This window comes from Scaptodrosophila lebanonensis, unplaced genomic scaffold (genome assembly GCF_003285725.1).
Source record: "Scaptodrosophila lebanonensis strain 11010-0011.00,11010-0021.00 unplaced genomic scaffold, SlebRS2 tig00000138-arrow-arrow-pilon, whole genome shotgun sequence".
Classification (NCBI taxonomy): domain Eukaryota; kingdom Metazoa; phylum Arthropoda; class Insecta; order Diptera; family Drosophilidae; genus Scaptodrosophila; species Scaptodrosophila lebanonensis.
In genome coordinates, this window is record NW_022060587.1 from 447,312 (window position 1) to 585,754 (window position 138,443).

At 40.2% G+C, this 138,443-nt stretch overlaps 8 protein-coding genes, 1 long non-coding RNA gene and 1 other non-coding gene across 18 annotated transcripts; 6 read left to right on the forward strand and 4 right to left on the reverse strand.

Annotated features, from left to right (window-relative positions):
* The first annotated feature begins 7,496 nt into the window (after positions 1-7,496).
* Positions 7,497-10,391, forward strand: LOC115629294. Of its 2 annotated transcripts, none has more exons than XM_030525736.1 (4): positions 7,497-8,155; positions 8,458-8,705; positions 8,800-9,080; positions 9,139-10,391. In XM_030525736.1, the coding sequence occupies exons 1-3, from the start codon at positions 7,852-7,854 to the stop codon at positions 8,821-8,823; spliced, it is 576 nt and encodes a 191-aa protein (XP_030381596.1). In that variant the 5' UTR covers positions 7,497-7,851; the 3' UTR covers positions 8,824-9,080; positions 9,139-10,391. The 2 variants fall into 2 exon arrangements, with proteins under 2 accessions (XP_030381596.1, XP_030381597.1); XM_030525737.1 differs by having other exon boundaries at positions 8,803-9,080.
* Positions 10,392-36,893: 26,502 nt separating this feature from the next.
* LOC115629292 lies at positions 36,894-39,542 on the forward strand. The gene is made up of 5 exons (XR_003995875.1): positions 36,894-37,504; positions 37,592-37,994; positions 38,139-38,564; positions 38,646-39,047; positions 39,111-39,542. It is a non-coding gene; the product is annotated as an uncharacterized LOC115629292 (long non-coding RNA).
* Positions 39,543-51,592: 12,050 nt separating this feature from the next.
* Positions 51,593-62,175, forward strand: LOC115629222 (protein tramtrack, beta isoform). 2 transcript variants are annotated; one of them, XM_030525632.1, is made up of 2 exons: positions 51,593-52,044; positions 58,392-62,175. In XM_030525632.1, the coding sequence occupies exon 2, from the start codon at positions 58,422-58,424 to the stop codon at positions 59,973-59,975; it is 1,554 nt and encodes a 517-aa protein (XP_030381492.1). In that variant the 5' UTR covers positions 51,593-52,044; positions 58,392-58,421; the 3' UTR covers positions 59,976-62,175. The 2 variants fall into 2 exon arrangements, with proteins under 2 accessions (XP_030381492.1, XP_030381493.1); XM_030525633.1 differs by lacking the exon at positions 51,593-52,044 and adding an exon at positions 56,321-56,776.
* A 4,880-nt stretch (positions 62,176-67,055) lies between these two features.
* On the forward strand, positions 67,056-68,128 carry LOC115629285. The gene has a single exon (XM_030525725.1). It carries the CDS (start codon positions 67,057-67,059, stop codon positions 67,954-67,956), a length of 900 nt encoding a protein of 299 aa, XP_030381585.1. The 5' UTR covers position 67,056; the 3' UTR covers positions 67,957-68,128.
* A 1,549-nt stretch (positions 68,129-69,677) lies between these two features.
* Positions 69,678-70,805, reverse strand: LOC115629238 (60S acidic ribosomal protein P2). Its single transcript, XM_030525653.1, has 3 exons — positions 70,666-70,805; positions 70,002-70,442; positions 69,678-69,810 (listed from the first exon to the last, which is right to left on the reverse strand). Exon 2 carries the CDS (start codon positions 70,439-70,441, stop codon positions 70,097-70,099), a length of 345 nt encoding a protein of 114 aa, XP_030381513.1. The 5' UTR covers position 70,442; positions 70,666-70,805; the 3' UTR covers positions 69,678-69,810; positions 70,002-70,096.
* LOC115629318 lies at positions 69,885-69,959 on the reverse strand. The gene has a single exon (XR_003995879.1). It is a non-coding gene; the product is annotated as a small nucleolar RNA Me28S-Am982 (small nucleolar RNA).
* Positions 70,806-71,038: 233 nt separating the features above from the next.
* Positions 71,039-108,643, forward strand: LOC115629295 (dynamin). 6 transcript variants are annotated; one of them, XM_030525738.1, is made up of 17 exons: positions 71,039-71,187; positions 72,028-72,382; positions 77,931-78,004; positions 78,075-78,831; positions 78,892-79,008; positions 80,791-81,019; positions 81,080-81,237; positions 81,301-81,407; positions 87,103-87,296; positions 88,009-88,128; positions 90,458-90,469; positions 91,658-91,663; positions 92,564-92,767; positions 92,840-92,933; positions 92,991-93,127; positions 93,188-93,330; positions 103,225-103,375. In XM_030525738.1, exons 2-17 carry the CDS (start codon positions 72,237-72,239, stop codon positions 103,373-103,375), a joined length of 2,649 nt encoding a protein of 882 aa, XP_030381598.1. In that variant the 5' UTR covers positions 71,039-71,187; positions 72,028-72,236. The 6 variants fall into 6 exon arrangements, with proteins under 6 accessions (XP_030381598.1, XP_030381602.1, XP_030381599.1 ...); XM_030525742.1 differs by lacking the exons at positions 71,039-71,187; positions 103,225-103,375 and adding an exon at positions 108,216-108,643 and having other exon boundaries at positions 72,237-72,382; XM_030525739.1 differs by lacking the exon at positions 71,039-71,187 and having other exon boundaries at positions 72,237-72,382; positions 103,225-106,274.
* A 2,852-nt stretch (positions 108,644-111,495) lies between these two features.
* LOC115629217 (protein ROP) lies at positions 111,496-120,429 on the forward strand. 2 transcript variants are annotated; one of them, XM_030525623.1, is made up of 8 exons: positions 111,496-111,737; positions 112,879-113,055; positions 113,119-113,274; positions 113,860-113,969; positions 116,983-117,502; positions 118,140-118,375; positions 118,436-118,603; positions 118,755-120,429. In XM_030525623.1, the coding sequence occupies exons 1-8, from the start codon at positions 111,710-111,712 to the stop codon at positions 119,160-119,162; spliced, it is 1,803 nt and encodes a 600-aa protein (XP_030381483.1). In that variant the 5' UTR covers positions 111,496-111,709; the 3' UTR covers positions 119,163-120,429. The 2 variants fall into 2 exon arrangements, with proteins under 2 accessions (XP_030381483.1, XP_030381484.1); XM_030525624.1 differs by lacking the exon at positions 113,860-113,969 and adding an exon at positions 114,585-114,688.
* Positions 120,430-127,941: 7,512 nt separating this feature from the next.
* On the reverse strand, positions 127,942-130,854 carry LOC115629274 (EF-hand domain-containing family member C2). The gene is made up of 4 exons (XM_030525700.1): positions 130,747-130,854; positions 130,138-130,682; positions 129,809-130,079; positions 127,942-129,748 (listed from the first exon to the last, which is right to left on the reverse strand). The coding sequence occupies exons 1-4, from the start codon at positions 130,795-130,797 to the stop codon at positions 128,240-128,242; spliced, it is 2,376 nt and encodes a 791-aa protein (XP_030381560.1). The 5' UTR covers positions 130,798-130,854; the 3' UTR covers positions 127,942-128,239.
* A 4,324-nt stretch (positions 130,855-135,178) lies between these two features.
* LOC115629299 (sperm flagellar protein 1-like) lies at positions 135,179-136,262 on the reverse strand. The gene has a single exon (XM_030525746.1). The coding sequence runs from the start codon at positions 136,121-136,123 to the stop codon at positions 135,398-135,400; it is 726 nt and encodes a 241-aa protein (XP_030381606.1). The 5' UTR covers positions 136,124-136,262; the 3' UTR covers positions 135,179-135,397.
* Positions 136,263-138,443: the final 2,181 nt, after the last annotated feature.

Sequence of the window (138,443 nt, forward strand, 5' to 3'; positions counted from 1 at the left end):
TTGACTTTGGTTTTTTGAATGTTTTATTCAATATATTCTTATAGCTAAAACCGCGTAGCTGCGCTGCCGGTTACGCCAGCAGCGGAGCGGCTTCATACATATTTTGTCTTATCAGCATAATCGGGAGAGAGAGAATCTTACGTAAGTATTTGCATGTATATACATATATATGCTGCAAGTGGTCAGCGTGGGACTGCTGACTTAGCGTAGCTCATAAGTGGGCGATCATATTACACGCTCACGTGTACTGCAACAAAGTGTTGCTGATATATTTAAGCTTAACCGATGTTACTTTATTGGTACAGTGTACCCTCAATACATGCGTATACTACAGTCCATCCAGTTAAGCTTTCTGGTAAGCATGATCCCCAGATATTTAGCCCTAGAGCTAAAACCTAGGCTGACTCCATTCACATTTGGCGGTTGGAGTTCCGGAACTTTGTATTTCCTGGTGAAAAGTACAAGCTCCGTTTTTGTGGGATTCACTCCTAATCCGCATTGCTTTGCCCACCGGTTCTTCAACAATTCTTGGAATTTTTATGTAATTGGTTGGGCGACTTTGATATTTTCAACTTTTGTGAAATTTACACTTACACATTTAAGAAATTGTATTCTTTCTGATTCCCTGTCAGTTATTAATCTTTGGTTTAGGAAGTCTAGTTGTACATTGGTTTGTTTGTTTTGGTATGTCAAGTCCAATCATTCCGTCAAAAGTCGTAAGGTTATGTAGTATAAAAAACGTTGCGTTTGTCTTGAACAGATACAATACGCATTTTTGGTTAACTGTATTAAAACCGTGAATTGATTTCACATGATAAGTTTCGCTTACTGGTACGACTTCTTTTAATATCTGTAGTGGTTTTATATAATTTTTCGAAGCTCCCGTGTCTATTAAAAGTTTAATGTTTCTCCCTGCAATTGTTCTCTCTATAAACGGTAGCAGGGAGTTGTGCCTCAAAAATTAACCTGGTCGTATAGTACAAGGTCATCGTTAATGTCACCTACCTCTTGATTTACCTCAGTTTGGTATTCAAAAGTGTCTTGGTCAGGTGAAGAGTCATCATGGGTCAAATGATTCATTCTTTGATGTTTTGCTCCGGTAAACCTTGCAGTGCCACTGCTTGGTCTTTTGTCAGTCTGTCCCTGGTTGTTAGTATTGCCCTGGTTTTGATACTGTGTGATTTATCTAAACTTTCATGAATTGTCCACGTCCATAGGTTGAGGTTGTTCCTGTTTCTGAGGAGGTCCATTAGGAGGTTCCTATCGTTTACTAAAATGTGGATTTTTCCAATGTATTAACGTATAACGTATTAACGTTTTTCCCTGCCGGTATCCTGTCTCTGGCTTGTTGCTCGTTCCTATGGGCCCTTCCTTCTATACTTCTAGCATAATTGCTGGCGAACGTGTAGCGTTCATGGTTAGATTCAACTTCTTGGGCTAAAGCCAAAGCGGAAGGAAGGTCTTTCGACCTTGCCGAAAACAGAACATTGCTTAATGATTTCGTAGTTCCCGAAATGAACACCAGTAAAGCGTCCATTTTATACTTTTCGTTCAGTGCGGCAACTATGGTGTTGTCGTAGATCATGATCGTTTTGTTCGTTAATAGCGTAAATTTCTTTTCTCCCTCGTCAACTGTAAGAGTGTCAAATTTCCCTATTGGAGTGTCGATATTTGTTGATCTATTAAATATATTTGTCCGCATACGTAAAGTCAAGCGGATTTACAATCGTTTTGAAATTTAGAGGCGTGTCGAATGATGCTAGTACCATGTCAGCTGGTCCCTTAATCTTGTTTCTCATTATACCTAAAGCCGGATAGTGTGTTGAACTACCGTCATATTTCTCATAAGTTTTATAGGCGGTGTATGCCGCTTTCCTCCATGAGACGTACGTCTCATGTTTTCCTTCAAAGTCCGGCAATGTTTCGCTGCACTTAACTGTTATACGAATTTCTGCGTCTTTGTATTTCTCTACTTCTGGAGCTCCGACGCGGACATTGCCTAAACGCTGGCTCAGATCCTGTATTTGTGTATCAAAACTTCTTTTTTGAGCGGTAAGTGCATTATTAACTGCAGTCTCTATTACTGACTCCAATTGTTCTGAGGACATTGCCATAGCTAATTTTTGTTTGTACTGGTTTTTTATACAGACTTTACTGTCGAGTTTTTTGGATCATTCTAGCAAATTTATCAAAACTTCTTTTTTGAGCGGTAAGTGCATTATTAACTGCAGTCTCTATTACTGACTGCAATTGTTCTGAGGACATTGCCATAGCTAATTTTTGTTTGTACTGGTTTTTTATACAGACTTTACTGTCGAGTTTTTTGGATCATTCTAGCAAATTTATTATTTATTTTTTGTCTTCTGTTGCTGCTGTCGGAGGTGATGTGTTATGCTGCTTCAGTTTGAGTGCATTTAGGATATTTCCAGTTGGGCGCCAATTAAGAAATTCCTATCGTCGATTATTATTAAGTTCGACCGAAGGTTATTTCACTGTAGATTAAATGATTATTTAACACAGTACTTTGTTGCACTGATAAAAGACAAAGAGCTCGTGAGTACCGAAAGGTTTTATATCCCAAAATCAACTTCTTGTAACTAACGCGGAGCACAGGCTCCTGATTCGGTGCCGCTTTTCTGCCTGATTCTGCTGTTTATTCATTTATAGGTATTAATATTAATAATATTAATATATTAATAATTTATTCCTTGCAGATAAATAAATTCGTTATGGCTGCTACTGATATGTTGCAACTAGCACTGCTGTTGACGATACTGGTGCAGGCTACTGGGGTTATGGCGATGGTGGCTGCGATACCTGCAGAGACTTCCCGCAGCCGCGTGCTGCGTACTGATGCTGCCCAATTTATCCCAGCTGCGCAGTCACGCCGTAATGAACGAACGTTTGCAGATGTGGCCCGTAATGGGCCAAGAATGTCCACTAACGTCAATCCTAGTTTGTCAGCTGTAGAAGACAGCGGTCAAATGTGAATGCGACAAAGCGTCTACAAACTTCGTAGGAAGCGTCAAGAATTGCAGACCGAGGTCCAGCCCGCATCTAGGCAGCAGCACATCCACTTTGACTAGCCTGCTGATAACATCTTAGTTGATATTAAAAAGCTTTTTCAGGACCTAATTACATCGCAAGAAAAGGCGCAGGCTGAGATGCGCCAGATGATGCGCGAAGCAATAGCCAGATCTGATAAAATGTTGGATTTCATGATGAAAATCATGACTACCCTGTCTGAAGGCACATCAAAATGCAAATAGGCATTTCCATACCTATTATTCCATTACATGGAAGCGGAAAGCCTGAATCTACTGTATGAAAGTCATGAGGGATGGCATAGCATGTTGAAAGGAGTTCTATCATTGCCGATCCTTTGGAATTGGTTGTTCCCTCACCTATACCGGACAATTGAGTAATATTATTATAATTGACGTTATCAAACGAGTCCGTATCTTCCTTTATTAAAGACACATCTGCACCTGTATCAACCAGCAATGTGTACAACTTATGTGTTGCTTCATTTTTTAGTGTAACATAAAGATTGAAATTAAGGTTTATTGCGTGAACCGTTTGTTCCACAGTTTTCTTTATCCCAAGGGTTTTTACTGGTTTTCCGACGTGGTTTGCACCAGTCGGACTTGGTTATAATTGCTGTTATTTCGTTGGTAGCCATTCTGGTAGTTTCTACTACCACGATGATTATCTCCACCGCGATAGTTATTTCCACCGCGATAGTTATTTCCACCGCGATAGTTATTTCCACCACGATAGCTATTTCCAACGCGATGGTTATTATTACCTCTGGCTCTATGATTATTACTGAAGCGTCTGTCTATTTGCTGGTTTTTATAATACAAAATTGTATCTGTTCGTCCAGTTGCATCGGTACAACTATTGACAAACTTGGAGACAGCCTCATTCATATTGTTGAATTGGCCGGCCTCCATTACCAGCTTTACCCTGTCAATGTTACAATTCTTTATCATTGATTTTACAGCATGTTGCGTACTGTATTTAGCGGCTATCTCCAATGAAAGTCCATCGTTTATGTATGCACTCTCTAGAGACTTTGTCAGTTTTTCTACCTCTTGGGTATACTGATTAGCCGTCTTGCTCTTCTGTTGAAGGTTCATCAGTTTGGCTGTAATAACCTCAACTGAGTCGCCTTTTACAGTGGCAGAAAGTTTGCAAACAATTTCAGCAATTGAGTTCTCAGTGCTAATTAAATTGCGTGCGTTGCCTTTGAGCTTTGTTTTTATTAATTGGACTGCCGTTGACTCGTGTGTCTCTTTAATTGAGTCCACCAACTGCAACGCGTCCAAGAAGCTTCTCAAATTTTCGGCTTTTCCATCAAACTCCGGTATCAGAGATGACGCCGTTTTTAAGAATTGTATCTGTGTCTGCGACATTTTTCGCAACTGCGGGCTGTTTACTATTGCGTTGAGGCTGTCAGCCGGTTCGCTTCTTGCGGGGCTGTTATTGGGAGTAAGTCCGCTTTTGGAATCTTCTTCCGAAATTATGCTGACATATGCCGTATTTGGCGATTTTGACCTGGGACTTATAGACATTACTTCATCTTCGTCCACAGCTATATATGTCGCCGCGCTACTTATGACATTTGGCAAGTGTATATCCAAGCCATGTCTTTCTCTAACAGCGAGCAGCTGTTCTCTTAGACGTTTGACAACGTCTGAAGCCTGAGTCCAATGGAGATCCGTGAGCCTAGGTTTGTTTTCTAGGAATATCTCTCGGATCTCGTTATAATAATGCACCAATTTGATGGTGTGCTTATTCAATGTGCCAATCTGTATTGGCCTATTTTGAGTGAGGCTTTTGTATGATTTATCAAATTCAGCTCTCAGCTCTTGCACTCTCCCGCATATAGCATTCCAGTCCATGTATTATGGATAATTTTGATGCTCAGCAAGAATTTTTTCATTGGACTCCTAGCTAATTAAGTTGAACACCCTTTCTTTTTTTTACTTTTAATTTTTATGTTTTTATTTATTATTTATTAATTTTTATTTATTTATGGTTCTTCTATTCTATTCCTATATTTCATAATTATTATTTACTGTTTAAATCTATTGTCCTGGTCATCTACCCATTGTGCATAGTGGTTGATGATTCTACCTAGGTGTGGATTTCTTTCCACTCTTGGGCATACCTGATATTATAATTTTACATTGGTGAAAAATGTCCTTTTTTTTATTTATATTTATTTATTAATATTTTTTTTTTACTGCTGGCAGTAATCGCTGTATATTTTTTTTTTATATTTTATCTAAGTCATTTGCCTTACTCAGAATTCTTTTTTTGAGGCATTTATTGTGTAGCTTATACAGCTTAAAAAACAAATTCGCACTCATTAACACAACGATTACTACCAACAGGATATTTATCATTTCTACATCTACTTTCTGTGATTCCACCTTATTGACAATTCCCGCAGTGGAATCTACTACCTTAGTGTCTATCAAACCCATTTTGGGTATATTACTTATTTTATTGGTAACTATGCCACTTTTATATGGCTTATCTATTTCTATCTGATCTATCTTACTTATACTATTGCTCCTCATTCATACTATTAAAAGATTGACAATTTTCCTGCCTATTTGTTCGTACAGCTTTACGGGCTGTACTTCTAATCGGGCAGAAAAGGTTCCGCTCAATTTTACAATTTTCCTTATTAATTATTTTACAATTTTCTTATTGGCTATTTTTTACAATTTTTCTTACATATATATATTTTAACTTAAATATGCATTACAAATTTTGCATTATAAGTTTTTATCTTTGCTTAATCATTAAATTTTCCTCTGGTGTCCCTTTTTAGGATTGTCGTCTTGTGGCGTCCGCATCAGCTGGACGTCGCCGGTGTGGCACGCTGATGCTCCCTCGTTGTCGCTGGTGGTGGTTTGCCTCCCGCACTTGTCGCTATTTGATGTGGTGTATTCCCGCATCAGCTGGGCGTCGCCGGTGTGGCACGCTGATGCTCCCTCGTTGGTGCAAGGGGCGGCCTGCCTCCCGCACTTACAGTTGTCGTCGGCGTTTTTCCAGCGGTGGTGCAAAAGGCGGTCCTATGCCTTTCACACTTACTGCTCCTAATTGCGTATCGTGCAGTGGCGGCACGTGTACTCGCAGTGTGGGGTGTACAATGGTCCCTCGCAGTCCGTTGGGCAGCTTTTTGCGTTCTTTGGCAGTTGCTTGGGTGAAGGAGGTAAAATTAATTCACGTTTATTTATATTTTCAATACGAGTGGAGCGAGTTGCGGAGTCGGGTTTCGCATTTTTGCTTATTGACTTTAAATAGTCAAGTTCTGCCTGCAATTTTTGGGCCGTTGTCCACGCGGGTGGTGTTGCAGTTGAGAATAAAAGCCACTTTAAATGTGCTATTCTCTTATTAATTTTATTGTGCACACCTCCGCGTTTACCCATAACTCACGCACTCTACTCACTCAGTATTTTTCCTCCGTCCAGATCCTTTTCATCCTGTCCTGCTTCACGTCAAAGTCTATAATGCTAGTATGATTGGCTAGCATTCTCGTTATCACTTTTGTAATATTTTTACAATCCACATCTACATCCAGATCCACTCCAAATTCTCTATGCGAAGATTGCAGCTGTCATGGTCGCCATGTAATAATATACGTTGTTTCCATTATGAGTTTTTATTCTTCTTTATTTTATTTACGACACTCAAACTTAAAACTTGAACTTATACTGACTTCTTACATTTTACTTAAAGTGAACTTAGCTAAGGCCTCGTAGCTGCGCTGCCAGAGACGCCGGCAGCGGAGCGGCCGCATTATGTATTTTACTTATGTATTTGTACTCAGCGCTGTTGGCAGCGAGAGCGCGAGGGAGAATGTTATGTGCACTTGAGGTGGCTGACACTAGTTGCACTGACGCTGCACTTATGTCGCCCAATGCATGTGCGATCATATTACATCGCGTCCGAATTATGCTTGGCTTTTTGAATTAATTTATTCACTGCAATAAAGTGTTACAGTGTATGTTCTTAAGAGTGCACTGCGTACAGTGTGTACTCCTTATGTATGCACACTACAATGCACGCTATTTCTGATTGCCACCTCTATTTCTGGGAGGTGGAGATGTGAGCTGCCGACCATTGTCGGAGTGTATGACTTCTGGTACTCCGAACGTATGGAACACTTCGTTCACTAAGAAGTCGACAACGCCCCGTGCAGTGGACAGGACAACGTTTTTACCACTCCTCCTTGCGTTGAAACTTTGGTATGGGCTTTGGCTATAAGCTGATCTTTCTACCGATTGTATATAGCCCCATTCTCGATCTTTAAGTCAGATAACCTATTCTTTTGATTTTCGATTTCGCTAATCAGCTCTCGATACTCCTCTGACTCTAACTCAGTGGTTTCTATACCCAACAGGTCTCCTGTAGATATATCCGCCACGATGTTGTCGGAGCCTTTCCGGTGCGTAATTTCAAAGTCAAAGCCTTGGAGCATCAACGACCAACGTGCCAATCGCCCGGACAAATCTTTCATTGACATCCACCATTTCAGACTGGCGTTATCGGCGATTACCGGGAACGGCATCATTTCGATGTATGGCCTGAATTTTTGTATCACCAATACCGCCGCCAAGCACTCACTCTCGGCTACCGAGTAGTTTACCTGATTCTTGTTCATCTTTGCCGAGAAGAACGCAATGGTCCTCTCGTTTCCCTGCAAATCCACTTGGAATATTACTGCTCTGACGCCAATATGGAATGGGCCACACTGTACAAAAAATGGGTGTGAATAATCCGCTTGTACCAACACTTGCGCAGATGTGAGCGCATTTTTCATAGCCTCGAATGGCAAAATCTCTTACAAATCGTCGGTACCACCCGCCGGTTCCTAAGAAATCTCCAACCTCCTTTATGGACCTTGGTACCTGTATGCGCTATATCGCCCTCACCCGTTCCGGATCTGTTCGAAGTACGCCGGCGCCCACGATGAACAAAACTTCGATTTTTGTAACCCTATCGTCAGATTCGCCTTCTTCAGGCATTCAGCGACTCTATGCAAGTACTCCACGTGGGTGTCAAAATCGGCCGCAAATACTACTAAATCGTCTAAATATACCTTTACTTTGGACCTCAGCTCGTAAGGTAGCAGGTACGCATCATCAACTTGTTCAACTTGCGGGCATCGAGGCAAAAGCGATTCTTGCCCGGCCGTCGCAATATGGTGGTGCGGTTACTCCACGGACTATCGCTTACCTCGATGACGCCAAGCGCAAGCATGCTGTCCACCTCATCCCACACAATCTTCTGCATAGCGGGTGAGAGAGGGTAGTGCCTGTCTTTCACTGGCTCTGCTCCGCTGACCAATTCAATACGTTGAGTCTTCAAAGTGGTCTTTCCTAATCCCGCTTCTTCGAAAGTTAAAAACTCCTTTTTTACCTGCTCCAATTTTAGCTTTTGGTGTTAATTTAATTCCCACATATCTGGTTCCGGCTTCATTTCATCCTGGTCCACATAATAAGCCACTCTATCGGCTAACACTTCAACGCGGACTAGTCTTTCCACGGCAAGCTTTTCTGGAGGAATTACGAATGGAGCCAAATCGAACAGCCGCCAAAAATCTATGCCAAAATACGCGTTCTGTTCAAGTGATGGGCATACGTAAAATTCCACTTCTTTGGCCTCCTCTCGATACTCCACTGGTAAACGCACTCGCCCAATTACGGCTCTGTCTTCCCCGCCTGCTGTTTTAATAATTGAAATGTACCTTCTGGGCTCCACGCCAATCTCTTTCAGCAGTTCGAGACTGCCTTTGCCTAACACGCTTACCGAGGCCCCGGTATCTAGCAGACCGCGTAGCACCAGGTCTCGTACCAGTACTTCAGCTAAAACCCTCGGGTCTGCTGCTCCTTCGCGCCGCACTGCCTAGGCTACCCATTTCTTCGTCTGCCTTCTTACTCGGAATCGTGCTCGGGCCTTTTTAACTTTGGCTGTTACCATTCTCATGCCGCCTAGCTGATGTTGGGAAAAAATTCTATTCCGCGCCTCCAAATATGCCCGCATCTTTTCTTCGTACAGTAAAAATTTTAACTTATTCCTATTTTGGGTATTTTTATTATCCAATTCTTCTTTCAGGACCGCTCCGCTGTCATCCTGGTGGGCACTTGTGTCGAGCGCGATTCGCCCACTTGCTCCACACTCCGACGGCCGTTTCCCGCACAATCGGGGCATGAGGGACTATAGGTTTCTGGTCTACCGCATCCATAACAAAAGACGCGCCTTTCCGGTGACATGCAGTCGCGGAAACTGTGGCCAGCTTGTCTGCAGTTCCAGCAAACCAACGCCTACTGCGGACGCCTTGCCAAGCGCGCCTCCTCGATTATGCCATCGACCAACTCCTCCACTGCCGGTGAACGGTTTCCGCCACTAAAACGTGTGCCTTTAAAACGGGACAGCATGCTTCGCTTTAGTTCTGGCCAGCTGTCTGCCCGGTGGTTCCTGACGTACTGCCAGTACCACTCGCGAGCGTGCCCAGTCACTAGCAGATGGAAACTGTTCAATACTTCGGACCATGCGCAGCGACACTGCCTCTGAAGGAACTCCACCTGGAAAACGAAGTCTTCTACAGCCATTTTTTCCTTATCGCCGCTGAAAACGATGTCCCACTTTTCAACGCGGCACCATCCCGATCAGCCATTCGCCGCTACATAAGGAGGAGGTGGGTCCAGCTGACTCCAATCGTTACGCCTGTTGCCTCTTCGACGGGCCGACTGTGCCGCGGGATTTCGCCAATTTCGAGCTGTGTTGCTGCTATTGCCAGCTCCACTGGAGGAATTAGCTGCCGGCCTTGCTACCGGACGCGAAGCTCCTCTTGCTGGTGTTAGAGGTTCAGCCTGGTATTGATGCGGCCGTTTTGGAACCGCACCACGATTCTGGCTGACTGGCGGTTGCCATGCTCCATTAGCAGCTGAATCGCCGCTATTCGCTCGCGGTTGCAATACTTCTTTCAGCGCGCCCATCAAGTCTTCAAACCCCATTCGGATTTCTTCCTGCAAAACCTTGTTGATGCCCTCTTTTTGCGATTGGAGGTATGTTTCGTTCGCCTGGGCCACTGCTGCCTCTACTGCCGACGCGACTACTGGCTCGGCGTCCCAGTGCACTGCTGGTGCTATGGACGGCCTCAGAGGAGTGTGCATGAGGCCAACGCTGGAAATACCAACGGTTCCTTCCAAGTGTTCTTCCAGCACTGGATAATCATTTCTGGCCGTTCTCGATCTGCTGTTATACGCACGCGCAGAATCCTTTTCCATTTCAATCAAAAAAAATACGCTCTGTTTTTTCTAATATTTATTTATATTTTGGATTATGAATTTGTTCAGCATCCAAGCAAGCCCCGAAGTAAAATTCGTATCAATTTGATAATTGTATAGATGTATAAAGAACAAGTAAAAAAAGCTAAAGTCGGGTGTCCCGACTTTGAAATACTCTGTACATATGTTTACAATAATTATAGAAAATAAAAAAATTAAGAAAATAAAAAAAAAAATTTGATCGATTTTACCTCTCTCGGTATTCGAACTCACGTAAAGGGTGTATAATTGCACATTTACATAGCAATTGCGTCTGTGTGAGTGTATGTATGCCTATGCGCATCAATTCGTGTCTGTGTAAGCATTTTCGCAGTCAACCAAACAGCAACATCAACAACAGTCGCGGGCAGCGCTTGAGCAGCGCTGCATCAGCAAATATATTTATGGCTATAACTTCTTGTTAAATCGGTCTATCATAATATATATACGGACACATAATAACCAACTGGGGGTATTTCCAAAATTTTAGTTCGAAATTCCAAGAATTACGGGAGTTACGATTTGCGGGGTAGAGGGGGGAGGGAGGGGAATTCCAAAATATACATTTTCTGCGTATTCACATAAGGCATCTGGGACTAAAATTTGGTGTTCCTAGGTCTTATAGTCTCCGAGATATAGGCGATTATACGAATGGAAAATCGGGAAAACCCCCATAGGGGGGAAGTGGGGGGGAAAATCAAAAAAATAAAACAAACTCGTATAGAATACACACATAACGCATCTTTGTGCAAAATTTGGTGTCTCTATCTCTTATAGTCTCTGAGATCCAGGTGTTCATACGGACGGACAGACGGACAGACAGACAGACAGGGCTAGATCGACTCGTCTCGTCATGCTGATCAAGAATATATATACTTTGTGGGGTCTGCCACGCCTCCTTCTGCCTGTTACATTTTTCAGCTCCCGCAAACCTAATATACTCTTGTACATTTCATGTACAGAGTATAAAAACGGAAAGGTTTGAGAACGCCCAAACAAATCAGAAAATATGGATATGGGCAAGAAAATATATGTAATTGATATATGTAAAGTCGATAAATAAATAAATAAATACGCCAATAAGTAGATAAGTGAATATAATCACAAAAAAACTGTAACCAAATGTACACCAAACTTTGCACTGAAACCAACAAAAAAGAACATATACGCTCAAACACAAGAAAAATGTAAACATATGTACATATATGCACCAAACGTAACCAAAAAAAACTTTATAAAATGTAAGCAATAAAAAAAAACAATTTTCTTTTCGACTTCTGTATATAGGGGTTGAGACTCACACTCAGCAGGAACCCAAACACGGCTCCTATAATATCTACGCCTGTTACAGCTGCCCTACGCCACAATCCTGCAATATTTATATTTATCGCCTTGACGGCGATGAACGACAGCCAACAAATTAAATGGTTGCTTCTTGACACCCACTTCTGTTATGTGCACCATCTACTCTGGCTCACCGTGCGTAGCGGTGCATCGCAGGCGACTTTCCTTGTCATACTGGGCCACCGGTACTCTACGTCCACCAGGCAAACACGATGACACCACAGCTCCCACACAACTCCCTCAAGCTATCCGTACGAATACGGATGACTGTAAAAGGAGATTACATACGTGCGAACGGACAGAAATTGTGGCATCGGACAACTGTATGGGATTTTAGCTGTTGATATCCCAGGCGTACCCACCCTGCCTGTATCCAAAGGCAAAATTTTTATTGGATACCCTAATCTAGGGCCGTGCTTGGGCTATTCCATGACAAAGGTGAGTCTCCCGCCCCTACTGATGCTGCTTTAATGCATCATTATGAACAGTGCGACCATAATAATAAGAATTAATTTAAATGTGAATTTACGTGTTACAACTATTATGCATTTAACGCACTCATGAGTGCGTAAATTAATAAATAGATGAGTGTACTGTAACGTTGTTACTCTGCCGCGGGTATGCTCGCCGGCCAGAGTTTACTGAAATAATAATAAATATTAGGCACCCCAAAGTGCCGAGGCGTCCGCTTAAATAAAGAGGGCGGTATGCCGAAATCCGTTTCACGTTTTTTTTTATTAACTAAAAATTTACAGCCCGTGCTTCAGTGCGCGTTTTCCTTCGGGCAAAACAAGAAAGGAACTAACTAAAACTCCATATTCATCAACTTACAACTACTTTCGGCATTGAACTAAACTACTCCATATTCATCAACTTAAAACTACTTTCGGCATCGTAACGACGGACGGCTGCCAGCTACGTAACGCGTCGTTACACGTCCCCCTCCCTGGGCGGAACACGATTCGGTTGTGGGGGGTGGCCGCCCACGCCACCATCGGGAGCCTTCCCGCGTCCGCCATCTGCCGCAAGCCATGCGCCTCCGCCTGCGTGAACATCGCCCAGGCGAGGGGCTTTGTGGGGCCGCCGCACCTCTCCAGCATTACCATCGGCTGCTCACTGGCCGTGCCATCGGGCTCTCTGCCCTACGCCACAAACACCGGTCAGGGGACTTGCGGCTGTGCCACTTGCGGCCCCCTATGCCGCGCCTGCAGCTCCTTTAGGCATCTGACGTACGCCAGGCGCGCCTCCACGCTCCGTATGGCCCCTTCCAGCCGCTGCTGCCTTTCGCTCCGCTCCCGCTCCTTTTCCTGACGCTCGTGCTGCCGCTGCTCCTGTCGCCGCAGCCTCTCGCATCGCTGCTGCTCCTCCAGCTGCTCTCGTTGCATCCGTTGACGCCGCTCTTGCGCTCGACGCCCCCCGCGGTGCCCACGGCGGCGACGTCGGTTGCCTGCCGGCGTCGGTGACCTTACTCGGGCAGGCGCCCGGATTTGGCAGTTCCGGGGGTCGCGATCGAATTCAATCTGGCTTTGTGCCCGGCGCCACTCCGCAAGGTCAACGTAGCCCACATCTGAGTCCATGCTGCTAACTTTTATTTTTTTTCCGAAAATCTTCGTGTGACGCGTCGTTTTCCCGCCACGTGTGATATTGTTGTGCCAGCTGTTTTGGTAGCGCTGCCACATCTTATTTTCGCGGTCCGCCAGTGCTACCCATGCCTGGCGGTCTATCGTAGGTGTTACCATTTGCATACTTATTCGATAGTGGCCGGTGTTGCCATTTATCGTATCCCCTCGATAACACATTATCGACAGCCGCCCGCCGCTCTGGCAACTCGTCATCACCGCCCACATGTTTATATTGTAATTGGCTTCCGGTCTTATGCTATTATTCCGCGTTCTTGTTTCCTCTTTTTTTTTTTTTTTTTTGTGCTTGTCCAGCTGCCTGCCCGGCACTTGCCCATCTGCTGCGCCTCTGGCATATTTGGCGCTGTGTGTGTATCTCAGGTGGTGTGGTAATCTACGTCGCTTTACAAGGCCTGAAACCTAACAACAAACTCCATTTAATTATGTTTGTAGGCTTACATGGACATCTTCTTCGGCCAGAACGGCAGCTTTGCTGTTCCCGCTTTGGTGGACGCCGGTTGGATTGCTGTTGTTGCTGTCGTGGCTGTCGTGCGGCTGCCGCGAAAGTGGCTGCTGTCGTCGCTGAGGAATGGGCTGCTGTGGCCGCTGTGCAGTTGTCGGTGGTATGGCCCTGGCGACCATACTAACGCGGCTTCCGTCGCTGCTGCCTTCGTCGGCCTCGCTGTCCTCTGCCTTCACCGCTTTCAAGTCTCGTACATGTACCGTTCTACCTCTGCCGCCCGCCACTGGTCGCACACGCACTATGACTGGGGATATGAATGCCCGCACCGTGAATGGTCCATCGAAGCGAGGCGCCAGCTTGGCCGCAAACTGCTCGGCAGCGTTGGACAGGTGGTGTTGCCGCACGAGCACTTCGTCGCCCATTTTGGGTCGCCACTCGCGTCTCCGCAGATTGTACTGGCGTGCCTGATCATCGCTGGCCACCCCTTGGTTTCTTCTTGCTATACGGGCAACAAACTGTAGCAGCGTCGCGTGTGTTTCTGGGCTACCTGGTACTGCCTCAGGGGCGTCAGGATCCCTGCCGTACAGTGTGTGTGGATGCCTTGGTTCCCTCCCAAATAGGATGAAAGCCGGTGAGTAGCCCGTTGCGTCTGAAATTGCCGTATTAATGGCCAATTGTGCTTCCGGCAGTTGTTCGTCCCACATGTTGTGCTGCCCGTCCGCCAGCTGAGCAATCAGAGTTTTGACCGTTCTATTGGTCCGCTCCGTGGGATTCTCCTGAGGTGTATATGGTGCCTGCCTCAGCGAGGAACTGTTTCAGAGCGCGACTTGTAAACTGGGCTCCGTTGTCTGCAATGAGCTTTCTTGGTGTGCCAAACCGCGCCAGAATCCGCTCTCGTAAGACCAGCTTCACTGCCGCTGCCGTCGCCTTGCGGATGGGGACCAGTTCTGCCCATTTACTGAACTTATCCACCAGGACCAGTAGATACGCGTTGCCTCGTTTGGACCTTTTTTTTTATTATAATTCTTTATTATAAGTGCAGCAGCAGCACTTATGTGCCATATTCCACATATATAACGCTTACAATTGACGTGGATGGACGTGAACATATGTTTGTAACAATTTAAGAACATAGATAACAGAGGAAACTTATGCTAAGTTGGTGCATAAAGCTTGACAGGATTAAAGTAATTATGACATATATTAATACTAATTTTGGCAGCGAAATAAAATCATAATATAATGATCTTAGGATCGATGACTGGAGGTGGGCGCCCGTTAAAAACTACCCTGTTTCGCCTTTCGACGCGCACATGAGCTGGTTCGTCCAATTGGGCAGGGCTGGCTCGTCGTAGAAAGCGCCTGGGGTGCCGTTGTTGTGGTATAGGCTGGTTAGCCAGTGCTCTGGCAAGTGGGTTGACGTGGGACAGCAGTCGGTCGTTGTACCGGCTGGTGTGCATGTTGATCTCTTCGCAGACTGTGAAGAGTTTCAAGTCACGATGCAGGATAGTGTTGCGGACGTAGTAAGGAGCGCCAGTGATGGCCCTAAGGCACTGGTTTTGTGCGACTTCAACTTTGTAGATATGGCAGTTTGCGGCAGTGCCCCATACTGCAATGCCATAACGCCATATGGGTGCGATGACTTGTAGGTAGACAAGTCTCTTGTTGTGTAGAGAAAGGCCGCTGTTAGCTTTCAATAGCCAGTGTAGGTCCTTAAGCCTTCGGAGCGTGGCAGCTTTAATGTAGGAGGTGTGAGCGGACCAGGTCAGTCGCCTGTCTAGTATCATGCCCAGGTACTTAGTTTCTGCCTTATGGGGCACAGTTTCACCTCCAAGGGTAACTCCAGGGCAGTCGCCTCGCCTACTGCCGAAAGTTACGTGAACGGATTTGGCAGTGTTTATCCTCAGATTCCACCTTGCTGTCCAGGAATGGAAACGATTTAGATATTGCTGGGTATGTATAGAGACTTGGTTGATCCAGGCGCTGCTAGAGAGGCAGACAACATCGTCGGCGTATGTGGCTAGCATTGTACTGCATAAACCATTAGGTACTGGAACAGGCATGTCTGCTGTGTAGATCGAGTACAGGACTGGGCCGAGGACGCTGCCTTGTGGGACGCCAGCAGATATCGGCTTGAGGGGAGATTCGGTACCTCTGCCTGTTACGAAAAAGGTCCTATCGCTCAGGTAGCTTCTCAGGATCTCGAACAGTGACGGCGGCAGAAGATTGAGCAGCTTGTACAGCACCCCGTTTGTCCATACTCTGTCAAATGCTTGCTGTATGTCGATAAATACGGCAGAAGTGTACTCCCCTTTCTCCATTGCTCGCGTGATATGATGGACGACTCTGTGCACTTGCTCCGTAGTGCCTTGCCATTGCCGAAAACCAAACTGATGGTCTGGTAGCCCGCCTTTCCTTTCAACCTCCTCCAGGAGGTATTCTTTCGAATACTTTGGAGAGAACTGGAAGGAGGCTGATGGGGCGGTACGAGTCGGTGTTGGAAGGGGACTTGTTTTTCTTCAATACCAGACGTGGCGAATGTGGGCAGAGTTGGGTAGTGGAGCAAGCAAGGCAGAAATGACGGAGGCCTGGTGTTCTGGTTCTGCGAGGGGGTAGGACGTAAATCTGTTCTCAAGAGCTTCAGCGAAAGCGTTGGCAGTATCCTGAGCGGAGCAGCACCATCTCCCAGCAGAATTCCTTATGGGAAAGTGGCATCTGGGTTGCTGGGTGATGCCCCTAGTGGCTTTCCAGAGACTATAGCCAGTGACTACAGTGTCATCTATTACGGAGAGGGAGGAACGCAAGTATGATCCTTGTATATCCTTCAGGATTCGTTTGAGTTGTCTTGAGGCTACTTGCCATGCGTTGTAGTCAAAAGGGTGACGAGTCCTCATGTAGATTTTGCGAAGGGACCTCCTCCGCCTTACCAGATTCAGAGCCTCGACTTTTAAAAGGGGCCAGGATGAGTTGGTGAGACGGGGAGCCCTACTTTGATCCACGCTCGGTGTACATGCAGCAGAGGCATTGTGGACGAGTTGGGTAAACTTTTCAACTGCATAATCCAGATCTTCTGGCGATCGAAGCTCGATGTTTAAATAGACGCTGTCCTCAATCGTTTTGCGAAAGATGCCTAGGTTGGAAGACCTGGTAAGTAGTTTAGTCCTGGCAGCGAGAGACCGTGCAGCGACCCCCAGGTCAACCACTAGAGGCAGATGGTCGCTATTAAGTTCGATTAACCGGCGGATGGAGGTGAGGTGGATGGGGATTCCTTTAGTGACTGCAAGTCTATGGCTGACGGCGTGTTGGAGTTGGTTGGATAGTGGGTAGGCTCGCCTGTCGCTAGAATGGACAGCGAAGAGTTGAGGATCCTGTCGGCAAGTAAGGATCCTCTTCGGCAGGATCTGTAAGCGCCCCACAGGCGATGTTTCGCATTCCAGTCTCCCCCAACAATACTTTTTAAAGGGAGATTGTTGAGGAAAGCAAAGAAAGTTTCATCTGGAGGACTTCTGGCGGGAGGGCAGTAGATGGCAGCCAAGGCAATTTCTCCGTGATCTGTGTTGATCACTACGGGGGCCAGTTGCACGTGCCTTAGAGATATTGGTGGGAGTGAATGGTGGTCAATGGAGGACCTGATGAGGACTGCAGCGCCTCCAATGTGACAATCCTATTTGGAATTTGACAGAATGTTGGACATGTTAGTCATGGTGCCCATCATGAATTCCATCATGCGGTCCGTACGTGCCATGGCATCGCGAAGGATTTCTCGCATCTCCTGTTGGGCTTTGTCTTGAGCAGCTACAAGGTTTTTAAAGATTTCCTTGATCTCGGCAAGGCAGTCACTGGTCGAGTTTCCGTGGGACTGAGGTGTGTGGGTAACTTCTACTGGAGAGATGGAGCTTTCTTGCCTTCTCCGCCTGAGCTCGTGTATACGGTGTCGCATGGGGGCCTCAGAGAGGGACTCGTCATACCTCCAGTTGCTATGTTCGCTGTTCCTAGTAGCGGGCGCCTGGCGTGCTGCTTCTGCATACGAAGGAAAAGAGCGTGGTTGCTTATGTGGCTGTCTGAGTGTGGGCGCCGTAGGGCGAGCCTGCGTAGACGGTGGTAGGGCAGGCCGAGGTCGGCCGCGTGAGTCAGAAGTGGAGAATGCTGGGTTGGCGGAGGAGCCTTTTTTTGAGAGTGCCTGATAGATCTTACAGCCTCTATAATTGGCTGTGTGTTCATCACCACATAGAGCGCATTTTGGTGTGTCATCGCGAGGTTTTGTGCAGGAGTCAGTGCTGTGCGCCTGCCCGCATTTTACGCAGCGAGGATTCTTGTGGCAATAGCGGGTAGTGTGTCCTAATCCCTGGCAGCGCTTGCATTGCGCGACATCGTCATTTTTGCGAGGCAGCTCGACAGTGACAATCTGCCTGCACATCGTTCTCACCTTGAATACTTCTCCGTTGTTGCTGGCTGGCTCCAGATCAACGAAGAACATATCAAAAGGTCTGTCGCATTCCCCATTCCTTCCTTTGCGGACAGGGTTATGGAGTGACCTAACGACATGATTCTTAAGGCGCAGATCCTTAATAATGTCATCTGTAGGAGTGCCGGAGTACAGGCCCCGGATTACTACCTTGAATGCGCGGTCTTCTTTTAGCTGGTACGTATGGTACTCAACTTTGTTCTTATCCAAGGTACCAGTAACGACGCGATAGGCAGTGCGATCAATGCAGGGTATCCTGTAGGTTTTGTTGCCCGTTATCTTTACCAAGTAGCTGTCTTTATGGGTGACAGCGTCCAGTGTAGTGAAAAGCGCTGCTAGGTGCTTTCTTTCTCACATAAAGTGATTTATTGATAGAGGATCCTAAATCGATGTCATCAGAGGAAGAAGATTCCGAGTTAGGGTCAAAATCAGGATCCCGTAGTGTTTTATTTGCCTTCCTGTTGGCACGTTTGAGTTTGGGTGACGGAGTCTTGGCCTTCTGCAGGGATTCACCTGCTCCGAGTGCCGGCAGTTGCTTAACCAGGCCGGTGCGAGCTGGAGGGCTCGGACCACTGGCAGCTGGCATGCCGGCGCCAGCAGCAGGGGGATTTATCAGAGAAGCGTTGTTGTTGCTACGGGCCAATATGTCGTTGGGGTCCCACATGGAGTTGAGATCAGCTTCTGAGTCGGGGTCCGTCAGAAGGATGAATCGATTGACGTCGTGGGTTATAGAACGACGACTGGATGTTGTCGTCGGGTTGTGGCGGATTGTATCTACGCGCGAGGCGCCAGAAGATCGGGCTGCGGAGCTTTTGTCCAGTATCTTACTGGCGTCAGCCTGTTTTTTGGCTTTGGAGGCGAGAAGGGCAGCAGCGGCAGAGGCAGCTGCTTGCTTGGACGTGCTTGGACCAGAGAGCACGGGAGAGCCTGTTTTTGATGCTGTTTGGGCAGCCTTGGTAAGGAGATACAGCTCGTCAGGTGATTTAGAGGCGACGCGTTTTGATCGGACAGGTGTCCATTCATCAGCGGTAGGTGGCTCAGTGGTGTCCATGAGGTCATCAGTGGAGGTCATCATCAGCTTTGCTTTGGCAGAGGCAGGCATGGGACGGGATGAGGCAGATGCAGTTCTGGCAGCAGCTGATGATGAACCGGATCCAGGTGGTGGGGACGACTTCTTCTTCGTAGCCGTGGGTCGTTGCTTGTTTGGGGAACGGGTCGCCATCCTGTTGGGAGACTAAGAATGATGGGCCCTGGGGCCCAGTAACAAAGTGTACATTTATTAGAAAGCTTAGATGATAGTGATTATGGGTCAGTTTAGTTGAATTAGATCTTCGTTGTTATATTTGTGTCAATTAAAGAATTTTTTTTTTTTGTGATGTTTTAAATAATTTGTTTGGATTTATTCAATTTTTGGATTGATTTTATTTTAGTTAAGGTTTATTTAGCTTAGGTTATATTTATTTGCTTGTGTTTATTTATTTTAGATAGTATTTTAAATTATTTGTTTTAGTCTTAGGTTTTGATTTAATTATGATGTACGAAGGCTTATAATTGAATATAATGAATGTAGAAGAGACGAAAATTGGCTTTGTATGTGTGCAGCCGTATTTAACATGTGCTTTTTTATGCAAAAATGTTTATGCACATTATTTTAACAGAGCTTCGTTGGTCACTAGGCTGATTTTAATGTTGTTTTATGTGGCTTTTAATCGTGTAGAGTAACTTTAGCAATTTTTTAATTATTTTAAATGTTGTATATGTAACTTTGTATTGATGTAATATCGTGTAGAGTAATTTTAACACTTTTTAGATTGTTTTATATGTTGTATATGTAACTTTTTATTGATGTAGAGTAATTTATTAACTGTTTTGTTGGACTGTAGGGTAGTATAATTGTTGTTTTATGTAGCTTGTGTTGATGTAGAGTAATTTTATCACTTTTTAGACTGTTTTTAAATGCTGTTTTATGTAACTATTGCTGATATAGAGTAATTTTAAGGGTATTTATGTATAGATTTAGCACGTTTTTAGCGTATATGTGTAGCTGGAGTACTGTTTTTAAACTTTTTTTTTCAATTTTAGGCTGGCGGCGATGCTTAGTAGGGCATGCGCACGGCAACGGCAACGATAAATGTAAAGTTTTGTAGGCACTTTTAGCAAATTAAATGCTTATTTATGGCACATGAAAAAAATTTATAACAAAATATAGTGTCTTTTTCACAATTTGTTTGTTTAATTTTTGTATTTTATAACCAGAGTCGGCGAGATATGACTGACGAATAGCCGTGTATTAGGCCTCGTTTGGACCGCGGCAGCGGCCCCACAAAATCAGCGCAGACGACGTCCCACGCTGCCTCCGCTGGTTTAAAATGCATCTTGCCTGCCGTCAGCTGTTGCTGAGCTTTATAGCGTTGGCACAACAGCCACTGGTGCACATACTTCGCTACGTCGCGATACAGACCAGGCCAGTGGTATCGGTCTGCACAGGCTAGGCGTACTCCCATATGGCCCGCCGTTGCGTTGTCGTGGCATTCTCTCAACACCTCCTGTCGTAGAGGCGCGGCCACGCATAGCCTCCATGGTGATACCTCATCTTCTCCTAGCACGTGGGCGATGCGGCGGTACAGCCTGGGTACTTGCTGGGACTCTCCAACACCGCTGCCGTCAGCCGCTGTAACCATTTACAAGTTGGCGCTGCCTCTAGCTCCACGTGTGCACGGGCGGCCACCTCGCGCGGGTGTCGTGACAGCGCGTCGGCCACCACGTTCAAGGATCCTTTCCGGTACTGGACATCGAAGGTGTACTGCTGTAGCTCCAAAGCCCAGCGTGCGATGCGGCCGGTGGGGCTGTCGATTGAGTTGAGCCAACGCAACGCCAAGTGATCGGTCACGACAGTGAAATGGTAGCCTTCCAGGTAGTGTCGCAGTTTTCGGATTCTCCAAACAATTGCCAGGCACTCCTTCTCCGTGGCGTTGTAGTTGACCTCCGCTTCCTGCAGCTTCCTACTGGCGTAGGAAATCACGTGTTCGTGGCCGTCTATGTCTTGCGTCAGAACCGCGTCCAGCCCACACTCGCTGGCGTCCGTCTGTAGGCAGGGGCGTCGAGTGAAATCGGGGCACGCCAACACCGGAGCTTCCATCAGCTGCCTCTGGATACACTCGAATGCCTCCTGCTGCTGCATACCCCCACTCCACTTGTGGCCTTTCTTCAGCAGTTCGGTGAGGGGCCCAACCGTTGTGGCGAAATTCGGTACGAAGCGTCGATACCATGAGGCCATTCCAATGTACTGCCGCAATTGCTTTAGATTTGATGGCGGCTTCAGCTCGTGGATGGCTGCTACCTTCTCCGGATCCGTTTGGATGCCCGCCTCCGTCACCAGATGCCCCAGGTACCTAATGGATTTACGAAAGAATTCGCATTTATCTCGATTTATTCGCAGATTGGCCGCCCGCAGTCGCTGGAACACCTCGCGCAAGTTGCTCAAGTGTTCCTCGAACGTCCTGCCGACCACCACTATGTCGTCGAGGTATGCAAACGCGTGCGGTGCTATGTCCGGGCCGATGATACTGTCCAACGCCCTTTGGAATGTCGCGGGAGCAGAGTGAAGGCCAAACGGCATCACACGCCACTGGAACAGCCCACGTCCTGGCACCGTGAACGCTGTGTATCGCTGGCTTTCGCGCTCCATTGGAATCTGCCAGTACCCATTCCGCAAATCGATGCTGCTTATGTACTTGGCCTGGCGCAGCTGCTCCAAAATGTGGTGGATCCGCGGAATAGGGTACGCATCTGGTTCTGAGCGTTCGTTCAGCTGTCGGTAGTCGATGCACATCCTCCAGGCGCCCAGCGTGCGATGCGGCCGGTGGGGCTGTCGATCGAGTTGAGCCAACGCAACGCCAAGTGATCGGTCACGACAGTGCAATGGTGGCCTTCCAGGTAGTGTCGCAGTTTTCGGATTCTCCAAACAATTGCGAGGCACTCCTTCTCCGTGGCGCTGTAGTTGACCTCCGCTTTCTGCAGCTTCCTACTGGCGTAGGAAATCACGTGTTCGTGGCCGTCTATGTCTTGCGTCAGAACCGCGCCCAGCCCACACTCGCTGGCGTCCGTCTGTAGGCAGAAGCGTCGAGTGAAATCGGGGCACGCCAACACCGGAGCTTCCATCAGCTGCCTCTGGATACACTCGAATGCCTCCTGCTGCTGCATTCCCCAACTCCACTTGTGGCCTTTCTTCAGCAGTTCGGTGAGGGGCCCAACCGTTGTGGCGAAATTCGGTACGAAGCGTCGATACCATGAGGCCATTCCAATGTACTGCCGCAATTGCTTTAGATTTGATGGCGGCTTCAGCTCGTGGATGGCTGCTACCTTCTCCGGATCCGTTTGGATGCCCGCCTCCGTCACCAGATGCCCCAGGTACCTAATGGATTTACGAAAGAATTCGCATTTATCTCGATTTATTCGCAGATTGGCCGCCCGCCACCACTATGTCGTCGAGGTATGCAAACGCGTGCGGTGCCATGTCCGGGCCGATGACGCTGTCCAACGCCGTCTGGAATGTCGCGGGAGCAGAGTGAAGGCCAAACGGCATCACACGCCACTGGAACAGCCCACGTCCTGGCACCGTGAACGCTGTGTATCGCTGGCTTTCGCGCTCCATTGGAATCTGCAAGTACCCATTCCGCAAATCGATGCTGCTTATGTACTTGGCCTGGCGCAGCTGCTCCAAAATGTGCTGGATCCGCGGAATTGGGTACGCATTTGGTTCTGAACGTTCGTTCAGCTGTCGGTAGTCGATGCACATCCTCCAGGCACCTGTCTTCTTGCGCACCAAAACAATGGGTGCGCTGTAGGCACTGTCGGACAGCTCGATGCAGCCCTTTGCCAGCAATTCGTCGACTTCTTGATTGATCACTGCTTGCATGGCCAGATTCCGGGGGTAGTACCGCTGTTTGATGGGGCGCTCGTCTTTCATCCGGATTGTGTGCACCGCTGCCGACGAGACTCCTGTGATGCTCTCGAAGCTTGCCAGTTCCCCCTCGAGGAACCTGGCTGCCGTCTGGGTCTGCTGCTCCGTTAGGTGGGCGGTTATAGTGAACCCCGCCTGCTCGCTTGTCACCAAGGCTGCATTTCGGGCTCTGCGATTCCGCCTCCGCCGCCTGCGTGACCTTTGATCGCCCGCTCGCAGTTCTACAATTTGGCCGCCCACAGTCACCGCCCCGTTGGCCATATGGACGTAATCTAACCCCAGTGTGAGTTCATCTATGCATCCGGGGAGTGTGAGCAGCGGCAGTACTACGCGACTGTCGCCCATCGTGATCGTTGCCTGCCGTCTTCTGTGTCCCGTCAGCCAAGGACACAGTCACGCTCACGGACCGTACATTTTCTCCGTCTGGCGCCCGCAGGCGTTGCGCCAGCCTCGGACTCACGAAGCTGCGTGTCGCTCCGGTATCCACGACCGCCTCTACTAGTACACCATCACAGTCCACTGATAGCGCGGCCGCTAACCTGCGTGTCGTTGTTAATTGGAATTTGCCTGCGTGGGCTCGCCGGCTGTTGGTGTGGGGCGAGCCCCCTGGCGTTTCCCGCCGCGCGTCGGCAGCATTCGTTCGCACGCACCCCCATCTTACCACAGTCCCAACAGTAGAGCTGTTGAGTGTTTGGGCACGCGTCCATATTGTGTCCTCCCATCCCACAACGTCTGCAGATGGGTGGGCGACGATGCGTGTCCGCTGGGCCAACAGCCACCGGCTGTGGGATCGGCGTAGGGTGTGTGGCGTTCGTCTCAACATTGCCGGCCGCCTGTGTCCGTGCTAAGACTGCTTGGTACACGCCATGGGCCGCCTGTACGTACCCATCGAGTGAGCTCACTTCTTCGCCTGCCAGGCGGAGGTTGGCGCGTATTTCTGGTAGCCCGTTGGCGTGGACAAGTCTCAGCTGCTCCTCTGCAGTCATCTCCGCGCCGCGCATCAGCCGTCGCATCGCTCGGACATACTCGATAAGGCTCTCTGACGCACCCTGAACTCGTTGGATTCTCTCAATTCATTTTGGATTGAGAAATTAAAAGGTACATCCTCTGTTAGAGGTGGGTCGAGACATTTCAAACTACTTTTGTCTGCTCCCTGATCATTGTCATTATACCTAATCATAAAAGAATACCCGCTTAGGGTCACTGTTCCTGTTTTATAATCAATGTTAGCTTGGCAAGCTTCAAGGAATTCTCTTCCTATGAGCATATAACGATCGGAATAATTGTGTATATAAAATTGCTGTTTAGTAGGACACAGTTTACTGGGGTGGAATAATACTACTTCGTTTAACTGTATTGTACCATTAATTGTACGGACTTCTAACGGACAAGGTTTTGATGGGAAGTTGAAAAAATGTTCTCTTAACAAGTTGATCGAGGATCCTGTGTCTATTGCACACCTAATTTCTTTATTATTCATTAATAATCTGATAAAGGAGTTCCTGTATCTGGCTCCAACGCCACTTGATGAACATTTTCCGAAGTGTCCATTTTATAATGACCACTAGTACTTTCGCGTTGCCTTTTGACTGGTGGATTGGGTGTATCCCGAACTTGAGCTGTCTGATAGTTGACAGGGTTATTTACTCTATCATAGTGTAACCTTTGTTGCATTTCTTGATGAAACTGTTGATAATTTTCGGTTTGATGTCTTGGTCTGGTTTATCGGACCATTGTAATTTTTGTTTCTATCGGAGAAGGTGTTTTCATAAATTCCTTCTCTCTGAGCCACTTGTTTCAAGTGTGTAACTGTACTTATATCGTACCTTGCTAACACCATGAACAACCTATCTGGCAATTTTCTTGTAATCACATCTTTAACTGTTTTGTTTAAGGCACTTGTATACAAAGCCGTGTTTCTAGTATCATCTTCTAATATTAGCTTATTTATAATAAAAAATGATTTATATTCAAGTTCTTCCACAAACTTACGGATGCTTCCATTAAACTGGGTATTGTAGAGTCGTCTCAGCAGCTCTTCGAAGGGGGTTTGTGTTTTGAATTCTGATATCAAAACTGTCTTCAGTTCGTGCCATGAAGCTGGTGCTGCTAATTGGGTTACTCGTTGGGCATCTCCTGTGACCTGCATCTCAATTGCTCCAAATATAACACTACGTTGTCTCACGTCTGCGGTTATGTAGAGGCGCGTGATGAAATCGATCCTTCTGATGAAAGCGCTCAATTCTTCTGTAGCTCCGTTGAACATAGGCACCTGCCTAATCTGTCCGAGGGCTTGATTCAGATGCAACTCTGAGAGAGCGGATATGGATTCTGCGTTTGTTGCCATTTTTCTTGGTTTTATTTCTTTCACTTATAATTTGTTGTTCTTGGATTTTGTTTTGATTGTAATTTGTTGTTTGGTTTTTGCTTTAATTGTAATTAGTTGTTGTGTTTTGACCTGGGACTTCAGTTGTCCTTTAATGGTCGTTAGTCTGTGTGACACTTGTCGCAAAACCGAAGTAAGTCCGATTAAGTTGTGATATTACACTCAATTATGCGCGATGATCAGAAAGAATCCAGTCCTTTTGGAATTACTTTCTTTATTGATCATATCACTCACGAACTTTTTTAATTCTTCGTTTACAAACTACGCACACGTGGGTTCTTTAGCGGATATATTCAGCGAATTATTTTTTCAATCATATTGAATGAACAGATGCTGCAAAGGCATTAGCACTATTAACATTCACAATGAATTTCTTTTATCGGCCCAAGGATAATGTTAGAATCCTTATGTAGCGATCACTTTATTCACTTTAAATATATCCTACCAGCTGCGCCAATTAAATATTCAACACGGTATTGGTCGAAAAAAATAGGTTTTATTTCTTATTCAACACAACATTTATTGAATTATTTGGAGAATTACACTTATACGAACTTAAAGATAAGAACATAGTTCGATCCGTACTGTTTAAACGCAAATATAAAACTCGATGTTCTAAGTTCCGTGATTGCTTAGCAAACCTCGGCTTAGAGCTTTTTTTGGGTAAGAGCTTTTTAGCCGCGATGGCAATTGGACTTTACTCGTCCCGAATTTGAGCCGCGTTGGCAATTTGGTGAGAACCTAAACTTGCTTATAGCCCGAATTTGAGCCGCATTGGAAATTTAGTGAGAGTCTAAATTTGCTTATAAGCTGAATTTGAGCTGCATTGGAAAATTGGACTTTACTCATCCCGAGTTTGAGCCGCGTTGGCCATTTGGTGACAACCTAAATTTGGTTATTGGCTGAATTTGAGCCGCGTTGGCAATTTGGCCTTATTCGTCCCGAATTTGAGCCGCGTTGGCAATTTGGTGAGAAACACAATTGTTTCGGGTGTACGTGCCTCTTGGCATATGTGAACTTATATTTAACTTATACATAAGTATATGGGTGTGTTACATATGTCTGTATATATATATATATATATATATATATATATATATATATATATATATATATATATATATATATATATATATATATATATATATATATCTATATATATATATCTATATATATATATATATATATATATATATATAGCTGGTTGCATCACGGAGCGTTGCACTCTGCCGCGACGGTTTTCCACCGAAATCCGCGGACATTGCTGATCTTGCACTATTATCACGCCAGCTCTGCTGTGTCGATTTGGCAACTTCTTTGCTGAGTCGTCGTGTTAACTCCTCCCCCACTTAAGTGAAGGACGTCCTCGGACTTCTTATAGCCATCAATGACCGCCAGGATGTCCTGTTGACTTCGAAACGCCTGACGCTTCTTGTAAAATTTGAAAGAGGCGTAGCAGCAAACCAAAAAGACAGTCATAGTCAATCCAGATATTATAGGTTGCTTTATCAATTCCTTCTCGAATTCGCCGATGTAATGCGTGTTTTCGAGATTCAGCCTTTGCAGGTATGGTAGGCTTAATATCTCCTGGTGGGCCGTTATGTTGACCAACGTTGACGCTGCTGGGCCAGGAGACTTGTTCACATAACTCCTGAGGTTACGGTATAAAGAACCATTCAACAAGACATCTTCGTCGAAGGTAAGGAGGAACGTGCCGGTTACAATTTGCACTTCGTTATCACTAGTCGTGATAGCCGCTGTTTCGTCGTTGATGATGATGACACCGTCGTCGATGACTGTGAATGGCCCGAGATGGCTGGGTCGAGTGGTGTAATGGGCCGTGCCGCCCGAGTGTAGTTGTTGAGCGCACGTAGCATAGGGCAATCTTCTACAGAAAGTTGTTGTGAGCGCAGCGCTGCAGTTTCCGATTGGAAATATCTCATTCCCGCAATCAGCTATGATGTTTTCGTCAGCTATGTTACGGATGGTGTTATTGTGTTGTACAGGGTACAAGAGAATCTTCTTACATATTAAACTTGGCTTAGGATATTTAATTAGAAAATGTAAAAAATCATTACTTAGTATAACTCTGATTTGTGCCACTTCCATCAAGTCAGTAATTGTAATGTTCGTAGAACGCTCATTGATTATGTTATTTAAATCGTTAGTGTCTAATATTGCTGGGTTAACAATTCCAATCTTTGTGAGTGTAACAGATAACATTAAAGTTTCAAGTTCCGAAATTAATATTCTATTTCTTGAGAGCAAAGTTTCGTATAAGTGTTCTGTGTTTATATGGCTATTCTTTGAATTCTTTATTAGCATGTTTACTGTGTCTGTTAACTTATTTAGCTGTTGTTGCGTTTTTGTATTAATATTTACCTGCCTATTTGCAAATTCAATGAGCTCCTGTTGCGTCAGTTTCAATTTTTCAAAGTCGTCAAAATCTGGAGTCCCAGCTACTACCTTTAAAACAGTGCCTAACATATTAATGCTTCTGGCATGCCGATGGTGAATGTCTATTGTAGCTAGGAGTGTTCTCGTGTGCCGTATGTCCGAGTCTAGTATCTGTCTCATGTGTGATTGAGGAAAATTATTCCTCAACTTCTCTGTTTCGCCCATCATTTCCGCGTACATTGTCAGATTAGTCGAGTGTTTTAAATATTGGAAATCTTTCCAAATTGTCGTGTCCCCGTCCATGATTGGTATGTAGTCCGCGTTCGAGTAGTCAGTCAGTTTAGCGTTTGTCATTGTGACGAGAAGTAGCATAGTCCAGATCCTAAGTAAGAAAGGAAACCCATATTATAGTTACCTTATATTATCCTTATGAACCACCCTCCCTTTAATCAAGACTGTGGTCCCCAAGTCTGCTTCTACCGTTTCTTCGTTGTACAAGGATGTTAGTTTATTTCCCAGTCTCTTATTTGATCTTACTAGGACTCTGTCTCCTACCTGGAAATTTCTATTTTGTCTTACTTCATTTAACCTTTGCATCTGTATATTCTGTGCTTTAAGGACCTTATCTCTTATTTCTGCGTCAAGCTCCGGAGGAGAAGAATGAATCACATCAATAGGTCGTTTGTCGGTAACTGAATGTGTTGTCCGGTTGTATTCTATAGTTGCCTGAAGTATTAGTTCGGTTGTATCGGCAATATTTCTCCCAGCTCTCAGACATCTTGCGATTTCAACAAGAGTACTATGGAATCTCTCTACCTGTCCATTCGAAGTGCTATGAAGCGGTGGTGCGTTTACAACCTGAACGTTAAATCGATTATTTAGAAGTGATCTTATTGTTTCTGATTTTATGGAGGGTTCATTATCGCAATATATTGTTTTAGTGTACTTGTAGAAGTTCATGAGTTGCAAGATCGCCGGTTGTATGTTTATTATTGTTCTGGAGGCGATAGGTTGGACAATCGAAAACTTTGAAAGCTTGTCTATACAAGTAAGGAAATACTTCTTGTCAGTTGAAAATATGTCAACGTGCAATATCTCGCCAAGTACTTGCTTCTGAGGGTGCCGATCATACTTCTCTCTTTGACAAATTCTGCAATTTGCAACCACCTCGTTTGCAAGTTGGGTCATCTTGGGAAAAAAATAATCCTGGAGAATCTGCTTCACGTTTTCCTGAGCGGCCCTATGAGCTCTATTGTGCTCTGTGACAACTATTTCTTTCTGTTCGCCCTTATTCAAAATATCGGTTACCATGTGTTTTGCATAACGGAATGTCGTCGTGGGATAAGTTTCTATCAGTTTATGCTGAATGAACGCCAGTATTGGTAGTTCACAGAAAATCGCGTTAACTACCTCCTTCTTGACCGCGTCACATACCCTCTGAATTAACGTTTCTCTACTTGAGAAATGTATGAGGTGACGAGTTTTCTCACCAAACATAATAACAGTTCTTCTATCACTATTTAATTCCGAAAGCAGTTGACTGGTTTGTCTGTTGATTCAACAGTGTAGGTGAGTGACAACTCGCTATGTATCGTTGCAATATCGGGCTGCGCTTCCTCTTCCAAAGCGTGGATGCCCTGTCTCGACAGTGCATCTGCAACGTAATTCTCTTTCCCTGGCTTGTAAAATATTTGAGCATTATGCTCATCAATGTAAGCTTTCCATCGCTTAATCTTTGCGTTAGGGTTGCGGTCAGAGACCGCGAATGTCAGGGGCTGGTCAGTAAAAATATTTAGATTCTTCACTCCGTACAAGTAATTTCTGAGGTTCTTCAGAGCCCATACTATAGCCAACAACTCCCTTTCATTTGTGGCGAAATTCAGCTCCCTATCCTTTAAAGTCCTAGATATCACAGTTATGGGTTTTCCATCCTGAGACAAGACTGCCCCCAAACCAAAGGACGAAGCGTCGGTTGTTAGGTCAAACGGCTTCCTATAATCGGGATAGAGTAGCATTACGTTCTCCGATGCGAGAACCTCTTTAAGCTTACTGAATGCCTCACATTGTTTTTGATCGAAATCCACTGGTATTTTCTTTGACTGGCCAGCGCTAACTTTTCCGTTTTCTCCCTTTAGGATGTTACTCAAAGGTCTCGCTATTGATGTGAAATCTTTAATGAAGCATCTGTAATAGCTTGCCAGTCCAAGAAAGGATCTGACATTGAACAGCGTGGTTGGCTGCTCGTAGTTACGGATAGCTTCCACCTTATTAGGGCATGTAGTGGTACCACCACGTGATACCACAAAGCCCAAGAATTCTACACTGTCCTTAAAGAAATTGGATTTTTCTCGCGAAACCCTCATGTTGGCCTGGTACAACTTGTCCAAGACCCATGCTATGTGGTTTACATGATCGTTCATGTTTTCTGAGAAGATTATGACGTCATCAACGTAAACATAGCATGATTTCCCGATCTGTTCCCTAAGTACATCGTCGATAGCCCTCTGAAAAATGCTTGGTGCATTCTTCAAGCCAAAAGGAAGCCTGCAAAATTCGTATTTCCCGTTTCCCACTGAAAAAGCTGTTTTCTCTCTATCCCTTTCTGCGAGTAAGATTTGATGGAAGCCTGATTTCAGATCCAACGTGGTGAAATATTTTGCTTTCCCTAAATTTGACAAAATGGGTGTTATATTTGGTATAGGGTATTTGTCATCTATTGTTTTTAAGTTTAACTTTCTGAAGTCTATCACTAATCTTTTCTTTCTGTTCCCATGTTCGTCAGTTCCTTTTTTATCAACGACCCATACGGGGTTGTTGTATGGTGACCTTGATGGCCTTGAGCAAGTCACGCATTTCGGAATTTACAAAGTCTGCCACGCCCATGGGATATGGATACAATTTAGAATAGATGGGGTCCTCATTCTCAGTTCGGATAGTGCCGACTATGTTTGTGTTATAGGGTAAAGCCTGATTAGGGTCTGCAAATACGTCGGTTCGATTTTTTAACATTTCTCGGAATTCTAATGTAATACTTTGGGGAACTTCAATATTTTCAATTTTTGTGAAATTGACGCTTGCACATTTAAGAAATTGTATTTTTTCTGATTCTGTGTCAGTTATTAATCTTTCGTTTTTAAAGTCGAGTTTTACGCTTGTTTGTTTTAGTAAGTCCAGTCCAATTATTCCGTCAAATGTTGTAAGATTGTATAGTACAAAAAAGGTTGCGTTTGTGTTAAAAAGATGCAATACGCATTTCTGATTCACTGTATTAAAACCGTGAATTGATTTTACCCGAAAAGCTTCGTCTACTGGTACGACTCCCTTTAATTCTTGTAATGGTTTTATGTAATTCTTTGAAGCCCCCGTGTCTATTAGAAGTTTAACATTTCTCCCTGCAATTGTTCTTTCTATAAACGGTAGCAGAGAGTTGTGCCTAAAAAATTAACTTGGTCGTACACTACAAGGTCATCATTAATGTCCTCTGCCTCCTGGTTTGCGTCAGTCTGGTATTCGAAAGTGTCTGTGTCCGGCAGAGAGTCATCTTGGGTCAGATGATTCATTCTTTGGTGCTTTGGTCCCGTAAACCTTGCAGTTCCACTGTTTGGTCTTTTGTCGGCCTGTCCTTGAGTGTTAATATTACCCTGGTTTTGGTACTGCATGACCTGTCTAAATCTTGATGAATTGTCTACCTCCATTGGCTGAGGTTGCTCCTGCCTCTGAGGAGGTCCGTTAGGGGGTGCCTGTCGTTTACTAAAGTGGGGGTTCTTCCAATATGCGTTATTACCGTTTTCCCCTGCCGGCACCCTGTCTCTAGCTTGTTGCCTATGTTCATTCCTTTGGGCCCTTTCCTCTATGCTTCGAGCATAGTTACTGGCGAACGTGTAGCGTTCGTGATTGGATTCAACCTCTTGGGCCAGAGCCAAAGCGGAAGGAAGATCTTTTGGTCCTGCCGAAAACAGGACGTTGCTCAATGATTTCTTAGTTCCTGAAATGAACACTCGTAAAGCCTCCATCCTATACTTTTCATTGAGTGCGACAGCTATGGTGTTGTCGTAAGTCATGATCGTTTTATTTGTTAATAAGGTGAGTTTCTTTTCTACTTCGTCGTAGTACTGTAGGAGTGTCAAATTTCCCTGTTGGAGTGTTGACATTTCTTGCTCTATTAAATATATGGGGCGTTTGTCCGCATACGTAAAGTCGAGACGATTTATAATCGCCTTAAAATTCAGGGGCGTGTCGAATGATGCTAGCACCATGTCCGCTAGTCCCTCGATCTTGTTCCTCATAATACCTAAAGCCTGGTAGTGCGTTGAACTACCGTCATACTTTTCGTAAGTTTTATAAGCGAAGTCCGGCAAAGATTTCACAATGTCTAATGTTTCACTGCACTTAATCATTGCACGAATTTCCGCGTCCTTGTACTTTTCTACCTCTGGAGCCCCAACACAGACACTGCCTAAACGTTGGTTCAGATCTTGTATCTGCGCCTCAAAACTTCTTTTCTGAGCGGCAAGTGCATTGTTGACTGCCGCTTCTATTACTGTCTGTAGCTGCTCTGAAGACATAGCCATACCTAACACTTTTTCGTTTTGGTTTTTTACACGGACTTTACTATCAAGTTTTTTAAATTTGTCCAGCAAATCTTCTATGTCGCTATCACACATAAGTTCTGTCACTACACAAAGATTGGTATTTTAACTTTGTAACAAATTTTATTATATTCCTCTTTAAATTTGAATTGATTTTTTTGTAAAAAAAAAAAATTTGCAATATTTTTTGTATTTATTTTTTTGAGTGTAAATTGTCAATGAGCGATCTACTTACATGCTCTTATCTAGATTTAATTCTAGTGTTGCCGCCGCCGTCGGTGTTGCCGTTGCCGCTTCTGTTGCTATTGTTGTTGTTGCCGGTGGAATTTTCCTTCTATTCCGTTGCTGCCGTCAGTGGTGACGTTGTGTTTTGTTGTTGCCAAAACAATTTTGTCTGTCGCTGCCGTCGGTGTTGACGCTGTATGCTGCTTCAGTTATTGTTGTTACAACAAATTTTATTTAAACACTTTATTATTTAACTTTTTTTTCTGATGCTGCCGTCGGTGTTGACGCTGTATGTTGCTTCAGTTATTGTTGTTACCACAAATTTTATTTAAACACTTTATTATTTAACTTTTTTTTGATGCTGCCGTCGGTGTTGACGATGTATGCTGCTTCAGTTGCTGTTGTTGTAACAGTTTTATCAAATTAATTTATTATTTAATTTTTTTCTTTTGCCGCTGCCGTCGATGGTGACGTTTAATGCTGCCGCAATTTGAGTGACTTAGGTTTTTTCACGTTGGGCGCCAATTAAGAAGTTCCTGACGTTGGTGATTATTATGCTCGACCGACTAAGGAGTTATCATTCAATTAACACAGTGCACTGTTGCACTAATAAAACACAAGAGCTCGTGTATTCCGAACGGTTTAATATCCAAAAGTCAACTAACTGCTAAGAACATTATTTCTTATAACTAAAGCTAGCCCTGTACCTCAAACATGCTGACACCGCGCCTCGTGCATGGTGTCTCATATCAGCTGGTTGCATCACGGAGCGTTGCACTCTGCCACGACGGTTTTCGGTGTGCAATATCCGCCAGCTCTGCTGTGTCGATTGGGCAACTTCTTTGTTGCTGAGTCGTCGTGTTAACTTATATATATATGCGACTGCAGCCTCGTCGTTGAAGGCGTTATGAAGGGGAGTAACGACTGAGTGAGTCCTTTCCAGCCCCTTGGTGCTAGCGGCGCCAACGCTGCGCTGCCTCAGCAGCTGAGTTCTTGCCCCGTCGTGACCCACTTTTAGAGGGAGCCGTAGCAGAGTAGAGGAGTTAGACTGGCCGTCGTCAATTGTGGTGCGGATAAAAAGTGTTGTTCCTTTAAAACTAAAATTTATAATAAAAGAATTGTTTGCATTTTACATAGGGCGTATATATATATATATATAAAGGACTCACTCAGTCGTTACTCCCCTTCATAACGCCTTCAACGACAACGCTGCAGTCGCATCTGCTGGTCGGTGGGATTGCACTATCCAGTGCCGCTTATGGGCTGCCGCTGACGATGATGATTGATGGGTCACTGCTGGAGACGATGCGATGATGCGGACGGTCAATGCAGCCTCAACATGTGTTGAAGTAGTGGTCGGCGAGACGATGTAGTAGGTGATAGTGGCCACAAAATCCGTGGACAGTTTATAAGACCGGAGTTCATCCAGAGACCCAGCGGCCAACCATCTGCTGCTGGGTCTACACACCTTGTTCTCTTACCAAATTTGTAGGTTAACCGAACCAAAAAAAAAAACGAAAGCCGAGTCCCGCTGCACAACCGCACTCTTCCAATATCTTCAGCAAAATGTCGATTCCCGTGTCGGCCCCATTACCTGTACCGCCTTACAACTACCAATCCTTTTTGCATCCGTTTATTATTTCCAATTCGCAGCCTTCTCATACTCCTATGTCAAGCAACCATGCCCTGCTGCCGCAACAGCTGGCACTGTCACTTGCCGGTACCACAAGGTGGCGCTGGTAACTGGTTGAGGAGATAAATGTATGCCACCGTTGCCAGAAACCGCGGCCGCTAATTAGCCGATGCAACACCAACGCAAAGGTGCGAATGACGCCATCCGGAATGCTGCAACCTTTGCGCGCATCATCTCCGCCGTCGCGCGATTTCGGCTGCCGATCCTTCCGACGCCCCCAACGTAGGCCACACCCACTCTTCGCTCGCGCTCAGGAGCGCAAATCTTTTGCGTGGAAAACTCCCAGAGGCCGTCCTTGCAGGTCTTCAAGTTCATACGCGTTGCTTCCCACGGCTCGGACCACTCTCGACTTCAGGAACTTCCTGGCAAACTTCGCGTTAAATGCTTTGCTAAAGTCGCTGAGTACGAAGTTCCGGCGGTAGACTTCTTGACCAGGAACCGCATGGAACTTACGCGCTCGTTGGTCAAAGCGGGCTTTATTTCGCTCATACGCGGTGTGTAGTTGTTTCTGCACCTTTTCCTGGACGAGTTTCTGTCTTTCGGCTTTATTTATATCTGTCATCACGTGGTCGCCCAGCGACTTCAGTTTCCTCGCTAAGTCATATTGGGACCTATGCAACATCATGTGCTGCCCGAAGAGTGCAAAGAGGGTGTCACTCCTGTTGCCGCGTGTACGCTGTTTCGTATCGCCACTTCGATCTCAGGCAAATGCAGATCCCACTCCTTATGGTCCTGTTCTAGGTACGCTCTGATGGCTGCCAATACAGTGCGATTGACCCGTTCCGAGGCGTTGCTCTGGGGCGAATACACCGGGGTCTTCAGATTCTTGATCCCGTACGCACCAATCATCTCCGCAAACGTCGCTGAAGTAAATTGCCGCCCATTATCTGAATGGATCACCTCTGGCACTCCAAATGTGTGAAAGACGTTGTTCACCAGAAACTCCACCACATTTCCAGACGTAGCCTTCCTCATCGCTTTCAAGAAGGTAAACTTTGTGAAATGATCGACGACGATGAATAGGAATTCAAAGTACAATTTCTGGAACGGTCGCCCTGACACCACCTCAGCACCAATACCGACCTGCATTTTAAAATTTGCAGCCTTGGTCTCTTTGCAGACTTGGCATCCTCGCACAAAATCAGCGACTTGACATGCCATTCTCGGCCAATAGAAGTACCGCCGTAGATTTTCCAGCGTCTTTGCAACTCCTCCGTGTGCCGCTGTTACCTCGCAATAGGCTTTCGTAATCAGGACTCCCGTCAGCGGGAGTCAGAAACTCCTCCTTTACTGACTCTACAATCTTCTTTTGCCAATCTTCCAGGTCCCACATTTCCGGCTCTGGTTTCGGGTCTTCGTCATCGACGTAATGCGCAACTCGCTCAGCCAAAATCTCATCTACGCAGCTTTTAGCGATGCCAGTTTCACGTGGAGGAATAACCGCTGGTGCCAACTCAAAAATTCGCCAGAAATCGATTCCCAGGTACATAGTACATACTTTTGTACGCGTATATCCAGCTCCTGCAGCAATCGCCGACTATTTTTACCAAGAATGCTCACCGAAGCCCAGCAGACCTCGTATCTAGCGGCCCTTCACCTTGACCTCGGCAAACACTCTAGTTGCTTCCGCAACTTGTCGCTTCGTTTGACGCCTCTTCTTAAACCGCGCCCTCGCCTTCACAAAGCGGGTGGTGAGCATCCGCATTCCGGCGACCTGGTGCTGTTGAAATATCCTGTTTCGAATACACCGGGGTCTTCAGATTCTTGATCCTGTACGCACCAATCATCTCCGCAAACGTCGCTGAAGTAAATTGCCGCCCATTATCTGAATGGATCACCTCTGGCACTCCAAATGTGTGAAAGACGTTGTTCACCAGAAACTCCACCACATTTCCAGACGTAGCCTTCCTCATCGCTTTCAAGAAGGTAAACTTTGTGAAATGATCGACGACGATGAATAGGAAATCAAAGTACAATTTCTGGAACGGTCGCCCTGACACCACCCCAGCACCAATACCGACCTGCATTTTAAAATTTGCAGCCTTGGTCTCTTTGCAGACTTGGCATCCTCGCACAAAATCAGCGACTTGACATGCCATTCTCGGCCAATAGAAGTACCGCCGTAGATTTTCCAGCGTCTTTGCAACTCCTCCGTGTGCCGCTGTTTCCTCGCAATAGGCTTTCGTAATCAGGACTCCCGTCAGCGCGTCTAGCACCCACAGCTTCCACTCGACTCCGTCCAGCTGTTCCTCCAGGCGGTTGAATGCGGTCCGCTTGTAGATGATACCGTCCACGACCTGCAAATCCGGTAAGCAAGGCTTATTTCTTTCAATTATTTATTTATTTATTTCTCGATATTCATCCGATTCAAATTCCGCCGTTTCCATGCCCAAAATTTCACCTGGAGTTTGCGCCAGTTCATCCACCGCTTCTACGCCCAAACTTCTGGACAACGTGTCTGCCACCACGTTTTCCGACCCCTTACGAAGCTGGATTTCGAAGTTGTAGCCCTGGAGCAATAACGACCACCGCGCCAATCGTCCGGACAAGTCCTTTAGCGACATTAGTCATTTTAGGTTGGCGTGGTCTGTTATGACAGTGAATAGCATGAGTTCGATGTACGGCCGAAACTTTTGCACCGCCAGGACCGCCGCTAGGCATTTCTTCTCCGTCACGGAATAGTTGCTCTGGTGTTGAACTTGGCCGAAAAGAAAGCTATTGGTCTCTCAATCTGCTCGTCGCCTAGCTGGAATAGCACCGCTCCGACGCCCGCCTGCGACGCATCGCACTGCACGAAAAATTCGGCATGCACGAGTACCGGCGCCGTAATCAACGACCTCTTCAGGGCCTCGAATGAATCCCTGGCCTCGAATGAATCCCTGGCCTCATCATTCAACGCGAACCGTCCTCCGGCTCGTTTCTTCAGTGCATCAGTAAGCGGCGCGGCCACGCTAGAAAACTCGCTCTGGGTCCGTTCTCAATGTGCCTCCTCCCAAAATACACCCGAGGTACTTTAAAGATTTAAAGCAGAACTTGGACTTCTACAGTCCAATGGTCAAATTCGCCTCTCTTAAGCATTTCGCTACTTTCCGCAGGTAGTCCATGTGTGTCCCGAAGTTCGCCGCGAATATGACGAGGTCATCCAAATACACCTTGACGTTTGACCTGAGCTCTGTGGGAATGACCCTGTCCATCAGCCGGCATAATCTCTGCGCCGCGTTACACAGGCCAAATGGCATCACTCGGAATTGGTACAGCGGTCGCCCAGGCACTGGATTCGTCCAATTCAATTTGCCAGAATGAGAACTTCAAATCGACGCTGGAAATATAGAAAGTTTGATCCAGCCCCGATAATATAAGTGGATACGCGTCTTTAACCGTGAGTTTGTTGAGCTTTCGGGCATCGAGGCAAAAGCGGTTCTTGACCGGCCGTCGCACTACGGCCAACATATTATCAACCTCCCGACACACCAGCTCCTGCATCGCGGGTGACAATGGGTAATGTCTATCCTTTACAGGCTGCGTTCCATCAACTAGCTCAATTCTATGGGTCTCTGCTGTGGTCTTTCCCAATCCTGCCTTTTAAAATGTCAGAAACTCCTCCTTTACTGACTCTACAATCTTCTTTTGCCAATCTTCCAGGTCCCACATTTCCGGCTCTGGTTTCGGGTCTTCGTCATCGACGTAATGCGCAACTCGCTCAGCCAAAATCTCATCTACGCAGCTTTTAGCGATGCCAGTTTCACGTGGAGGAATAACCGCTGGTGCCAACTCAAAAATTCGCCAGAAATCGATTCCCAGGTACATAGTACATACTTTTGTACGCGTATATCCAGCTCCTGCAGCAATCGCCGACTATTTTTACCAAGAATGCTCACCGAAGCCCAGCAGACCTCGTATCTAGCGGCCCTTCACCTTGACCTCGGCAAACACTCTAGTTGCTTCCGCAACTTGTCACTTCGTTTGACGCCTCTTCTTAAACCGCGCCCTCGCCTTCACAAAGCGGGTGGTGAGCATCCGCATTCCGGCGACCTGGTGCTGTTGAAATATCCTGTTTCGCGCCTCTAGGTACGCTCGCATCCGCTCCTCCATCGGCAAACCCCTAATTCTACCCTTATACCTAGAATTAATATCTTCGCTCTGTTCTAGTTTCGACTTCCCGCTGATGGTGTGATCGCAGGTGCCGAGCGCGATTCGCCCTCCGCCGCCCGTTTCCCGTACAGCTCGGACACTGCGTACTATACGTGTCTGGTCGGCCACAGCGCTAACAAAATATACGCCGCTCTCGCGCCATGCAATCGCGGAAACCATGCCCCGCTTGGCCACAATTCCAGCAATTTAGCTGCAGCTGTACACGCCTGGTGACTCGCGCCTCTTCCACGGCTACGTCTTCTGCTGCATCAGGGCCTCCAAAATCTATCTCCAACTCGTCTACGGGCCTGGTTCGCCCACTGGGACCAGCCCTAAAGCCACTGCGGTATGCAGGCGTTCCCTCTTGCCGCTCCATTGTTGCATCCGCTCCGCGAAGATGGTCCACGCTATACACACGAAGTGCGTAAACATACCGCGCCACTTCTTCTTTCAGCCCCTTTTTAATTATTTTTACCATTTCAGATTCGCTTGGTGGTGATTGCAAACGTGATGCTAGCTTCCTCATGGCGTGAAAGAAGTCCTCGACGCTTTCTGTGGCCTTCTGTCGCCTCTCGCGCAACTCCTGCATCCGCTGGAACTCATCGGCAGCGCCTCTAAACCGAGCGATCAGGCTATGCTTCAATTCCTGCCAGCTATCGGCCCTATGGTCACGCACATAGTGACAGTACCACTCTCTCGCGTTGCCGCCCACCAATAGATGGAAATTGTTCAAAACTTCAGCCCAGGAACATCTGCACTGCCGCTGTAGAAACTCCACACGAAAAACAAAATCTTCCACAGCCATTTTATGCCTGTCGCCATCAAGTGATAGGCCCCATTTTTCAACTCGGCCCCAAGGCGACCTTTCGTTACCTTGCACGTATGGTGGGGGTGGATCAGCCTGCAGCGCATCATTGTGGCCACGGAAACCTACGCGCCGCGACCGCTGAGCGCTCCACGGATTTCGCCAATTCCTCGAAGCCGCTTCGTTTCTGCCGTCAATGCTGCTCGTGTTGTCGCTCGGCCGCCGGTACTTTCGACTCGGGGCGTCGTGTATTTGGGCCCTGCTTGCGCTCTGCCTTGGCTCAGGCCTTTTCGGGACTGCTCCTCTGCTGCCATAATCAGACAGCAGGTGTCTGCTCGGCGCGCAATTCAGGTACGTAGTCCACGCCTGTTCTGACCGGTAGCAATACCTCGTTAACCGCCCGCATTAATTCCAGGAAGCCTTTCCGAATTTCTTCTTGCAACACCTGGCTTACTCCGTCCACCTGCGCATGCCGATAAGTTTGGTTTGCCTGTGAGATGGCAACATTTACTGCTGACGCCACTTCGCTATCAACGCGCCCTGGTGTGCCATCACGTCGCTCCTCCTGCCTCAGAGGCTGTCTGGGTGGTGTTCGCAGCAGGCTGCCAGGCCGTGCCGCCACAACACCCGCTTCCGAGCCTTCATCGAGCTCTATCAGCCCACCCTTTCGAGCTGCCTGCGCCCTCGTATTATACGAGCGCCCTTCGCGATGCGAATCCTGCTCCATTTTATGCTATTTATTATCTGTATACTTTCTATATTTATTCTTGGAATGACTTTGTGTAATATAAGGATTCAATGAAAACCACGAAAATAATACTTGTATATGCTGGTACACAACGACCAAAGAAACTAATTATGCGAAAGAAAATATATGTATATGCTGTATGTAATGTAAACGTTTAAATTAGAAAAAATATAACAATCAATCAAAATATAAAAATATAAATATAAAACTGAAAATGACCAAATTTGCACTATACACCAAAATAAATATATCTGCACTCAGCTTACAAAAAAACAAACAAACAAAAAAAAATGGTGCAAACCGCTACAAATTCTGCAATCAAATATGACACTCAAACACAATCCAACGTTTTACTATTTCAATGAGGGGAGGAAATTCATCATTTATCCGACCGGAACCACCAGCTGCTCCTTTCTGCGCTTTACATAATTTGCCAGATTCATATTTTTTATGTACCGCGAGATCTTTATCCACTGTTCCCTTCATCCTCATCTGGATGGACGACAGTGAAGAGACCTCACCTTTCTAGATGCCTCTTTGGATACAAATTTATCCTAATCTGCCCTAAACATTATGCTCCGTGCCATTGCCAGTGCATCGCAGGTGACAACTTCTGTCGCCTGGGCCACGGAAACAACTAAAAGCCTCCCGGGCACACGGACCACAATGCCAACGCAGACAACGACTAATCAGCCAAGTAGCACACTCAAAATCAATACTGCAACTAACTATTCGCAAAAAATTAAATTAAAATTAAATCAAGAAAACAAAACCAAAAATAACCAAACTAAACCAACAAGTCAATAACTATGAATAAAAATGGGCCCATTCCCTCTACTACATCCGGGGCTTACGCCTTCCACCACCAGGCAATGAATACGTCGCAAGCGAGCGGTTTGGGCCCATTCCCTCTACTACATCCGGGGCTTACGCATTCCACCACCAGGCAATGAATACGTCGCAAGCGAGCGGTTTCATCCAGCCGACGCGAGGCGCTCCCTTCAGAATTGTCTTGTCCATTTTTAACATAATTATTTTCTCTTTACAACACTAACCAGTTTTGACAGCTGCTGAGGCGGCACCAAGGGGCTCGTATTGGAAAGGACTCACTCAGTCGTTACTCCTCTTCGTAACACCTTCAACGCCGACGCTACTGTCAAACCTGCTGGTCAGTGGAATTGCACTGGATAGGCCGCTTATGGGCTGCCGTTGACGATGATGCGTGAAGTAGTTTTTAAGGCCGGAGTTCATCCAGAGACCCAGCGGCCAACCATCTGCTGCTGGGTCTACAATTTCTGTAGACGTATATAATGCCTCAATAAATAGTCATTCTTCCAACAACTACACACCTTATTCTCTTACCAATTTGTAGGTTAACCGAACCAAAAAAAACGAAAGCCGAGTCCCACTGCACAACCGCACTCTTCCAATATCTTCAGCAAAATGTCGATTCCCGTGTCGGCTCCATTACCTGTACCGCGTGACAACTCCCAATCCTTTTTGCATCCGTTTATCATTTCCAATTCGCAGCCTTCTCATACTCCTATGTCAAGCAACCATGCCCTGCTGCCGCAACAGCTGGCACTGTCACTTGCCGATACCGCAAGGTGGCGCTGGTAGTTACCAGCCGTTGATTGAGGCGATAAATGTATGCCGGCGTGGCCAGAAACCACGGCCGCTAATTAGCCGATGCAACAAGCTCCACATAAAAAGCTGCCACGCTGGCGTTAACAATATGATAGCTCTATTGCGGCAACAAATCTGACTTATTAATGCCCGAAAAGAATGCACGCAAATTGTTAGAAAGTGCATTCACTGCTATCGTTATAAGCCTAAGCTTCTGAGGCAGATTATGGGAAATCTTCCAGCTGACCGCCTTCTGGCTATGTGACCATTTTATGTTTGCGGCGATGACTTGAGCGGTCCCATAAGAGGACGACCTCCAGTCAAAATGTATAAAGGAGTGTTTGTGTGCTATTCTTCAAAAGCCGTTCATCTCGAACTCATAGCTGACCTATCAACTAATTCGTTTGTTTTAACCCTTAAAAGTTTAATCGCGAGACGGGGCGTTCCTCAACGCCTATACTAGGACAATGCGACCAACTTCGCGGGAACAAACAACCTTCTGAAGGAGCTGCAGGCGGAGTTCAGCAAGCAACAGTCCAGTCTGCAGTTGTTTGAAGCCGAGCAAGGGATGGAATGGTGCTTTATTCCACCTCGAGCGCCTCACTTCGAAGGTCTATGGGAAGCGGCAGTCAAGTCGGCAAAACACCTCCTCATACGCCTAATCGCAAACGCGTCCTTGGTGGAGAGCGAGGTCAGATGCAAGTTGGCGGACGTAGAGGCAATCTTGAACTCGCGACCGTTAACTCCGTTAGGCGCAGATCCCAACGACGGCGACGCCCTTACTTCGGGTCATCTGCTGAACGGTCAGCCGCTTCGTTCGGTGCCGCAAGGGTCCGAGCCAGACAAGCCAGACAGGCCGCTAACGTATACGGGCAGGTAGCAGCTGCGTAGACATAGACGTCGGCGCCCTGGTAATCGTCCACGAGGACAACACAACCAGCGCTACAACAGGAGCAGATGGCCAAGTTCGGGTAGCAACCGTAAAAACGGCCATGGGCAAACTTAAACGTCCCATTCACAAGCTTCCTGTATTTTGAAGGTCCAATGAATTGAATTGTTGAGCTTAAGTCGTCTAATTGGAATCAATGCACTCATATCTTGCGCCACTGTACAAATGAGTGATTTAATGTAAAACGGTATCAATCTAGCTGTCAGACTAAGCATCGCGTCTTATGTTGCCAAAAATAAACATTGTTCCCTCTCTTGTGGCCACCGAACGCAGCGGACGTTTTAATCTTCACCAAGCGCAACAGCCAACTATTTTTGTCTACTTTTTCGCAGTTCCATTTGTTTTCAGTTATTGAACGTATATTTGTAGCTGCATTTTTTCGATTTGTTTATAAAATGTACAGCTGCTACTGCTATGTTCCAGCTAGCGCTGCCGTTTACGATTCTGGTGTAGGCTACTGGGGATGATGGCGATGGTGGCTGCAGCTGCTGCTGCCGTTGGTTAGACACTCACGATGATGGTGGCTGCTGGTGCGCCGTTGAAGATAGCTGCTGCAGCTGTTGCGCACCTTGCCCACGTACCTTGGCGATATACCGGATAAATCTATATGCCAAGGAACAAAAGGCATTTAAACACTCGGTCGGCGCATTCACATTGTGCTTACGGCGTCACGCTCGAATATCATTCGCGTTGAATACTCTCAGCGGATTCCCCTGTAAATCCTCCAGCTCATACGCGTTTGTAATTTCCGCGCGAATTTTGCTTTGAACGCCCGGCTGAAGTCGCTCAGTACGACGTTCCGCCAGTAAACCTCTTGACCGGGCGCTAGTCGAGGAATCCGCGCACGGGTTATAGCGAAGGCTACTGCGATCATATGCCGCGTGTAATTGTGCCTGGCCTTTTTTTGCACCAGGCATTGCCTGTTTGCTGCACCCAACGCCGCGAATTCGTGCTCGCCCAAGGACCTTAATTTCCTCGCCGTGCAACATCATATGTCGGCCGAACAGTGCGCAGAAAGGCGTTACTCAGTAGCAGAATACACGCTATTTCTGATTGCCACCAATTTCTGGGAGGTGGAGAAAGGCGTTACTCAGTAGCAGAATGCACGCTATTTCTGATTGCCACCGATTTCTGGGAGGTGGAGATCCCACTCACGGTGATCCTGCACGGTGATACGCACATGTAGCGGCCAGAATCCTACGGTTCACCCTTTCGGACGCGTTGCTTTGCGGCGAATACACCGGTGTTCCTTTATCCTGTAGCCCTCCATCATGCCCGAAAACTGGCGTCCATTGTCGGAGTGTATGACTTCTGGTACTCCGAACGTTTGGAACACTTCCTTCACTAAGAAGTCGACGACGCTCCGTGCAGTGACCTCTCGCATCGCCTTTAGGAATGTGAATTTGGTGAAGTGGTCTACCACTATAAAAATAAATGCGTGCTCCTTCCTTGATCGCAAATATTTGCCCAAGAAGTCTATATATAACTTCTGGAACGGCCTTTTCGTGACAACTTCGGCACCGATTTCCACCTGCATTCCGTGATTGGTAACTTTCGTCTCCTTGCATACAACGCATTTTTGGACCAATCCAGAAACGTTTTTGGCCTTTCAAGGCCAATAAAACTGCCGCCGCAGACAGGACAACTTTTTTACCACTCCTCCATGCGTTGACGCTTCGCTATAACCATAACGGTCAGCAAAAAGTTTCCACAAACCGCCTTCGAGCTGATCTTCCAACCGATTGAAGGACATTCTCTTGTATATAACCCCATTCTCGATCTTTAAGTCAGATAACCTATTCTTTTGATTTTCGATTTTGCTAATCAGCTCTCGATACTGGTCTGACTCCAACTCAGTGGTTTCTATACCCAACAGGTCTCCTGGAGAGAAATCCAACGCCTCCAATGCTTCGACTTTGGTGCCCCTGGACAGCATATCCGCCATGTCGTTGTCGGAGCCTTTCCGGTGTGCCAATCGCCCGGACAAATCTTGCATTGACATCAGCCATTTCAGACTTGCGTGATCGGTGATTACCGTGAACGGCATCATTTCGATGTATGGCCTGAATTTTTGTATCGCCAATACCGCCGCCAAGCACTCACTCTCGGTCACCGAGTAGTTTACCTGATGCTTATTCATCTTTGCCGAGAAGAACGCAATGGGCCTCTCGTTTCTCTGCAAATCCACTTGGAATAATACTGCACCGACTCCAATATGGGATGGGTCACACTGTACGAAAAATGGGCGTGAAATATCCGCGTGTACCAACACTTGCGCAGATGTGAGCGCATTTTTTAAAGCCACGAATGCCGCAATGGCTTCGCCACCGAGTGAGAAACGACCTTCAGATCAACTTTTCAAAGCATCAGTGAGCGGAGCTGCTAAGGTGGCAAAATCTCTTATAAATCGCCGGTACCACCCGGCGGTTCCTAAGAAAGCTCGAACCTCCTTTATGGACCTTGGCACCTGAATGGGTGAGGGCGATCACCCGTTCCGGATCTATTCGAAGTACGCCGCCGCCCACGATGAATCCCAGGTATTTCAACGTCTTGAAATAAAGAACAACATCGAGTGTTGTAACCCTTGTAACGACGCGCGGCTGACTGCTGTACAACGCGTCGTCACGTTGAGTAGTTTAAGTAGTAATAAGTATTTGTAAGTAGTTGTAAGCCATGAAGGCAAAGTAGTTTTAAGTTCATGAATGTTGAGTAGTTTTTAGTTCTTTTTTGGTTCCTTTTGAGTTAAGTCGAACGCGCACTGAAGCGCAGCCTGTAACTTTTAACTTTTAAAATGAAACACGTGTAAACATATTTCGGCATATCGCCCTCTTTTATTTAGCGGACACCTCGGCACTTTGGGGTGCCTAATATTTATTTCAGCATAACTCTGGCCGGCGAGCATACCCGCGGCAGAGTAATAACATTACAAGTGGCGCCCGAGCAGGGACTGTGGTAAGTTGGGCGTACGCGCGAACGAATGCTGCCGGCGCACTCCGGGAAACGCCAGGGGTGCTCGCCCCACACCAACAGCCGGCGAGCCCACGCAGGCAAACTCCAACTAAAGACAAGACGCAGGCTGGCGGCCGCGCTACCAGTAGACAGTTTACTAGTAGAGGCGGTCGTGGACACCGGAGCGACACGCAGCTTTGTGAGTCCGACGCTGGCAAAGCGCCTGCGGGCGCCAAACGGAGAAAACGTACGGTCCGTGAGCATGACTGTGTCCATGGCTGACGGAACACAGAAGACGGTCCGTGAAGAGACGAAGGCGACGATCACGGTGGGCGACAGTCGCGTAGTACTGCCGCTGCTCACGCTCCCCGGATGCGTAGACGAGCTCACACTGGGATTAGATTACGTCCATATGGCCAACGGGGCGGTGACTGTAGGCCGCCAAACTGTAGAACTGCGAACGGACGATCAACGGCCACGCAGGCGGCGGAGGCGGAATCGCAGAGCCCGACATGCATGGTGACAAGCGAGCAGGCGGGGCTCACTATAACCGCCCACCTAACGGAGCAGCAGACCCAGACGGCAGCCAGGTTCCTCGAGGGGGAACTGGCAAGCTTCGAGAGCATCACAGGAGTCTCGTCGGCAGCGGTGCACACAATCCGGATGAAAGACGAGCGTCCCATCAAACAGCGGTACTACCCCCGGAATCCGGCCATGCAAGCAGTGATCAATCAAGAAGTCGACGGATTGCTGGCAAAAGGCTGCATCGAGCGCTCCGACAGCGCCTACAGCGCACCCATTGTGTTGGTGCGCAAGAAGACAGGCGCCTGGAGGATGTGCATCGACTACCGACAGCTGAACGAACGCTCAGAACCAGATGCGTACCCAATTCCGCGGATCCAGCACATTTTGGAGCAGCTGCGCCAGGCCAAGTACATAAGCAGCATCGATTTGCGGAATGGGTACTGCCAGATTCCGATGGAGCGCGAAAACCAGTGATATACAGCGTCCACGGTGCCAGGACGCGGGCTGTTCCAGTGGCGTGTGATGCCGTTTGGCCTTCACTCTGCTCCCGCGACATTTCAGAGGGCGTTGGACAGCGTCATCGGCCCGGACATGGCACCGCACGCGTTTGCATACCTCGACGACATAGTGGTGGTCGGCAGGACGTTCGAGGAACACTGGAGCAACTTGCGCGAGGTGTTCCGGCGACTGCGGGCGGCCAATCTGCGAATAAATCGAGATAAGTGCGAATTCTTTCGTAAATCCATTAGGTACCTGGGGCATCTAGTGACGGAGGCGGGCATCCAAACGGATCCGGAGAAGGTAGCAGCCATCCACGAGCTGAAGCCGCCATCAAATCTAAAGCAATTGCGGCAGTACATTGGAATGGCCTCGTGGTATCGACGCTTCGTACCGAATTTCCCCACAACGGTTGGGCCCCTCACCGAACTGTTGAAGAAAAGCCACAAGTGGAGTTGGGGAATGCAGCAGCAGGAGGCATTCGAGTGTATCCAGAGGCAGCTGAAGGAAGCTCCGGTGTTGGCGTGCCCCGATTTCACTCGACGCTTCTGCCTACAGACGGACGCCAGAGAGTGTGGGCTGGGCGCGGTTCTGACGCAAGACATAGACGGCCACGAACACGTGATTTCCTACGCCAGTAGGAAGCTGCAGAAAGCGGAGGTCAACTACAGCGCCACGGAGAAGTAGTGCCTCGCAATTGTTTGGGGAATCCGAAAGCTGCGACACTATCTGGAAGGCTACCATTTCACTGTCGTGACCGATCACTTGGCGTTGCGTTGGCTCAACTCGATTGAGAGCCCCACCGGCCGCATCGCACGCTGGGCTTTGGAGCTACAGCAGTACACCTTCGATGTCCAGTACCGGAAAGGATCCTTGAACGTGGTGGCCGACGCGCTGTCCAGACAGCCGCGCGAGGTGGCAGGCCGCGCATGCGTGGAGCCAGAGGCGTCGCCAACCTGCAAGTGGTTACAGCGGCTCTCGACAGCGGTGGTGGAGAACCCAAACAAGTATCCCGATTACGCCGTGCAGAACGGAAGACTATACCGACGCATCGCCCACGTGCTGGGAGAAGACGAGGTGTCGCCGTGGAGGCTGTGCGTCGCCACGCCCTTGCGACAGGAGGTCCTGAGAGAGTGCCACGACGACGCCACAGCGGGCCATATGGGAGTGCGTCGAACATTAGCGCGTGTCGCAGACTGTTATCACTGGCCTGGGCTGTATCGTGATGCCGCCAAGTATGTGCGCCTATGTTTGCTGTGCCAACGCTACAAAGCGCAGCAACAACTGACAGCCGGCAAGATGCATTTCAAACCAGCGGAGGCGACGTGGGACGTCGTATGCGCCGATTTTGTGGGGCCGCTGCCGCGGTCCAAACGAGGCAACGTTTATCTACTGGTCCTGGTGGATAAGTTCAGCAAATGGGCAGAATTGTCAGCAACAGCTGACGGACCAATAGAACCGTCAAAACTCTGATCGCGCAGCTGGCAAACGGGCAACACAACACGTGGGACGAGCAGGCGGCCACGCACACTGTACGACGAAGACCCGGACGCCCCCGAGGCAACACCAGGTAGCCCAGAAACACACGCGACGCTGCTACAGCTCGTTGCCCGAGTCGCAAAAAGGAACCAAGCGGTGGCCAGCGAGGATCAGGCACGCCAGTACAACCTGCGAAGATGCGAGTGGCGACCCAAACTAGGCGACGAAGTGCTCGTGCGGCAACACCACCTGTCCAACGCTGCGGCCAAACTGGCGCCTCGCTTCGATGGACCATTCACGGTGCGGGCATTCATATCCCCAGTCATAGTGCGTGTGCGACCAGTAGCGGGCGGCAGAGGTAGAACGGCACATGTGCGAGACTTGAAAGCGGTGAATGCAGAGGACAGCGAGGCCGACGAAGGCAGCGACGACGGAAGCCGCGTTAGTATGGTCACCAGGGCCATGCCACCGACAACTGCACAGCAGCCCATTTCTCAGCGACCACAACAATAGCCGCAGCTTCAATCTCAGCAGCCACAACGGCAGTCCGGGCAACAAAATCAGCCACATCAACGAGCACGACGACAGCAGCCACTTTCACAGCAGCCGCACGACAGCCACGACAGCAGCAACAGCAACCAGGGCCCTAGCGGCCACACCGACAGCAACAACAGCAATCCAACCGGCGTCCACCATAGCGGGAGCAGCAGAGCTGCCGTGCCAGCCGAAGAAGATAAAGCGATTTAGATTGCCACACCACCTGAGATACACACACAGCGCCAAATATACCAGAGGCGCAGCAGATGGGCAAGTGCCGGGCGGGCAGCTGAACGAGCACAACAAAAAAGGAGGTTGGGCACAACGCTGAATAATAGCAGAAGACCGGAAGCCAATTACAACATAAACATGTGGGACGGTGATGACGAGTTGCCAGAGCGGCGGGCGGCCGTCGATAATGTGTTATCGAGGATATAGGATAAATGGCAACACCGGCCACTATCGAATAAATATGCAAATGGTAACACCCACGGCAGACCGCCAGGCATGGGTAGCACTGGCGGACCGCGAAAATGATATGTGGCAGCGCTACCAAAACAGCTGGCACAACAATATCACACTTGGCGGGAAACGACACGCGTCGCACGAATATTTTCAAGAGGGAAAAATTAGCAGCATGGACTTTGGTGTGAGCTACGTGGACCATGCGGAGTGGCGCCGGGCGCAAATCCGGTACGATTGCGACCCCCGCATTGCCGCATTCGGGCACCTGCCCACGCGCGGCTGACTGCTGTACAACGCGTCGTCACGTTGAGTAGTTTAAGTAGTAATAAGTATTTGTAAGTAGTTGTAAGCCATGAAGGCAAAGTAGTTTTAAGTTCATGAATGTTGAGTAGTTTTTAGTTCTTTTTTGGTTCCTTTTGAGTTAAGTCGAACGCGCACTGAAGCGCAGCCTGTAACTTTTAACATTTAAAATTAAACACGTGTAAACATATTTCGGCATATCGCCCTCTTTTATTTAGCAGACACCTCGGCACTTTGGGGTACCTAATATTTATTTCAGCATAACTCTGGCCGGCGAGCATACCCGCAGCAGAGTAATAACATTACACCCTATAGTCAGATTCGCCTTCTTCAGGCATTCAGCGACTCTATGCAAGTACTCCAAGTGGGTGTCAAAATCCGCCGCAAATACTACCAAATCGTCTAAATATACCTTTACGTTGGGCCTCACCTCGTTTGGTATAACCTTGTTCATCAGCCGACGCAATCTTTGAGCGGCGGTGGACAGTCCGAACAGCATCATGCGGAACTGTTATAAAGGCCGCCTTGGTACGGTGAACGCCGTGCACCTTCGACTGGACTCTACCAACTCCACTTGACGAAACGCAATTTTTGAAATTTCGGCGCCTCCCGTAGCGCTACCACTTTGTTTTTTTTATGACCGGCCCGATGCAACAATTTTTCAACGACTATACGGCTAAACTAATCAACTAATTTCAGCAAATTCAACACTGCCTACACCAAATATTGTTTTCTAATTTTAAAAAAAGCAGAAATACAGTTCAACTCGCCAAATACCGACAATTATCTATCAAATTATACGTGGCAATACTAAAATGTCAAAATTCATATTGTTACAATAGCACCGTTTAACGGACCTGCGCAATGATATATTTATTTAAGTCTACCATATACATTAATACATATGAACATAATATACATACATACATATGTACATATGTTGTTGCAGGAAATAAAAATTAACTTTATTGCACTCATATGAACCAGTCCATTAGTTCAAATAATGGTTCTTAAGTGGCTCAGCAAATAAATGGTCTGTTGTAGACTTCAACAGAGTTGTAAATTTTTTACTGAAATCGAATATATAAAAAATATGTTTCTAAAAAAAGAAAAATTTCGGAACATCCCGATTCCTATCTCCGCCAATTTCCGAAATTTTCATGCAATCGATTTCATAGATAATTCGATTTGACAGGAGAGAGCCAAGACGGCATCCCTAGTTGCCGATGCAATTGAATGCATGTTTTTCTTTGTTAAGTATGATTTTATTTGTTAAATGGAATCAAACTAAGACAAACATGTTTATAAATACTACAAGTATAAGGCTCAGCCTTTGGGTTAATTTCCTTTTTTACAAACCGGTATGCCTTTTAAAATCTGATGCAAAAAAAAACATTAAATAAATTACAAGAATATTACAATTTCGTTGAAAATCCATGAGTATTATAACAAAAGTCTAATTTGTCTAAAAACATGTACTTTAACACCAAAACTCATATTTTGTAGTATTGATAAAAATACGCGTATTTTATGTGTTACAAAAAATAATTTTGAGCTTGAGTTTAACATGTCCAATAATGTAGTACCTATTATTTTAATTTTACCTTATTTAATTGGGCAAAAATATTGCATTATTACATTTAAAACTGGAGCTGCAAAACTCAAAGTACTGAAATTGTCACATAATTAAAGTTAATAATTGTAGTATTTCTATGGCAACACTGTATCCACTACTCGATACCTTGTTTGTATGTATGTATATATGTACGTATGTATGTATTTAATGGAACAACATAAAGTTGACTAACATCAAAATAAAGTGTTGATGTAGTTTAAATATTGACAATTATATTTTCGATAATGAATTTACATAGATAGCTGAATTGTAGTGTTGTACTCCGTACATTATTTGATCACCGTTGTGATATTGATGTTGATGCTAGTGACAAAGTAACAGTCACTATACATTGCTCATCTCTAACTGGCGCCGAAGCCAGTGACCGACAAACTTCAGATAAACTAAACAATAACAATATATTATTTCAATTCTAAGCGTCTTAAACTATTGGGAGTGCGCTAAAAACGTTATCATTATTACGATTATATGACACTGTTGACATTTTATAAGGGCAGTAATTGGTGTAAACGTAATATAATCAACTAAAAACACATCCCATCCATTTGAAAACGCCTTCAAAACAACTATTATTTGCAAATTATGGACTGTGTGGTGTTATTGTGCATGTGGAATTTCGTGACTCCTGTTGTTTACGCTGTCTAGTACAGTTCGCCATAAGAAGTGTGCATTTTACTGTGGTGATACGTTATATTTCAAAACACGCGCGTTGAAAAATGTTAAACAACTCACACGAGATAGTGTGGTATGTGTTATGTCTTTGGTAAACATTTAACATTGCGAAAAATCAATAAGTTTAGTCATACGTGCGTGTTTTGTGTAACGGTCGTTAAACAAAAAGACTTCTAAACAGTACGCCAGGACACTTCTGCCACTGGTGGCTTATATTACAAACTTTAGGTAAAGTATAACAGCCAATGCGAAGCATCTAATACGTCCTTACACATATGTATCTACAAACATACATATTTATTTACATACGTACATATGTCCTTTTTGGTTGTATGTATGTATGTATGAACCACGTACATTTATTCGTACCTACATAACTAAATGCATTATAGGATTAGGTAATATACATACATATGTACGTACATTTGTATTATATAAGTTGGAAATAATTATATATTAAATACATATGTATATCTGATATACTAATAAAATAAAGTGCGGCCAATTTTTTTTTTATTTTTTATTGATGATTATTTAAACCGCCTCACTCATGATTTCTTTTGGCCCGAATTTCTATGTTTTGGTTTACTATGTATGTACATATGTACATATGTCTAATCGGCTTTTTTTCATTCATATAGTTTTTTATAATTTGTAATGAACTTTGTCGTATTTAGCACCCACTCCTTTAATAGTTGCGTGCGGCAGATGCTAATTATTTTGTAATTACATGCGTACATACATATGTGTGTATGTGACTGTTCAGGAGAAGACTTTATTCTGCTCATCTACATTGTATGTACATACATACATGCCTACTTAATTTCCCTGTAGTTCCCATCACTCATGTTTCCCTACTCTATTCACTGACTTTTTTTCATAACCATTTGACGTCCATAAAACCGCAATATATTTCATTAAGGAATTTAACACGAGCATGTAATTTTAAGTAACAAATTCGTTCCTCTGCATTACTTCGGACTACCTTTTTGCTTTGACTTTTATTGTATTATTAATATATTTATTTTTCTTCTACAAATTGATAGATTGCACGGCTACTTCTCCGCTTGACTAAAAAAATATGTATATGTATAATTATTTTTAACATATTAGATTGGAACACATTTATTTCACAAAGGTTCTCCAATTTTTTAGCGAATAAAGTGACAAGGCCTTACTGCAAGTTTTTTTACTCGTTTCAATTCGATACCTTTTGAGTACATAATTACAAACCCGATCACTTCGTAATTTTGGCGCCAAATATGAAGATTATAACATTAATACTTACTGATATATGTATATATGTTTGTACATAAATAGTATGTCAAAGCAAATGTTTTAAAAACTGAACAATTTCATAATTCCCCGAATGTTTATATCGGCAACTACGTACTTTTACGGCTTTGTTGTTCTTATGATATGACATAACTTATGTCGGTAATGGTTTATGCTCTACCATCACCATGTAGACAGGCAGTCCATCGCTATTTAACTTACTTTTTTGGTCCTGAAAGCAGCAATGATCCTCCGGCTATCATTCGCTCAAAAGTGATGAACAATTATTTAAAATGTACATATAAAGAATAGCTCTTCTGTTTAGTTTACTCAATTTTATTCAATCATTTATATTCTAGAAATTTTACCGTTACGCTATTCGATCACATCACATACGAGTTCGATATATGTATGTATATCTTATCTTCCGTTTGGATTTAAACATTTTTATCGGCTTCAACCAAAAAATGTTAAATTTGCAATTTTGTGTTCTCGAAAATGTTTAATGTTGTCTTTTAGCATTGTATCTCTTCTCTGTTTTATGAATAAACGAATTCTGAAAAAGAAATTTCGTTACGTCGCAAACGAATTTGTATGTTTCAAGCATTGTGAATATTGACATTGAAATTCGTGAATATATAAGTTTTGCTTTTATTTTATCACCAATTGATTCCAGAAATAAAGTGACTTGCAGTTTTTTCACCACTAGGTTTCTTATCTAGTCAATGAGTGTTTATTCTGATAAAGTAGGCACCTAAAAGAAACTAATATTTAAATCCATCAAAAGACCTGAATACCTTAAACGAAACCTAAAGCGGCACCAAATCTAAGCCCCATTTTATGGGGAATGATTGTAATAGAAAATATTATAAATTCTGTTAATCGTTATAATTTTTATAATGTTGACTAATACTTTCAAAGAATGTCAATTTGATAATCCCCTGTTCCAATGCTGTTTAACTTTTATGTAGTGTTATGCTTATAGATCTTTCATAAATTTCCATATGCATACATATGTATATGTATGTATACTTGAACTTATAAATAAACTTAAGTCTGTGTATGTACTTGTATGTATGTATCTACGTACCTACGAGCACCTAAACAGAAACTGCGACATCGTTTGTTGATGCTAACAGATGCGAGTGCAAATTTTTTCAGGGCAACAAAACAGAATTTCCCCAATCAAATACAAAAGAATACCACCGAATAATTTTTTTAATTATAATTATACTTAAAAAAAAGAACTATTTATGCGCATGTACATTTGTTACCAAAATGAGTCATGCATATGTATGTATGTAATACATACATATATACATATGTATGTATGTACTCAATCTGCGAAACTACATAAGCAAAACACCAAATAAACTGTGAAGATTGGCTATAAAAAGTGAGAATACTTATGAATGTATGTATGTCTATCCTGTTATTTAAAGTGGGAACAATATGCGGATTTGAACCTTTTTAAAATGTTTCCCAAAATGCTTGGAACCTTGGAGAAGGGAGACTTCCGCAATGAACAAAAATGTTTTATTTTTATTTCTATTGTTGCCATGGTAGCTGTAGAGTATAGCGGTCGGACTTGGGAGCAAACTTATGTATAAGTATAAAATCGGCCGGTTTTAACAAATGATCTGCTTGCAGGAATAAGAAAGAAACATACATATGCATTATACGAGTGCATGCTTATGTATATATGTACATACATATGTGTAGAGTTTATTGCGAGAGATTTAAAGCAGGGATAGACCCCACAAAGACCATACCATATACATATGTATGTATGTACATAAATCATTACGAATCAGTATGGCAGGAACCGATATAGACATGCTCGTCAGTAAGAACGAACAATCTATGGAAATATCAGAGCTATTCAATAAACTTTTAGCAGGCTTCATAGTTCGAGAAAGACTAAGTTTATTATTTTTAAAATTATAAATACATATACATGTACATATATACAATTTTACACACATGTAAACCATCCATACACATACATGTGTATGTACATATCAGTCCGATTTCCAACCCATGTCGAATTTGGTTGACATACATACATACATACATGTGTATGTAGCCTTAAAGGCAAAAAAGTTATGCAGACTCGGCTAAGAGTCTTATGTAAGCTAACGGATATAACCAGTCAATTTTGACAAATAATTTCAATGCGAAAACATTAAAATTGAATAGATTACACAAAAACAGACAGGTCAACAGAAACTCTATATCAATTCTTATATCGTTTTAAATTTAAAATTTATAATCTTTTTAAAGTGGGGGCAGGGTACTATGTCAGGAGTAGTTTCGCTCTTATTTCAATGTGGATATTGATACATACAATATACTTGTACATACATATGTGCATATGTACGTACATATTTGTATTTATGTTTGTATATACTGGCATTAGTAGGAAATAACCTGTTTGCAAATTCGTTAAAAAAGTTCTGCATTGTGCAATAAATAAACATATGTACATAGATATGTACATGCATATGTACATATATTTCAAATTAAATACTTTGAAAAGTCCTTTTTAAGTTTTCCCACACCTTGCGAAATGGCAATCTTAAGAAACATCCGATGAGCCATACACCTTGCAAACAAAGTGTACCGTCAAAACAGCTGACAATGTGCTACACTTCCAACTCACTGTTCAATTCCGAGTGTATGTACATATGTATGTATGTACAATATTTGCAACATATACATAGGCCTGTATGTATGTATGTACCCATTAAAAATTTAACGTTTCCTTGCTATTCAACACTAAAGAATCGATACAAACTCAGCGAAAATTTACTCTATTATTTTAAAAATATTGGCGAGTATGTTCATACAGCTGTACGTTTTTGTATTTATGCTTCTGTTCGTTCACTCTTCAGATTCCTTAGCTTCCTTTTGCAATGCATACATACACATGTATTTAACTACACATGTATGTATATACATATGTATGTATGTGTGCGCAATCGTTTTACGCTCTCGCCTTGTGTTTTTGGTCTACTCCATCTTGCATGCGTGTGTTGTGTGCTGCGACCCTTTTTTTTATACTTGCTTTGGCTGCTGCTTCCTTTCTGCGTCGTTTTTGTTTTTCTTTGTGTGCGTGCTTTTGTATAAATCGAAATTGCTAAAGTAAAGTGCTCAAAATTGCTCCTCGCTCGCAACAGCTACGGCAAATACAAACACAACAAGTCTTTTGCCTTTGCCTTGCTCTAGCTGCCGACGACGACGTTTTTATCGTTCGGCTGCTGCCGTTGGTCGTTGCTGCTTTACTTGATTTTCATTACTTCACTTTTTCAGTATAATTCTTTGTCTTTTGGTGTTTGTTTAATGAAAAAAGGAAAAAACCAGCACACACACAGACTACAAGGAAGAAGCACGACTACATTTTTAAGCATACACCCGAGGTGTCTACAAAGTAAAATTGTACGCGTCGTGGTAGCTGCTGTCACATTTTCGCATTAAAAACATTGTGAAAACAGCCGGCGTATATTTAACAAAATGCAAAATTGTGGCGTTGAAGTGTTTTAGAAGAAAAATCAATTCTGTTTGAAATTATAAAAGTGCAAAAAGCCAAGGAGGGTTCGCCTCCAGTTGTATTTTTCAACATTTGTTGTTGTTGGTGTTTAATGTTAATAACACAAGGAAACGATTAAGAATTAATTATTGAACTGTAAGTATTTCACTTTGGCGGTGGATGTGTAGTATTGTTTAAATTCGCTGAAATGTGCTTAATGCGTGCTTTGTGTCTTTGAAATGTATATAAAAACATCTATGTATAAGTTTGTATGGTTGCATCCATGTATGTATATACATATGTATGTACATTAATTATATACTATTTTAATTAACTCTATAGGAATACTTTTGCAACATCACATTCGATATTCGTCCAATTTGCCTAAAATATACACACATACATACACATGTACATTTTTACACGATTTTTTATATTTTGCGGGAACAAACAAAAGTGCATTTCTGCATTCGAGGTGGTAACACCGCGTCGAACAGTGTTTAATTTATTTGAGTACAATTTAAAATGCCCAAAAACAAAAAATGATTGTCACACATTGATAAAGCTATTATAATGGAATCTAAATGTATTTTCAAGATATTAATGACAGAAATGTTTTGCAAAAAGTCTCGCAAATTCTCCTGTTGTATGTAATCAAACCTAAAGGGAGGCCACATTATTTTTTTTTTACCGAGGCTGTCATTTTTAATAAAATATCGAGTTGTTTTCGTTTCATCAATATGGTCACTTAGGATCGTAGTTCAAAAGGCCGTGTAATCACGATACTCAATTTTTATAAGGTATCTGTAAACAGGTGTTGCCCAAAAACCTTTTGAACTAAATATTTCAATGATTGTAACACCACTTCATTGTTTTCTCTTTGGTAAGCTATAATTATAAATTTCGGAATAACTAGCAGTACACTAATTTCAGTTCAATTCAGAAAAATAAGGCTTAAATAAATTCGTACAAATTTATTTAAATTTTATTTTATTTAATTTAAATTGGACTTCTCAAGTTCAAAGAAAAATAACTTTCGTTGACTCATTAGGTTTTTTGTAAGCCGAATAATCACCAATTCATGGAATAATATACTAATAAGAGGATCTATTTTGGAAATTCTGAAAGCATATAGTACGTGTGAATATAAATTGCTTTGCACATTGTCAGTAGGAGTTCAATGATACGCACTGCTAACCCGGGAGGTCATTAAGTGCTGCCCGAAATAAACTATGGCATTTTTTTTTTACTCAAAATAAGCTATACATATGTCATGTAACCATTTACGTTTTCCTGGTCAAATATACGAAGTGCTTAAAATGAATATACTGTTAATACTTGTATTTCATAACGATCGCTGTACAAATGTTTATTTCACTGGTAAACTTAATTTTGAGTATTTACTTGTATAAGCAATAAAGTCCGTACTTTAGCTTCAAGAACCGAATATTTTTTCAATATTTGATTTTACGGCATCTGTAAAAGCTAGGACCTTTTGCAGGTCTGATAGCTGCTATGATAGCCATGTGATATAGTAGTATGGGTTGACCACAGTTTTAAGTACCGAATTTGTGTTCCAATATCATAAAAATTTTATTTTAAGCCCGATCGTTTCTATGGAAGCTATGTAATGTTTTTGATGGTTTTGCCAAATGACCTGCCTGCAGGAAATATGCGAAATTTAAGTGCAATAATCTAAAACCAAATAGAAACTTATGTGCATATAAAGAAAGTATTAAAAATCAATGTTTGTATCTTTTTTCTCTCACAGGTTCGCTGAGCTTCCGTCGACATTACCACAATGAGCGGCGCCACACAGGAGTTTTGTGTTCGCTGGAACAGTCACCTAGGCAGCATCGGTGCCGCGTTCCCGCAGCTTTTGGCTGGTCAACGTTTTGTGGACGTGACACTGGCATGCGAAGGTCATCAGGTGCATTGTCATCGCCTAGTATTAGCCGCATGCTCCACCTATTTTGAAGCTATACTCGCCGAGAATCCTTGCAAGCATCCGGTTATAATATTGCCCAGTGACATCAAATTATGGGAGATTCAGGCGCTGGTCGACTTTATGTACAAGGGCGAAGTGAATGTGACGCAGGCGGGCTTGGGCCAATTGCTGCGCTGTGCGGAACAGCTGCGCATACGTGGTCTCTATGGTTCCGAAGCGGCTGTCAACTACAAGCAATTGCAGCAAATGAGGCAGGGAGTTGTATGTGAACCGACGGTGCTGACCAGCCTAAAGCAACAGTCGCAAATGGATAGCACTGAAACGGATGATACGGCTACCAACTCGACCACATCGACAACAACCATAAGCACGGCAACAGCGTCATCTGTTAAGCAACAACAACAGCAGCACAAGGAACAGCAGCCGCTGCAGCAGCGTCAGCAGACAAACGGAAGCAATGCGCTGCAATTGCTGCAGCAACAGCAACAACTACAGCGGGCCCAGCAATCAAATGCGGGAGGTTCTTCAGCAGCTGCTTCTAACAACTCAAATGCACCGACAGAGGATGATTCTGCTGATGATACATCCAACAATTGGAATATGTGTAGCGAAAACTATGAGGATTATAAAAACGTTAAAATGATACACCAACAACAGCACCAGGTACTCCAGCAGCAACAGCATCACTTGGACTCTACCATTGAAGACGATCACAACTATGTGGCCGCGCACGAGGAGGACAACGATAGCAGCATGACTGGGGTTACCGGTGGGGGTAACACAATCTCTGGAAATCTCTCGCTCTGCCTGGACACTGATCCAGACAACTCGGCTAACTCACCGGGCACACTAATGCATAGCTCCATCGATGGCTATACATCATACAAGCGCGTGCGTCGCTCTGAAGCCTCACTGGCCCAGGCAGCTAAGTGTGTGTCTAAGGGCGACACATTTCAAACTGTCAGCAATATGTTCAACATACCCGTCTCCACAATACGCTTCTATATGGCACGCAAAGGCATCTTGCCAAAGCGTAAACGCGGTCGTGGCGCTTCTAATACAGGTACCATAACCTCGACAAATGCGGGCTCCGCTTCAGCGGCAGCGGCAGCAGTCGCAACCATGGCAGCGGCCTCTGCCCTGGGTAGTCTATCAACGGCGGGTGCGCATCATTTGCCACACGGCATGCTGGATGCAACCCAGCTGAAACAGCTGGCAAGTGGAAGCGGTAATAATAGCCCTGCGACAACAGCAACATCAACAACGCTTACACTGACGCCGACGCAGTTGGGTACAGGAACAGTGCCAGGGCGGGAGGTGACAACGGCCGCCGGTGTGCCATTTCATCTGGTAAGCGATGCTGTTGCATTCAAGCAGCAGCAGCCGCACCGAGCACATATGATCTAACCTTACGATGGAACACACTCTGCGGCTGTGGATTCTGAATGGAATCAGGGTTGTAATACAACTAGTGTACATCAAGAGTGAGCCAAAATGTTTTTAAAAGTTTATATACCGTGTCTGACAGCGTGTATGGCTAACAAAAACAATTTTTTTTTTTTTTGCTTAAGTCAACCGAACATTAAGAAATCGATCCTAGTTATAAGAAATATATATTAACTAAACACACCCAATCATATGTTAAACTATCAGGAGTTTTAAAACTCTTTCAAGGCATGCATCCATACATACTTTAATTCTTCATTATTCAAAGAGATGATTTTCACACTTTCTGTAAAATCCCGCTTTAGTGTAGTATAGTAGTAAATACTATTACCAGCCTGCACTATCGGGATATTTTATAGCTGAAGTCTTTTATGTACAATTTCACGAACAGTCGTATAAATACAGATTGTGCAAATATCTTCATATCGTTAGCAAAAGTTGATATTTTTTGGCTACGATGAAAACTGAAACTGACAACAATTAATGAATATTTTTATTTAATGTTTTGCCTTCAGTCATCTATTTGTAACGAATAATGAAATTATTACTCAGTCGATTATAACGATTTCAGATTAAATACATAATTGTGTTTAATATGTAACACTTTCGTGTTTGGGTTTTTGACCTTGAACACAAAAACAACATGGATTGTTTTAACCTCCAGCCGACACACACCACACACACACACACACACACACACACACACATTAATGTCATACTTTGTATTATTAGTCATTTTAAATTATAAAACCATAAACCCTGTAAATTGATTAAATGTAAATACCTCTTCTATGTGCATTTTTTGAAAGCTTCACAAATGGCTTACAATAACTATGAACATACGTTTGCATGTAGCTCTCTACGTTTAATAATACATACATAGATACGTATGCATACATTATAATAATTTGTTTAATAATTTACCAGCGATGTGCCAAACCGCCACGATCCACCAGCGCAAAGTGCACTGCGCATATTTATATCCTCTATCCAAAGGTTATAATATGATCGTTAGAATTTTCGCCTGCTCAAATAATGCTGTTGCACAGTCGTATTAGGTTTTCTCTTAGCGCTTAAAATTCTAATATTAAATAATTACATTTATTTTTACATTTTATGTTTACTTCTAAGAAAGAAAATGATTTTGCACAAAAAAACCTACTTAAAAAGTATAGTCAGTCAGCAAGAGTCATATGATTAAATGCGTTCCACTTATAATTAAATACTATAAGTCAAACAACAAAAGAACTTTTAGTGCATAAGCAAGCAAATTATGCTTTAATATTACACATTTTACTTTAACGCGCATTGTCAGTTTATATATAGTTACTACAAAACCAACCACAATGATTCGGAAATATTCGCACGAAATCTCTTTTAAACTCAAAGCATCACCTGATAAAATAAACTAATGCGATTTTATTTGTATTTCTTGAATCGGATGTCTATATGAACGGCCTTTGAAGGGCTCGAACTCAACGAAAATGTAAATTTGCATGCTCCCACTAATCATAGTGTAGGGTACGCAAAATGTGCTTAAGTCCGTTTTAAAGAATGTTACCTTTAATTCGTCACTGTATAAATCGTTTTATTGTAAATAATATAGTACTTGGTTGGTTTTGATTTTAGCGCCACTTCTACTTGAATTTTACGTTTTTTGTAACTAACATAATATTGGAATTATTATTTTATTTTTTTCAAATTTAAGTTTTACCCGATGTCTCCAAACTGAGTAGATGGTGGTAATTGAATGTAAAACTTAAATTTGAACAACTTTGTGAAATGTTTAGCCATCCCCTCTGATGGCAATTCCCGATAATGCAATTAAAAGTATTTGAAGAAGATATTAAATCAAACTATCTAAAACCGGCAAAACGAAAAACGTAATTTTTTTAACACGGCAAGTCTGATAATTTAACGCATTTAAACAAAAGACACATCCAATACTTTAAACACAATAATTTATAAATTTGCTTATGACTTGATTAAAGTACAAAACTGCTCATAAAATATCATTCATACATATGTTTATACTTCATTTATGCTAAATAGAATGCACGAAATAAATTCTTGAATTAAGACAAAAAAGGCACCATAAACAATGTACGCGGGCGGAAATGTTTTCATTTTTTGTCAATAAGAAAAGAAAAGGCAGCAAAGACCATTCATTCATAAACTTAATTATGTATCACAATTCAATAAGCGTTAGGAATAAAGATATAAGTTTTGAATTATACTTATTTTTATTTGAGATATATTTTTAGTGTGATACACTTTTTCATGCCATGTTCTGGAAAAAAGAATGAGATACTTGTATGCTCCTTAAATTTATTTTTTCCCCCGAACCACTTTTTTTTGCCAGATTTGAAGCCAGCTCGGGCGAGAACAGTGGGTTTTTGCCGCGATAATCCCGTATCGGCATTTAGTCCATCCTGAACAATCGTAGCACCCATCGGGTCGACACCATTCTCACACGTAAAATATCGTGTAAAATACTGATCCCGAGAATCCTGTTCTCGATCTTTCCAAAGCGTTCCTCTGTTTACTTTAAATTCTCTCCAATACTCGTATTACGGTTGTCCATAAATGGTAAAGCATCGCTTAGATAACATTACAAATTTCCCAAACTGAACTAAAGAGTTCTGAATAGGTTCATCTTCATATAGTAAACCACGCCTAGTTCTAAAAGTGAACTAAGAATCTTGTATTTTCTTATGCATGATGCATGTTTATTGCCATACGGTTATATCCTAGATGTAGTGGATATTTGAAAAGTTTCTTGTGTTTCTGTCATTTTAAGGGCATATTAGGTTGATGGCTTTTAAAGTGCCTCTAATCCGAAAAAATGTATATACATCTTGGTCATCGTGACGAAATAAGTCGACCCGCAGAGGAAATATTTTGAATTTTATGCATATCGAATGTTTCGTTTTTTTTAATTATTTGACGAAAGACAATCACAGTTACATTCCAGTATCTCGAGTATCTCGAATACGTTTGCCTTAATGATCACAACAGAACATTTCCAAAAGCTCAATATCCGATAGATAACGCAGTATCCCTGGTATCCGTCACTACTCCCACTGTTTATATATACGTCACAATTAGCAATTAGTAATAGTCTTATTAGAAACTGAATTGGATTAGTGTTTCGCAAAAAGACGAAAGCAAATAATTGGCAAACGAAATAACATGTATGTACACAGCTAACATAATAGGCTTGCGCTATACCCATAAATATCAACATATAACATGGAATGTTAGAGTCGAGCGGGCTCGACTTTTCAAAATCCTGTACCGAATTCGAAAAACAAAACAAGTATAAGGTTCTTCTAAGTGTCCTTTTTTATCGCGACTATAAATGTGTTGCCATCCTTTTGCAAATTCATGTTTTGAAGTAACACTCCAATTCCAAAGTTGTGCCAGGCACAGGTGAGAGCTATATTGATTTTCTGCTTTAATAAAACCACTAAAAAGTATTTTGCCCATTGCTTATTTTATAAACTTTATTATGTACAAATATTATAACCCTTTGGTGTATTTTTTAGATAATTTATTAGGCTTTTTTTTTAATTTGCATCATAATACCATCGGATAAGACAACAACATTCTCAATATGGAATTTCGCTTGTATGTCTATTTAAAAAACGTTTCATCGCGATAGTCTGAGCCTGTGGGATTAAAACTGACAATAGGACATCGCGATCTGAATTTGTGTTGTGATCCTAGGATATTTATAACCCTATCTATAACATGTGTTCTATAAATTTTAAAATGTTCCATACCAAAAACAACAAAAATATATTTCGGTTGAGTTTTTACAAAGGGTGTAGATAAAAAGATATAACTTAGTAACTAATCCGTGTAAGAGATGATTGGTATTTTCCGTTCGAAAAAAAAAGCGGACTAATATGTGCGTTTAATTTCTAAACCTGTTATTATACGAATGCTCATACTGTATTCTAGCTAGTCTAAACGCCAAATGTATTTAACAAGGAGGTGTGGTAAGCCCCACGCCATAGGTTCAAAATGACGAAAGGAATCAATATAAACATGCCCGTATGAAAACCGAAAACATCCAAATCACAACAGTTACCTACTTATTTTATATACATAGATATTTTTCACGAGTATGGCTACCATAGGATGGATTGGTGCCAAAGCAATATTCGTAATAAAAACTTGTTTGTGTATTACGTTAGTAGTTTTCAAAATCTGGTCACTATATCATATAACTGCCATAGGATTCAATCCTTTCAAAAATCTGTTTTAGAATGTCTGAGTTTTGTAAAGTTACTCGTCATAATCCTTTGCTATAAAAATGATTGGTACAACAAAGTTTATTTCAACTGAATGGCTGCAGGGTATGCAAGAGTCGGACTGGCACAACTGTAACGTTCTACTCATTTCTTACTTTCAATATGATTTTACTCCAACATACAAAGTTATCATTCTAAAAAGATTGAGGTTAAGTTACCATCATTTTTTCAAAATACCGAAAATTGAAAATTTTTTCCTTGCATTAAGGAAAATATAAAACCGTTACCTCTGGCAATATATGTACATATATATTTTCATGGAAGATAAATATGAAAAGAAACTTGTGTGTACAGTAAATGCAATAAATAAACTACAATCGGACATTCTTCTCAAATGTAACTTATTACAAAAGAGTATAAATTGTTAAAATAGTTGAAGGGCTCATAGCCAGCGCATAAGTAATGTGTAAAAAATTAAAATATGTAATTCCCATATGTAGTATGACACTCGATCTGCATGAATATGTATGTATTTATGTATATACATACATATGTACACTTTAATTAAATAATGATAAACAATGATTTATGCATAAGTAGTTTATAGGAAGTGTAAAAAACAAGCATTACATAGCAAGCAGGGACAAAATTGGAAATGTATGTATGTTATAATGCATAAAGAAGTTACACTGATGTTTAATATAAATATATAAAATAAAGAAGATGATATTTTAAATAAAAATGATAAAAATGCAATGAAATTGACAGTGTGTGTAATGAGGCTGGTGAATGTCCAGTTCGGGCTTAGAGCACAGCGACCACATCCTTCAGGGACGAGACGAGTACTCCCTGTACAGCCATGTCGCCTTTATCGACGCCCAACAAAACTTCGACAGTGTCTGGCATCAAGGTCTACATAAATCCCTGATTTTTCACTGATTTTAATAGGTTTTAGGAACCAATCACGTATTTTTGCATATGATCAGTGTCTTTTTTTTACAGGGGTTTTTCTGGAACCAATATACCGTGTAAAAACAGAATAAGGTGTATAGTATAGCAGCACCTTCACAGCCCTTTAATCATTATGAAACATAGCACTTCTCAGATCAAATGCAACCCAAAAAAAAAAGTGAAAATAAGTACTAGGAACTATGCTTGCAACTGAACCTGATTGAAGCTATTTTATTAGCACGTTCCGATCACAAATTATAATAATTAATAATAACCGTCATTCTGCCATGTTTCTATGCCGAACTTCATACTGGATAAAGCAAAGACTGCCTAATCTATTCAATGCTATTTATTTGTCATCGATACTGTATAACTTGAAGTTAATTAAAAATAGTCCCTTGAAGGCATACTCACCTGTTGATTTCTGTATTTATCCAACAAAAAATTTAAAGGTTTACGCATACATTCATACATAAAAAGCCCCATAAACAATTGAACACTTTAGGTCTACAAATTTTGGGCATCATATTTAATAGCCGATATAACTGCAACGATAATACGAGTACAGAACAAATGTTAAAAATATTGTATTGTCGTACCTCATACTTCAGCAATCACCAACCATCATCTTATTAATACGTTTTTTAGTAATTTATGTACATACATTTACCGTTGCTTACCGACAAGGCCACAGAAAGCCCCCTAAGCTAAAACGATTTTATATATACAAGTATTTCGTTGAACAGGCTTTTAAATTAGTAATATTTAATTTCCATATTCGTTTCTTGTTTCATTTGGAAGCTATAAAGAATTGTTTGTTTTTCTCCCAGAGAACCAAATAAATAATAATATCCGATTATTAAACAATAAATTATTTTTATAAATAATGGTATTCGTATGGTTAAGCAGACACCTTTTCTATACCCGATCTCTTTGAAAAAAGAGTAATTTTTGTTCGATGTATATATAGTAGACATTGTAAGCCGATTTTGAAGAAATATCAGATAATAGTGCGCCACTTAATAAAAAATATACTAACCTAAGTAGTCTGTCACATTTTGCGGTAAGATTATCGAATTGTTAGCCCTTCTGGTACATTGCTGAATGAAAATTGTTTTTAAAGAAATTTGTAACAACAAAAGTTGGGTGAGCAGGACGTACATGTTTGATTTAACAACAGCGCAAAAGCGAAATTCGAATGCTGCGGTGTTCGAGAATTTTTTACAACAACTGTTTGGGCTTTCTTTTGGTATTTTATTTTGTTGGTCTATTTTTTTAAACGGTCGTTTCGTTCACTTTAATCTGTACTTAGACTTCATACTTAGACTGTTAAGAATGCGGCCTGAAAAAAGTAAAAACTTTAACTTTTGCCGTTTTTGTAAAAGGTGCCACCGTCTATACAGGGGATTGGCATATATTAAGCAACAAGATTTTGTTTAGCTCTTTTTATGGTAATGCACATAAAAACACAAAATACTAGGTTAATTGTCTTATAGGCATGTCTTAAGGTTTAAAAAAACTCTCCTTCAATACATATTTAATTATTAGTTTTGCAAACTGGCCATTAATATTACATACAAAACACAATGGCATTGTCGTAAAAAAGAATTGCAAGTACACCAATGTATTATTGCCATAGCAGTTTTCATATACATATGTATGTATGTAAATATATTTTTAACAACGCAAACAACACTTGGCAATGTTACCATAAATTATTTAGGTTTCACAGCCGCACAATCAAAAATGTTCGATGTTGGATATATCGATATTTGTTACATCTCTTAAATTCACAGATTTAAATAAAAACAAACCATTATTAGTGCACAAATATGTTATCTAACCGTGTACTATTACTGCAGTTGTCCAATACACGTGCCAAAAGTAATTTTGGTAACAGTTTGTCACGGCAAAGCAAAATTTTTTCCAAACTTTTTGGAAATCGCATAGCCGGCAGCAAAAAGCGTTGGTATCCCAGCACTGATGTTAATAACAGCGGATCCACTGGTTTCCAGCCGCCCAGCGTAGTCTTCCAAGCCTCACAATTCGGCAAAAGCGGTCGTAATAATGCTTCCGGTCCGAAGCAAAACACTCGTCGCATGTCGGTCCTGAATAAGCTATTCATGGCACATATTACAGATCTGTTAGCCACAGGAGAGGCGGCGGATATTATAGTTGGCCGTGGCCTACAGATATCACTAGTTAAAACATCACCTGATTTTTCCTGTGTCAATGTGTACTGGATAGGCAGCGGCAATTTACAAGAGGACGCAGCCCTTGAGACGGATTTGCAACGTTGCAGTGGAATGCTGCGACACGAGCTTTCCCAGCTAAGGCTAATGGGAGAGGTGCCGCGTATTAAATTCTTGCGCGACAAAAGTAAAACCAAGCTCCATTCTTTGGAGCTTATATTGCAGTCTGAAAAAGAGAAGGGCGAAGTAGTGGAGCCATTGCAAAGCTTTGATGTGACACAAACGGCTCGATACGAGTTCTATGGGAATTCGGCAACCTGCCCAGTGCCTAATGAAAGTGGAGATGCTCTGTATACTTTGCCTGAAATGCGTCATGATGTTCTGGGCCTTGACCATAGGCTAATAATGAGCAAAGTTTTAAGAAAAATGATGAAATCTAAGCAGGCATGGGATCGGTCTCAACTTCAGCAAGACAGGGAGAGATCGCGGAATGATAATTCCGTCGAGAAGCTGCCGCTCTTGGTTGAGTCAGAGCGATAGCTCAAATACTTTGCTGAATAATAGGCATACGAGCAAATACCTATTGGAAACTCCAAGCTTAAACAAAACGCTTAAATGTTGTTGACGGAGAGGAACATTTTAGAATATATAAGTAGGATAACCCAAAACTTAATCATAATGTAAATAGAATAAATAAAAACAAACATATTAACTTGATTTTTCATTACACGGTCTGCGGAGTGGACAGTATCTGTGAAAGTCAATAAAAGTGTGGTTGAATGTCTAACTGATATAAGGCAAAAAATATACGCCTATGAAGAGGAATTAACTCGTCTCATCTTATAGCTACCTTTCGGACAGATGTACAGTATCCGGTGGCAGTGGAAGAAGAGTGTAAATGCATTGTGTTTTGGTTTATAAAATTGAACCGGTAAATATATATACATATAAATAGCACTAAGAAGTTAGCATAATTCACATATTTCAGAGCTTAGTACAAAATATAAGGTAACGCGCTAACAGCTCTCTCTACCTGAGTATATGACATAGTGGACACATCAATTAAATATGAAATAACTACATACATATATTGCTATAGGAAACATGTATGTAGAAAGCCTCTCATCTCATAAAATAGCTACCACTGTGCAAACGTATGTCATAAACCCTCTATATCTTTTAGCATACTTTTGGAAGTTGTTAGTATGCTACCTTACCATGCAACTGATTTTGTGACACTCCTCAACCCAATTTGTCCAAAATGTGCTTAATAACCAGAGTACTATCGAGATTACAAAACCTACTGACCTCTCCTCTCATTTTTCCAGATTCCGGGAAGCTCTCTGGCTATTATAACCAGATTATTATTGCTTTCAGAATCGATTTAGGAAACCTTTCTTCTACTTAGAGATTTAATAAGATTTGTTGCACTTACTGAACAACGTTTTTTTGTTCTCTCTTGTTAGAAGGGGTGCGGTCTACCTAGAGAGAGCACCCTTTGGCCGATTGGTTATTATTTTTTGTACTGATGAGTATTAAAAATTATATATTCCTTTCACCGTTAGAAATATATTTTAGTCTTCTGTTCAAGCAATGACGAAGATCTAATGCGATATTATGCTTATTTATCTATTGTAACCACATGTATCGTCTATTCTAGTCAGTTACTTATGTACTTATACATTGTTTCAATCTATTCGTCAAATTAATCCGTCTTTAAATATATATTATGTCTCTCCTTGCGTAAAACCGAATTTTTTGGAAATAGGAAGACTTGCAATCTTTTACATATGTATACACGTTTAGCACGTGGTCTGCCGCAGTTTTCTCTGGGCCTAACAAATATCAAACCAAACATAAAATACACTATACGTCTGCAAACTTGTTGCAATACTTTTAAAAAGTTCCATGAAATAATGCTCCTACATATATAGAAAATTCGAAATATCAATTCTATGTATTGTAAAATAACGACAGCATCTGGAAAGGTGCAAGATCTACTCATTTAAAAAAGTGCGAGTGTTCTTTTAACCATAAAAAGGGTGGAAACTAATTGTGGAAAATGTGCTTTGTACATAGAACAGGATCTGTAGTTTCAGAAAGTTATTCTACACATAAGATCGACTTCCCACACTGAACAAATATGCGTTTTGTTGAATCTGCGTGTTACAAACTGAACCGATTTTACACAATAAATCTGAGCTACATAATTTAGAAATGGGGCGTAATCTTTTTTGTATATAACGTGTAAACATTGAACATTTTTATTTCACAGAAATAAATGCTTGAATGTTTCAAAATTTGTGTTTTAATATTTTCTCAGTTGTGAAAACAAAATTTGAATAGCATTTAAAGTGGATCGTCGTTGTTCCAATGCGATGTTTTGCTGACGACCTGCAAGAAAGAGAAGTATTTAGTTAACGTTGATATGGAATTCTCCCAACATTTCATGCATACTGTATGGCAGGAAAACATCAGCAAAAACTTATAGAGCATCATAATATTCAGTCGAAAGATGGTGAAAGTTTTAATCATCAGAGTTTGGTGCCAAAACAGTACAATAGGGACAAGAAATCGTCACTCACCTATCAAGTTATTGGTGGTGATGGTGCAACTGTTGCTAGCAGTTGTGGCTGCATGTTTTAGCACGTTTATATACGACTGAAGTAGAGATGCTGGTTTATTCAAACAGAGCAAAGCCCATATCGTCATCTTCCGACTCGGACTCCTCTTTCTTCTCTTCCTTCTTGGCATCCTTCTTGTCTGCACCAGCGGCAGCGGCTGGAGCACCGGCTGGTGCCGCAGCAGCGGCAGCACCACCACCGACAGGCATTGAAGAGAGCTTCTCCCTGCCCTCCTTGATCAGATCGTCAATGGATTTACCCTTGAGCTCACTGATGACTTTGGTGAGGCGAGTGCCATCAACCTCAATACCAACCGAGCTGAGGATTTTCTCCAAATCGGCATTGGAGGGACTTTCCTGTCCACCGAGTACAGCCAACAAATATGCAGCCACGTAACGCATGCTAGAAAACAGAGAGAAATATACGTTAATTAAGGCAGAAATTGGTGGCAAATACTATATTTGCACTATTGTTTGAAGTGATGATGGCAACTACAACGGTTTGCAACAAAATCAAATCCTAATAAATCGCCACCATCACTGCAGCATTTGCTATAATTATGCAGCTTAAAACTGCGCACAAGCTTTTGTTTTCGTATTCTTCAGTTTTTTTTGCGAATACTCACTTTAAGTCTTTAGATTTTGACGCGAAACGTGAAATGCACCGAAAAACACAACTTTCGCTCAGGAGACCTTAAAACGAAAAGAACTCTGACGCCACTTTGACACAAGCAAGTAACTTCCGCTTTGCGTTTGACATTTGACAGCACAAACAGCTGTTTGCAGCGCAACCAACTTCACGCTGTGCAAAGACGAATACGATAGATTATTTCATCCCAATTTGAATATGCTATCGGTGTCAACAATATCGTGAAAATACACCCGATATAAAACATCGGTTCATCTATGTATTTCTTACACCGCTAGGAAAACCTAATTTTTCGCGTTTGTGCGTAAATTGTAATCATTTTACAGATTTACTACGATAAATTTAGAGTGTTGTATTTAAACGTTTTTACTACTCGGAATATATTTATTATTTGATTAAACAAGGGCGGTACCCTGTGACTAATACCGCACTGCGGCCGTGCGTGTGTGTAAATGCTGGAGTATATTCCCGATAATATCATTGTGCAGTGGCCTATGTGGTTAATTAAGCTCCGTGCATTAGTTTAAGTTTTGTGACTACACATATATGTATATGCATGTGAACATTGTGTTTCAAGGAGATTTGCTGTTACAGCGACAGCCCCGAAAAAATCCATAAAATTGTATCAATTCCATATCTTTTAAATGCGCCTGACCCAAGTGCACACGCACACACACATCTTTGGTTGCTCGCTGTGGCATTGTGCTCTCTCGTAGAGACGGCGCGCGCACCTAGCAATTTGCAACAGTAAATGCTGCTACTGGCTGCGCTCCTGCTCCATCAAAAAAGTAGCAAAAATCAGTCACACAGTGTATCAGAAGAGTGATACATACTATACCAAGCCAGTTGTTTGCGTCGGCGGCTGCAGTTAGTATTTTAAAAAATATTTGCTTTTTACACATGCCTAAGCCTCTGTGCATGTTTGTCATTGTATATACACAGTGCTTATAAAATCACACCGTTCTGATCGTTCACATTGCTCTTTATCATTTTATTTTGAATTCAAATGATATCAATTTCGCGTAGTATATATTTTATGCAAGATAAGTGGAACCAAAAAAAAGTGCCCATATTCCGAAGTGTGTATGTGAATCATTGGCTACACTGCAAGAAACTAATTTAAATACATATAATGAACAGATGAAAATATTCAAAACCCATTCAGCGTCAGCATCGGATCGTCATCGCAATCATCGTCAGCAGCACACAAAGCCACCATCTTATCGTTGTGTTTAATGTTTCGTTGGGAGTGTTCGTGCTGCTGTTGGGAACTTAATAAAATTTGTGATATTTATTTGTTGTTTTTTTTCTAAATTTTTTTTTATATTCCAAAAACAAGAACAGCAACAATAATTTAAACACAAGAAGCTATTTTGTTGCATGACACTACAATAAGTTAAAAAAAAGCCGCAGTAGCTACAGCAAGTGCAAGCTGCAAACAACAGCAGAGCCAGTTGCCTGGGCGTCGGAGCTGGTCGCAATCAGTAATTTCAAAAAATATACAAATTAACAGTATCAAAATAAACCCAGCAAACTAAAGGCGTCAGCATGGATAACTTGATTCCGATTGTGAATAAGCTACAGGATGCATTTACATCGCTGGGCGTTCATATGCAACTGGATTTGCCACAAATTGCTGTCGTTGGCGGACAATCGGCGGGCAAAAGTTCAGTGCTGGAGAATTTTGTTGGCAAGTAAGTTTTTTTGACAAAAATTACAAATACTCGTGGAAGGGAAAATCCATAATTTTCACCTGAGTGTACGAGTACAAGTATGTGTGTCACTATTGCGCGCTCTCACATTTTCTCACGAGTGTGTATGTACGTTTGGGAATAATCAATGATACAAAATATTAGTTTGGTTTCTTGAATGGATAATCAATCGTTGTTAATGATTAGTCCTTTGTATTTGATGGCACTCAGATACCTCACAACTGCTCGCTCTCTTACTCCCCTCACCACACCAGTTTGAATTCTTAAAAACCAAATAGATGTATAAATGTCCAGAATAACAATCACAACCACCTACCACAAGGCTGCGCACACGCATAGAAAAAACTCAGTTTCACAATAGTGTCTCTTTTCATAGGGTCGATATTGGATTATAATCCAAGAGAAATGTCATTGCCATAAAACACTTATAAATAAAAACAAATCACGAGAAAATCGGGTCCCTGTATCCAAATGTTACTCTTACAAAATTAATCTAAGCGAGCTAAAAACAAGGCTCAGCTTCGTTTTCCATATACAATTCCTTATCTTTTCAAACACTCTATGTATTCTGTATCCGAAGGATGAACCGGTAAATTGATAAGTTTTGTGCAAAGTATGGAATAGGTGCATAACATAGTCTGTTTGTCTGGATGAACACCTGAATTTTGACAACTACTTTAACCCTCAACCACAGGCCACATGAGTTGGCCTGACGGACCATTTTCAATATAACAAATTGCGTCCCCTCACCCTATTATGCAACCTGTGCATGGTTTTACTGCACGTTAACGAGTAATTGGCTTGTATATAATTTATATATTATAATTTGGATTGTAAGCCATGGCTACTCTTATCAGCCTCGGCATTCATGTCTACTTTAGACATTCCTTACCAATCATTAAAGCATTAGTTAAGCTTACATGTTTAGTACATTTTACAAAAAAAAACATCTATTATCTATGCTAAATAAATCAATTTCGTTTGGGGGCGGGTGGTTAGTTCAAAAAGTCTTTATAAATAAATAGAAACACATTATTTTGCATTATGCAATAGGGTTTTTATTTGGTTCGAGACAGTGAGTCCAGCATTACTTCACCTTTTTTAAGGCCTGAAAACAAGAATATTTTTACCAAAAACACTCAAAATAGGCATGTGTTTTGGAGATAATCTTCATGTTCGAATTGATCATTTTTCCCAGAAGCTTTTTGTAGTCGAAAGCAGGATGAAGAATTTAAGAATTTATTTATACTATTCAGTAACAATAGTTATTTATAATACTCTCCATTTACCAGTTAGTTTTCCTCTAGAAGTTGTGCAACCACTTTTCTTAAAATCGAGATCCATCTTGTAGCTATCTTTTGCACACACGAGTTTTCCCGCAAAATAGAAATGCCTTATCCGAGTGATATGCTTTTCGCTCCTATTCATTCGCAGGACCTTTAACTTCATATTGTGGACAATGTCAATAATTTCTTTCCAGGCGGAAGGGTACATTCCCAACATTTGTGTTCTATACTGCTACCAGTTGTGGAACGTTTGAAGCAGTGAATTTGTTTTAATGCAGGAATTACATTTCCTAAGTATAGTATAAGTAGCTAAATAATCATAAAATCCCATATCGTTTAATAAATTGAAACCTCAGAATGTAAATCGATACTCGTATAAATTTGACAGCATTCCATTAAACGGTTGTGATTATTAGAAATAATCAAAATTTAAAACTCAATTTCCCAAGATTTGTAAAGACCCATCAAAACAACCTCGTACTTTTCAAAATAGTCAATTTTACACTCTATGTTACAAATTTGTATCTCTTTCCCTGCTACAAACTGTGGAAGGGGTTGTGAGTAGTAGTCCGATGGACAGACAGAATGCTTAATGGATTTATGTCGTTGTAGTGATAATTTTGTTATCTATAACATGTAGTCTAACTGCTATTCTTCTATTCTTTGGGGGCTACAAACTTCCTCCTAAAAGCAAGAATGGAATGTCAGAGTGGGCGCATTGTTTTCGTTTATTAATTAATATTTTTGAAGTAAAAACTAGTTAAATTAATATCATATTAATAATAATCAGTGTCCTTATAGATGTTTTTTATATACATCCACACCACCAAGTACATTCTTTTTCTGGTTTAACAATAGAGCCATTTTCAAAACATTCCTTCATTGACACTTAACGTAACACCAGTTGATTTGAAAATTTTCCAAATATGTTCTCAACAGCAATTAATGTGAATTATGTACTTAAATGGCAACAGGCGTATTTACAGAAGACTGGAGATTATAGTTTCTCACGTACAGACTTAAATAGAGTGGATAATTTCCGCATCCAAATCGATGCGTTGTTAATGTGCTTTGGGTAGAATTATCTGTTTGTATTCTTGACTCAAAAAATGTTAGTGACTGTATTGTATGCATGTTTTATCAGAAAAGCAGCCGAAAGCACCTGCTGTTATAGATAAATTAAGTATGTGGATACAGTTTTTACAATTTTTGGTCGACCGATATAAAATGATTTAAAATAATTTATTTAAAAAATCTAATAAATTGTAGTGTATGCATCTTATTTTGGTCAGTTATTCAATATAAGTAGTTTTGTTAAAAAAATTCCAGATCATTTTTAGCTAAGGCTTAAGCAGAATTCCACGGAACCTCGAAATAACAACTGTTATTATTTATTTTCTCTTAAAATTATAAACGAAGGAGGGAATATATCTTGATTGGGTTGTCAATTGTTGCTTGTTTATTTACCCAGTACCATGCAAGGAGTACAAAGTGCATACCGAATTAGGATAAACATAGATACATATGTAACACCCAGATAGGGGCATGACCAGCATTTACTCGTATATCAATGTCCGTTTATCGTCAATTTATTTGTGTCGAACAAACCTTATATAATTAATTTATGCTTGCTTCAGGGTCGGCATGAATAATCATATCCATATACATACATAATTACTTGCTGCGGTAAAAGTGTCGCCAAACTTAAAATAAAGCTTAATATTGGATCATTGTTCGAAGCTTATTTACCTACCGTTACCACAAATATTTGCTTACTTCGGACGCGATAACCCCACTCCAGACCCTCAAATGATACAAAAAAGAGGAAAAAAACCAATTTACGAAGCGATGAATATAATTGATTCTGCTGCTCTGCGCATACTATATAGATTCAGACTTATATAACTTTGAAACTTAGAAAATTTGCATAGTCTCCTCTCCTATATGTATACCTAAGATCTTGGAAGCACAACGTTGCATTCTTTTGTATACTATGTATGTACATATGTATGCATATAAACTAGAAACAGCTGTTTCAGTTAGGCAGTAAAAGAATGAGTAGCACATGTATCGCGTGCTTCCTCACTCGCATGGCATCACGGTTCGTGACGTAGATGCGCAGTGAGAGCGAAATGGCTTCACGGATACAAATCGCAGACACATGCATCTGCTCCGCATGCCCCAACCAACGCACGGCACTATCCTGGACTATTCCGAAACTCATTTTTGCGTATTGTAATGTTAAAGTCTATTGGTATGCTTGTTTCTATTGTTGTTGTTATTTTGTTTAGAGAAGTCGGTGTAGCTGTCGACGCTTTTATCTTTATTCTAGCCTCTTACAGATTTACTCTGTTATATAATGTTACAACCAAAATAATGTTGTGATAGCTAAAAAATCAATACATGCTGACATTTTGAAAGCGCCAGGCGCGCATTATTGTTATTACATATGTATGTATATGAGTACATACATATGTACATATGTGTATACATACATACATATTAATGTTTAAATCTTTGATTTAATGATGCAGGTGAAATTTAAAATTGTTTTCTTTACTGGCACCAACAAGCACATACTATATACATACATACATATGTACAAAGCTAAGCTTTATATTGTATTTTGCGCCTCTTCAGCATTTCTGTGTTACATAATGTTGGTCACAGCACAATCCTTTAAAAGGTCCTATCTGTAGCTCAGTTAACACATGCACATGGAAATGTATGTGTATATACAATATATAGTATGTACGTGTATATGTGAATGTGCGTCTTTGTGTATATGTATGTGTGCGAGCTTACATAATATTGACAGTTGGTCCTGTATGTGCGCCATCCGTTTTGCTCGTTCCTTTCCTTGGGAGGGGGAGTCGGCGATTGTATCCTTGCAAATGCTTAGACATATATATTTAATGCTCTTCTTATTTACGCTTTTGGCCCCATTTCAAAGACTTGAACAGGCATCTCTGAGTAAAGGCATTTTTCAAATATTCAATGAAGTAAACTATTCCATACCGGAATTCCAGTGAGATTGATTTGTAAAAATACGTCCAAATTTGTAGCCGACAGCTTGAATAGTGTTGTTATCCTTCACAGCCTATATAAGTCCCGTAATAATACACCTGTAACACACTTTCAAAGCTGACGATATTACCTAAGCAGCTTATCATCAATTCAGCCAATATTATTTGGACTATTTTTGAATGCTAGTCATTCTAGTCATTCAATTGGAGGATATTATTAATGTCTGGCTTAGTTTCAAATTGGTAATACGAATGCCACCAGAACTGTAATGTAATAAAAAGACATGAGAAGAAGAGAGAAAACCCTATTCATAACCCATAACCTTCCGAATCTTATTCTTGGTTTAATCTTACCTTTTACTTTCGTCTTCGCTCTTTACTAATTGCAAGCAGGTTTTGACCCTTCCCATTTTTTAAAATCATGGATTATTATAAATATGATCAAATTTATTTTTTACAAATTTATTACACTAATTATTAGAAAATCAACCTTACTCTGGATACAGTTGTTCAAAAACTAGGGTCAGACTTTGACTACTGATTTGTACACACAAAAATTGTTTGGTTTGCTTTCCTTAGTAGTTTCTTAGATCTCTCTTTGAGGTGCACTTAACATTCCGTTCTGATGAAGGAGAGGCTGCACACATTTTCATTTCTCTGAATACATTTGGGAAAAAATCTGAAAGGTCCAAAAGGGATCAGGCTTAAGTTGTTTTATGTAGGATAAATCTGAAAATTATGAAGGGTCCAAAAGGAAGGAAGCAGGTTTAAGTTGTTTTATGTAGGCGTAACTATTATTACACAAGAAATGGCTATGTTGAAGTGACAGTTTTATCTAAAAAAAAATAAATTAAGATGCTTTAAAAAACTTTCGTGCTTAGTTTTCTAAACGCGCACAAGTTTTTTGAGTCAGTAAATAATAAATAACAATAAAAAGAAAAGTTCGCCACTTGACTGGGCCCTCCGCTTACGAATGTGGCTTCAGATAGACCTTTGGGAGGGGCGGAGGAGGCACAATGGCCTAGTTTATTACGCTCAGATTATCATATTCCTGAAAACTTTAATTCCTTCTTGCCATCGCCACGATTTGTATCCATCAGGTGTCCTTCAATAAACTGATATTGTGAAGAGCAATATATGTAGCTTCGGCAAAGCCGAACGTTTTACTATTTTATTTTTACTATTTGGCTCTAACGAACTATTTGTAATATATTACAGAGATTTTCTGCCTCGTGGCTCTGGTATTGTTACCCGCAGACCCTTGATCTTGCAACTGATCAATGGCATTACAGGTAAGCGTCATTGAAATAAGTCATTGTAGACAAACCATCAGGAATAACCCTTTCGTTCTTTCCCCTACAGAATATGGAGAGTTTCTGCACTGTAAGGGTAAAAAGTTCTCAAGCTTCGATGAGATACGGAAAGAGATCGAAGATGAAACGGATCGTGTGACCGGTAGTAATAAGGGCATTTCAAACATTCCCATTAATTTGCGCGTCTACTCGCCGCATGTGCTCAATCTGACGCTGATCGATTTGCCAGGTCTGACAAAAGTAGCCATCGGTGACCAGCCCATCGATATTGAGCAGCAAATTAAAGCGATGATATTCCAATTTATACGAAAAGAAACTTGTCTCATTCTGGCCGTAACACCAGCAAATACTGATCTAGCTAATTCCGATGCCTTGAAACTGGCAAAAGAGGTTGACCCACAGGGTGTGCGTACCATTGGTGTCATTACGAAATTGGATCTCATGGACGAGGGCACCGATGCGCGTGATATTCTGGAGAATAAGCTTTTGCCTCTGCGGCGCGGCTATATTGGCGTTGTCAACCGTTCGCAAAAAGACATTGAGGGGCGTAAGGATATTCACGCTGCGCTGGCCGCTGAGCGTAAATTCTTCTTGAGTCATCCCTCGTACCGCCATATGGCCGATCGCCTCGGCACTCCATATTTACAGCGCGTGCTAAATCAGCAGCTGACCAATCATATTCGCGATACATTGCCCGGTCTGCGTGACAAACTGCAGAAGCAAATGTTAACACTTGAGAAGGAGGTTGAGGAGTTTAAACATTTTCAACCCGGAGATGCGAGTATTAAAACAAAGGCTATGCTGCAGTAAGTAATCGTTAGTCTGTTTAATCGCATAGTTTTCACATCTTCGTCTCTTTTGCTCAGAATGATACAGCAGTTGCAATCGGACTTTGAGCGCACAATTGAGGGCTCCGGTTCAGCATTGGTCAATACAAATGAGCTTTCGGGCGGTGCCAAGATCAACCGCATATTCCACGAGCGGTAAGTGCTTGAAGCTTTTTCTAGCAGTGTATCGGAGGGTCAGCTACCGCTTAGCTATAGCATGTTCCTCTGACACCCACAATAAGAATACGGCAGTTATTTAGCCCTAGTACAGGGTCGTGTTAAAGTGTAGTGCGCTAGATACCAACAGTCCTAAAACAATTTGGCATGCCGGAGAAGCTTGGAATACGAAAAATAGAAGACCGCTAGTCCACTATTTGTCCATAACATTAAAAAATACTAAAAAAAAAACACAAATATATTTTTAAAAAAAATCGTAGTCTCCTCATCAAAATAGAACTTTTTGATATTTAGAATCGACAGCTTTAAAACATCTGTAAAAATCAATGAGGATATGTATAGGATGTGTATAGTGGTCGAGAAAATCGGCTCACCTTGAGCTCTACAAATATACAAATAATAATCCGCCTGCAAATATTAGAGTCATGTGTTATTTGCCTTTTTCATGATCTGCATGATAAGCTGATTCGATCTAGCCAAGTTCCGTATGAGCGTATAAACATTTCCTCTATATTTTAAGGCTATATAGTTATTACTGCAAGCAGATATTGTGTGAGAATCAGCAGTCTTTAACCGTTTCGTAAACGATGTAGTTGTCAGAAGAAATTTAGGCCGGTTTACTTTTGAAGCCACCGCAAATTGCATATGTACTGATTTATGTTATACTATATGTATGCATTTGAACGTTCTGGTTCTAAGAAAGCGTTATACGCAAAGCTTGAGTTAAATCTCCCTACAATCTGTCATAGTGTGCTGTCATAATGTACTTCTGTGGTGCATACCTCCAGCGAAATAGACATCTATTTTGGCAAGCACTTTGAAAGAGACTTGATATTTTAAAATATCTCATATCAGTTATATTGAATTAAGATTAGCGGGGAAGTTTTTCGATTTCTTTATTCCCCTTTGGTCATGACCTGTGAACTATTTAATTAAATCTTTTTTTTACATTAAACCGGTAGATGAAATGTTAATGAGCCTAAATGTGAAGGCTTTTCTTTTCACAATAGGTCTGATATTTTATCAATATTGGACAGTGTCGGAAATATTTCTAGCAACAGCTCTTTGAAAACATATATTTAAATGCTAAATAGGACGTGTGGAATAGTCAACAATAGAAACCTTATCTAATGTGTTGTTAACTGGTGCAAGCGAGGCGTCAATGACATTTAACGGCAATTTCAAGCAACAATTCAACTCTGACAAGTGAGATGTTTGAGTAATTCCCGCTCTTGGCACTATTTAGTTTTAAGAAATGGCACACACAACCGTAAACACTAAAATGGGCAACATAAACACATCGAACATTTGCAAAAGACAGACAAACTAGTGTTGCAAATAAATAATAGTAACAAATATTTTAGCTTTTCGTTCCCATTTTGCACACTTCAAAGACATTTCACTTAAAAAGAAAACTGTTCTACTACCGATAAGGATGCTGCGTAATTTCGATGCACCCAGTCTTCATAACACTAGTATTTTTTCTCGCTCGCACTCTAACGTCTCTTTTACACAATCTAGTGCAGTGCTCCGAGTGATATTGTTTAAGAATGAAACCTCGAGTTCGATATCGCTCCTATATTCACATTTGTTCAGCAGTTAAGTGGGATTACACTTCGAGCAACCATCGCATTGAAGGATTCGATTTGTAAGGTTTCTAATATTTAAGGCACTAAATACAAAATACACGACGATACTGTAGAGTGTACAAATACATATATGTATATATTTCCAAGTCTGCTCTTCTCCTTCTGCTTTCAGTCTACGCTTCGAAATTGTCAAAATGGCCTGTGATGAAAAGGAGCTGCGTCGTGAGATTTCATTTGCCATTCGTAACATTCATGGTATTCGTGTTGGTCTCTTCACTCCCGATATGGCATTTGAGGCTATTGTTAAGCGTCAAATCGCTCTTCTCAAGGAGCCGGTCATCAAGTGTGTGGATCTAGTCGTACAGGAGTTGTCTGTGGTTGTGCGCATGTGTACCGATAAGGTATGGCGGTCTCTCCCAATATAACCTATTCCTCTCACCATTTCTAATTTGGATTTGCAGATGTCTCGCTATCCGCGCTTACGCGAGGAAACTGAGCGGATCATAGCAACGCACGTACGTCAGCGCGAACAGCGCTGCAAGGAGCAAATTCTGCTGCTAATTGACTTCGAGTTGGCTTATATGAATACTAACCATGAGGATTTTATTGGGTTCGCCAAGTATGTTATCGAGGTACAATAGGATGATGGATCCATTTCATAGCTTGTACTTTTCTGTTTTAGTGCTCAGAATAAATCTGAAAACGCAAATAAGACCGGCACCCGGCAGCTTGGTAACCAAGTTATTCGAAAGGGTCATATGGTGATACAAAATTTGGGCATTATGAAAGGTATGTGATCTGTCATCCTGCGTATGTGTATGTCTGTGGGTGTGTGCTATCTTTAACTTGACTTTTGTTTTAAACACATGACTAGCGAACAACACCAAAAAGCACATTCCATTCTATATAATACTCACATATATAAACGTTTTTGGATCTAACGCAAACAAATTGTTGCTTAGGGCTTGAAGCTCCTAATCATTAACTATTTCAACATGTTAACAAATAATTTGTTTACTCCTCCATTGTTTTAATTTGGACGTTACAGACACTTTTGCCAATGTAGACGATGAGTCGCGACCTATTTTGAATTGCAACCCTTTGGTCTGATTTTTGTAACGCCCAGATGCAGGCGTGGCAGACCCCATTTAATAGAAACTTGCACGATTATGTACTTGCCCGACTAGGAATTATTTCAAACAAGTAATTATATAATAATTTAGCTGTCATAGAAACGATCTGCATGCCGAGGCCCATCGATATAGCCAAGTCCGTCGGTCTCTCTTCAGGCTAAAAAAAGTCGGTGATGTAATTAGAAATTCAGTCATGACGCTTTGCGATGATAAAGCCGGACTTTCAACTCATGCGTCAGATGTTAAAGTACGCTGTAACGCCCACTCTAGTCACTGTCACATTGCATTGCAGGGAGCGAAAAGGACGGCACTAGATTGCTAGAGTAGCGTAGGTTAGAAAGAAGAATTTATTCATCATCCAAAATGTAGAATGGCAGTCCCATGCTCTATATATCAACATGATCATCATGAGACGATTCGGTCTATATATGGCCTAAAATGTATAACGAAACTATACTACACGCGGTCTTATTCATGAACTTTCTGCAGCCGGAAACTTGTGATCTTTATATACATTGTTAAAAGACAATTGCTGTTCTAAGTTAAATCAAATGGACAACAACCATAACTAAGCAGTACATACTGTAAAGATTTGTTTTTCACAGCCGGCCCTCGTCGCATGGATAAAGACTTATGTTGTTAAATTAAGCATCACCTTAAACTACACAATAATTTATAAAATCGTATAGCAGATATATTACATATGTATACTGTTTTGCTCGAATAGCTCACTCATATCGTCCAGTGCTTAAAAGTTTATTTCCGTAAATTGTTCGTCCCCTCAATCATGTCCAAATTCAACGGAGAAATATTAATTGTTTTGCTTGTTTTTATCATTGGTATCTGTAGGGAATAAAGGGTATATGTTTTGGATTATGGCGACACGTATTAAAAGCAAAAGAAAGAATGTACAAAATATCTCTATGACGAGAGAAATTTGCGAAATCGCATCCCCTAATCCTTAGTCAACACCTAGCATTCCTTTCTTTGCCTATTTCCTTCCTCAACGTCGGCCAAGTGCAGCAGCACCTTTCGTTCTATTCTATATACATACATACTTGGACTTTCGAGCTGACATAACAGTTTCTTTTGCAATTTTGCACCAATTTGTATGCAAACACAACGATAAAGATTTGACCCAAGTTCCCATAGCTGCGTGATTAAAATATCCTGTACGAAACCGGCCAGGGTGAAAGGGCACATATGCTTTTTAGAATAACAATTTTTTTGCTTGTGTAACAAAATTCGATGTTTCGTAGTATTTTTCCATGTTACTTTATGGGTGCAGTGTTCGAAACACTTAAATGCTTCTATCTTCACTGTCTTAAAAAATGTTTATTTTTATTTTCGTTCTAAGTCAATACACTGGAAGAGTGCTGTTCCCGCCTCCAAATAGTATTCGCCGTCCTGTTTCTCAAAATCATTGTTTACGAATGTAATAGCCTCCTCTTTGGATGAAAATAATATCCTAGAGCTAGGTCTGCAGAGTAAGAAGGGTGCTGCAGCAGTTAAAAGCGAAATTTTCCATGGCAACTGCTAACGGGATGGCACATTTCATTGAAAATGAGCGACGTGCTTTCTTATATCCAATCCGTTATTCAAAATGTGGAAAACGCGGTCTTAATACAGCTTGGTGATCTCAACTATCTCCCTGACTTTGATTCGGCGTTCGTTCAGAACCATTTTGTGAATTTTGTTTTCGTCAGACGTCATTCATCGTTTAAATTCAGAGTCCATTGACAGCGTCCATCTCGTTTTTGCTTTGCGCGGGAGCATTTCCCTTCGAAAACAAATATTTTCATTTTTGAAAAGTGCTAATATCGACTAATTTAATTGATTGTTGAAGGATAACTATAATATAAATATTAGCTTATTAACAGAGCCCAATCACAACACCAAAGTTCGGATAATATAGGAGGTCGTCTTCGTGGACAACTTGAAGCGAATTTATTTATAAATTGGCCCATAATTGCTCATACTGTTGTTATTTGATTGAAGTTCCTACTGTACCCTATTAGTACTATAAGACACAATCCCAGTGTTTTATTGTTTGTTTTATTCATTAATTCACTTTAATGTTATGTTAGAGTTGTGCGGAGCCAACTCTTGAGAATCTTTTTTTTCAGAGTTGAGAGGGAAATCACGACGAAAATTGGCACAGTGTGTAATTGTCAAATTACCGTACAGAATTGCAGGAATTACGAGTTATGGAAAATCATTAAATTGGGGGGAAGCGGGGTGTGTGTGAAAGGGAAAAGTGAACTTCCTAAAGGGTTAGGAAAATATGTACATACATACATGTATACCAATCAGTGATGCCAACTATTCAGAAAGAAATAAAAATGGTTTTTGACGGAAAGGAGCTTGAAAAAAGCTTAAGAATGTTGCAACAAAACCTAAAAAAACTACTTTTTTCAACGTTCTTTATCATTTGAACCTATCTATGTCAATAGAGAAAAACCCTCTCCGCTCGTCCGTGACTTTTTTTTTCCAACATTCCAACATTGGCAAATATCGATGAAAATAATTATAGATAAATTAATAAATAATGTCACTTTTCCACAATTTAGCTTTTATAAACGCTAACATAAAGCATTATTTATTTAAAACGAAAGGCAACATTTCTGCATCCCGTTAATTCGAATTTCGCCCACAATTGGGTTTCAAAAACAACCAGATTTGTAATTTGGGGGTAAAAGTCAAATTGGCATCAAGATTATTGCTGCTATGGACAGACGGACATGGCATATATCATTTCGTCATACTGATCAAGAGTATAGGAATATACTTTGTGGGGTCTGCCATGCCTCTATATGTACAATTGCACTGAGTATATATGTCTTATAGTATATGCAAACCTGTTTAAAATATAAATGTGCATGTAACACTTAACCTTTTTTAATTTTGATTGTATTCTTTTTTGTTAATTTTTATTGGATTCTTTTTGTATAATTTTGAACGCTGTTTTGGTCTTCTCCTCTTTTTGTTTTCTTCCTATTTTTTTCTTCGGATTATCTGTAGCTTTGCTGAGTTTTTTGCCACGCATATTCGGTTTGTATATTAACATTTATTTTGTTATTTTGCATTACAAAACAATAAAATATGTTATTACTTGCTTACCAATTTTATATTTGCTTTTCTTTTATTATTTTACTTGGTTTCGTCAATTTATAAGCATAAGCGTGCATTTTGAGAAATTATATGCTTTTCTGTGCTTTACATGACCCTTCATTTTACGTAAAAGGGTATTATGTTTTTGGAAAGAAAAATTGTACACATAGAAGCTAGCCTGGTGGACTCTAAATGTTTTTTTTTTTTTTTTATTATTATTATTTATGTATATATTTCGAGAACTGTATATTCTATTCTTACCCGAGTTTTAAAAATGTATATTGGGATATTGGACGTATTTGTGTCATAGGATTTTGGGTTTGATAAATGTGCATAAATTTGTACGATATATATTTTGTTCTAACAAATTGTGTGTGGTGTTTGGTCAAATCTTCCATGTTATACATAAATGATCAATCAGCATGCGAGACGATTCGATTAAGCAAATCATTTGTTAAAATTAGCAAGAAAACAAATACGGTGCTGTTTTGAACGCCTTCTGCATCCATTCCATAACATTCTCCTTGTAACCTCAACAAATAACTTGTTTTACTCCAAATTGAGTATTCCAAAGTATTGCTGCAATGCAATTGAAGGTCGGGTTCAGTTTACGGAATCAGGCCGCCACAATCAAAAGTAAGTTTCGAGTGTTAGCAATTCAGAATTCAATCCCTGATTTGCAGGGCGTGTTGCTACGGTTCGACCACCACCTAAGCCACGTCTTAAGCAGAAACATCAATCGTAGCGCAAAGCCCGCCAATATTGCGTTTTCATTGTGTTTTCGTGGTCGTCTTAATTCCAATATTATATCATCCCTGGAGATAAAACTGTCTATCCCTTCTCCCAGACTTCCACAATCATGTTGGATTCAGTGGTTACGATCACTAATAATTTTCTGAATTAGACTATAGTTTGTCGGATGAAGTTAGTAATCTTCTTTTGTAATATCTTCGAGACATTTTGCCAACCAAACTCAAAATAAAGCAATTTCAATCAAAATATGCCAGAAATAAATTAAACTTACGAGTGTGTCTAATATTATGGCAACAGCACATATTGAATTGTTGTAAATGTTAAAACAACGAACGATTCTACATATAATAACCTTTTACTCTTTAGTGGGTACAGAGTCTATTGATTTCCTCATAACCCTGATTGGGGACTGATCCTTATCAAACACATTTTGTTTCAGAGTATCAGTGTCATATATGGTTAAGGGTCTCCCTAGGCAGCATCCGTTTAAGTGAGATAAATAAACTACTTGTGATGCAGCTGGCTGCCAGATAAAAACTTATCTGTGAATGAGTCTGAAATGGAGTATGGTTTCGTTATATATTTAACAGTACACGATGGCAATGCCAATGTCCCTTAGTAACCGGCATCATTTTTCTGTACCCAGGTTAAAAATGATTACGCAGGTTCACTTTTTAGATATAGATATAGATTTGAACTATAACAACCTTGTTTGCTTCCCAAACTCTTCCAAAATAACGTCCAATTAATCCAATTTAAATTAATTTTACGAGAATCTTTTTAGTACCGCTCCCAAAAATTCCAAACGACAATTAATCCAATTTAAATTAATTTTATTTGCGTAAAAAGCGACAAAAGCGCCGCTTGTGTGCTAGAAGGGGAATGAAATAATATTGCTTTCAAGCCACAATTTTCTTAAAAGTTGCCACCGCCTGCTATGAACAAGGGAAATAAAATTTGAATCAAAAATGTCAGCACCAAAGTAAATTTGAATATGAAGTTTTAAGTAATTTATGAACGTTTGCATCAAGAACGTGTACTACGAGGTATAAGAATATACATATATGCTTTGTGAGCTCTGTCACGCCTCCCTTTTGGTGTAGCAAAAATTTCCTCGATTTCATAATACTCTTTTATAGCTTGGAAAAGTGCAAAAAAACCAACAAATCCAAATTGTTTCATATAGTATTAAATGAAGGTCAAATTTCAAATATGTACTTACATCTAGTAATTAGCTTACACAATGTGTATGTTGCTCGCTTACACACCCAATGCATTATATTACAAACGCTTACTCCAAATTATCGGCCACATTCATTATATACTAATATATGCATACATACATACATACATACATACATATACGCGCACAATAACCACGGTATTTAAGATGATAGATTGCTTTGCAATTAATAAATTGTTGCTATTTTCACTTTCTCTCCCCTTCCCTTTGTGTTGTATGCAAATAAACCCATTTTCGTTCACAGGAGGTTCGCGTCCTTATTGGTTTGTGCTAACCTCGGAGAGCATCTCCTGGTACAAGGACGAGGATGAGAAGGAAAAGAAATTTATGTTACCATTGGACGGTTTAAAATTGCGAGATATTGAACAGGGCTTTATGTCAATGTCTAGACGTGTTACGTTTGCTTTATTCAGTCCCGATGGACGTAATGTTTATAAGGTTAGTAATTTTTGTTGGAATACAAAAAAATTTTCGAATGAAACTTAAACCGCAACCAAATTATAAAATCCAAACAAAGAAAATACAAAAAGAAAACCAAAAGTAATTTTGCTTCCATTAACCACAAAACTGTGGCAATCCAATCCAATCAAAAAATTTGTTTTTTTTTTGCCAACTCAAATTTGCAAGCATTAACTTAACACTCTTGTTTTTCTTTTGTAGTTTTTCTTTTCGAAAATGAACACTTTAAATTCTCCTATTTTAATTTCATTACTAAAGATGGGAGAAAAAATCACAAAGTGTAATTGAAAGTAGTAAATCAATTCAATTAGTTAATTTTTTTGTATAGAATAAAAATTACTATGGTTTTATTAACATTTAAGCCGATCAAAATCGAATGAGCTTGTTCCCGGGCAAACTCGTTGGACTTTTGATTTGTACGGCGTGCCAAGGCACCTACCATAATTTTTACATACACTAACTAACTTCAGTCCACGACACAAAATAAGATGTTCGCCATTTCTTACTGAAGACCAGATAATTCCTATATCTATCGCATACTTGCTCAAGTAAAACCAAATCCAACTAAAGTCCTCGTAATATTGTTGGTTGCCAAATGTTGTTTAATTTGAGAAAGTTGAAAACCTCTATCAATTTGTTCTCTTTGGCGCTTGGACGCTTCTCTTTTTCTCAATTCTTACATTCAATTTAGGACTACAAACAACTTGAGCTGTCGTGCGAAACGGTTGAGGATGTGGAGTCGTGGAAGGCCTCGTTCCTGCGTGCTGGCGTTTATCCGGAGAAGCAGGAGACGCAGGAGAATGGAGACGAGGTATGTTTGTTTGTTGGTGAAAATCGGAATTCCCAATATGTACAATATTATAAGGGGCAAGTAAATTCCCCAGTTATATGTATGTATGTATTAAGTTTAGATTACATATGTCTGTACGAAAGAGTATGTCTATTTACTGTGGTATTTGATTATTGCATTTGCTTCTTGCGCAAATGGTTCTAGTATATGGACATACTATGTTACATACGTATGTTTTAAGGCAAGACACTTGGGTATACCTACTAATAACACACTGTTTCCGTGTGGTATATTTTTCGCACCGTTTTTACTGTTTGTGAAAAGCGGAAATAAAACTGTTTAATCTGTGTTTCTGATGATTTTTATAGGGATAGGACTTTGTCATTGTTCTAATAAAGTTGGCCAACTTCATCTAACTGACGAATTTAACAAGTAATCAAAAGATCTTATTTTGTTGCCATTTGTAATCTTTCTTGTAAACTATATATAAGTCCATAATATTAGAGTCGTGCGGTCCCATTTACATCTTTCTTCCCTACTTAATGTGTCAATACCTAACCATCTAAACAAAATGCCGTACTACCCTACGTTAAAAATGTGTCTTTCCATTTATAAATATGTCAGCTCACCTTTTTGAATCCATTAAAATTTCGCCATTTCTTTCGCAAATGCTTATTTACAATTTGCCAATGCCTTATTAATTATACAAGTATTGTATCTTGAAAAGTACAAAGAGGAGAGAATCATTAACAATTCTATAATAATGGCACGGCGTAAATCTTTCCTTTCAGCTTCTATTTTTGCTTGGTAACAAAAAGGTCAGCTGTGATGCTGCTATTATTGACTTGTGCTATCTTCTTTCAGTCAACTAGAGGTCTAATCAATAAAGACATTTCCTCGCTCACCACTCCTGGTACTTTCATCGAGTTTTGACTTAATTTTTCGCAGCCAATGTTAGAGCGCGTTTATTTATACAAGTAATGTCGCTCAACTATGGCTAAATTGGTAGACCCTACCTTCTACTTTCTTGCAGCGCGCAATACCATACTTATCAGACCTTATCGGACTAATATCACCATTGCAGTGAGTCATGTTGATGCTACCTATTTTCTAATTTGGGTTTCCTATTCGAAAAACAACACCAAATGGTTGCCTGTTGGGCCCAAAAGTGGTTTCCTTCCTTTTATTTAATTACTCATTTCCACATCGATTCTTCTTAATGTAACCGCTTTTTACGGCTTAGATTTGTTGTACCTTGGATTTCTATTTGATACCAAATTGAATTTTAAAACTCATGCCTCTGCTTATCCATACAAAATGTTCAAATGAATACTTTTTTGGACCTTTCGGGTACATGAAAACCCCATTTAGTTGGTTGAACAAATCTTTCTCTTCGTTCTCTGTGGCCTAGTCGATCTACGTATTGAATGCTGTGACGATGTTTTCCTCCACTTAAGGAACGGGTATGATTTTCATTTACTCTGGCCCAGACCTAATATGATCTATTAGGGGTATTTTAGACTACACACAATCAAACGCACGTACTATATGTGCCTGCACATAGCAATATACTATATATCTGTGTATCAATAGGGGAATTTTGTATGTTAATACTTGTATTATTCATATTAATGCTATGAAGTGAAACAACATATAATTGAGTGACCGGGATTGAATATGTCAATATGCACGAGGGCAGTCCACAATGTTTCAAGCCGGGCCATGAAGACGACCTCCTACATTTACCAAACTTTGGTATTATTCAACAATTGATTAACTAATTAAAAATTTGAATATCTTGTGGTCATAAGAAATTTGTTGTTAAAATCCAAAACGCCTACGCAAATCATAAAAGAGATGGACGCTGTCATAACACTGAAAAATATCGCTAACGTTTACCAAATGGTTCTGGACGACCGCCGAATCAAAATAAGGAGATAGCTGAGATCACCAAGCGATTGAATGTGAACAAGTTTTCGGCACGTTGGGAGCCGCGTTAACTCAATTTCAATTCCCATACATCAGCAGTTTTCCTGGAAAAATCGACGAATTTGAAAAAGCATTTTTAATCATTGTCAGACTAGCAACCTTTCGGACTGCCCTTGTACATATATGCATATAGGGTAGGGTATTCAAATGTTCACACCTGTATACTCTACAAAATGTATTTTTAACATATGTATAGATATATTATTACACAGACCTATTTCAAGATTTATTGAATGATCTAATGATATTGAATGTTTCTCCTCATATGTTTCATTATTTGTATCGTTGGGCCTACAAAACAACGTTTTTAATACAAAATTGATATATATATATATAAATACAATTTTATATATGCATGCAGGAAGGACAAGAGGTTGGTTCATTTCATAATATCTACTACTTAATTTGCATTTTAGAAATTTAACATTTTTTTTCCTATTCGTAAGTTACTCATTTTGTTCTTTAGTTGGGAAAAAATCAACGCTTTCATATAATTGGTGAAATACTTTTAAAATTGTATATAATCAATTGAAATTGAGCATTGGGGTTGGCTTCCCTTTATCTACTACTTGTTCATCCCTTTCCATAAATACTAACTTCTAAAATTCGGTACAATTATTTTGATTTGGCAGTTTTTAGTTGTAGCTTCTTGTTGGATCATTTTTGTCGTTATAATTAAGAGCATAAACAAAGGGTGTTTTTTGATGGTTTGTATTTCAAATTGGACTTATCCACATATTGGACTCGGCTTGACTCTTTTACATTCGAGAAAATCGTCCGCATAATTAGACACTTCTGTATTACAAAGAAGTAGAATAGGAGTTTTGTTTTGCAGTTGTCGTTTATAACAGTCCTATACATATATATTCATAAATAAAAACTGCAGACTATCCAGTCCAAAAGAATAAAATGAAAGTGTTAAAAGATAAAAAGATGACTTAGTTAATTAACTCTAAATTGATCTTAAACAAAAACTAATTTTAGTTTAAAATTAGACATCTTTAAGCTCTGGCGTTCGCCATTTCTGATATGAAATAACAAGCTATCGATGTGGATCAGAAACCATTCAGTTGATACTCTGAGATGTCCTTTTGACTCAAACTAAAATGGACCTTCGAGTAGAATCGGAGCCAGTTTTATTTGGGCAGCAGCAAAATCGTCAGTTAGGAATAAAGACAATACAAAAATTCCATTTTTGAAACTCCAGTATCCAGATCAATGATATATTTCTATCAATGCTTTAATTACAGTTAAAATGAAAATAAAATTTTTTTTGACAGTACAATGCCTAAAAAAGCGCCCTCTTAATTCATATTTCTAATATATAGTATACAAAATGGTTTATTACTAATATATAACAAATGATAGATACAAAAATACTATACATAAAATATTGTGTGTATTTTTATTTTAACAATATTGTTTATCAATTGTTTTCTTCTATTTTCCCCGTCTACGTACCAACTGATATGATATGACCGTAAAACAATGAAAAAATAATATGACTATAAATTCAAAATATGCCACTGAACAAATATATATTTAATCCAACCGCTTACAGCAAAAAGTATGTTAATATCACATATGTATATGAAAATTAATGGTTTTTTTGTTCCTTTTTTGTGTTGTATTCTTCAGTTTACTGTTTCAATAATCCAAACTTATTTTTGACTACTTTAACATTTAACAAATACAATGAAGGGCTTATTGAGACTGTTCCGATATTTGAGTCATATGTAGACAGAGCCAGCCCTCCTCTACATTGTTTTCAATATATATTTTTTTATTTTATTTTAACCCTATCTGTTCCAGCTGATTTTCAATTAAATGTTTTGGGGCCCAGTCTATGCAATAAATTGGTAGAAAGAAGAATTTTTCGCATGTTCCTTTTATTTTTTCGTTATCTTACTAAGTACCCTTAGAAAATAGGATTTGGGGATTTGAAAAACTAGTATAGATGAGCAGGATAGACTTAGTCATGTCTGTTTGTCCGCCACTTTTAACATTTGAGACATTTAATTTGCAATAATACGTATTTTTATATCGTATTATACGTAGACGCATCTGCGATGAACAATAAATGTGCGAAATATCCAAAACTCTTTAACAAACACAAAGAAACCTTTTTGAACCAAGATTCAATTTGTCTCTTTAACTACAAAGAAAACACCATGAAGCTGTATTTTATTTATGTTTCAAAACTGCAATATTCCCCGTAACAATAGGCGCTTACTCTAAGTTTTTGTTTTCGTTGTTTTGTTATTGTTTGTATTAATTAATGTTACAACTAAAATAACAGCAAAACCCGTTCATAATATTACATTATGGCTGCACCACTTATTCGCAATTATTAACAAATTTGTTTTTGATATTTCTCCCCCATTCCGTCCATTTGAACGTACGCCACATTGGGCCCATCACTAACCAACGCAATCAATATGGTCGCTCTTTATTGAAAAACGCACAGTCGGCTAGTGAAGAGAGCTCTTCCGATCCGCAGCTTGAGCGGCAAGTGGAGACAATACGCAACCTGGTCGATTCCTACATGAAGATTGTCACAAAGACCACGCGAGACATGGTTCCGAAGGCTATAATGATGTTAATCATTAACAATGCCAAGGATTTTATCAACGGCGAACTGTTGGCACACTTGTATGCCTCCGGTGATCAAGTGCGTATCATTATGGAGTGGCCCACTTTATTTAACAGCTAATTATTTATTTTGCTCCTGCTAATCTTTTAGGCTCAAATGATGGAGGAGTCCGCCGAATCGGCAACGCGACGTGAGGAAATGCTGCGCATGTATCGCGCTTGCAAGGACGCCTTGCAAATCATTGGTAAGAGTAACGCACGGCTTATCTAATACAAATTATTTAATTTACATTTAAATTTAGGCGATGTTTCAATGGCTACTGTCTCGTCACCGTTGCCACCACCAGTCAAAAACGACTGGCTGCCAAGTGGCCTAGAGAATCCACGCCTTTCGCCGCCAAGTCCAGGTGGCCCACGTAAACCAGCACCCACCGCACAGGTTAGCGTTATTTCTTGCCAAAGCAGTTGTACATATAACCTGTAAATTCAATTTGAACAGAGCTCCTTGGGTGGCCGAAACCCACCATTACCACCAGCCACTGGTCGCCCGGCACCAGCAATTCCGAATCGTCCTGGAGGCGGCGCACCACCACTACCTGGTGGACGACCGGGCGGCGGGCTGCCGCCACCACTGCTACCATCGTGAGTATCCTTGGTTATACTATTTCACATCAGAATTTCCACATTATTATATGTATACAATTCTTGTATGTACCTTCTTATTCATGTTATATATTTGTTATTTCATATTAAGTTTTCTTTTATCGACGTTTGGGACCTCTTTTTATATGCAAAAGTACACCCACATATATGTACATATGCAGACAAAACGCAAATACCCTTTTCATCTACATACATGCTGTCCAGTTTAACTTCAAAGTTCAAAGTTTTCTATAACTTTCCCAATTCTTGGTATTGAATATCGCCGAGTTCTCGGCAAAATTCGATGAAAACGGTCAAAAGGTTTCAGCAAAAAAGGGATTTGCTTCTTAATAAAGATTATTACATTCACCTTATTAAGTTACAACATCGCAGATAGCCGCCTCATCTCCCCGTTAAATCATATCCCTTGTTGCTTTTTGATTTTTGTCTCCCTATTTTAATTTCTACCTCTAATGTGTGCTATCCGACTATAAGAAAGTTAACATTTGACGCCGTGTGGTCGGTCACTTCAAGAAGTTTCAGAAGCAAGTTGACAACTGACGTTGCAAGGTGAAGACCTCTTCTGTTTAAGGGACAAAAAAGCCTTTTGTTTCTCCGCGATATATAGGAAACTATATAATCTGAATATCTTATTGCAAACAACACTTTTCATGTTCTTCTTCAGTAATTTAAAAGAAGAATCGAATTAAAGGAAGGGATCACTGAACTTATAAACTCCTAAAAACATTTATTAAAAAGTTACGAATATGCCAATTCTTCCGGGTAAAGTTCTGCGACTCCACATTTCTGTAGAAACTATGATGCTAGATTATTATCTTTTGATACAGTTTTCTAAATGCATTGGAATAACTATTTGAATAGTTTTATTGACTTTTTAAGAGCTCTGTTAATATATCCATTCGATGATCTCTGCCAAGTTCGGCCAACGGATGTGATTGAACTAATTATTTAGCCCGGGGGCAAACGGGTATTATCAAATATTTCTGTCAATCGGTCCGAACGGACAAGTTTCAGAAGAACATTTATTTAACTTGGTAGGTTGGCACGATCTCCTTTTATGTGTTGAACTGCGGACTTAAAAACAAATAAACATAACAATTAAATTGTATATTATGTAGTTATATTTTGTTATTATCTCGACATCCAATTTTTGTTATTAACTATATGTGTTTCTGTTCTGTCAACTATATTTATAACAATTGTTTACATTTTTTGTACAAATTAAATAATGTGATTTTGATTTTTTTAATTCGATCTCGGCACTTATTTTTAGCACTATCTCTAATTATTTTTACCAGCAAAGAACCAGACCTAACAACAATTAACGATAAACATATCGTTTCTTCTCTTTTTTCTTTCTTTCACTCATTCGATAAAAATACAAACACTCGATTTTGTGCTAATTAAATGCTGCGCTGATGCTGCTACAAAAACTAAAACAATAATGCATAAAAATCAAAACTCACACACATTCGTGCACTAACAGACGTCGTTAATTTGTGTCAGCCCATTTAAGAATCATCGTTCCAGCACTTAAGGCACTTGACTTGCCAAATATAAACGATAAACAATTTATCAACTACTACATTAAAGGCTACCTACTATACTCAACAAATATAACGCAATCAAAGCCAAGCGCTTTCCAACCTCAACACGCTTTTTAAAATTGTGTTAATACGATTATTAATTATCTAATCGCAATTTTCCAGAAACTCTCGAATGTTGAAAATCGTATGAAACTACTCAAGTAAAAAAAAAAAACAAAGAAAATGTATTAAGGGGGAAATCGCAGGTACCTTGTTGTCATACAAATGCTATTGTCAGACATAAAAATTGAAATGAAGGCGAATACACAACTCTAGATAAATTAGTAATTAGCAACAACAACGATGTCATCCAATGTGATGCCTTGGTAAACTCCATAGTACATATTACTATTTACAAACATTCATATGGCTGCATCTACATACATACATACATACAATACATACATACATATATCAAGTCAACTGTTTTGTTAATACCAAATGCAATTTAATCAAACACACACATACATACAAACATACTATACATATATACATGCAAACACATACTATACATATATACATACAAACATACTATACATACATACATACATATACATACAAACATACATATACTATACATAGATACCATAGATGACCTTGCATGTGTATGCAAGTACATAACAATAAATGAAAAGATGACGTTATATTGTCCAGCAAAACAGAATGCAAATAAAATATAAATATTAACATCTAGTTAACAACACATATGAAGAATATTGAAGTTAGTAAAATATGTATGTATAATCCCTAAGGTTGACATCATAAGCCACACGCAAAATTTCATTCGCTTCCACTGGATGCGTAAGTGAAAACGGGCTTAAGCTATTCAAGTTTTCCTCAAAGTAAAGTGTTAACGAGGTTCAAAAAGCCATTAGTATCTTCTATCTTTAATTTCATCTAATCTTCGTATGACCTTTTTAACATGAGCGAACTTAGTATGTATTTATATCCATATATACTATATATAAATAGTATTATGTATGCATATGTGCACGCTCAGATTGCGCTTACAATTTTGTTGTAGTTCTATGTATATATACATATGTGTGTATGAATGCTAACAGCTATCCATCAAATGACCTATGTATATGCATATATAAAGGATATTATACAATAATCAATAATGCAGTTAATGTAAAATTAAATAATGTACCTTTTTGTGTTGTTGTTGTCGTTAAAAGAAAAATAAAAAGTTGAAACTTAACTGAAACTGAAACTTAGCTTTATGTACGCGAGAAGAGAACATTGAATCTACCCAAGTACTCATTATCTACATATATATGACGCATATACGAACAAAACGAATGCAAAGGAAAGATCAACAACAGTACTATAGCTATGGAAAACCTGAAAATCATATTGTTCAGTTGGGAACGGCCCATTTATTTCATGTCTTAAAACCCAAACCAAAAATACAACAGTATTCGTCCATTATCTAAGCGTCCGGCTTCAAGTTTCTGTCAATCTTCAGAATTACATATACACTTATCTATGATTTTACAATATTTGTCATGCGTAGCCATAATTTATTTTTACAATTGTATTCGTCTTCACATACGAGTTTGTATCGTCAAGATTGTTCGAAGAGAACGGCAGAAAAGCACCGTTTAACTGTCATACTTGGCTAACTGAATACAATTAAAATTAGTACAAATTTGAAGCCTTCGAGTAAAATTATATTAAATTTTGCCCTTCACCCATCGGTGTTTTGGTGAATTCGTGGGATATTCTTACAACACCCGCAATTCACGTGCCCACTGATTTTCATACCAAGTTTTTTTTAACATTAAAGTATGAAGGTATATTATTTGCACTTTGTAACTAACTGGTGATGTTCGTTCATGAAGTATGAATTCAAAAAAAGGGTTTGGCTACATTGTCTATTTGAGCTTAAGCCAAATATTAGCATTGCATACTTCTTCAGAATATATCGCTAGAATATATCGCTCAAATATACCTTACACCTTTTAATATTTGATAATCACTCGCTAACCTAAAAGCGCACTAATTTTATAAAAAAGAACAAAATCCTTCAAAAATATTATATATATGTATAGTATATATATGTATATGAAAAAAAGTATAAAGGTATAGTTCTAAATACAAACTGTTAACCGGATGCTTATAAAATGGACCATTGGTTGGGTTTCGGCTGCTTTCAGCTTTGAAAAGCTGTATATTTACATATACATATGCCAAGCATAACATAACAGACGTATAATGTGAATCTATCTATGCATATATTCACTCTAATGGTAGCTACAACTATTATGAACTTCATTTACAAATCATAATTTTAATTTTCAACAATATGTACAAGCAGTTATCTTAGGCCTTCGGTATTTGGTCGTCCATGGCCCCGGCTTGAGACTCACGGGTAAATGTTTTTCATAATTTTTGATTTCTCTAAATCATGTCGTTTCAACGACGGCTTTATAATATAGTTATCTGACATTGTCGGGCTCGACCACCGTTTGAAAGTTTTACCTGTAGAACTGTGGGAAGACCAACGATTGAATCAGACGAAAGGGCAACGCGTTTGGCATATTCGCATCGTCATGCTAATCATTTACGAGCATGTACACACCAAACAGGGTATGTCTTTACACTTTTAATGAAGGGTATCCAAATATTTGCGGGTTTCATCCACCTCTGAGATGTGAGCCGTTCAGATTCAGGTTGATACAGCACACATGTATATATTCGATTACGCAGAGTTCCACTCTTTGTATATCTTTACACCCCATTGCATGGTAGCGGGCACACTTCAGACATCGGTGCAGTTCGAATATTCTAACAAATATTAGTGTACAAAAGCACATGACCAACATACCTGCAAACAAAAGACTAAGCCACAAAAAGAACATTGAAAACTACGCACACATATCCACAATAGAAACCTGTTGACAATAACGAACTGCCTCACAGCTCAGAAGTGTAATAAATCCGCAGGCATTATTCATATTGCTAGAAATATAGTGAATTGTAAATGATGCTCTAAAATGGTTGCTCTAGCTACCCCGAAGAATATAGCCGTAGTGAAACCGAAATATTTACTTTTTGTTCACAAAATATAGTCACACCTATAGGGGGTAGTGCAGTTTCTTGATGGCGAAAGCAGAGGGTGTATGACTGGCTAAGCTGGTCTCTCTTATATAGAAGCTAGTAGTTGCTCTCTCCAGAGGTAAGATGCATGTGACAGTACCGTCCGTCTGTCTGGTAAGTAGACTCGCCAACTCGACGAAACTATTGACCACATCAATGTGTCTCGATATAATTCTGTTCACGATATTCAAAAAAAAATTAGCAATCTAACTTGTAATTCTGATAAAATCAAACAAATTTTACAAATTAGTGCTAATATACATAAGTATATGCATATTAACCGACTCTCCCTTATCCTCCCATCTCACCCCCCACCCCCTTTCATTTGACTGGAGTTGTTTTTCAATAAATTGTATTTTGTTGTTATTTTTTTTTCTTTCGTTCTTTTTTTAACGTTGTCTGTAAATTATTCATATACACATGTTTTATTGAATAGATTATATATTCGCTGAAAAGGGAAGGGCTCAGTAGGAGTAAAGTAAAAGACAATAGTCGCGGACCGCCGTGCGTCTGTTCGCTTTAGAGTTTTATTGGAGACTGACACTTTTGCTATACATATTCTTTATGCTTACATTCGTATGCAACAGTGACAGATAACTTGTAGATAACATAAGATTATTATCTGCTTATATTAACATGCGTGCATTGGTACTTATGTTTGTATTGATTTTCAACACCCTTCCTCAATGCAAACATGTTTTACAAAAATTTTCAAATCAAATTTAACAGCTTTGTAAAATGAACATGCTTCGCTTTAGGGAGATTTTTCGTTAAAATATCAGCTATCATTTCATTGGTTGATGTATACTGTAAAACAATTTGTTCTTCGTTTACAACCTGTCTTGCAAAATGATATCTAATATCAATATGCTTTGTTCTTTCATGGTGTACAGGATTCTTAGCTAATTGTTGAGCACTTAAATTATCGCCATGAAGAATAGTTGGAGTACTCGAGTCACCGCAGCCAATCTCCACTATAAGACGCCGTAGGTATATGGCCTCCTTACACGCAGTTGAAAGAGCCATATACTCCGCCTCCGTGCTGCTAAGTGCCACGCTGCGTTGCTTTTCAGATCGCCAGGATATGGGTCCTCCAGCCAAGTAGTATACATAGCCAGTATACGACTTGCGATCGATGCGGTCGCCACCCCAGTCTGCATCCACATAGCCGGTAAGGGGTTGTCCACACTCTTTGTAGTGCAACTTCAGGTCCACAGTTGACGCCAGGTATCGAAGCACATGTTTTACACCCACTAGGTGCTCTGCATGCGGATCTTGATTCCGTTGAGCTAACTTGGCAACGGAATGCAATATGTCTGGCCTTGTTGTAAGCGCCAGCCACATTAACTCGCCAATTGAAGACTGGTAGGATGCAATGTCAACCTTTTGACAATGCTCGCTGGTACATATCACTTGGAAACCAGCATCCAGTGGGGTCGCTGTAGGTCTACAGGTCTCGCATCCATGTTCACGCAATATGTCTTTGATGTATTGCGAATTGCTTAGCGAAATTTCGCCAAGCTCACCGTCGCGCTGCACTTCCATGCCAAGGAACAAATGCAGCTCTCCCTTGTCAACACATTCAAACGATGTTGTAATGGCTGACTTGATGTTGGCCAAGTCCTCTTTTGATCGGCATGCTATAATTATATCATCAACATAAACAAGGATTAATGATAAGTCACCTCTTCCGTTCCTTTTGTAAAGACACGGTTCATTTTCACATGCTACAAAATCTATGCCTTGTAGTACACAATCGAGCTTGGAGTTCCACTCGCGCCCCGACTGCTTCAATCCATATATTGCCTTTTTAAGCAATAAAGCCTTACTTGGATTATTGGGATCTGTGTATCCCTGTGGCTGCTTCATATAAACAGTTTCATGCAGGTCGCTATTCAAATAGGCGGTACACACATCTATCTGGTGAAGGTACAGCTTCAATTCCGCTGCTAACGCCAAAATAAACCGCACGGTTTCCAATCTGCAAACGGGTGAGAACGTCTCTACATAGTTCACGCCATACTTCTGGGAGCACCCTTTAGCAACGAGTCGTGCCTTGAAACGTTCGACTTTTCCATCAGAGTCACGTTTCAGGCTGTATACCCACTTGCAACCAACTGCTCGCTGATCTTTTGGTAAATCAGCCATCTGCCAGGTTTCGTTTGATTGTAGTGCCTGATATTCCTTTTGCATCGCCTCTTGCCAGAATACTGCATGTGTGCTACCAACGGCCTGATCATAGGATGTCGGAACCATTACGTCACTAGCAACCAATGCTCCAAGCACATTGTATTGCTTTCTTGGACGACCAGGTTTACCATTTCGAACAATTTTAGGCCGGCCTGGCCCAATCTTCACAGTATCCTCGTCAGAGTCTTCTTTTTCGACTGCACTCTCATATGCGTTGGAGCTGCTGTCGTCAGAACTGTGCTCACTGTCATCGTCGTCGATGCTTCTGTCACCATCCGTGTGAGTGACATGCTCTTGAACCTCGCATGCAGGAAAATCTACCGTAACGGTATCTTCATTGGTATGACCACCACAACGCTCATCAAATAGAATGTCTCGTTTTTCGACAATCGTCCTCGTCTCTGGGTCGTATAACCGATAGCCTTTGGCTGCTACCGAATACCCAACCATACGGTACTCATGCCCTTTGGGTTTGAATTTGCCTTTACGGGGACCCTTTGCAAGTGCAACTGCAATGGAACCAAAAACTTTTAGATGGCTAACACAGGGTTTCTTACCTGTCCACGCTTCCATTGGAGTCAGGTTGTTCAGTGCACTGGTAGGTGATCTGTTTCTTATGTATACTGCTGTGTTGACTGCTTCGGCCCACAAAGACTCGCCTAGGCCCGACTGCACCAATAAGCATCTGGACATCTCCGTTAATGTCCGGTTTGCTCTTTCCGCCACGCCGTTCTGCTGCGGAGTATAAGCCACGGTCAATTGCCTTGCAATACCATGGTGTTTCAGGAAACCGTTGAATGTTGTGTTGACAAACTCGCCTCCATTGTCGGTTCGAATACATTTGAGCTTTTTATCTGTTTGCCGTTCAACCAAGTTTTTAAATTCGACGAACTTACTGAACACTTCATCTTTCTTCCGCAAAAAATAAACAAATATACGCCTGGACTTGTCATCGATGAAGGTCAGAAAGTATTTGGATCCAGCAAGTGACTTCGTGTCGAATGGGCCGCATACATCAGCATGAACCAGTTCCAACAGCTCTTCGGCACGGTTAGTGCTTACCTTTGGGAATGGCTGTACATGTATTTTGCTTAGCATACACGTTTTGCAATTCAAGTTGTCTGGGAAAAAAACCTTTCCAATACCACGCACTAGCTCTTTGCTGATCACTTCCTTCAGACTGGTAAAATTTAAATGGCCATAACGCTTATGCCACAATGTACCATCTGATTCAGTTGCGGAATAACACCTATTTTGTTTGCCTTGAAACATATAAAGGTTCCCAACTTTATTCGCTTTCAGTATACACTCGCCGTTTTGTATAACTTTAGCAAAATGTGGCCCAAAATGTATAACATTGTTCTTTTGCACTGACCGGCTGACGGACATAAAGTTGCCATTCATTTTCGGTACATACAGTACATCTGACAACACCAAGGTACAAAGTTCTGTCTGTAACTTCACCTCTCCTCTGCCTTCGGCCTTCAGGAAACCAGCGTCAGCTAAACCGATCATTTCAGTGTGCGCAATAAATTTTGAAAATAACGTCTTATCGCAACACATATGGCTTGTTGCTCCGCTGTCCAGACACCACATGTTGTTCTCTATCTTTCCAACGTCCAACGCATTTAACAAGCTGCTCTGCTTTTCCATCTCTTTCTTTGTCGATTGCTTTTTCCCTTCACCGCGAATTTTCTCACGCTTGCACTGTGCCTTGTAGTGCCCTTTTTCGCCGCAGTTGTAGCAAACGACGATTTTTGAATTCCTTTTTGAATTCGCTTTGGAATGCGCGACGATCTGCTGCGTAGCTATAAATGCTCTTGCATTCTCGCTCTCTCCATCTGCATTGCCTCTGCGCTCTCCCTCTTCCATCAGCTTGATACATAACACATCAAATGACGGTAAATTGTCACGCGTCTCAATGGCGACGACAAAATTTTCGTATGGTTCGGGCAAGCTTGACAACAACACGATTGTTTTTAACTCATCATTTAATTCGATGCCAACTGTACACAAACCATCCAGAATTTCGTTAAATTCGTGTATGTAACTTGAAATGCTTTGGCCTTGAAACATGCGTTTGCCTAGCAATTTCTTGTACAGCGACACTTTCCGTACAGGTCCACTCGGCTGATGAACGTCCTTTAACTTTTTCCATGCCTCGTACGAAGTGTTGCAATTTTTAATGAAGCCCAATTGTGAAGCTTTTACACTTAGCGTTATAATTGCTAATGCCTTTTCATCTTTTGGCCTTGAACTCTCAGTATTACTAGGTTCAGCACCTGATGCCACACTCCACAATTCCGCGTGCACTAAGACAGATCGCATCTGTATGCTCCATGAGTCATAGTTATGCTCTTCCAATTTGTCTATTTGATATAGCGCACTCATTTTTTAAATGTTATATTTCTTGAGTCACCAAACGATTACTATTTCACAATACTTTGAACTTCTCCTATGAGCCTATATGCCCTGGGCCCATAACCTATTGAATAGATTATATATTCGCTGAAAAGGGAAGGGCTCAGTAGGAGTAAAGTAAAAGACAATAGTCGCGGACCGCCGTGCGTCTGTTCGCTTTAGAGTTTTATTGGAGACTGACACTTTTGCTATACATATTCTTTATGCTTACATTCGTATGCAACAGTGACAGATAACTTGTAGATAACATAAGATTATTATCTGCTTATATTAACATGCGTGCATTGGTACTTATGTTTGTATTGATTTTCAACATGTTTATCATTTCTCCGATTAAATTTTTGTCAAAAATATTCAATCAATGCCACAGGGTTAGCGATTTAAAAAAAACGATAAAACTTAAAAATGAAATAAATAAAAAGGGGTTTCAAGCGTTACGGCATTTGTTTGGTTACTAAGTAATCACTGGCCTGTCCAGAGTCGGCCGAGTGGTTTGTCTGTATCAATTTTAGTAAGCCCTTAACTGCAATGCAAATACAACAACAAAAACATTATTTTGCCACTTTTCAAGTCGAGTAACTGGAGCGGTCGGCGGCGCCATAACACAGCAGACGGGTGCCAATCGCTACATACCGGAGAGCATGCGTGGACAAGTGAATCAAGCTGTGGGTCAGGCGGCTGTAAATGAACTTTCCAATGTGTTTGCTACGCGATTCAAGTGAATCCAAAATACAAGTAGGAAACAGAATGAGCAAATTTTAAGACGCGCACGCACACGAGTACATGCAAAAGTATATGCAAAATATTTGCTCGTTTACCGTTGTTGCTAATTGGGAGTCTGCGTGCTCCTTTATCGACAAAAAATTAACTGTTAAATCAATTATAACTGTCTTTTATTTTTCCAAATTATAATAAAGGCAATTGAAATGTTAAATAATAGAACAAAATAAGAACATATGTATGTCGCTAATATGTACATACATTATCCAACACACACACACACACATATATATATATATATATTTATTTACATATACATATGGGAGAAAAATATGAATATCCGATCTCTATACGTGCTCAATGTATGTATTTCAAATACAATAAAGCTAACTAACAATAATACCTTCATAGCTCACTGTGCTAAGCCACTTGATTTAGTTCAGCGAGGATATTGTCAACCAAAAACCTGGAGGGAGTTCAATTGATTTGCAAGCGTACGTGTATTTGCGTGACAGATGAAATAATCATTATTTGTACTTTGCTTATGCATAAAGAAATGTATAGACATTTCAACATGAATATCCAAACAAAAAACGATTCCAAATATACTATATACACTTATATATATATTCATAAAAAGGAGTCTACACAGCAAGTTATACATACATACATACATACATACATACATATGCTCTTCATTGCCTGTTAAAACAAGTCCTTCGTCTATGGCCAAGCATATAAGTATTATTTAAATTCTACACGTTTGGCCACCTATTGTTATTATTCGCGGCGCACAACTTTCACAATATGACAACATACTATGACAGCACTCTTTCCAAAAACCCTTCTAAAACATATCGTCTAATGAAAGCCATATGATTTTCAAATATGTACTACATGGTGATCGAATCTGATCGACGCAATTATATAGTCTCTACAATGCGTCCTATTATGTGAAAGATATAAATACATTAACGCTTTGTTTTGAAATCCTCATTAAATTGCATACAAGTAAAGCATATATATTTTGAAATTAATTTACTTACACAGGCTTGATTGATTAGGAAAATCAATAAAACCTATTTAACAACTATAAGTACTAGGCCTTCCAAATTATAATTGTACACTGCCGTTAATTTACATTATTTTTGCAATGGATCGATTCGCTTTGAGTTAACCAAAAAGGTAAATGGCCGATTTAAAGGACCTTGTTATGAGGGTCAGCGTACTTCTGTGCTCATCGCACTCTACTACTTGGAATATGTTAATATAGTGGCAAAAATAAAATCTTTTCGGCATATTACTGGCTTATGCGAAATACCAAACATTCCCATTATTTATGAAGCACGATTTTATTCATGTGGCTGCCTCCTGTAACCCAGGTTTTCAAGACTTTGGTGACGGTTTCTGGCTCTAACTCTGGAATGGCTTATCCGATATTCGCTTTAAGCACTTGAAGCGTAAATGGATTGTTCCGACAGTTACGGCTCCCCACAAAAAAAGTAGAACAGTGTCAAATCGCATTTCCGAGACTACTATTAACACGATTACTGAACTAGGCGTGTCATTCTGTTGAAACCAAAGATCGTCCAAGCCCTCGTACAGCGGGAAGGAGCTGCAATATATGATTTAGAAATCAAAATATATACCACCCCGCATACAAGTATATACCTATGCGCATATTCAAATATTTATTATAGTTCTTATCGTGTATAAACATAATTTGGAATGCCCCGTATTTATGCAAATGAATGTCCCGTGAAAATCATACTAATTGTTAGTGCTAGATCTAGTGTCATAGTTCATTCATTCAATTGCACTTAAACTTTATATTACAAATAAACAATTATATTTATAAAAGAGTATTGTAAAAGCAAGAAACGCATTCATTTCTGGCGGCGAACAGCAGCTTTGCAACCGAGCGATGCTCTCAGAAATTTGGTGCACAGTGTGGGAATATTGTTACATCTGAATATCGGATGTTTTAGTGTGGATAGATGAAAAATGTTATCAAGTGTAAAAAGAACAAAGATGTAATTATATTATACCTATTGTATTACATTATGTAATTATATTAAATTGAAAAGTATAAAAGCAAACTAAACCATTGAATAACAAAGTAGCAATATATGTTAAAATAAAATATTATCAACAGTGTGGGTGTTGACTTATCTCTCCTTAAGTTCCAAATGGAATTCATAAAGACAAATGTTTTCGGCCAATATATACTATATGTTTATGTAACTCCAAATAGAAATAAGAAGTTAATTCTGGCAACAGCTATTCTTTAACTTTGCGTACAAAAAGAAAACACGTGTTTTAAAATTCTGTAAAGGTACTATGTATGTCTATGCTGTTAATATTATTTCAATTACATACAAGTACATACACACATACTATATATGAAATTCAGTTAAAAGACACAAATTCCTGCTTATTGAACTTCGCAAAGGCCCGCAGTATTTTTAAAATACAGCTTCATTACAAAACAAGTACTGATTAGGCCAGATAATTAACAATGATTGAATTGGAATCTGTTAATTGTTAAAAATGCAATCAACACAGATGTCGTTTTGATTTTTAAGCAGAAAGCTCGACTTACAGATTCTTATATAATCATCACAAATTGGTATGAAAGGGCTCGTCGAAGATCGCTGGTTTTTTTTTTTTTTTTTTTGGAGAGTACAGAAACAAAATAATAAACAATGAAAAAACATTGGAAACAACAATATTTCCTGCCTAGTTAATTTATATTTTATTTAAGGCCAACAAATAAACCGCAGATCGAGCTATAAAAGAATAAATGTAAAATCAGCAAGTTAGCAATTATATTTTCAACTGCATTGTGTAGTGTCTCTCGAGTTATATATACTATGATTATAAATACATTATATATGCCTACATATACTTTATATTTCTTTAATACTATGTAACTGCTATTTCAGCACACGCTTAAATAACATAACCTTTTTTCACTGATGCAAAAAATAGTGCCTCGAAAAAGAATTCGTCTTGTGATACAAGAGTGCTTTTATACCCGGCAGTAAGCTTTCGGTAATTATCGTATCTTTGCGAAATAGTTCGAGAGCTACTTGTAAAATCACCAAAACTCCCACGAAGATGTTTCCAAAGTTGTAACCGTTTGCTGGCTGATTAGTAATCGGCATGAGAAAATAAAACGCATCATTTTTTTTGCGATTTTATGCGGATTCTGCACCGAACATTTTGTTCTCATACTTCCAAATGAGTGGCAAACTTGCTAGGAGGAGTGTTTGGGGTTATTTAATCAAGTCAATAATGAATTTTTATAAGAATTTTATAAGAGATCAAGAAACAGCCTTGCTCTTGGAGAGTCTATACCAAATAAGCTGTGATGGGCTAGTAGCCATGCAGGTTTTTTGTAATGCCTCGTCTCATCTCATCTATCATTTCTTTTAAGCAATTGAAGCGTTTTTAAGGGTTATTTTATTAAAGTAGCTTTTGTGTTTTTAAAGATTAAGCACATTTCGAATTTATAAGTTTTGTAAAGGGCAGAAATCAGTCTAATCCATCAACCTTTGTGTTTAAGATGTCGTTACCAAATTATTCAAAAGTAGGTTTTTTAATGCCTCGTCTCATCCCATCTCTCTTTTCATTTAAGCAACTTAAGCGTTTTTAAGGGTTGAGTTATTAAAGTAGCATTTGTGTTTTAAAAATTAAGCACATTTCGAATTTATAACTTTGTGTAAAGCCCAGAAATCAGTCTAATCCATCAACCTTTGTGTTTAAGATGTCGTTACCAAATTATTCAAAAGTAGGTTTTTTTAATGCCTCGTATCATCTCATCTCATCTCTCTTTTCATTTAAGCAACTTAGGCGTTGTGTAATTAAACGCAAATGGTATAATGTCTTAAATATGTATATATTTGTAATGGCAAGAAGGAGATGTTTCATGTTATCGTCCGCACATAAACTATACTATACCCTTATCCGTCCGATGACTTATTAATGTAAAGGAATCTCTCAGTCGAATTGGATTACATTTCTCATTGGATTGCATATTGGATTATATTTCTCATTTATGAGAAATGGAACGTAATTTAAAAACATACCCAATCAGCTATAGGAAAAAATAATCCACAAAACAAAAAAAATAACTGAGTACAACAACTGAGCAAAAAACAACAACACAGAGGAGAAATGCTGATTTAGTCGGATCAGTATATACTTGATATGAACAACCTAATAATACGTGGAAATGAGCAGTGGTTCTGTAGATTCTTGGTGCTCGCCATAGGACATAACTAATTTAGACTGCATAGGACATAGTCGTTTCGTCTTTAACTGGATTACTCAATTCTTCTGGCTCTACTAATTAGCTGTCATCTTGGGAGAAGTTTATTTTTTATCTGTACTAAAAATACATGCAATGTTCTCAAAGCCCAGCAGTTGATGCCCATCAACATTTTAAGATCTGTATATATAATGCTTTGTTAGCTCATTCTGTAATCGAAAACGTCGTTGGTAACCGGTAAGTTAATAACAATTCAAGTCCCAACTCGAAAACATCTACTTCCCATCTGTACCCGTATGCGTTGTCCTGTGTGCTCGTTTGCGCTCGCTCTTGCTTCCTGTCAAATTTGGTGTTGGTATTTGCATAATGAAAGTTATAGTACATATACAAACATGTGGTACTGCTGCCGGTAAGTTAAAAATATTTCCAAACGTAGTACTAATCATGCGACACATGGGCTAATTCGAAATATTTTTCACATTTTACGAAATTTTACTGAGGCAGTAGAAGGCTCTTACTTGTAAACACACATTCATATATAAATTATAAAAACTCTGTTCGTTTTACAGACGACCTGGCTCAAATGCGCCTCCAAAGCTGCCCGATCGACCCTCGTACTACAGCAATACGAATACAAATACGAATGGACGTCCATATTGAGCCAGAGCCCCTCTTGGAAGTGTCGACGACGCTGCCTCGATGCGAACGAAAAGAAACTAGATATGTATGTACCACCTAGGGCATGGACACTACTCTATGCCAAATGTAAAGTGATGAATGTTGGTAAAATGAACGCAAACAGAATAATGTAACTATATGTATTATGTATGTTGATAAAACGTGCGAATTGCAGTATGTATAAAGCCTCTGACTGGTCGCCTTAAATAAAATAGCGTGTTAAGTTGTAAACACATGAAATCGAAAAACACTGTGCACATTGTATTTAAGAATACTATAATTCAGAATACAAAATATGGATCGATAGTCCACATTGTTAGCGTCTAGTAGTTATTTATGTACGAGTATGTATGTACCTTAACTGTCGCATCAATTTTACAAGTAAAGGCTGATGGATACTTTTTGCACAATTCGCCAGAAATAAAATATAAATAATAACAATAACATTAAAAATGCAGAGTTTTGGTTGTCTGTATAGTTCTTGCATATTCTGCGTAAATCGTGTATAAGAAACGCTTTAGCATCCCAAGAATCATCGCTTCCCTATTAGTTGGAAAGCACGCTGCTATCATTTCAAAAATCTACATAAGCCATCGAAACTAGCCTTAAACTAGCTCAGCATGAAATATCTATGTGGATATAATAAATAATTCTTTGTAAATGGAATCGTAACAAAACCCATAAACCCACGTCGTGTGTAGAAAAAGTGAGTTTTTCTAATTTCAAGTTCTTTTTATACCCTGTACCCATAGGGTACAAATATTGGGTTTCTTCAAAGAATGTAACAGGGAGAAGAAAGCATCTCCGACTTTATAAAGTATGTATATTCAAGAAAAATATACAAGAGAAATCGATATTGCCATGTCCGTTTATCCGTTTGTCCGTCTGCCTGGATAAACGCCAGGATTTCGGAGACGATTAAGCCGACATTCTCCAACCCCGGCATGTATACTCTTCTAATATCCAGGCAACTAGAGCGTATTTTATACGTCAATACAGTCCACATTTCAAAAGCCTATCAAACTTTGCACACGCAATCTACATATCTATACAAATCGATCAATTCTAAGAAAAGTTATTAGCAAAACACTCGAGTACTACGCCCATCAACTGCAGCATCAAGTTCCTCCTCTTCTTCTGTCTGGCTTGCTCGAAGGTAGCGTTTATTCTTGTTTAGTAATGTTTTTTTCGGATCTTGCCGTGTTTGTGAATGTTTTTGTTGTGCCTTTTCTAGTTAACACGAGCACGAACGAGCCATAATCCACCTCTGGTTCTGGGTTGTTGAACAGAGTCGACAAGCCTACCCCTGACCTCGTCAGCGTTTTCGCATCCCGGGAATTCAGAGTGGCCTGGAACTGATGTCATATTGTTTGTAGACATTAGCTCTTCAAAATACTGCTGCAAAGGGTGGTGATCCCCAAGACGATATGTTAAGAGTATTAGGTTGAGTATTGTTATGGAGCAGACTTCTGGCGTGAATCGTTTATTGCAGGACACTGGGTTATTTTCCCCAAACACATTGATCCGTTTTCGACACAACTGAGCTGCCATTTTGTGGAGAGAGTATTTGTAATACTAAATTCCGTGTTAATATTCACTGTCACCGTGCAAACTTCTAGATTGTTTAAAATTGCGAGCGTGCTTAAATTGTCGTCTAGATTCTAAGTACACCAATAATGGCTTCGTTTAGTGTAGCGGAGTAAGCCGTAGGCTTAAAGTATTTCATTAGCTGCCGTTTGACTTCACTGAAGGTCCCTACAGCGACTCTACCTATTTGACTTCCTGATGGCGGATTCAGCAACGAACCACTTGTTGGCTGTGTATAAGCCGCATTTGCTCCTCCTCCGTCATCTCAGCGTTAAGCATGAACTTCAGCAACGCCTAAGCATATTCTGCGTCCAGTTCCACCTCGGCTTAGAATCGCTGATGCACCCTCTGCTGACACGCCTCCAACTAGGGTGCTCCCTGCGAAACTCCGTTCGAAGATGGGTCTGATTTCGCCGCATACGATTCGAAGTCAACATTTCATCTTTCAAGATCAGCGGTTTCGTTCGTACTTAATTGTCTGTGGGTAGAAAACTTACCCCCATTGCATCACCTGAGCTCACAGAATCCTTGTGATTGCTCCTTCTCGCCTGAGTGGATGGTCGGTGCATGACAGAGTGTGATGTAATTCGTATTGGGCACCCCAAAGGTAAGACTGATCTATCAGCGACTTAAGGCAAGACTATATTTTATATTATAATACATTTTTTAAGTGTCTGGCCTGCCAAAACTTAACTCAGGATTATGTAGGATACTCTGAAAGGGCCCTAGCCCCTCTAGGAAATTTAATTTAATTTGTTCCCCGATTTTTATTCTTTACATGCCAAAGTTTTTACGTTCTCTTCATAGCACTTTTTAGGCCCATAATGTAATAAATATAAATAAACAAAACAGTCAATACTTATTTTTAAAGAAGTGGAAGGCATTTTTTAACATTGTCCTTGTGCCTGTGCGTGCGTATGCGTGCAGTACAGAGTTGAGCCAAGGCAGAAAGAATAACAGCTGGTGGCAGAGCTAGGGCAAAAAATACAGTTACTATTGCAATGGTATTAATTATTACTAATTTAAAATTAATAAAATCGATAGTTGAGATTAAATAATACTAAAAATATTACTATCGATAATTGCAATTTACCATTAAGTACATTTGGTTGTTTGTTTTAAGACTATCGGTATTTTAGGCATTTTAAGTTTATTTTAATGTACAGGCCTAAACGGTGGTAAACAAATTAAGTATGTATTCTAAACCCTTTCGCTTATCAAGAAGACAGTTATTATATGTACATAAGTAATCGAAACAAATTATTCAAATGCGTTCAACTATGCGGCCGGTTCAAACATGAACGAATTGGAAACATTGCTTATAAGCCCACACTAATTTTATTCTTGCTTTATATTTTGATTTTATCATCAAGTTGTTTTTATAAGGTTCATATCGTGTCATATGTTATCGAGAGAAATTCATAAATAAACCATAAATATGTGATCAAATTGAATCTGTTATTGTGACATTATCACCAAGAAATAGTCGTGACAAAGTAACAGATACGAAAAATTTGCTCATCCCTATTGCAGTCATATCTAGTATAAATTTGTCAGACTTCAAGTTGTGGCTGTGGCGAAATATTTGTTAAGCACTTACATACTTGATTTAAAAATATAAAACTGTGTTTTTGCCATCGTTTGGCTTCTTAATTTGATTGTGTCGTGTGTTGAACGGGCGGACGTAGATCAATAAAGGTGCAGTTGCCCTAAGATCGGTTTGCTGTGCATTAATGTCGTAAAGAATAATAGTTGAATCATCACCTCAGCAACTACAAAAAACAACAAATAAGCGAAAATGGCGTTAAAAGTGTTAGTGGGACAAAGTAAGTGCAATTTTTAAGTTACCGAATGACGCACAGACTATATGTAACAAATATACCGTGAATATGTACATATGTACATATATATATAGATACGTTTGTATGCACCGTTTCGTGCTATCGATTTTTCTAATTAAACTGGGTAGGCGAACTGCTGGCCCTCCCAACACAACCCCGCTTAAATGCGTAGCGTTCTCGTTGCAGACTTAACATTTATTGTGTTCTTTGTGAGTCGGATTTTGCGCACTAGACGCCCCCGCCTCCAGATATTTATTCATAACCAGTTTGTAGAAAAATTTCGCTAAATGGGCTTTTTCAGCACAATAACTTCATATGTATATAAACATGATTACCCAGTCGGTGCATTTCAGAGTAAATTTCGATGCTTTAGCTGTGGACTTACTCAATGGTATTACAGCGTCTTTCTATACTGTACCCAAAATTGAAAAGGGTATACTAGATTGCTTCCCCTAAAAAGAGGCGTTACAGACCTCACTTAATATGTATATAGTATCTGCATTGTAGAGATTGATCCACATAACTAGACGCAAAGAATTCTGGAATTCTCCTTACTCCCAGAAATGGACAAGTTATTGTTTTTTTCATTGCTGCCCTATACCTTGTATATCATTGCAATAGGTTCATTGCGTTTACTCATATAATCTTAGAATGAGTCAGGGCAGACCCAATTTTAGGGGACATGAACGATTTTCGTGTATTCGTGAAACTTCCTACAGTCACAGATTCTGTCTTACACATATACATGTGTATCTCATAGATACCATAGGAATATTAACCGACCATGTTAAAAAACGTATACTTAATTTCTGCTTTGAGACCATATGTGCACTCATGGACAAAATAATATGTGTGCAAAAATGATTGTTTTCATTTATTACTTCAACAATGCTCAAAGAACAAGCTGGTTTTTAAATTATAGACATTTTTTTTTTTTTTAATTTTAAAAATCAGAGGCGTGTTGGCGGTGAACAAATAGAACAATCTTGTCATTTCTGAGGCTATATTTCAATGTTTTATGGTTGTCGTGCGAACATGTCCGATGTTTATCAATTTGTGTTGTCTACCATGCCAAAAACCTACATAAAACTCTTAAACGTTGACATTACCTTTCTACTCGTTATAGAAATCATGAACGAAGTGGTTAAGTACAAGCCACCGCCACCGAAAAAGGCTGCTGGTGCTGCTGCTAAAGCCGCTCCTGGCGGCATTGAATGGCGTGTACTAGTCGTCGATAAGCTGGGCATGCGGATGGTCTCCGCGTGCACCAAAATGCATGAAATTAGCGCCGAGGGCATTACATGTAAGTAAATAAATGTAAATGTACATAACATATTTTTAAAACTTTGGATTTTTCTCCTGATAGTGGTCGAACATATTAACAAGAAGCGCGAACCATTGCCTACAATGGATGCTATCTATTTAATAACACCATCTGACGAGTCTGTGCGCTCCCTAATACGTGATTTTGAAAATCCTGCACGACCCATGTACCGTTATGCTCATGTCTTCTTCACCGAGGGTATGTTGTCAAGTGGCTGGAGTGTCAAATAAAGAACGAACTTCTTATTTATAGACTTACAGCTCTTTCTTTCTTTATTACTCTTCACAAGGCGGTTAATTGCTCTCGTCGTCATAGTTTCTAACGCAGAAAAGAATCATTTTCGATGCGGTATAGATATATTTATCAACAAAATGAAAAGCTGAATCGATCTGCCCGTGTCCGTCTGTCTACGTTAATCCTTCCGTCAGTTATTAAAATAACGGTAACATATCATTGTATTTTGTGCGGTGGCAAAAGATTCGAACGCGATATTTTGTAAACATTTGTTTTTATTAAAAAGGTTGGGCCGACAAGCGCGAAGAAATTGCTTTAAAATGAAAAACATAAATATTTCATTCTTTATTCGGGGTATAATATTTCGTGCTCTCACTAAATTTTGTGTAACAAAATGCATTAAAACTAGGTTCTACGATAAGAAACATTGTGAAGGGTATTACAGAGTTGGCAAAGCCAAATCTAAACGTTTATTCTTTTTTTATATAATTTTTTGTATGTACCAACCCGTTATCCTCGATATTTGCACACACGCAAACCTATCTATAGCAATTCCGCCCAAAATATTCGACATGCTACAGTCGCACAAAGACATCTGCCGTCGTTATATTCGCAGCTGCAAAGAGATTAATATAGCCTTTTTGGCCTATGAAGCGCAGGTACCAAGTAACAAGTAAATCGTTATATGCTCCAATCGTATGCAAATAAAAGTGTGTCCATAATGGCACGCCGCCCACTTCATACAAATAATCTAATATTCTGTGTCTAATATTTTTAAAATGTCTGTCAACCCGAACTCTACCGAACTCTTTCAATTCGACAAGTCATTCAGTATGGGATTTAATGTGTGCATAGCGTTTCAGCAAAAGTTAACTCAACTAACAGAGCTCTGCCTTTCAAATAAACACATTCATTTGTATATATTCAATAATTCCCATTATGTGGTGCTTCTAACAATCCCGACCTTCATTATTGCGATTTCGTCATCTTTCTTTCTGTGAGAGCTTTGTTTTTTCGTGAGCTGCTTACTGCTTACTTAATACTGACATGTTGTTTTTAAATAAAAGGTTTTGGGATTGTAATACATGAGGAAAGTGTGCAGCCTAATGTATATACTAGATCATGCTGAATTCCTAAAGATATTACATTGTGGTAGTTATTGTTATTATTACTTGTATTGTTTTTAATTTAAATCTGTTGTGCTCGTCATAACGTCAAATATGATACCAATTATTGTATAAGCGTATAATTTTAATACATAATTACAATTATAGTTTGCCCGGAGGAATTGTTTAACGATTTGTGTAAATCGTGCGCTGCAAGAAAGATCAAAACTCTAAAGGAGATTAATATTGCATTTCTACCATATGAATGTCAGGTGCGCTTAAAGTTGCAATGCAACCATAAACAGTAAACAAATGTAATTTTAGCCAAAGCAAAACGAAACAAATTCGAAACACTCAAAACTCTTGTTGAATTCTCTAATACTATGCCTCAACAAAGTACAACATGCCCAATTTCTTTCTCTTTTTAAAAATATGTGTCTATGTCTTTACATCTATGTACATATACATATGTATACATAAATGCATATTTTGCGAAAGGGATGTATGTTGGCGTATGTTGTTGTTGTTATATGTATGTATATCTCTTGCCTATCTTTTTCCGCTTGTGCTCAGTCCTCGTGCCTAAAACCCATTTTCAAGTGTTTTGTGTTTGTATATGAAGATTTGTTTCATTAGAAGTTGGCGAAATGGCAAGATAACCAACCCCAGCACAAATAACTTTTTTAATGCAAAATTGCCAGACGTTACAAAGTTTGGCAAACATTTAAAACTTATAAAATACCCTGTGCATCGCATACATTTGTATATATGTATGTCTGTTATAAACAAATCAATATATTCAAATGTATGCGCACATGTATGTATAAACATATCAACTAACATAATCTTTTCGGTCTCGCTCTGGCTATGACCTTAACTTAACGCCTAACACTGACTGTTCTCGCTGTTGCATTTTATGGGCAGACAAGAAGATGAATATCGTCCTCTCATCTGTCACAAAGATGCAGCACGTGAAATCTCCTTAAGTTTTGTAAAACTTATTTTGTAGTGTTCAATTTAATGTATGTAAATTGTATACAGAAGAGCAAATCGTGCCCAGCTATGTCTTATGGCCTTATGACACCATAATAAAAAGTAGACCACAAACTTTGCGTGATTGATAAAAAAAAGATTGTTAGTGCGAGCGAGAAATATACTTAGATAAAATGGTTAGTTTTTTTTAGTGCAGAAATATTATTTTTGAAGTGCAATTAATGGACTGCTCTGCTGACAATCACTTTTTAGCCAGTTGGATCTGCCACCAGGTGCTATTCGCGTCTAGCTTGCATCAGCTAACATTTTAGAAAAGTTCCGTCTACTGGATAGATGTAAAACTCCGATTTAATCTACAAGTTTAGTTTTTAATATAGTGTCATAAGGCCATTAGCGATAAACAAGACCATACAAATGTAAATAAAATAATACAGAATATGTGTACATAAGTATATGATGTGAACTTGAGCCATCGATTATTATAAAAGGCTTATTCGCTGAGCCCAGCACATAGTGGTCAAGCATGTTTATGCTTTACGTTACCTTTAAAATTGTCAATCAGAGAGTATGACTCAAGATCATAACAAGTTTAAGTAAAATACTCATCATTTTGTGAACACGTCCGTGCTTGTAAGTGTATTTGTAAGTGGAATATTAAAATACATATACCATGCGAACACAGAGTCTCCAGAAATACTGATAAAGTGCGAAGCATGTCTAGCTACTAGCTATGCATGCTGGTGTTTGGTGTTCCCATGTTCGCCTTTAAACTATGTACAGCATATGTGTTACATCTGAACAATCTACTTTGAACAGCACAGCAAGCAAGTAAATAAAATGTATATGTAATGAAATGTAATGTAAATTCCTGAGCGTAGTTCAGAGGTTCTTAAATTGTTTTTTGTTCAGCAATTTCGTTTTTTTGTGCGTACGTAGTATGGTATATTTGGAAAAATATCGCACTTTATGTAATAAATACAAAGGAACGAAGCCAAATCTTAAAAAGTCTACATTTTAATACAACTTATCCGTTTCCTACTTAAGCCAGTGGTGGCGGAGTTACTTATAATTAATGTCCTGATCGTTCTGTGTTGAATTTTCGTAAATCCCGCTGTGAGTAAACATCACAATCTACAAAAGTGCACGCAATAGAAGCAGTCATGTATGCTATTTGGATGCTTCTATTACACATTTAAAATAATATATGGCTGCTTATATCACAGTAGGGTACGCCTAAAATAATAATCTTGAAATACGGACCAGTCAATTAATACACTATAATTCGAATGTATGTTATTAAAGGTCCTTAAATGCCGAATACGCCAGACTGACCAATTGTATTGCACACAACGGTTAAGAAAAATAATATTTTCAACGCTTAATAAAACATTTCTTTTGCTTGCTGGGCTGTTCAATATTTCCTGTCGCTAACTGTTTCTTATAAATAATTTTTCACCTATATGTATATCACTAACAAACGCATTTGATCCATACTAGATTTGCATTATCTCAACAGTCGCCCACTCAGCCACATCACTAAAAGACAACTTTTTTGCTACATAAACTCATTTAGGTCTTTTCTTTGGATTCGCCTGATACATTTCAATGCCTCTATTCGCCGGCGTTTGCTTCCATACGCAGCAAGCACATCGAACGCATAGCCGAGCAAATCGCCACGCTGTGCGCAACACTGGGCGAGTACCCCAATGTGCGTTATCGCAGCGATTGGGATAGGAATATTGATTTGGCTGCTTCGGTGCAGCAAAAACTGGATGCTTATAAGGCCGACGAGCCAACAATGGGGGAAGGCCCGGAGAAAGCACGATCTCAGCTACTAGTTTTGGATCGTGGCTTTGATTGTGTTTCGCCACTTTTGCACGAGCTAACGCTTCAGGCAATGGCCTATGATCTGCTGCCCATTGTCAATGATGTCTACCGCTATTGTCCGGGTCCTAATCAGCCTGACAAGGAAGTCTTGCTCGATGAAAACGACGATTTGTGGGTGGAGCTCCGCCATGAGCATATTGCAGTTGTCTCCACACAGGTTACGCAGAATCTAAAGAAGTTTACGGATTCCAAGCGCATGAGTTCCAGTAAGTTAAGCTCTTTAAGCTTTGGGGTTATTCCGGGAGTTCCAAAAGAACATAACTGATAGGAATTATCCAATTATGGACAATATTTTTCAATAGGGTTATACCTTGTATCCCTTCCGAAATTTAAACCTTTGTGTAGTTAGACAGATGGATCTGTTTAGACCAACTTACCTTTATCAGTAATTTTACTGTGAATTGGAAAACATTATTTGTTGTCCTGATTATTTCAATGGCAGCTATGACATGATAGGTTACATTAACTGACTGACCAATACCAAATTCTGCTTTCTGTATAAATAAAAAGTATTTCTACAAAGACATTTCTAAAACGTGATCGTTTCATACGCAAGAGCAGAACGTGAGCTTTATGAAGGAGAAAATATCTCAAAACTCTTTGTTCAACTAAGTTTCCTAAACTTGACAATAATGTTAAGAAAAAGTAGCACAAGGACTAATATTTACCGAGTTCTCTTTTTAATGTTGACATCTAATCTAAGTCTCGAAAAGTGTAGGTTGGCTGGTACTCCCAATGCGCATTCAGACTAAGGAGTTGATGTCACTGAGTTGCTTTAAACATTCGAGAATAACTTGTAGTTTTAGTTCATTCCCGTTATTAATATGATATTGATTGTTGCAGCCGATAAGTCTTCAATGCGCGACTTGTCGCAGATGATCAAGAAGATGCCGCAGTACCAGAAAGAGCTATCCAAATATTCCACTCATTTGCATTTAGCTGAGGATTGCATGAAATCCTATCAGAATTATGTCGACAAGCTATGCCGTGTGGAGCAGGATTTGGCTATGGGCACCGATGCTGAGGGCGAAAAAATCAAGGATCATATGCGCAACATTGTGCCCATTTTGTTGGATACGGTAAGTGAATGGTGAATGGGGGCCAGTGATTGGAAACTACATTTATGCATATCTTTGCAGAATGTGTCAAACTATGATAAGGTGCGGATCATTGCATTGTATGTTATGATCAAGAATGGTATATCAGAGGAGAACTTGACCAAGCTCTTTACCCATGCCCAATTGTCGCCAAAGGACCAGGATATGGTGCGAAATCTGAGCTTTTTGGGCATTAATGTCATAGCCGATGTGAGTAGCCCTTTTTTTTATTTATTACCTATGTATATATTGTACCTAGTTTTGCCATAAATGGAAGTATAATTAAGTAAGGATGGGTGTTTGTTTCATCGAATGAGAAAATGAAATTCATGTCTCCTCTATATTCTCTTTTTTTATGTAGTCGCGCAAGAAAGTCTACACGGTTCCACGCAAAGAACGCATCACCGAGAGCACATACCAAATGTCGCGCTGGACACCCGTAATTAAGGATATAATGGAGGATTGCATTGAGGATAAGTTGGATCAGCGACATTTTCCATTCCTTGAGGGTCGTGCCCAAAATACCAATTATCATGCACCGACAAGCGCACGCTATGGCCACTGGCACAAGGATAAAGCACAGACACAGGTCAAGAATGTGCCGCGCTTAATTGTGTTTATTGTGGGAGGTGTCAGCATGTCTGAAATGCGTTGCGCCTACGAGGTCACCAACTCTGTGCGAAACTGGGAGGTCATTGTGGGCTCGTCGCATGTGCTTACACCTGAAATATTTTTAAGTGACTTAGGCAGTCTGTCAAAGGAAGATTAGAAGAATCTTCAGCAGCCTTCTGTTAATAGGTATTCCACATGTTAATGTTTTGCTGTTGTTAAAAGAAAAAAAACTGAAGAATTCTAGCCAAGCTGTAATCCCGTGGCTATAAAATATCTTCTTTATTAAGGGGTTTTATTGTTTATTTACCTTGTTGACATAGTTGCAATTATGTGCAATTGTTAGTTTATTAACTACATATAAATACATACGAATATTCAAATAGATAACATGAATATTAACCCAAAACTGGGTTAATGTGCAGCATTTTACGAACACCGTATCGGCAATGGTGTTTGTGCTACTAGCCGGTGTATACTGATTATTTATGTATGCATATGTATGTACATATGGGCGCATGTATTTCAGTTACGTGTATGTATGGACTGGACCACTGGTTACGTAGTTTGTAGGCATGTTTGTCGACATACATCCTTACGTATGTTTATTGATCGATCGGTTTCCATAATGCGCCTATTATACATTTATAGGTTTAGTTTTTTTGTGACCCATGGATTTTGTATGCAAGGACGTCGCATCAACACTCATTAACGCATGAAATCGGCTATAGACATGTGTACGTATGTGTGAGCATACCATATATTTGTATTCATAACTACGTACTATAATTTTAGTAAGTCCATGCATACATAGTTACTCGCTTGATGTACATACATGTGAATTATATTACAATGTGTACGGTCGTGACATAAAACAGCGGTGGGCACGGAATTTTTAATCGGGAGTACAATAACAAAAACCATCGTTAGGGCCATGAGTAGAGTCGAGCAACGACACACACACTGCGTGTATTTTGTTTTTGCATCTGGCGCCACTTATCAAAATATATCGTTGAGAGCAATGGAAGCCGAAAGCGGCACTCGTGCCACCGCTGATATAAAACTCTAAAACTAAAGCACCGACCAAAAGCGCCAGCACTGGCTTTGAGCTTGCTGCGTACACACGCCCAGAAATTATGAAAAATAAATGTTTAACACTTATGCCGATAAAGAGCAAATAAAAGTTTATTACACATATTTATTATCACATATTGATTATTCAAAAATTTATATACATATACACACACTATATAATGCCTACGTTTTATAAAAACTATATTTTTTAACTATGCATATTTAATAATTTATAATAGCTCTAATTCTATGCATACATATATTAGTGTATACTCAGATTATCCTTACAATATGCGAATTATAAATTAAAACATGTAATGGAAAATAATAAAAGAAAATTCAAAATTCCTTAATGTTATTCAAGATCGCAAACTTTATGGACGTCGTCTGGATGATTTTTCCACATTAAAAGCTCACTTAATAAACAATATTATATTCATTAAGAAACTATAAACTACATGTACACATAGATAACTATCGTACATACTTAATATCAGTCCGAAATAAAATAACGTAGTCGCCAATTAATAAAAAAAATGAATAGTGAAAATAGTACGAGTGTTAATGATCAATTGTAAAACGTATGCAGCACAGAAATATTGAATCAAATAATTCTTAAGAGGCAATAATTTATATACTCGCAGAAACCCGATGTTCATTGTTAATTCCTTTTAATAAAAACGGGGATTAATCATTAATATAAAATACCATGTTGACATAATTACCTTTTTCTTGTTGAAGTAAATAATTGAATGTTACGTACCTTAAGCAATGCCCTTCGAATCTCACTCATGATTTAATTCAGGTTTACTTCACACCAGCATCATTTTGGTATGAGATGTAAATCTGGTTGAAAGAGATAGATATATACAGAAATCGCAAAGATGTCTATTATTGTAACATTACAGTTATTGGCATTGGCGTTGCATGCTGGCTGCGACGGCCATATCTGCGTTGGCAAAACTGCAGTATCTGGCATACAAATCTTAGATGAATCGAACAATTCTTTACGCGATATAATAATTATTGCTTGTTTTCAAAACAACATACACTTAGTAGATGAAAGGGTGGATTCACGAAGATATCTATATAATTATGGCGTGTTCCATATGCTGTTTATTTGTTTCGTATTAAGGGCAATCTGCATGTATTATAAAACAAAAGGTTTTCCATGTTATTTTAGAAATGCAGTCTTTCGTCCGAAGCTAAGTCAACGGATGCAAGCCGTAGCTATCCTCTACAGAAAATAACATGTACATGAGAAAATAGACATGCTCTACACTCGTATGTGTGTGTTAAAAAATGTGCAAGTAAAGAATAATTATCCAAATAAATCATATTTCATTCCTTTACTACCAAACACAATAACTATGTGAAGAACTAAAATATTCCGAAGATTTTCAATATTTAATATTAAATATTTGTTGACGAACATTAGAGATACTATTTATAAAATTCGCACATATATTGGCCTATATATGAAAATACGTACTCGTATATTCAATTACAATAAGAAAATATAAAATAAGAAAATGTACAATATAATGTCAATTTCTTACAATTGGAAACACGGATATGTATGTATATAGTTACATAAGTACTTCTCTGTTTTCCCTATCTGCTGCAACATTATTGTATGGCTATCAAAAATGCCATTTGACACATTTTTTGATAGTGTATGTACATTTGGAAAGGGCATGTTTAATATGAAGTTGAAATCACATCTTGCATTGAAAAACGAATTCGCTTGTAGACTAGATCATCTGATCTGCTTTATTCATATTATATCGTACTTGCAATTTTGTTGCTCTATATAATGAAAATAGAGATAAGTAGTTGAAAAAAAAACCTAATATATAACACAACTTGTTTACAATCTGTATAGGAAAATAATGTAAATTGTTTTTTTTTTTGTTTGTTTGTAATTTGCTGAGAAACATAATACATATACATATGATTCGTGTGCATGTAATTTTAACTTCACATTATAAATTGAAAAATTTGTCAGCAAGGCAGTAATAATGAAATCCATGGGAATATGTAATAGAAATTTCAATTACAAGACATAAATATGCAAATTAATTCGAAATAAAACGAAACAATTAGTTGATTATGGAAGTAGAACTTAGAATCTCTGCAATAAAAGAAACGCTGGTTACAAAAGCACTATGACAAAAATATTAAATAAATTTTCAATATTTGGATTAAAATGTTAAACAGAGAACACTCAACTTTGACATTATTCGTTTTTTACACAGGCAGCGTATGCGTTTAACAATAAATAACAAGTGCTAAAGAAGCTAAAGTCGGGTGTTCCGACTCTGTGCATATGTGTAGAATAATTATGCATGTCTATGCGTGTTTGTGTGTGTCTGTATATGTCTCGTGTGCCTGTGCAAAGCAGCAACAACAACAGCTGCGGGCACTGCTTGGTCATACATACATGTGTACATATATGGCTAAACCTTCCTGTTGAATCGGCCTATCATAATGAAACTTGGCATACGGGCTCATATTCACTAACTGGAGGTATTTTTTGAATATCAATGAAATATTGTAAGAAATACGGGAGGTATGGGAAATCGCTAACTGCGGTAGAGAGGGGGCGGAAGGAAATTTAAAAATACGCATTATTTTCGTATTCACTTAAGGCATCTTTGTGCAAAATGTTGTGCCTTTAGCTCTTATAGTCCTTGCGATCCAGGTGTTCATACGAACGGACAGACAGACAGACAGGGCTAGATCGACTCGTCTTGTCACGCTGATCAAGAATATATGTATATACTTTGTGTGGTCTGCCACGCCTGCTTCTGCCTGTTACATTTTCAGCTCCCGCAAACCTAATATACTCTTGTACATTTTATGTACAGAGTATAAAAAGTTGGTGCATCTAACCTAAGACCAGCAGTGTAAGTACATTAAGCAATGTGAATAAAGTTAGTCGCCGATAAAAATGCGGAATTAGAAACGTCGTGGGTAAGTTTACTAAAATTCCAAGAAATTTCATAATTTTATTTCGCATTTCTTAATGCACATATTTGAATTACTAAAGAAATTGGAAACAAGAGAGAACGCTACAGTCGAGCAAGCCCGACAGTGTAATACCCTGTACCCAGGTAAACTTCCGTCACTGAGTTATATGCGCCCAAAGCAGCAGCAAAAAGAGTAAGAAGAAGAGCGAACTTGTTGCTGCAGTTTGTGGGGGTTGTACTGGCGAGAATTTGTTTCGCTAATAACTTTTCTTAGAATTGAATAAAATTTTAAACAACAGTAGATATTTATTTATAAATTATGTGTGCAAAGTTTGGTTTAGGTAGCATTTGAAATGTGGACGCTATTGACGAAATTTTGCAGCGGGGGAAGGGGGAGAAAATTAAAAAAAAAAAAAATAATCTCGTCCTTACTCGGATCTAGGAGAATCTGGATGTCAACTTTGGTTATTCTAGCTTTTATAGTTTCTGAGATCCTCGCGTTCATCCAGACGGACGGACAGACGGACGGACAGACGGACAGACGGACGGACAGACGGACAGACGGACGGACATGTCTAGATCGATTTCTCTCGTCATGCTGATCAAGAATATATATACTTTATGGGGTCGGAGATGCTTCCTTCTGTATGTTACATACTTTGCACAAACCTAATATACCCTTTTTATACCCTGTACCCGTAGGGTAAACAGGATTCTCCTAGGTCCGAGTAACGACGAGTTTTTTTTTTTTTTTAATTTTCCCCCCCTTCCCCTGCTACAGAATTTCGTCAATAGCGTCCACATTTCAAATGCTACCTAAACCAAACTTTGCACACATAATTCATATATAATTGTCTAAGAAAAGTTATTAGCGAAACAAATTCTCGCCAGTACAACCCCCACAAACTGCAGCAACAAGTTCGCTCTTCTTCTTCCTCTTTTTGTTGGTGCTATGGGCGCATATAACTCAGTGACGGAAGTTTACCTGGGTACAGGGTATTACACTGTCGGGCTTGCTCGACTGTAGCGTTCTCTCTTGTTAGCCTACGGGTACAGGGTATAAAAAGTGGCCCAGCTATCCCCCTTTATAAAAATCTGCGTACGCCCTTGCCCATAGATATACTCGTAAGTCCATATACATATGTATATGTATTGCCTAAGAGAATCGAGGGAAATCTATTGCTCCTTAGGGATAGGATCGCGAGCTTGTGCCGAACACAATTTGGACTGCACTTGACGCGCAAGTGTTTAGTTAAATTTTGGCTGCTGTGGCTACAAGGAAAATTTTATTTCTAATTTGTACCTTTTTGGTAATCACAACAATGGAAAGGATAATCAGACACAATTACTGCGAGGACTACTTGAAGTCCTTTAAAAACAGTTCGTGCAAGCTGGAGTTTAAATATGGAAGAGAAATATTAAGAACAGATAACTTTGAAATAACCATTTTTGACAAGGGCTTGAAATTGAATTGTTTAAACCAAAGCACCGAAAAAATTAACTTGTTAAAGCTCTCGGACAATGTGATCGATAAAAGGTTAAACTCCGTACACATAAATTGCGAATCCATATACTGGCCGAGCGCTCGATATTTGGACTATCTTGGTATAAGCGATATCAGTAAATTGTTGATCTTCTTTACAAAAAAAAGCATAGAATTTGACATTACTGAAATAAGTGGAAAACCAATTCAAAACAGTAAGCTAGATATACACCTTTCTGGGAAAAACGATCAATCTGATTTTGAAAGTCTATCGAATGAGGTGCTCACAAACTACAGTGAAATATCATCCGTTTTTTTATGGACCTTCGGTATTCGGACGATTCCCACCACATTTTTTACGCGTCATTTTCCGAACGTTCTCAGTATAAAGTGGGAAACTGATGGTTGTTTATTAACAATTGATGATGTGGTTGGCTTAAAACAATTGGATTCTATGGACTACGTTCTGAATACTATCGAGTTTAGCGACGCCTGTACAAAATTGAATTTTAATAAAAATATGAGTGAGTTGCGAAGCTTACGCATAGGAATAAAACCTTATTCAAGACCTATTCCAAATGAAGCAGTTTACGACGTGGACCGAGACTTCTTAATGGGAGTACCAGGCTTGGAAACGTTTAAGTTCAGTGGCATACAAAATGTGTCGTTTCCCAGCACTATTTTCAGAGCCCAACAAAATCTGACTACCTTGGTTTTAGGTAATATAGACAATCTTACTGATGAACATTTCCGATATTTGATCAATTTGAAATCACTGGAATTAAATGATGTTGGCTCTTTGGATTTAATATTAAGGTATTTATGAATTAACCACAATTTCGAAAATAATATATGTGTGTACATATGAGTATATTGTGTTACAGAAGTCGAACTCTACAAAATAATTTGGAAGAAATCGCACTGCAAACAAACCGTACGCATCTTACAGTGAGCAGATTCAGGACGTTCCGTAATTTAAAAAAAATAACAGTTAGATGCCATGAAACCAAATGTAGAACATTACAGTGTAGAGCATTGTTAGGGTGCGTGCTTACATTGGAAACCGATTTTACAATTTGTAGAGAGTCCTGTAAATGCTGGCTTAATCAGTACCATCCATCTCAAATGTGGATCGATTGTAGCTATAGAAATCTGTCATATCTGAGAATTGACGATTTTCCAAATAATACTGTTTATCTGGATATAAGCCACAATCAGCTGACAAAATTGAAAATCGAACAGCTACCACCAAACTTGTTATATTTGGATATATCCAACAATTACTTAAGAGCACTCGACATTAAGCAATTACCATTGAAATTGGAGCATCTGAATTTAAGAGACAATTACTTGAAAAGTATCAACATCGTTCAAGAAAAACGTTTGGAAAAATTTAAATACTTCGATCTCAGTAACAATAAGCTTCAAACTTTAGGTGAAGGTACGCAAAATTTTATTCTAACACATTCCGATACACAAATAAACCTATCAAACAACGCCTGGAACTGTGATTGTTACGCGAAAAAATTCTTGAACTTCATCCAAGTTCTATCGCAGAATGTAGACTTGAGCCAAGTATATTGCAGAAACCGAGATCTGGGGCCCTTAATCGATGTCAACGTTGACGATATTTGTGTGTCCGGTTCAACAATAGCCATTATAGTCCTCGGAACTCTTCTCCTTGTGACCACCCTAGCAGCTTTCGCTATATACTACAAGAGGGGTATTCTTTTCTGGATGTACGAACACAATATCTGCCATGGCCTTTCACGTCAGCACAAGAAATTCGACTCAGAGAAGAAGTATGATGCATTTCTGGCCTACTCTAGCGCCGACTCAAAACTCATCCCCGAATTCGTGGATAGGCTGGAGAAGGGATCACCAAAGTGGCGTCTTCTCTTCTACGAGCGTAACTGGCCTGTGGGTGAAGTGATTTCTGACCTCATTTTGCATTCAGTGGAAATCTCAAAACGCACTATCATCCTGATGACAAACAATTTTTTAAAATCGGACTGGGCCCGCTTTGAACTTCTCACGGCGATTAAAGCAACCTCCAAAGATAAAACTATGCGCCTCATTGTAATAATGTATCCGGATGTTGAAAACACCAAGCCGCTCGGCCGTGAGATAAACGATTACCTTATATTTACGACCTATTTGAAAAGCAACGACCCCAATTTTTGGAATAAGCTATTCTATGCGATGCCCCACGACACTAGCGAACGCGAGGAAGTGGCGGATGAATTCGAGTTAATGCAACTGCCACGATAAAGCTGTATGTCTAAACTGATAAAAACTTACAATATTTTAAGATTCTTTTAAGTATTATTTGTTGCATTTAGTTTAACAATTAATTATCATCGAATTAAATTTGTTAAGAATGTATTTCATCTGACAATCAATAATTATTTTTCTTAGCTGTGTTACGACCACGCTTGTTATACCCTGTACCCGTAGGCTAAAAAGGGTATATTAGGTTTGTGCAAAGTATGTGACATGCAGAAGGAAGCATCTCCGACCCCATAAAGTATATATATTCTGAATCAGCATGACGTCTGTCTGTCTGTCCGTCTGTCTGGATGAACGCAAGGATCTCATAAACTATAAAAGCTAGAATAACCAAAGTTGGTATCCACATTCTCCTAGGTCCGAGAAAGGACGAGTTTATTTGATTTTTTGGATTGGAATTTCGTCAATAGCGTCCACATTTCAAATGCTACCTAAACCAAACATTGCACAATTTATATTTATATATAATTATCTACTGTTGTTTAAAATTGTATTCAATTCGGTCAATTCTAAGAAAAGTTATTTGCGAAACAAATTCTCTCCAGTACAACCCCCACAAACTGCAGCAACAAGTTCGCTCTTCCTCTTTTATCTGCTGTTGTGGGCGCATATAACTCAGTGACGGAAGTTTACCTGGGTACAGGATATTTCACTGTCGGGCTTGCTCGACTGTAGCGTTCTCTCTTGTTTTCTGTTTAAATTGTGTAATCTATCTATCTATATATATATATATATAAATTGAGGTATGTATGTATACTCCCTATAGACTTTGAAACCGCTCAACTGATTTTGATAAAGTTATATGGCAATATTCAAAATAGTTCCGTGGGTAATCCTGTGAAGTTTCGTGGCGAATCGATTATTTTTAAGAAAAAAATAAAACTCAATAAATAATAATTGTTTTTTAAGTTTTATTTTTTTGATCAAAAACAAAACTCAAGTTGTAATTTTCCCCTTTCCCCACGAATTCATTATATTGTGAGAGAATGAATAGAGTTTAAAAAGAATCATTATTTCGTAATTTTTATAATAACACTTATAATGATTCCAGTCCCTGGGCAGATCAATTTTGCTTGGGTAGCTTCGGTTTTGACTTATATTATGATAAAAAGAATGTGCACTCTTATTAAAATTGTTTATTTACAAGGTAGCTTCCGTGAACAAATAGTGGTTTATGCAAACTCGTTGTTGTATCATGACAACTTACAAGTGACACTAACAATTTCAACACAATAAATGATTGAAGATATGGGGGTGGGGTTGGATATAGGTATTTAAAATTGCGAAATTAGACCTCAAATATTATCGCCGTAAGCTTACACACTCAAATTTTGTTAAAGACAGCAACTATTACATACAAGTACATATAATGGAATGTGGAATTCTACACCCAGCCCATGAGTGAAAAACATAATATTTTTACTGATCGGCATCCGATTGATCATCATGTTGAGCGTGATGTTCCTCCGGGTTAAAAGTTGCAGGTGCTCCTGCCTCTACATCGCCAACTTTTTTAGCCTTACTTGCGACCATATCCGAAGAACCGATCGGCAAGCCCAATTTTCGCAGGAAACATGCAAAGTCTACAATGCGACCCTTGTTTAGGAACGGTATTTTAGGGCACAGCTCAAAAGCAAGGTTCACCGGAGGCATGTCACAGCCCTTGCCGCAGGACACATCGATGAAATTCATTAGATCACATATTTCAATATCGCCGCACTCGTTGCGATTCAATATCGACAAAATGTTGTCAATAAGCTCCAATGAGAAGGGCAGCCGGCAGCCACGTATGGTGGAGCGCACCTTCGATTCGGGCAAAAATGGCTTATTCGTTGGATTGATGTGGTGGAAGTGCTCCATTAAATCCTCTCGTGCATTCCACAAGGCGCGCTTCAGTTCCAAATGGGCTGCTGCTCGCACATTCTCACGTTTGCATGCTTCTGGTGGCACTTGCTCCGCCGAAAAGTGGCGACACAATGAGATAATCTCATGGTCGCTAATAGTGTCGCCCATTATGCCAATCAAGGCGCCCTTAAAACTCTCATATGACACAAATACGTTCTGCTTGCTTTCCAGATCACTGCAGCTGGGGACACAACTACCCAAGAAGTCATCCATGCGCGTCTCCAATGCCCTACGAACCTTATTCATTATATTTTCGATATTTGCATGCGGAAATTGGTCCGGATGGTGCTCCATGTACAGCAGTGTATATTCATCGGCCGATACAATATGAAAAATAAAGTCTTTCAACGACATGGTGGCTCCAATAAAAAAGTTCCAGGGCATGTAGTATTGAGGTTGCTTGCATGAAAAACGCTCTTGTCCAGGAATCTCGAGCCGAGTGCGTTTCATAAATTCGCCACCCAGAAACCCTGAATTCCGCACAGCAATTTCCAAAATTTGCATAGTATCATCGGATAAGTAAAAGCTGATCACAAATATGCGATCACAATTCTCTTTGATAGTCGACAGCATTTTGGCACCGAAACGCAGAACAAAGCGATCTAGTTGGATGAATTTTTTGAAATCCTTTGTTGGTGGCTTTGGCTCCACTGAGATGCAGTTGCCAACTGAGTCCTCGTAGGAGCCCCAACCATTGTAAGGCGGTAGCTCCTGATCTTCGGAATTGTTTTCGATGCAATCTTCTTCCCGTGTTGGGACTGGCAAGGGAGAGAAGTCCTCAATGCCGAAACGTTCGCGATAGTACTGTTGTGTGAATGGATCTAAATCGGTAATGACTACGGCCCGTCCGTACACATTGATGACTGCACCAATCTGCAAATCTCGCTCGGTGTAATAATAGATCTCCTTGTGGCCAACGTTAAGCGGATCAATGCAGTAACGCACATTGCGCATGCTTGTTCCCAGGACATTCAGCAATGTGACTGGTGTGTTTTGACCGGGCAGCAGCATTCCGTCGAATTCCTTAGGAGTAAATAAAATATGAGAGCAAACTAATGGTATTATCGGAAACTGTCAACTTACCCGAGGTAAGCGTCCACGCTTTAAGAATACAGTGGGTCCATCGCGACCTGAGTTGCGTATATGTGCTTCCTTGATCTCCACCGTATCGTCTGAAAGATAGTAGCACAACTCAAGCTTACGCACATCGCCAAATTCAGTTCGATCATCCCAGTAGCCTTGAAATCTTAAGATCTGGCGATCGTATTTCAAAAACTGTGCAAAGGCGTGCTTTGGATCTCGGCTACTTTTTGTCTTGGCAATAACACGATTGCGCGCTGCCATAAAAGGGTCTCTGCAAATGGATCAGCGATTATAAATGATTTTAAAAGCTACTCCATGCTAAAGCTTACTCAGGTTCCGGAACCGGATCCGGCACTGCTACTCCACGACGATTTAGAAACTCGCGCGTGAACTGATCACAGTCAGTGATATGATACTGCCTATCGAAAATTTGTACAGTTGTGTCCACATTTAAATCGATCATGGACATAAATTCGTTGTCGCATGGTGGAGCTTTGGGAACGCGCTGCCTGTGCACCACACAGCCCTGGACTATACCAGAATTCTCCACTTTAGGCTCGCTAATTTCCAGCGTGCCATCTTCTAAAAAGTAATAGATCTTTACCTTACGTACAATATAAGGCGCGTGATAGACCTCCTGCAGTGTTTGCTTAAAATAAGCGCTAAAGCGCAACACTTTCTTATCATACGCCAACCAAGCTGGCATGCGAGGTCCTGTACGCGGCGGAAAGACAGAGGCGGCGCCAACAGGGGGGCAGCTAATATCAACAACGCCGCTGGAATCAACCTGCGCTATCTGCTGACGATCATTTAACATACTCAATCCTTGGTAATTAAGGAGCGATTGCGGCTTTGGATAGTGATGCTTGCCAACCTACAGCGTAGCAGTAACACTCTGATGAAAAAAAATTATAAGAAAATCAATTTGGACAACTTACATCGCGGAAAAGAGTCCCCGGTAGCAAGGGCATGCCTGGTATGCGCAACATTTTGAGTTCTTGGTGTTGGTTTGTTTTGATGTAATAGCGTTTCTTTGTTCTATTATATGTAATTTGTATAAAATAAATAGCAGGATGTGTGACAAACTGTGTAAGACGTGAAGTATCTATGAACTATGTATATTAATTCCAACGCTTACTTATTGCTGCTATACATACTTACAAGTATAATAATAAATTCGATTTTCTTACTAAAGTACTCGAATAACTGAATGATATTAGCCCTTTTAACCGTCGTAATTTTCGATTTCGAGTGATTTTGCTCCCCAATGTAGTATTTTCCAGGGTTCGTAAAATGTGCTCGCAACCCGTTCGGGCCCGCGAGAAATTCTGCTGCGGGTTTTTTCGGGTCGCTGCCGACAGAGGCCGCGGGTACGATCGGGTCGTACATATGTACATATGTGTTAAATTTGTATGATGGTATGCTTGTGTGTATATATTTCAAGGCAAAATGTGCGCGAAGCATTTCATCCCTTATAGCCTCACTCAGCAGATTTGTCTGCGTTTGCATAGTGATACCTGATACTAGATTTCTGAATGAATGTCTTTCCATTTTTTTGGCTATAGGAAATAAAAAGATCATTTGCAAATAAATAAACTTGTTACTAAAATATTTTTTACTATTCGAAAGAAATTTCGTTTATTAATTCCGCATTTAGTTTCGCTATTAAAATATCGCTTAATACATTTGGACTTAGTCTATTTCTTAATTTAGTAAAAATAAGGGGTAACGCGTTAAAAGCCCTCTCCACTGACACCTGAGTTGCTGGCACAGCCAACGCAATTTCCGCTATTTGTGCCAGCTCGGGTTCCCTACATTGAAGAGACTTCCAGTGCAGCAATATATCATATTCGAGGCATAGTCGTTCACCAAATTGAAGATTGTGAATTTTCAGTTCTGTGGAAGTACGACTAGGTCCTAAAATTAATGAAGATTCCTCAAAAATGATGTCATATTTGCTTTCCTTGGCTGTCGAAGTACTCGGCCCTATGTCTCCCAACGGCTCAGGGCATTGAGTATTTGTTTGAATATGATAGATTGTACGCAATTTTTCCTGAAATCAAACAAATATAAACACATTTAGTGAGATGCGCATCATAACAACAGGTGTAATTACTTACCGTGGCCTTTTGTATTTGCTCTTCAGTTAAAAAAAGCGAGCCTTTGTAATTAAATCGCGGATCCATATAAATAGCAGCCAAAAATGCATCATTTTCCAGCAATGTTTTCTTCCGTCTGGTCATTGCTGAATATAAATGTTGTGCTAAGGTATTGCGCGACATCAGTTTTAAACGCGCTTCACAATATAACCACTCCCGGTAAAAATCACCAAACACCATTTGCTTTGTTTGTAAAACAAGTGTGCAGTCGGCCAATGGTTGAAATGCCTCACAAAAGTCATCCACAAACTGCCAATTCAAATTATGCTGCTGAATATTCTCATGGTTGTTACATGATTGAAGGCCTTTCATCATATTGTAGGTGGAGCTCCAATGCGTTGCATTATCCAATACCGGAAGCGTTATATTTAAGCGTCGAAGCTCGGTCCGCAATTTTTTAACGGCTTTGCGGCAAGTTTCCAGCTCGTGCTCAATCGTCCTTATAACGTCCCACGAAGCAAGCTGCAGAGTGTGGGCAGCACAGTGAACCACACTACAAGTAAGTACTGAACGCAATTGGTCATCAATTTGTTCGAAGTTGTCATATACATATGTATGTCTTCGTCAAAAAACAGCGTTGCATCATACTCCTGGAGTAAATGGGAGGTCTTCACTACATTGGCGCCATTGTCCGTAGTCATCGAGTAGACACGCTCGATGGGAATTGAAAATTTTTGCAATAATCGCATGACTTCCGATTCCAGATATTGCGCCGTGTGTCTTCCTTCAAGTTGTACCACGCCTATCGTATTCACTTCAATACAAAAATTGCGAATGTACTGGATATTTATGCCCATTATGCTCCGATCATTGCGAGATGCGATGTCCATTTTTAAGCACAGCATGCGTCCCTTAATACGTTCACCAATTAGATTGCACAATTTAGCAGCTGTTTCCTCCACAAGTGTGACAACATTTCTGGAATTGTGAGTAAGTCGAAATCCATCAATCCACGGCTGCAAAAGAGGCTGGAAGCACTCTTCGTCATCGAACCACCTGAAAGGCAGACCTTTGACTAATACTAATTTGGCGATTAGCTTCAAATATTCGCCCTTTGTCAACTTTAAATAAACAATTCGCCCTTCTTCCACTGTGTCCAGATCCGTGTTGTGGACCACTTTAAAGTGCCGTTTTATATTATAGGCACGACTTATCACAGATTTTTGGCACATCTTGCACGTCACAGTTTTACTACTACTGCTTTCCACTAACAAAGAAGTATTTAAATATTTGGTAAGTTTGCCCATTTCACTATTTTTAAGTTGTAATGCGTCTTCAACAGTTTCAATCTTGTAAAAAACTGAATAACAGGGTTCGTAAAATGCGGGCAAAACCCGTTCGGGCCCGCGAACTTGTGTGTATTAATTTTAATAACTAAATGCGGAATTAATAAACGAAATTTCTTTCGAATAGTAAAAATATCTTAGTAACAAGTTTATTTATTTGCAAATGATCTTTTTATTTCCTATAGCCAAAAAAATCGAAAGACATTCATTCAGAAATCTAGTATCAGGTATCACTATGCAAACGCAGACAAATCTGCTGAGTGAGGCTATAAGGGATGAAATGCTTCGCGCACATTTTGCCTTGAAATATATACACACAAGCATACCATCATACAAATTTAACACATATGTACATATGTACGACCCGATCGTACCCGCGGCCTCTGTCGGCAGCGACCCGAAGAAACCCGCAGCAGAATTTCTCGCGGGTCCGAACGGGTTGCGAGCACATTTTACGAACCCTGAAATAATAACATCTTATAATTTATTCAGATCAATTTGAACAAATCATATACATACATTTGTACATACATATGTACATACACTATCGCTTACTCAGTCGTTGCCTAGCGACGGTAACTGTAAGTTTTTGGCATTTTGCCTGTGCAATAAAAAGGCGTAAATAATTAAAAAATGTGAACGAAAGAATAAGAGCTTGCCAATGTACATACATGTACATACATATGTACGTATGTACATACATACAAGGGCAGCTTTTACCAAAGGGGGATCCAAAAAATTAAAATTTTGATTAAATAATGCACGATGCATTTAAAATATGATCAATGAAAAACTTCAACAAATCCAACTCAGACTCAGTGTGGTGGACTTTATATGGCATTTTTTGTACACCCTTGCATACATAAATATGTAAATATGCATCCATGGGTTTCGTTTTGTTTCTCTTTACTGTTTTAACCGTACGTAGAGAACCGTGTATGTGTAGTCCGCCAAGGGCGTAAGCAGGTTTTCCAAAGGGGGTCCAAAAAATTATAATTTTGATTAAATAATGCACGATGCGTTTAAATAATAAATAATTAATGCCAAATGTACTAAACACGTAAAAATGACTTTTGAAAATGTTAAATTTTGTTTAATTAATTAATATTTCTTGACATGTGTACATACGTTCACACATTAGTGTCTCACATTTTGCTTTGGCTATTTCAATCGTTTGCACGCAACTACACGAACAGCTGCTTGTATGTTGTGTGTGTGTGTGTATATATGTTTACTAAGTTGTCCCCAACTATATGAAATGCACTTTATGTTGTTTGTTCTGCCTGCATTTGTAAAGCGAGAACAGTATTTCTATAATTTGAAAATCCTTGAATGCAAAGTGGTAGATTTAGTTACGTAGATTACATTACCCAAATTTGAAATCGATCAGACAAAATTTATAGCAGAAAATTATCATTTGAAAAAGTTCTTATTTTCCCCCACTTGGAGTTCGAAGTAGTGCTCATCAACACCATAAAAGACATCTTATGTCAAAATTTCAGCTTCCTAGCTCTTACCGTTTGGGCTGTGCGTTGATTGCACATAGCTTTTCGTGTCCTGATTTTTCCACGGGAAAATCCCTATAATTCTGGCCCCAGGAAAAATAGCGAAAAACCAAGTATACAGTTTTTCTTATATTCTTTATAAGAGTATAAACTAAGTTTGAAGTAAATCGGATGAAAATTTTAGATTTTTCATACAAACGTTGGAGCCCGTTTTCCACCACTTGGAGCTCGAATTTTCCAAAGTGCTCACTTTCACTGTGAGAGAGATCTTGTGTCCAAATTTCAGCTTCCTAGCTCTTACCGTTTGGGCTGTGCGTTGATTGCCAATCAGTCAGTCAGGACAAACTGTACATATGTATGTATGTATATACTTGTAGATATACCCAGCACCCTCAAAAAATTCATTAACAAAAATACCAATGCTTTTTTTTGACGTTTACTACAATAATTTGGTTATGGGCCTTTCCTTCCTCTGGTTAACCACAAAACTGGAACTGGATATATGTACATAATGGTAGCTGCAATACAAATAACTTCAGAAATATATGAATACGTAAGCATGTAAATGAGTAAATGCATCCATGTGCACTCCCAGAACTATGTTTTAGGTTTCCAAGGTCGTCTAGAATGCGTTGCACATTAATTGTCAGCCGAAGGCGCCGGTGCTGGTGCATTGCGCCTGCGTTCGGAGTCCAGCGAATCATATGCAAACAGCGTAGACGAAGTCGTCTTCTGTGTCCCCTTGCCCACCTGCATTAGCAACTCCTCTATGCGTTCCGTCTTGACCTTAATGATATTCTCCATGTGTGATAATCGCTGCTGATAGGCTTCAATGACAACGTCCTTTCCCTGATTATCGCGCACCACATTCTCGTAAATAGAATATAGTATCATTTTCTGTGGCACCTGAACAATCCCATCGCCAACCTGCTTGTTAATCACAACAGTTTTGACCTCATCGTTCTCTTCCCAGGCCTGCTCCTGACGTCGTGATGCGTTCCGCTCTTCAACCAAACGCTGACGCTTCTCCAAACGTATTATCTCATGCAACAGGACCTCAGCGGCGCCGGGCACACCACCGGCCAGTAGCTCCATAAGCTCGCGACTCAGTGTCAGATTGAACTTTGAGAGAACCTTAAAGTTGAACGTCTCCCAATTCACCATCTTTAGCTGAACACTATTCTTTTTCGGGTAGTTATAAAGATCAATAAGGCGTGGATAGTCGCGCTTTAGCAGCTCAGCCAAAGGCAGCACATCGGAGAATTCGCGACGCAGGCGAAGCGAGTTGATGTTATTTTGATGGAGCCACTTGTGAACCTCTTCCAGCTCTTTGCCGCTTAAGTTCTTGCGATTGATGATGTGCATTCTTTCGAACAGCAGATTTAGCTTGTTTGATACTTGTATATATTCAGTGCTTAGCTTTAGCTAAGTTCGACTTTGGTTTCGATTGGAGTGGTTGGGTTCAAGAGACTCAAATTAAGTAGAAGTTTGTTTTTTGTGAATGTATAAGTTTTTTAGACACTTTTGGAAAGTTGCATAGTTATGAGCACAATATCTTAGATATAGGTGACTGAGTCGTTTTCATATCCTGATATATTAGGTTTGTGCAAAGTAGGTATAAGGTGGAAGGCGGCATCTCCGCCATGTGCGTCTGTCTGTCTGTCTGGATGAACGCGTAGATTTCGGAGACAGTTGAGCCCACATTCACCAAATTTGGTATTTAGACTCCACCTAATATGGAGGCAACACGAGTTTATTGTATTTTTTATTCAATTAATAATATACCCTTCAGGTACAGGGTATATAATTTGGTATATAATTTCTTTCGTTTTTTAATAGGTGCACGGTATAACGGGTTACCGTATATGAAACTAGGCTAGATGGTAGGGAAGACGAGGCAAATTAAAAACCGGATGAGAACACACATCAGAAAAAATGAATAAACTTATCCTTTCTCGGGCTTAGGAAATTCTGGATACCAAGTTTGGTTAATCTAGCTCGTATACTTTCTGAGATCCTTGTGTTCATACTGTCCGTAGGACAGGCGGACAGACAGACGGACATTTTCCAATCGACTACCTGGCAACAGCTTCCACTACCTGGATCTACTTGTATCTTATAGAAATACCTCGTGGCAACGGAATACGTTACTGCCTCACTATCATTGATCCGTTTGGAAAATAAGATTTCGAGGTTCCCTGACGAAACATGTCAGCGGGAACTGTCTATGTTGATTTTGGGGGGAGTTTCGCGAAATGCAACGCGAGACACTGCGACCCTAGGTGGACTTTTGTACCCAGCAAGTTTCTGTTTATTTCGGCTTATTTCAAGAAAAGGAATGCAAACCAAATTTATAGCCCAAGAACTAGGAATTCGGACTCACATTTATTAATTAAAATTACATTGTGACTCATTATGAGTGTGATTACAAATAAGTATTTTTATCTTTTATTTAAAGGGGTACACTTGGAACTTAAAAAAGATTAAAGGTAACAATTAAATGTGGCTTTTTTGAATATTATTTTAAAATTAAAGCTACTTTGTTATTTGTTTGTTTTTAACAATTTTTAGGTCTATTAAATTATACCCTTTCTCAATTGTTGTTTAAAGCGCGCATATATATATACTTATATAACATTAAACCATTATATATAAGTATATAATGTTTCAATGGTTGTCATGAGTTCTATGCATATTTGCCTATTGGTCAGATATTGCGGCATTTGAATTGTACGTTCAGTTTTTATCGTTTGTTGTTACATTTTTTTTCATAAATTCTATTTAAAGTTTTAGCTATTGCCAGTTAAATTAATTTAATTTTAATTTGATATTTGTTCTTTAATTTTATGTATTTGTATTTATATATATATATATATATATATATATATATATATATATATATATATATATATATATATATATATATATATATATATATATATATATATATATATATGTATATATATGTGGATGTATGTGTGAGTGTTAAGTGTGTGTTTTGAGTTTAAAGCAAACAATATTTCACAGCCGTACTCATTACCATTTCATTTACATATTTTAAGATACTTTGTGTATATTTCCTATGATTTCCCTTATATAGAGTACATGATAAGTTCATAACTTACTGGACCTGCTATGTGCCTTGATAAAGCGAATAAGAGATATATAGTGTAGACGAAAAAAAGCAGAGAGCGACAAATAAAAATGTTTACTTGCAAGTAGCCAGTTAGTTGATCACTTTGTTAGTAATCTTTAATAATTAGCCCATTGGCTGACCTGTCACTAATGCTTTTAGGCCACCCGCGGGTCCGACCTTAGTTTTAATATCCTGATACCTTAAGTTTTAGCCGAGAGAGAACCAGACTTGGGTACAGGACTTCATAAACGTGTTTAAAATGACGGGAAATACCAAAACCCAATCTGATTCTTATATTAAATGCTGATTTAAATATCTCTATTATTGTCGCCTATTCAACGATATTTCAAATATTTTTTCGAAAGACAAAACGGTTGCAAGTGAAAAGACGATCAAAGATAAACTAAGTGTGACCAGACCCAGTAAATGAAGGGAGGATAGTCTATCAATCTGAGACACATTTCCCAATAGTTAAAATTAAAGCAATTAGGCATCTTTTTATTGACTATCGATAACTTTGTATATTTTGTAATATTATTAAAATTTGCT

What these genes read in the sequence shown, in the direction of transcription:
- LOC115629274 (XM_030525700.1), bottom strand. Translation starts at nt 130,797, where the DNA reads ATGTTGCGCATACCAGGCATGCCCTTGCTACCGGGGACTCTTTTCCGC. An exon ending in GATCCGGTTCCGGAACCTGA is followed by an intron (nt 130,080 to 130,137) that starts GTAAGCTTTAGC and finishes ATCCATTTGCAG; the next exon opens with AGACCCTTTTATGGCAGCGC. An exon ending in AGCGTGGACGCTTACCTCGG is followed by an intron (nt 129,749 to 129,808) that starts GTAAGTTGACAG and finishes TTTACTCCTAAG; the next exon opens with GAATTCGACGGAATGCTGCT.
- LOC115629238 (XM_030525653.1), bottom strand. Translation starts at nt 70,441, where the DNA reads ATGCGTTACGTGGCTGCATATTTGTTGGCTGTACTCGGTGGACAGGAA.
- LOC115629222 (XM_030525632.1), top strand. Translation starts at nt 58,422, where the DNA reads ATGAGCGGCGCCACACAGGAGTTTTGTGTTCGCTGGAACAGTCACCTA.
- LOC115629217 (XM_030525623.1), top strand. Translation starts at nt 111,710, where the DNA reads ATGGCGTTAAAAGTGTTAGTGGGACAAA. An exon ending in TCATGTCTTCTTCACCGAGG is followed by an intron (nt 113,275 to 113,859) that starts GTATGTTGTCAA and finishes ACCTATCTATAG; the next exon opens with CAATTCCGCCCAAAATATTC. An exon ending in TTCCAAGCGCATGAGTTCCA is followed by an intron (nt 117,503 to 118,139) that starts GTAAGTTAAGCT and finishes TGATTGTTGCAG; the next exon opens with CCGATAAGTCTTCAATGCGC.
- LOC115629299 (XM_030525746.1), bottom strand. Translation starts at nt 136,123, where the DNA reads ATGCACATCATCAATCGCAAGAACTTAAGCGGCAAAGAGCTGGAAGAG.
- LOC115629294 (XM_030525736.1), top strand. Translation starts at nt 7,852, where the DNA reads ATGGCAAAATCTCTTACAAATCGTCGGTACCACCCGCCGGTTCCTAAG. An exon ending in CTCAGCTCGTAAGGTAGCAG is followed by an intron (nt 8,156 to 8,457) that starts GTACGCATCATC and finishes CTCCAATTTTAG; the next exon opens with CTTTTGGTGTTAATTTAATT. An exon ending in CTCCTCTCGATACTCCACTG is followed by an intron (nt 8,706 to 8,799) that starts GTAAACGCACTC and finishes AATCTCTTTCAG; the next exon opens with CAGTTCGAGACTGCCTTTGC.
- LOC115629285 (XM_030525725.1), top strand. Translation starts at nt 67,057, where the DNA reads ATGTTATCTAACCGTGTACTATTACTGCAGTTGTCCAATACACGTGCC.
- LOC115629295 (XM_030525738.1), top strand. Translation starts at nt 72,237, where the DNA reads ATGGATAACTTGATTCCGATTGTGAATAAGCTACAGGATGCATTTACA. An exon ending in AAATTTGGGCATTATGAAAG is followed by an intron (nt 81,408 to 87,102) that starts GTATGTGATCTG and finishes TTTCGTTCACAG; the next exon opens with GAGGTTCGCGTCCTTATTGG. An exon ending in GGACGCCTTGCAAATCATTG is followed by an intron (nt 92,934 to 92,990) that starts GTAAGAGTAACG and finishes ATTTAAATTTAG; the next exon opens with GCGATGTTTCAATGGCTACT.